The sequence below is a fragment of the Eptesicus fuscus genome, chromosome 24 (assembly GCF_027574615.1).
Source record: "Eptesicus fuscus isolate TK198812 chromosome 24, DD_ASM_mEF_20220401, whole genome shotgun sequence".
Classification (NCBI taxonomy): domain Eukaryota; kingdom Metazoa; phylum Chordata; class Mammalia; order Chiroptera; family Vespertilionidae; genus Eptesicus; species Eptesicus fuscus.
Window position 1 is genome coordinate 16550922 of NC_072496.1, and position 121006 is coordinate 16671927.

The 121006-nt window shown below is 49.1% G+C and overlaps 1 pseudogene and 7 gene segments (V, D, J or C); all 8 read right to left on the reverse strand.

Moving 5' to 3' along the window:
- Window positions 1-16285: 16285 nt before the first annotated feature.
- On the reverse strand, window positions 16286-20332 carry LOC114229513 (immunoglobulin heavy variable 3-74-like). The segment is given in 3 exon segments: window positions 16286-16347; window positions 19871-20191; window positions 20287-20332. Coding segments are annotated over 3 exon segments (429 nt in total).
- Window positions 20333-28969: 8637 nt separating this feature from the next.
- On the reverse strand, window positions 28970-32634 carry LOC114229931 (Ig heavy chain V region MOPC 21-like; annotated as a pseudogene).
- Window positions 32635-35766: 3132 nt separating this feature from the next.
- On the reverse strand, window positions 35767-36212 carry LOC129148293 (immunoglobulin heavy variable 4-59-like; the record flags this gene model as incomplete). The annotated part of the segment is given in 2 exon segments: window positions 35767-36086; window positions 36167-36212. Coding segments are annotated over 2 exon segments (366 nt in total), but the record flags the coding sequence as incomplete, so codon positions are not given.
- A 19698-nt stretch (window positions 36213-55910) lies between these two features.
- On the reverse strand, window positions 55911-56368 carry LOC129148307 (immunoglobulin heavy variable 3-7-like). The segment is given in 2 exon segments: window positions 55911-56227; window positions 56323-56368. Coding segments are annotated over 2 exon segments (363 nt in total).
- An 8098-nt stretch (window positions 56369-64466) lies between these two features.
- LOC103305029 (immunoglobulin heavy variable 4-38-2-like) lies at window positions 64467-64975 on the reverse strand. The segment is given in 2 exon segments: window positions 64467-64819; window positions 64901-64975. Coding segments are annotated over 2 exon segments (399 nt in total).
- Window positions 64976-66325: 1350 nt separating this feature from the next.
- Window positions 66326-72972, reverse strand: LOC129148308 (immunoglobulin heavy variable 3-23-like). The segment is given in 3 exon segments: window positions 66326-66352; window positions 72521-72831; window positions 72927-72972. Coding segments are annotated over 3 exon segments (384 nt in total).
- Window positions 72973-74543: 1571 nt separating this feature from the next.
- LOC103304913 (immunoglobulin heavy variable 6-1-like) lies at window positions 74544-106122 on the reverse strand. The segment is given in 3 exon segments: window positions 74544-74549; window positions 76109-76428; window positions 106077-106122. Coding segments are annotated over 3 exon segments (372 nt in total).
- An 8327-nt stretch (window positions 106123-114449) lies between these two features.
- LOC114229514 (immunoglobulin heavy variable 3-74-like) lies at window positions 114450-114916 on the reverse strand. The segment is given in 2 exon segments: window positions 114450-114775; window positions 114871-114916. Coding segments are annotated over 2 exon segments (372 nt in total).
- Between the last annotated feature and the right edge of the window lie 6090 nt (window positions 114917-121006).

Genomic DNA, 121006 nt, shown 5'->3' on the forward strand with positions numbered 1-121006 from the left:
AGCAGCCTAGAGAAGCACACAGGGGCCACCTGCTGGAGCAGTGGGCTCAGGAGGTTTTCAAGTTAAATTGGTGCAATTGAAGTGTCCAGAGGTTGACAGCCGAGGAGGCGGAAGTTCTAGTTTCTGCTGCCAGGGCCTTACACCCTTGGTTGGAAACAAGTGTGCCTAATGGCAGCTAACAGAGGAATCTGGGAGTCACCTGCTGGTCACATTGCACTCAGGTGGCCTGAATGCAAAAACCACATGACCACAGTGTATGAAGGTAGCAGTTAGGAATGCGGAAATCCAAATTTCTACTGCTGGCACCGTGCACCCTTGTTTGGATATGAGTGCCTCCAGCAGGGGCTCAAGGAGGCACCCAGAAGCCACCTATAGGGGCAGAGGGCTCAGTAGCCTGCATGCTAGGAAGACGAAACTGTAGTGTCTGGAGGTAAGCAGCCGGGGAAGGGGATGTCACAGTTTTTGCTGCCTTGCACCCTTAGTTGAATTTGCACGTGCCCAGTGAGGGCTCACAGAGGCACCCAGGAGCTGCCTGTCTGTTGGTGGGGCTCAGGAAGCCTACACACTGGAAAGGAGTGACTAGTGTCTGGAGTTTGGTAGCTGTGCAGGAGGAAGACTCAGTTTTTCCTGCTGGAGCATTGTTCCCTTCCTTGGTTGGATTTGCGCATGGCCAGGGGTGGCTCACAGAGGCACCCGGGGGCTGTTTGCAAGGGCAGTGCAATCAGAGGGACCTTTGCACTGCAGCTGTGACAATAAGGTGCCTGTGGGCAGGCAGTCAGGAGTGAGGGAAATCCAAATTTCTACAGTCAGGGCCTTGCACCCTTGGTTCGACTCACGTGTGCCCAGTGGTGGCTCACAGAGGCACCTGGGGTCCTTTTGCCAGTGCGGATCACTCACACACTCAGAGGAGCCTTGGCGCTGAAGCTGCATGACCAAGATGTCTTTGGGAGGGCAGCTGGGAAGGGGGGGGGGATTCAGAATTTCTACTGCTGGGACAGTGTGCCCTTTTTTGGATAAAAGTGTGTCCAGTAGGGGCTCACAGTGGCACCCAAGAGCGGCTGGTGGGACAGTGTGCTCAGGAGGCCTGTGCTCTGTAAAAGTGACAATCCAAAGGTTGGCAGATGGAGAGGGGGGGAAGTTACACTTACTGCTGAGGGAGCCATGCACACTTGGAGATGGATGTCCCAGGGTCTGCAGGTCTGTGGGCAGAGCATCAGGATCTTGGCTGGAGTGGCTGCAGCATCGTGGGCAGTGTCCAAGGCCAGTGTTGGTGGTGATGCTAATGAGTTCATAGAAGAGGCCACTCTCCCCTTCAAGATGTTGTGGGCTGCGTGCCTGAGCCCTGTAGCCCGGGAAGTGCCCACCTTGGTGGTAGATGCTCCCTGTCCAGGACAGCCTGTTCTGCCAGCCCCTGCTACTCCTGCCAGATTTAACTCTCCTTCACTCAGTCACACAAACACTACATACATCCACACACTCTCCTTTTAGCCCCTAAGCGACTCACACTCTCTCTCACAAATGTCCTGCCAGCTGCCATTGGTTTAAGTTTTGATAATCTTTAAATTGGGTATATTTGACAGCTTTTCTGAATGTGATATTTCAAGAATTTAAGTTAGAGATGGCTTTGTGACACCCTGAGGGCTCTGAGGTGATGCAAAGATTTATTCTCTCTCCCTAAAAAGAAATGTTTTTGAACTAAATTAGACCAATACAATATACTTGAAATTACATAAGGAAGTAAGCTCTGCAGGCTGGGTTGGGTAACAAGATTAATGCTTCCATGATAACAGGTGGTTCTTGAATGAGGATGGACCACATTCCGAGGGTGGTCCTGGGTCCCAGAGGTATACATCTCCCAGCCAGATTAACGTGTCCTTTCTTTGAACAGAAAGGACAATCATAGGTAACAGCATAATCAAAATAAAATCGTACTTTCACATGAAGTTTTCCCTGTTACAAAATTGGTCAAGAAAATGCTTTAGGTAATAATTGGCTTTAAAAATCTCAAAGTTGTTAAGATATAATAAATATATGTAACTAAAATGAAGTATTTGTAATAAAACTTTTTGTAATAATTATAAATATGCTAATAATAAAAGTCCAGTCATTTAAGAGGAGTCTGACTGTTCTCTCTGTTGGAGGAAGGAACCAGTCGCCCTTCTCCCTGTAAAGTAGAGAAGCCGCAGCAGTAACCTTAGATGTTATCTCTAAGGAAGAATGTAGCAGTTTAAATCCAAGTGGCTAGAGGCCTGGGAACAGTCTACTGGACCTACTCCCTCCTCCCCCAGCCTCTTAGGCATACATGATTTTCCAAAGTCTGGGGTAACTTAAAGACTTTGAAACATTGCTGGATTAAATAATAAACATCTAGATATTTTAAAATAACATAAGAACTGAGACATTAATTGCTAGACAAGTTTTAATTCACCTGCTCTTAGCTTTTATTACCGAAGGTCTCTTTGTAATTTGATGAAGGTATATTTTCTTCATTAAAAAAAAAGTAAGAATACATTTAAAGTGTGTTCATAAATGTTAATCTAAGAAATTCTGGCTGTTTACTTTTTTGGTTATCATTGAAGAAAAATTAACCTTTTGCACTCGGATATCGAGTGTGACTCGACACGGTTAGCGTTAGAATAAAGGAATCGAGAAAAAAGCAAGCGAGTGCAAAGGGTTAAGGTTTCTAAGAATGAAGAATTCTAATACATTTTAAAGAAAAAAAAGAAAGAAAATGTATGTACAAGTTACTGAAGGTATGACAGAAAGAAAGAATATTAGAGTAGAAATACTTAGTGGAAGGTCTAAGGCATGGTTATGTATTTTTGAAGAAAAAAGAAGGTGGTTTCTAAAGATGGTTATTTCTCAATGTTGTAAGAATGTCTATGGAAGTTATAAGAAGTTTGTAGAAAGAAATGAAAAAGGAAATTGATTATATGTTACAGGCCAATAGGCCAGGATAAGCAGAACAGGGAAACTGCAATATTAAAACAGCAGTTTGCAACCATCTAAAAAACTCTGTCTGCTAAACCAAGGACACTTAAGAGTCAATGATTTGTATTTTGGCCCCCTAAACAGAGGGTAAATAGCTTATGTCAAAGAATCCAGGGAGACTGATGGGAGAAATCCAATTAGTGTCATTTACTGTCTACACCCAAAGACAAATGAAGTTAGAAAATAAGCATTATTTTGGATAGTTTTTTCATTTAATAAAAAGGAAAGACCATCTTTCAGACATGGGAACTGAAGTTTGCTAGCCTATGTTCCTGTCTAATACACTTGAATATGTAATCTTTTGGTAAAATCAAGTTTGACAATCCTTCAAGAGTTTGAATTTTAAGCAACATTTTCTTGGTCTAGAATTGGCTTTGGATCATCCCAATATGCTCTGAAATGCCTTGAATGTTTGTTTTCTCTCTCATAAAGTAAAGTTTTATACTGAAGGTACATAGGAACCTTTGTCAAATACAGTTATAACCAATGGTTATTAGTTATAATATTATAGTATATTGGGTTTTACAGAAAGAGCAACATTCCATTTCATCTGCATTATAATAAAATCCATAACTGTATCATTTTAAATTTCTTCTTGTCATTTGGAGACAGTTACTGTTTTGTTATAATGCATTTGGAAAAATATTACATCTTCTGAAGAGTAAATGGAAAGGACTGTAATAAAAATCAGAAGTCCTTAAAGCAGGTCAGTGTATTTTTCTCCCTATATGATCCCTCTGAAATTTGGCAATTCTTAATGAATGAATCAGGGCAATGCATTTCTTTGCATAAATTCAATAAAACCGGTTTCAAATGGTGGTCTTATTGACTGAAAACTTTGACTGCAGTGTCATATTTTAAGAGTCCTGTCTGGACTCTGAAGACTTGAAGCCAATAAGAGTGCCATGGAGAAAGCCTGGTATCCTGCTTGGTAGCCCTGAAAATGGCTGGTGCTGGAGCCTCAGGTCCATACCCTACCATCACTGGTGGTTGGTTAGAGTGGAAAGGGAGCAATGAGGGTGCCTCTGTGTCCCTGCGGAACCCCCAAGCACTCTAGGTCACAACAAGTAGGAGGGCTGCTGAGATGGGCCTTGAAGCCTAAGGGGCAGGCCTGGGTGGAGCCTCTGCAGGTGAGGAATTCACCTAACCCAGCAGATACTGCAGGCAGGCCTCATGGCAGCTGGATGGCTTGGCTTCCCTGCCCTACGGGGCACACTAAGATTCAATCATGAAATTCCGGCAAAGGTGGTCAGTTACCATTCTTTTTGTGTTAATGCAAACATTCACGCCAAATTGAATGCAATAGATAAATTGGTCCTAATTTGGCCCTATAATAAACATAAGGGTGATTTTAAGGAGAAAATTTTTATTTTAGTAGGAAATTGTTAGAACTGAAATGTTTCCTTTCCCTTCCACCAGACCATTTGTTGTAACTCTTGCTGTTCTAATTGCTCAATAATACTAAATTTTATAATACAGTTTGTCTCCGCCAGGTCACACGCCCACCTCCTTCTGTGCCCAGGCCTCATCGTCCCTCTGACAGAGAGCAAGGATCTGCGGGCTCTGAGAGAAAACTTTGTCCCTTCTCAGCATGGAAGTAGCCAGAGGAGGCCACCGATGCCCATTTTCCCTGAAGGATTCAGAGCCAGGTTCCTTGAGGGGATGTGTTAGGCAGTTAGACAGACATGAGCAGAGCAAGGACGATGGGCCAAGTGGAGAGGAAATAGATGGGACCCTGAGATGTGCTTCTCACCACTCCAAGTGCTCAGAGTCCAGGAATGAAGGAATCTGTATAGACTCCCTCTCCCTTCCTCTAAGAAAGCCAACAGGTTTTAGAACAGCTAATAGAGATAGAATCAGTAAGCCCTGAAGACCCAGATGTTACCCCAGACTAGATCTCTGGACTGCCATTACAATCCCTTGGGTGATGAAGATGAAAAAGACTTGAGCTGCTGAACATCCTACTCTTTAGCTTTGAGTCTTCTATTGAATCCCCAAGGCTGAAAATCAGCTTGAGGTTCAAGGGGAGGGGGGAGTGAAGAGGAAAATAAGATATTTTTGGGGGGAGGAAGGGGGCTAGCAGCCTGACTCTGTACTTAGTTAATCAGTATCCCTAATGCACATTCCTGTTAGCCTATAGTCTAGTCACTGCCCCTTCCTTAATTATCTGGTCCTGCAAGACCTATTTACCTAAATACTCCCATTTTACAGAGGCCATAAACCGTGAACCATACACAAACTCCGGAGGGGGTTATCCGTGCTGGTGGCAGGCCAGGCCTTTAGGTGTGGTCTCATGGCCCCCATCCCAACACACGGGCTCTTTGCAAATCCCATGAAAGGTCTGGAAGTCCCATCCATATTTGGGGGACAAAGAAACCAAATGGTATAAAGAGAGGGCTACCTCCATATTGGTGGGCTCCAGATTTGGAAACAGTCTCTCCTGAGTCACTGTACTAGTGCATGTGAAACCTGTGATAATAAATGGGTTTTTCTGTATTTCCAAGTACTCCTGTGTATTTTTTGGTCACCTGGTAAATTGTGTGACAGTGGGTGAGGTCACAGTGGGTGAGGTCACAGTAGGTGAGGCCACAGTGGTTCTGCTGGTTTTATGAGCAGCAGCCTCCTGCCCATGCGGGTCATTGCAGCGTGGAAACACCCAGCTATTTTAAGCCTGGATCCAAGGAATGGCAAGTCAGTGGCAACAGGTTCAACAGAGCTCTGGGAGATTCATTATTTTATTTTTATTTATGAAGAGGAAACAAATTTGTAAAGGAAATGCCTCTTTGTCCTCTTCCTGCAACCTGCTTTTGGGCTGGATTACTGAGTTTAGTGAGTCCTGAATCCATGCAGGTATTCTGAGCACAACTTACTGGCCCTGAGTGCCCCCTGGTGTCCTGAGCGTCCCCTGCAGCATAGCCCTGCTGCTTCCCTCAGGGAGGTTTGTTTCTGGGCTCACACTGACTTCCCCTCACTGTGTCTCTAGCTCAGTAATGCACGGTTGTGTCCTTGGCTCTCAGGCTTCTCATGTGCAGATACAGCGTGTTCTTGTCGTTGTCTCTGGAGATGGTGAATCGGCCCTTCACAGAGGCGGCATACTATGTGGTACTACTATCACCCATAATGTCTGAGACCCACTCCAGCCCCTTCCCTGGAGCCTGGCGGACCCAGCTCATCCAGGAGCTACTGAAGGTGAATCCAGAGGCTGCACAGGAGAGTCTCAGAGACCCCCCAGGCGGCACCAAGCCTCCCCCAGACTCCACCAGCTGCACCTCACACTGGACACCTGCAAACACAGAGACACAAGGTGGACTTAGAATCATATGGAAGCAAAAACTGGCTTAGGCAAAGGTTTCAGCGCTCCCCTCTCCTGAGAATGACCTTGAAGAATGATCAGGAGGAAAACGCAGCTTGGCATCAAGTCCATGGTGGAGCCACTGGGGTCCTTTCTCAGGCACTTGGGTTCTGGGTGTTCCCAACATGTGGGGCCAGGCCCTCGTTTATGAGCAGGAGGAGAGCCACATTTGTATGGAGTCTGGATATAATGGAGCAGATGCTCTAGAGTCTGTCCTGGAGTTGGAGAGCCAGTTAGCCAATCACCTGCCAGACCTGAAGACCATAGCCTCTGGCAACAAGGAATATGATGTCTTATGCTTCGTGGGAAAGTACCTGGATGAACTACCTGGAACAGCAGCTTGTGCATCATAAAGCATCAGAAAAGCAGACCCAGGAGGAGGGAGACCCATTGGAAATGCCTGCTGACATGTCAGGGAAATAGACCCAACACCTCAAGGCAACTAGGCCAATCTCCCCAATCAGCTGCATAAGATCCTGATCTTCTCCACTTGACTGAAGACTGCTGTCCTTTGCTGGTGTATACACAAACAAGTCTGTTGCTGCACTTATATAAAAGAAAAGTGCAATCACGCTGGGGAGGGAAGGGCATGGCAGGTCAAATACCACAAAACCTTACTTCTCTCTTCCTTTTTAAAAATATGTTTTTAATTGATTTTAGAAAGAGGGGAAGGGAGAGGGATAGAGAGGTAGAAACATCAAGAGAGACAAACCTGGTTGGGTTGCCTTCTGCACAACCCACACTGGGGACTGAGCCTGCAACCCAGGCATGTGCCCTGACTAGGAATTGATTTGGTGACTGCCAGAAGCCAATTCCAGCATGTCAATAGGGATGTATCATCTGGAGATGACTGAGGGCATTTTCCCAAACCTGAAAAGGATGCATAAAATGATTGGTTGCTGCCAGACAGCTAAGGGCATCTTAATCTACATGTTATTACCTCCTACTAGCCAAACACCTGAACAGCCGTAGGCAAATTCTTCCAATCTGACAATGGATTCTGTGTATATGAAACCCTACCCTTTGTTGTGTATATCGCTACCTTGCCTTAGGACAATTTGTGTTAATAAATATCAAGGGTTCCTGAGACAAGGAGAACTTAGTTCTTTAAGGTAAGTTTTTCTGACTCCCCAATCTGCCTTTCAAAATTATGTTTCGTCTCTGGACTCTTATTTAATTTACGCACAGCCCCTTCTCCAGATTTCTGAACCCTTCTAGATGCTTTATCAAGACCACTGGCAGGTGACCACTTGGTGCCTGGGTCAATGGTCAACCACTGAGCCACATGAGCCAGGCTGCATCTTCTTTTCTTTATCCTCACCTGAGGATGTGTTCATTGATTTTTAGAGGGAAATGAAAGGAGAGAGAGAAACATTGTTCAGTTGCCTCCCATATATTCCCATACTGCAAATCAAACCTGCAAAAATTTCATTTATTTATTTATTAGAGGCCCGGTGTGCAAATACATGCATGGTTCGTGTCCCTTGGCCTGGCTGGTGATCAGTGCCAATCTGGGCTGTCTTGCCCAGTCCCAATGGGGGCTGGCCTGGGGGAAGGACCATGGGAGGTTGGCCAGCCACAGAAGGGTGGATGTGACAGTGTACTGACCACCACGGGGCAGTTCCTGCATTGAGTGTATGCCCCCTGTTGGTCAGTGTCCATCATAGTGACCAGTTGACCGGTTGACTGGTAGTTCAGTCACTTGGACACTTAGGCTTTTATATGTAGAGACTTATTTATTTAAATATATTGATATTAGAGAGGAAGGGAGAGGGAGAGAGAGATAGAAACATCAATGATGAAAGAGAATCATTGATAGGTTGCCTCCTGCATACCCCACTGGGGGTGTTGCTCACAACCTGGGCAAGTGCACTAGCTCGGAATTGAACAGTGACTTCCTGTTTCCTAGGTTGATGCTCAAACACTGAGCCACACTGCTGGGCTGTTGCTGCACTTTTAGGATTCACAGAGCTCCCTGTGCACCTGGTCTCTGGTCAGTGAGATGATGGAAACATTATAGGTGACCAGGCACCAGCCCTTCCCTGACTGCCCTCTGACCACAATGGCCACAGGCATGTCCACCATGATGCTCTGCAGCTCAGAGGCCCCTGGAGGTTCCCTCAGCACAGGTGTGAGCTGTTGGAGGTGCTCTGAGGTCAGTGGTCAGCTGTGTCTCCACCTGACAAAAGTGGGGCCCCCACACATCACACACGTGGGCACTGCACGTGGGCTCAGTAGGGCAGCTGAGGCCGGCTTCAGGTCGCCTGAGTGGCCCTGGCCCTGGCGTCTTAGGGAGGGCCTGGCACAGGAGATGGGCATGAGGGGATGGCGTGGGGGTGCATTAGAGATAAAACCTACCAGGCAGGAAGTAGAGGGCAGAGTGCAGCCACACAGGACATCCTATGCAGGCCCGATGGGGTGAGAACGTGGATGATACCTGACAGAGGGTGAGGATGGGATGGTGTCTCTGGAGCTTGGAGGCACAGCAGAGGTGGGTGGGGACCAAGTCTCCTTCAGCAGGTTCTCAGAATCCTTGTGGATTCTCCAGGGGAAGAGGGACAGCTGTTGGGACACATCCCGCAGGACTGTGTTCTGAGACCCGCTGGGAACAGGGCCCAGCAGGGCAGTGACAAGCCCCATCACTGGGCCTCCTTCCTGCCTCCATCCCAGGACACACTGAGCTGGGTCCACCTTGCAGGCTCACAAAAAGAAGTAGTGTCCACGGGATCAGAACCTGAACCGCCATGTGCAGAGACAAGTGGCTAACTGCTCTCAAAGACTCCTCCCAGGGCTGAAGGAGAAGCTGATCACCCTCAGGTGAGGTTTGGGGCCAGGATTCTGCGTTCCCCACTCAGCACTGCACAGGAGGGTGGATGACGTCTCTCTCAGTGAGGGGAAAAGAGAATCCCTACAATGTTTTCTTTGTCAACCTGGAGAACAACCTTCAGGAACATGGTGACAGGAAGGGCGCAGATGAGAAGACCACCAGATCTGAAAACAGCCACTTCCTACTTTTTTGCCTGCAGAGAATCTAATTCAAGACACAAAGAAGGAAGCAGGAACTGCCCCAGGGACAACAGGAGGGAAGAAAGCATTGACCCATTTAGGAAGCCCTGTAACCCCTCCAGGGAAAGCATCTGAGTTGGGACCTTCCCTTTGCTGGTCCTGAGCGCCCCCTGGTGTCCTGGATGCTCCCTGCAGCCCAGCCCTGCTGCCTCCCTCAGGGAGGAGGTTCGTGTCAGGGCTCACACTGACTTCCCCTCACTGTGTCTGCTGTACAGTAATACACGGCTGTGTCCTCAGCTGTCAGGCTGTTCATTTGCAGATACAGCGTGTTCTTGGCATTGTCTCTGGAGACGGTGAAGCGGCCCTTCACAGAGTCTGCATAGTATGTGCTACCACCTGTATTAGTAATCCGTGCGACCCACTCCAGCCCCTTCTCTGGAGCCTGGCGGACCCAGTCCATGTGGTAGCTACTGAAGGTGAATCCAGAGGCTGCACAGGAGAGTCTCAGAGACCCCCCAGGCGGCACCAAGCCTCCCCCAGACTCCACCAGCTGCACCTCACACTGGACACCTGCAACACAGAGACACAAGGTGGACTTAGAATCACATGGAAGCACAAACAGGCACAGGCACAGGTCTCAGCTCTCCCCTCTCCTGAGAATGACCTTGAAGAATGATCAGGAGGAAAACGCAGCTTGGCACCAAGTCCATGTTGGAGCCGCTGGGGTCCTTTCTCAGGTACGTGGGTTCTGGGTGTCTCCCCAGCATGTGGGGCTGGGCCCTCTTTTATGAGCAGGAGGAGAGCCCCATTTGCATGGAGTCTGGATATAAGGGTGCAGCTGGAACCCTGGGGTGACCCCAGATGGGAAAGGACTCAAGGATGCTGGCCACAGGGGGTCCTGTCCTGACCCACCCTCCCTCCCTCCTTTCCCAAGACCCAGTCATCCTGACCCCATTCCTTTGGGGGCAGCTTCCAGGATTGAGAGTCTTCCATCCTTGGGGTTTTGATGAGGACCCAGGGGTGCTGCCCCAGAGGTGCGTGGATGGGGCTTCCTCTCGCTCTCCTTCACCCGCCGTGGGCCATGGTGCCTTTCTGGGGTTTGGGAATAAGAGCTTGCATTGGAATGATGCTTTTATTTTGAAACTAAAAATGGTCTTCATCATTTTCCACAATCAGCTCTTCCATAAAACTCTCACTTGGACATGTGACGAGGCAGGAGCCGCTAGGGTGTATGCTTTGCCTGCAGCCTCTGACTCAAAACTGCTGTCCCAGTCCCAAGCATGCAGCTGCCTTCCTGAAACCACACAACTCTCTCAATTTCCATGCTGTTCACGTGCAAAAGTCTTGTTTTCCCAGACTCAAATTGGGAGAAGTTCCATCATTCACAAATGGAGCCCTTGCTGGTGTTGCTCAGTGGTTGGAGCATGGGCCCAGGTAGCAAAGGTCTCGGGTTCAATTCCTGGTCAAGGGCACATACCTGGGTTCCAAGTTTTCTCCTGGTCCCTGCTTAGGGAACCTGGGGAGGCAACCAATCCACGTGCCTCTCTCACATCGATGTTTCTCTCTTTCCCTCCCTCCCTCCCTCCCTCCCTCCCTCCCTCCCTCCCTCCCTCCCTCCCTCCCTCCCTCTTTTTCTCTGAAAAGTAATGGAAACATATCCTTGGGTGAGAATAAAAAATAAAAAAGGAACACGTTGGCTTTTGGAAGAAAACCCTGGGTAGAAATGGAGGCACCACGTCGTCCTTGGGGGCAGGTGAGCCCCTCCCTTCTCAGGGGCAGAGGGGCCACCTGCAGGTCAGTCCTCAGCTCTTCTTCTGGGGGCATCCCCGTCCCAAAGCCCTCCCTCTGCCCCACGCAGCACAGGCCCTGGTCAGCTCAGCTGGACTCGCTGTGGGTGAGGCCCCCACTTCCCCCACTCCCTTTGCCCAAGAGGAGACCATGCCCACCCCAGGTCTGAGCGAGCTCACCTACCCCAAACCAGGGGGCCGAGTGCCGGTTCCCGAGGGAAACCACGGCCCTGGTGTGGAGAGGGGAGACCTGCCCTGTGGACACATTATGAGCCCATTGCTCAGCTGCACTAAGCAGGGCTCATCCATGAACTGCATCAGCCGCCCACACTGAGCTGATGGATGAGGGCTGCAGGGCGGCTGCCTGGTCCCAAAGCCCTGCTCTCTGCTCAGCCTCAGACCCAGCTCACACCTCCCCAGCTGCTGCTTCAGAGATCTGGGTCCTGGTTTAATAGAAACGCAGAGATGAGGGGTTTTCAGGGCTGAGAGGACAATGGGGTGGGAGTCAGTGTGCAATGGGGCTGGCTTCTCCAGGCTGCAATCAAAATGCTTTGGAAGTGGGCACAGGCAGGTGATGGCCGCACAGCACAGCGAATGTGCCACATGCCACCGCTGTGCACTTTGTGGAGGAAACAAGGTAGACACGTGACCAGGGGCTGACAGTCACCTCACAGGGTGATCTGGTCAGAATTCCCTAACTGGGCCGTCATGGGGGAGGCACCCCCAGGCCTTAACTTTTTAGTAAAAGGTTTCTCTTTGCCTAAAGCCAGCCCTGCCCATGGTCTTGAGCATCGAGGTCAACACTCCTTTAAAACAAGCCATACCCGCCCTCAGGGGAGCACTCTTGTTAAGTGTCCTGAGATCCAACCCCTTCCTGCTCCCGCCCACCTCCATGCAGCCTTCCTTCCCTCCCTCCTCAATCCCAAATGTGTCAGAGAAGCTGTGAGAGCAACTCTGACACTGGCATTCTCAGGGGCATCTGAGATCCTGCTTCCTTGCAACTGTCCCAGGTTTGGCTCAGATAAACTCTTAAAAAATTCTCCACAGGTTTGGAGGTTCGTATGTCAACTACTTCTACATGGTTCCCTTGTGCTGTGGACTTTATGCCAATTCAACAACCAAGGGGAACCTGGAAACGTGTCACAGGGGGAGACGGGCACAGCTGGGGAGGCCTCATTGCTAAGGAAGGGAACCTTAAGTCCATGACAACCGACAGCAAAACTGTTTTCCCTCCAACACACGGGAACTGTTTAGACCTCATCCTGGCACGGTCGCAGGTTTTTAATAATTGTGTGCACTTCCCTCTCCACACGGGGAAGAAACAGGTATGAACATATGTTGAAAATGAAGAAAAGACAACATGTTGATGTAAGAAATGTCCAAACATGTAGGGAATGTTTATAAGATTTTATTGGAGCCGAACTGACAACGACTGTTGGGGAGCAAGACCTCAAATGCACAGAGAATAACCGTTTGCAGCTGCGTGTGTGCATTTGAAGTTCAGGAGGGAAGGTGAGGAAGGTGACAGGGAGGAGGGAGAGAGCCAGGCAGGGACTGGGTGCCAGGACAGTTACCAGGAGGTGCTCTCCTGAGGGGGGTCATGCTGATGTCCCAGGTGTGTTAACCCAGATGCACAGGAACCATGGATGGGGTTGCTCAAGGCAAAGATGAGCCTTTTAGTAAAGAAGTGATAGGCCTGGGTCGTGCCCACCCTCCAGAGCTGCCCAGGTAGGAATGTGTGATCAGAGCCTCCTGTGAGGGTCCTTTCAGTCAATGGATTATGTCAGAATAAAGACAGAGCCCCTTTTATGATCACAAATACAATTCCTAAAGCTCGACATAGAAAAGGGCTTTCTGTGAGTTCTGTTGCTTGGAGCAAAACTATTTTAGGACAAAGCAGGAAATGTTATCTCTGCTGAACTCTCCACCTGCTCCTGGTCTGGCCCCTGTGCTGGTCCTGAGCGCCCCCTGGTGTCCTGAGTGCCCCCTGCAGCCCAACCCCAGGGAGGTTTGTGTCTGGGCTCACACTGACTTCCCCTCACTGTGTGTCTTGCACAGTAATACATGGCCATGTCCTCGGTGGTCACGGAGCTCAGCTGCAGGGAGAACTGGTTCTTGGACGTGTCGGGGTCGATGACTAACCAACTTTGGAGAGGTGGCACGTACTCTCTGTACCACTTGGACCTGAAGTAGGTCCTTCCCAGCCACTGGAGCCCTTTCCCTGGGGGCTGTCTGACCCAGTTCCAAGTGGCACTGTTGCTGGAGACACTGTCCCCAGAGATGGCACAGGTGAGGGACAGGGTCTGCGAGGGCTTCACCATCGTGGAGCCCGACTCCTGCAGCTGCACCTGGGACAGGACACCTGGGACAGAAGGAAGCAACAAGGTTAATCAGTCCACGTCTCTGTGAACACGGCTGTGATCCGCCAGGTCCCCAGACACTGACCCCAGGGGAGCCCCAGCACGGGAAGGAAGACGAGGAAGGAGACAGCCATGTCCTTGGGTCAGCCAGACTCAGCAGGCTCTGCGGCCCCAGTGGGGCTGTATTTACACAGGAAGCCACGCCTGGCATTTGCCTGAGCATCGCTCACTGATATAAGGCCCCAGGTGCACACAGCCCACTGAGGCACAGACCCCAGTTCTGCAGCCAGATTTCTCCAGAGCCGGGTCCTTGGGCAAGTGGGACCCAAGACAGGGGTCACAGACAAGGGTGCTCAGAGGGGGCCCCCTGGGTGTGAGTGTTGTGGGCCTGACACCTATTCCAGAGCCTGTTTACCCACATTAATTGATTGGATTTCATCCATTCATTCATTCACTCATTCATTCATTCATCCATCCATTCCACCAAAACTGAGGGCCTGTGACACACCAGTATTCCTGGAGGCCACAAGGACAAATCAGTGGAGAAGACAGAGGCCCTGTCCCCATGTTCTGGGGATGCACGCCAGGTGCTTGTGTTGTTTCACAAATCAGGGGGCCGGATGAGATGCCTAATGAGCCAGTTAGTTAAGAGTCATCTTTATTGAGCCCAGGTTCAGAGCAGATGACCTCTGTCACATTCTGAGCAAACCCAGGAGGGAGTATTTCCTTTTCATATCCTTCTAGTTCTTTGTGTAAGACAGCTTGTAACCTTGAGTACATATCATATCTATATAGACACCTGTAACCTTGGATGAACAAACACTTGACAGAATTTGTGAATTAATATCAGTATCAGTGTATCAGCCCCTTTAGATGGCTAGCTTGCAAGGTCAGACAGTTAAGTTTATCTTTTACTATTATTTGAACAAAAAACAAAGTCATTTTATAGAATTAGAGACTGTCTTAAAGTGACAGAGTTTACAATGACAGAGTTTACAGGACTAGGGACTATCTGACAATAGCAGAGAATTTCAAACAGCAGTTTTGTCCAAGATGGAGGTTACTATGCTTCACTTGTGTGTCAGACACACACCATATGGCCCCCAGAGCCTCTGTTGCAGGTTTCCAGTCCTGGTTGGGGTGTGTGCAGGAGGCAACCGATGGATGTCTCTCTCTCACATTGATGGTTCTCTCTGTCTCTCCCACTCTCTTGCACTCTCTCTAAAAATCAATGGGAAAATACACTTAGTGAGGATTAACACAAAAAGTATTTTAAAAAATAAACCAAAGAATGATGGCTCCTGACAGGAGTCACAGAAGCGAGGTTCTGCTTAGGGAGTTTCCCGGTGTAGGAAATAGGCCTCTGAGCTCCACCCCAGCTTGATCAACTTTTATTGGAAAGGGTTACTGAGTGTCCCCAGGGCAAACGGAGTGCGGGAGGAGGGAAGAGGCTATAAGAACAAAGAACTGTGCACCTGAGCCAGGATGCGCAGCCTCAGCTAGACAGGGTGAGGTGGAGACAACTAGAAAAGGCCTCAGCCCATTTTAAAATGCCCCAATAGGAGCCCTAGGCCACCGCTGAGGAAACTATGAAGCTCAAAGGACTCAGCCACTGAGAAACTGGAGGAGGGACTCTACACTGAAACCAGAGCCGGTAGCAGGAATTCTTCTCGGGTCTTGTCTCAGGAATCAAAGAATGAAGTCTTCAACCAGAGGCGTTCAAACTAGGCAGGATGAGGGGATAAATAGCTGGTGATCGCTGCTCTGTGTGTACCTGCACAAGCAGACACCCCCTCTTGCAAGAACATAGTAAAAGGCTCCTTTTCCCCTATCCCAATTATGCCCCAATTAATTGGTTATCTACCTAGATTTAGTGGGGCAAACGCAGGTGACCAGGAGTCAGCAATAATGGCCTATCCCCTGGTACTTTAATGTCTAGACAGCTGAGCCGAACCAGAACACATGAACACACAAGACAGAATTAGTATGCAATCACACAGGGTTTATTTACCTACTAGGGGCCTGGTGCATGAAATTCATGCACCGGGGAGGGGTCCCTCAGCCCAGCCGGCCCCCTCTCACATACTGGGAGCCCTCAGGGGATGTTCTACTGATGGCTTGGACCTGCTACCTGTTGGGAGCGAACCTAAGCTGCAGTCTGGCCACTCTTTGTGGGAGGTGACTGGGCTGATCAGGGGAAGGCGCCAGGCCCATCACCCCACTGTTGCAGCCACTGCCAGTCACCACAGCCGCCAAGGTATTTTCATCAACACGGACTCCAGTCCCTTCACCATGAAAAAATGACAACTTTTTTTAGAGATTTTCAAGTTGTGTCTTTCATAGAATATGACATTTCTTTCTTTATTTTTCTTTTTATCCTCACCTGAGGATATGTTTCCATTGATTGTTTTCCCCTTCCCTCCGATCCCAGGCTCGGCCCCTTCCCAAGCCTACAGCCTCTTTGCTAGACTTTAGTCTTGGGAAGGGGGAGCCCGCCCCTCCGATGGCCGGCTGGGAGTGACCTGGGTGCCAAGGAGGTTCCTGGGACCCAGGTATGTATGCAAATTAACCACCATCTTTGTTGGGTTAATTTGCATACTCACTCTGATTGGCTGTGTGCAAAGCAGAGGTACAGTCAATTTTCATGTTTCTCTATTATTAGGAAAGATTCCTAGTGGGTCTTAGGCTCTTGCAAGGCCATCCAGCGATGCACACCGAAAGATGGAAGAGGAAGACAGAGACAGACATGCAGCCGCAGTTGATTCAGGCTCACACAGCAGAGCAGTCAGTCAGGGGCTCGACTCACGGAGCGACATGGAGTCCTCCTCCTCTATCAGGTAGGAGATGTCCACTGAAGAAGGTCCGGAGCTTATATAGCGGGTAGTAAACAACTTGTGTCTTATCAGTGTGGGCCAGACGGTGTGTTCTATGCTAAGAGCAGGGCGTTCACACTTTAAGGGCTCAGGGCTTTCACATCAAGATAGTGGGGTGTTCACCAATTTGAAAGTTACAGAGTATTGGGGTCTCCACACAGCAAACATTTCACACCATAATTATTTCCCACATTAGGAGGGTTTCCTTATGACGATGACATTGTTATAACATCACCATCCTTCTGTCTCAGAGTCTGTTATCTGAATTCAAAAAGGTGAGCGATTCTCACACCCTTTGCCCCCAGCTCAGGGCCTCCTCTGCCCACCCTCTGAACTTGACCACACACACACGCGCGCGCACACACACACACACACACACACACACACACACGGGGTGACTGTCCCACCACTGGCTGCATCCCTGGGTGGCCAGGGGACATCACCCCTGCTCAGCACAACAAGAGCCCTGCAGGTGGGCTCAGTGCTGTGGGGCCTCTGTCCCCTGCTAGTCCCTGGGCACAGCCGGGGGCCAGGAGAGGAGGGCAGCAAGGTGCAGTCTCAGGGCTGCTCAGTCAGAAGGTGGAGAGAGGGCACCTGGAGGTCACAGCAGCCCCTGCCTGTGCCCACTGCAGGGCGCCCTTTCAGGCCCGTGGGCTGCAGAGGGACCCGTGGGACGGCTGTGGGAACCCGCCCAAAGCAGCTCCTCAAACCTGCACCCGCCCCCATGAAGGCCCAGCCCCCTGACGAGAGGCCTCAGGCAGCACCCCGCGAGGACAGGAGGCTCTAAGAGTGGACAGGAGGGGCCCCTCTGGCTTCTCTGGTGCTGAGGACAGACAGACAACCAGTGGGCGGGGACTGGAGTCCCCCCTGAAAGGAAACCCAGCGCCCTAGTCCCCACCCTCTTGGGGGTTTTTCCTGATTCAATTTTCAGGAGACAGGCCTCTGTGGTCCACCCTCAGCTCAGTCACCTTTTAAAAAGACACAGCTTGTGGCCAGTGGGTTCCTGAAGTTCCCAGGGCAGACACAATGGGAGGGAATGGGGTGGGTGAAGGCTGTGCACATGACCAACAGCCATTTGACAGGAGGGTCCCCTGGAAAAAGGAGGTGGAGACAGTAGGAAAGGCCTCGCCCATGTGTTAAATAGCCCAATAGGAGACAGCAGGGCCCAGGGGAGGAGCCTGAGAGGAGGTGAGCCCCATAGTCCTCAGCCAATGAGGAACGGGGAGGGACCCTCTCCAATGGGATTAAGTTTCCTGTGGTCCCTGCTCTGTGCCTCCTGCCCACAGACACCGCCCTGAGGACCTGTGGGCCCTGCTTCCTGCCCCCAAGTCCGCTATTTGAATTCGCACAGGTGAGCGTGGCTCACGGCTCTGAGGTCTGACTGTGGCCCAGAAGGAGGAGGGACTGTCCCACCGCCGGCTTTTCTTTTCGGCCCCATCTGAGTCCCAGCGTGTGCGTGGGAGGGGGATGGGGAGAGGGGAGGCTCCCTGCCAGGAGGGGGAGACCCTGGGGTCTGGATGCGGGGCCTGAAGAGCTGACCTCCTGGGCTCCGGGCGGTTCCCAGGAAGGACAGGTCAGGGGCAGCGCAGTTAATAAGGGAGAGAGAGGCCCACCTGGTCCAGGGAGTGCGCCCTGAGGACCGGCCCTAGGGGTCCGCCAGGGACCTGGCAGCTTTGGGAACTGGAGGGGTCCTGGCGAGCGGGGTGCCGGGATGTCCCCTGCAGGGGCCACCCAGGCGCCTCCTGGCTTCTCCCTGAGGCGCAGGGGGCTCGCACCCCGCCCTCCCCTGCCCTGGTTGCCCTGAGGCTGCAAGGAGGAGGCATGCTTTTCTATTCAGAGATGACATCATTATTCACATGGAAAATGCTAAAGGATCTGGAAAGATAGACCCGGACAGGAATTGGTGCACAAGCACCAACCAGTGAGAAAATGCATTTGGACAGAAAAACAACAACAACCCCTGCGAGGCATAAACACAGAGAAACACCTGAGGGTCAGCCTAAAGCCTGACGCCCAGGCTCTGCCCACGGAAAGTGATAACACGGGTCAGGGGTCCTGACACAGGTGTGACCCAGAGAAACGAACACGCTTTTTCTGCAAAAGGCCTCACACCATGGCCACACCCACTGAGTGAGGCTGCTTTAATTCTTTCTTTAGAAACTGAGCTGTGTCTGAGCTCCATCATCATTCCTAGAGGAACTTGCACACGGTCCTACCTGGACTTGGAACTCTGGACGAAAGGGGCCACATGCTGACCTGACAGCCCAGGGAAGGCCTGCATGGTGATCCTGCAAACTCAGAGACCTACAGTCACCACAAAGGATGGTCTAAAAAGCAGTTGTGGTGGGAATTTACGTCCTAGGCTGGGCTGGTATCTTCACTGACAAGGTCAACCTTTACCTTAACTGAGCCCATCTGTCCTTTTGCATCTATGATAACATACCCTTGCAATGTCTGGGTAACTGGTAACTTCCCTTTTCTCAGACCCCCTGGTGTACAGACTAATGTTCCTGGGCGCCAGGACAGATACCACAAATTCATTCACTGTTATGTTAATTGTTCCTGCACCCACCTAAGCATGTGTCTCTCATTTTACTTTTTATCCAGTCCCAGAGGTTTCCCGGCTTTGCTTTCTCCCGCCTCTCTAGTCTATCACCCATGGATTTCATGTAACCCACCTAGGTCCGGCTTCGGATTGCAATGTATAAATACAGATGTAACCCGCCATTCTCAGGAGCGTTTTCCCAGTTTGTTGAGGTTCTGCATCCTGGCATTTGTCGACAGTTTTGCTGAAATAAACTCACAAAATTTCTTTACAGGTTTGGATGTTTTAAAAAATATATATATATTTTATTGATTTTTTACAGAGAGAAAGGGAGGGGAATAGAGAATTAGAAACATCAATGAGAGAGAAACATTGATCAGCTGCCTCCTGCACACTCCCCACTGGGGATATGCCTGCTACCAAGGTACATGCCCTTGACCTGAACTGAACCTGAACCCTTCAGTCTGCAGGCCGACATTCTATCCACTGAGCCAAACCTTTTAGGGCTTGAATGTTGTTGTTTTTTAAGTTAACATTACTAAGACAGAGTTTCCTCCTACCATTTCCTTCCTGTCCTGTTTTAACATAAGATTCCTTTATTTATTTAATTAGTTTTGTTAATCCTCAACCAGGTAGGAATTTGTGATCAAAGTTCCTGTGAGGTTCCTTTCTGTCACTGAATTTGGTCAGATTTATGACAGAGCCTCCTTTTTTATTCACAAACGCAATCTCTAAACCTAGAGATTTAGAAAAGGGCTTTCTGTGAGCTCTGTGGCTGAGCCTGGGAGCAAAGTTAACTTAAGGCAGAGCAGAAAATGGTGTCTTTGCTTAAGTCTCCACCAGCTCCTGGTTTAGGGGCTATGCTGGTCCCCAGCGCCCCCTGGTGTTCTGGATGCTCCCTGCAGCCCAGCCCTGCAGCCTCCCTCAGGGAGGTTTGTGTCTGGGCTCACACTGACTTCCCCTCACTGTGTGTCTGGCACAGTAATACATGGCCGTGTCCGTGGCTTTCAGGCTGTTCATTTGCAGATACACCGTGTTCTTGGCGTTGTCCCTGGAGATGGTGAATCGGCCCTTCACAGAGTTGGCATAGTTTGTGGTACTTCCATCAGGACTGATTTCACCAAGCCACTCCAGCCCCTTCCCTGGAGCCTGGCGGACCCAGTGCATCCAGTTGCTACTGAAGGTGAATCCAGAGGCTGCACAGGAGAGTCTCAGAGACCCCCCAGGCGGCACCAAGCCTCCCCCAGACTCCACCAGCTGCACCTCACACTGGACACCTGCAAACACAGAGACACAAGGTGGACTTAGAATCACATGGAAGCACAAACAGGCACAGGCACAGGTCTCAGCGCTCCCCACTCCTGAGAATGACCTTGAAGAATGATCAGGAGGAAAACGCAGCTTGGCACCAAGTCCATGTTGGAGCCGCTGGGGTCCTTTCTCAGGTACGTGGGTTCTGTCTGTCTCCCCAGCATGTGGGGCTGGGCCCTCTTTTATGAGCTGGAGGAGAGCCCCATTTGCATGGAGTCTGGATATAAGGCTGCAGCCACGACCCTGGGCTCCATGCCTGACCTTGTCATCCTAGGGGCAACCCCAGATGGAAAGGACTCAACGATGCTGGCCACAATGGGTCCCGTCCTGACTCACCCTCCCTCCCTCCTTTCTCGACAGCTAGTCACTCTGACCCCATTCCTTTGGGGGCAGCTTCCAGGATTGAGAGTCCTCCATCCTTGGGTTTTGATGAGGACCCAGGGCTGCTGCCCCCAGAGGGGGGTGGATGGGGCTTCCTCTCGCTCTCCTTCACCTGCCATGGGCCACTGTGCCTTTCTGGGGGTTGAGAATAAGAACTTGCATTAGAATGATATTTTTATTTTGAGACTGAAAGATACTCCTTGTTGTTTTCGCCAATCAGGGCTTCCACAAAACTCGAACATATTCAAGTGATGAGACAGGAGATGCTGGGTGGATGCTGTGGCCACAGCCTCCATCTATAAACTGCTGCCCTGTCACAAGCACCCAGCTGCCTTCCTGAATCCATACATTTTACTAAACTTCCCTGCTCTTCGTGTGCAAAAGTCCTGTTTCCCAGCCTCTCAAATGGGGAGAATTTCCATCATGTAAAAATGAAGCCTTGGCGGGTGGTGGGCATGGGCTGGAGGGGTCAATGGGGGGAAAAGGGGACATATGTGATACCTTCAACAATAAAAATATTAAATATTAATTAATTAATTTAAAAATGGAGTCCTGGCCCTGGCAGGTTTGGCTCAGTGGATAGAGCGTTGGCATGAGAACCAAAGAGTCGCGGGTTCCATTCAGTCAAGGGCACGTACCTGGGTTGCAGGCTCCTCCCTGGCCCTTGCCCTGGTCAGGGCACCAGCAGGAGGTACCCAGTTGATGTGTTTCTCTCACATCAATTGTTCTCTCTTTCCCCTCCCTCCCTTCCACTCTCTCTGAAAAGCAATGGAATATAATGGAATATAATATCCGGGGTAGCAAAACCCTGGGTAGAAAGCTGAGGCACCAAGTCATCCTTGGGGGCAGGTGAGCACCTCCGTTCTCAGAGGACAGCGGCCACCTGTGTCATCCTCCCACAGCCCCAGGCAGGTGAGGACAGACGGACACAGGAATCTGGGACTGTGGTCACTTGTTCCTTCTGGGAAGGCGGCCACCAACACTTGGAAAGTGCAGTCACGCTGGGGAGGGGTGGGGCATGGGCAGTCAATCACCACAAAGCCTTCCTTCTCTCTTCCTTTCAATTGTTTATTATTATTTTAAAATACATTTTTATTTTCTTCAGAGAGGAAAGGAGGAGAGAGAGATAGAAACATCAGTGATGAGATGGGGATCCAGGCAGTAGCCCCCGCATGTGCCCTGACCAGGAATCCAACTGTGACCTCTTGGTTCATAGGTTGATGCTCAACCAATGAGCAAAACCGACCATGATCTAGGGTTACCTCTTATGCTTTCTTCTTTCTTTCTTTCATTCTTTCTTTCTAACTTTCTTTCTTTGTTTCTTTCTTTCTTTCTTTCTTTCTTTCATTCTTTCTTTCCGTTCTTCCTTCCTTCCTTCCTTTTTTCTTCCTCTCTCTCTCTCTTTCTCTCTTTCTCTCTCTCTCTCTCTCCCTTTCTCCCATCCTCCCTCCCTCCCTCCCTCCCTCCCTCCCTCCCTCCCTCCCTCTCTCCTCTCTCTCTCCCTCCCTTCCTTTCTTCCTCTCTCTCTCTCTCTTAAAAAAAATAAGATTCCTTTACTTTGTTAGTTTTGCTAATCCTCACCGAGGATATTTTCCCACTTATTTTTAGAGATCATGGAAGGAAGGGGGAGAGGGAGAGAGCTGATAGAGACTCATTGATTATTTGACTCTTGCAGGAGGGATTGAGCTTGTAGGTGAGATTTGTTCCATTGATGGGAATTGAACCAGGGACCCCTCAGTCCATAATCTGATGCTCTATCCACTGAGCCATATGGGCTAGGGTCCCCTCCCACCATGTTTAGTTAACACTGTGGAGATCCCTGTGCACAGCATGCAGGTAGCAAGGGTCTGCCAGGTGGACCAACAGACCTGAGGGCTGTCTGTGTTGCTGGGATGAGGGGAACTAGGATGGAGAGGCCCCCAGAAGGTCAGCCACAGGTGCCAGGGTACAGGGGTGCATGGGGAGCTGGGCTGGAGCCTCTCTCCAGAGCCTTAATGAGGAAGAACCTCCAGACCCCCTCTCCTGCAGGCTGATGCTGGGCCTCGCTGTGGGGGACCCACCAGAAGCCAGGTGGTCAGGGCCCCATGAGGGCTGAGGGAAACACAAACCTAAATTAGGGAAAAGTCCGTTTTCCCAGGTGCCAGGAAGAGACAGGGACTTCCTCCCTCCCTTCCCTCTAAAATGCATGTAAGGTTCAATGTCAGCTTAAAAGCTCACTGAACACCTCCCCAGCTTTATACCCCAGAGTGTTTTCTGGGGAGTTTGGAACCTTCCTGAAGTGTGACCACCAGGGGTCCCCACTTCTGTGGGAGGAAGGGGGCAGCCAGACTTCAGGGGGCTCCTGGCTCCCAGGTGCAAACCTACTTCCTGTCCTAAAGAGGTGGGAGATGTCATGTTCCCTGGGATCAGGTCAATGAGCCAACACATGAGGGCCCTCCAGTCACCAGGGGATTAGGGTGAACTCTGGGTGACAAGTGGTGCTGCCCAGTTCCTCCTTGAGGCTGCACCTCTGTGAACGCTGTGTGTCTGTGGATGGTTCCCCACAAGAACTCAGTTCCGTCCCCTTATCTGCTGCTTTGCCAGCCCCACACGGGCTGCACCACTGCAGTTAGGATAAGTCTTAACATCGAGCAGGTGATTCCTACAACTATTTTCCTTTTTCCAACGTTGCTTAGATGTGTCTGTTCCTTTGTCCTTTGTCCATATCAATTTAAAAATCAGTTTGTCTATGTCTGTAAAATTCATGCTGAGATTTTGACTGATATTCTGTTACATCTGCAAGCCAGTTTTTGGAGAAACCTTTACTGTGATGCTTCTTCCAAGCTATGTCTCCATTTGTTTAGGGCTTGTTTGGTTTATTTTGTTAGAATTTGGTGAATTTCAGGTTTTGTTAGATTTAAACCTAAATATTTAATCTCCTGGGAGGTCATCACAATTTATATTTTGGGTTCCACTTATAAATTCCTTATGTATAGAAATAGATCCAGTTTTGTGTATTGACTGGTGATTTTGAAGTCGATTCGTTTGATTTTTCTTCATATGGTAGTGGCCTGGAACACGAAATTCATGCACATTAAAAGGGAATTAAGTAGAGGAAATACTTTAATATTGCTAGTTGCCCTTTCTCTATAACAGAAGTGTCAGAGATGAAAGAAAATTAATAAAATGTATATGAAAATCTTCCTCCTGTCAGAGTCTGAGGCATGCTCTATCCACTGAGCCGCAGCATGTCCCAGACTCAAGTCCCTGCCCACCCATGTGCACCTCGAAATTGTGAGAGACCCAAACCCAGCCGTCCGCATCCTCATTGGCAAGATCCAGATCTGTCCAGCCTCTCCCCCTCATCAAGCCCCATTGGGCGGAGGGTGCAGACTCAGGTTCTCTGTCTAGCCCCGCTGGTTTGGGGGCATAGCCTCAGGTCTCTGGGCCTGGTGCTGGTGGGGGTTGCAGCCTTAGGTTCCCCAGTTCACCCTCAGGTCGTCCTGCCCAGCACCATGGCGGGGGGCGTGGCCTGAGGTCCCTCAGCCTGGCGCTGGTGTGGGGGACACAGCCTGAGGTCCTCCTTCAAGCCCCACCAGGTGAGGGGTGCAGTCTGAGGTCCCTCGTCAAGCCCAGCTATGCTGGGTTGGGACCTCAGGTCCCCCAACCTGGTGTTGGAGTGTTGCAGCCTCAGGTCCCCCAGCTTAGGGTGGCAGGAATGGCCTGAGGTCCCCCAGCCCAGCACCAGTGCGGGGGGCATGGCTTGAGGTTCCCCGTCAGGTTTTGTTAGAGTGGAGTGTGCGGCCTGGTCTCCTGTAAAGCCCTGCAGGGCGGAGAGGCACAGCCTGAAGTCCCCCGCCTTGGCCTGGCACCACGCAGCCTCTGGTCCCTGCTGATTACTCATTATGGCTTGTTATGGGAACTTTGTCTCTGCTGTGGGCACATCAATCTTGCGTTACGGGAACCCTGCCTCCACTGTGGGTGCAACCATCTTGTTACAGTGTGACAGAATGAGGATCAATTTGCATATTACTTCTTTATTATCCTATCTAATTAAGAGGGACTATGCTAATTGTCTGTCACACCCTCATAAAGATGGCAGCACCCACAGCCAATAAGGAGGGAATATGCTAATTGACTGCCATGCCCTCAAAGATGGCGGCACCCACAGACACAAGATGGTGGCGCCCAGTCCTCTGGACCCCGCGGGGACGGTAGGTGCGCAGCATGGCTGGGCCTGCTTCCAGGCAGGACCGGTCACTCCTCGCGCCTGCCACCCGAGCCCCAGTTGCCTCAGCCCCCCAGCCACCCAGGGCCAGCCCAAGGGATGACCAAACAACTGAACAGAAGGCTGTGTGGGACAACCAGGCCAGCAGGGGGGTTATTAAGAGTTGACTAAATGACTGAATGGCAGGTTGCGTGAGGCAACCAGGCCAGCGGGGGTGCTGTGAGGGGTGACCAGGCTGGCAGGGGGGACAGTTGGGGGCAATTAGGCTGGCGGGGGGGGGCAGTTAGGGGTGATCAGGCTGGCATGCAGAGACAGTGAGGGGCAATCAGGCAGACAGGCAGGTGAGCGAATAGGAGCCAGCGGTCCAGGATTGTGAGAGGGATTCCGGATTGGAGAGGGTGCAGGCTGTGCTGAGGGGACCCCCGCCCACCATTTTGTGCCCTGGGCCTCTAGTATAGAATAACTATGTCAGGTGCAAGTAGGGACACCTTGTGTCTTCCATTCACATATGAATGTCTCTATGCATCTTTCTTGTCGTATTTCCCTTGTTAAAACATCAAGTATGATGTTGAATAGAAGTGGTAAGAGTGGACCTTTTTGACTTTGTCCCCATCTGAGGGGGAATCATTTAACTTCCCACAATCAAGTATGATAGTAGCTACAGGAGTCCCAGGATAAGATTGAGGAAGTGCCCTTTATCCCAAGTTCCATAAGTGTGTTTATCATGAATGAATGCTGTGCTTTGTCACACACTTTTCTGTATCAATTTTTATGACCTTGTGAATTTTCTTCTTTATACAGTTGACCTGTTGCATTACATTGGTTGATTAAAAAATATTGAATCAGCTGTGAGTTGTTGGGATAATTCCTGCTTTGTCATGGTGTAGTATGATTTTCTTATATTGCTGGTAGGATTGGCTAATATTCTGTTGAGGATTTTAGTAAACATGTTAACAAGAGATTTTGGTCAGTAGTTTACTATTTGTTTGTACTGAGTGCACAAAGAATGCTGGTCTCATAAGAATGCACTGGGGAATGTGTTCATATCTCCTAATTAATTTCTGATATTGGCCATTTTTCTCTTTGCCAGTCTTGTTCGCATTGAGTTCATTTTATTGATCTTTTCTAAGATTCAGCTGTTGCTATCATTCATTTTCCTCTGTCATTTTTCTGTTTTGATTTCATTAATCACTGCTCACCTTTATTTTTCCTTTCTTCTGCTTGAATTTAGGTGATTTTGATCTTCCCTTTCTAATATATATATATTTTTAAATCTTTGTTGTTGAGAACATTACTGAAAACTCTCCCCCTCCCATATCACCCCTCCACCCTGTTCCTGCCCCCCACCCCACCCCCGTGGCCTTCACCACCCTCTTGTCTGTGTCCACAGGTAATACATATGCATATGCGCTCTTTGGTTCATCTCTTTCCACTCTCCCCTCCCTCTTTCCTCTGAGATTCGTCAGTCTGTTCCATGTTTCCATGCCTCAGGTTCTATTTTATTCATCAGTTTATTTTGTTCTTTAGATACTATGTTTGTTTATGGTTTTAGATTCAAGTGTTGATAGATATGTACTTATTGTCATTATTTTGTTCATATTTTATTTTTCTTTTTTGTTTTTGTTTTTAATGATTTCAGAGAGGAAGGGAGAAGGAGAGAGAGATAGAAACATCAGTGATGACACAGAATCACTGATCAGCCACCTTCTGCATGCCCCCCATTGGGGACTGAACCCACAACCCTGGCATATACCCACAACTGGTATTGAACCAGGAACCCTTCAGTCAGCAGAGCAATGCTCTATCCACTGAGTCAAACTGGCTAGGGCTTTCTTCATATTTTTTCCTCCTCTTCCTCCTTCTCCTCCTCCTCCTCCTCCTCCTCCTTTTTTTCTCATGGATGTGTGGAGTTGTAATCTTGTCTGTTCTGAAGCTGTCCACCAGGTGCACTGGATATAGGGTCTCCTGGCAGGTGCAAAGTCAGTCACTGCCTGGGGCCACCAAGCAGAAGCTACAGGGGGATCTGCAGATGGCTGCTACTTGTATTGAGCTTCGAAGTGCCCAGTTGAGGACCAATTGTGAAGCAAGGCAAGCTGTTGCTAGTGCTGGTCTTGGGCCTCTTATTGATAGGTTTGGCACACTGATTCCAGCTGCTGCTTGTTTGAGAGATTTTAGGAGAGTCTGAAACTTAGCCAGGACAAGCCATTCAAATGGAAAGGCTGCTGCAATCATTTTGGGAGGGGCTGCAATTTGGATGGAGTGTGTTCTCAGGGAATCACCAAGGCAGAACACACTGTGTGAGCCACAATGATGGAACCTCAGATATGGTTTTGAGGTAGCTATGTGATGGGGGTGTTCACAGCACAGAAACAATCACTCCTGTGAGTAGCCCTGCATGGAAAAAAGCCACCTCATGTTCCTGCTCTAATGTCAGACAAATCAGCTCTTCACTGTATGTTCCAGGATCCCCCAATTCCACCACCTATGGCTGGAGCTCAGAGGAAGCAAGACCCTGTAAATTCCTGTGCCGGCCCTTTAAGAGAAACAGCCAGGGTCTCCAGCGGCCTCTATGTCACTCAAAGACAATTATTTCTGGTTTTTACAACCTAAAGTTCCGAGGACTTCTGTTTCCAGCTCTGGAAACCTTGGTTTGGGGTCTGTGTGGGGCTGGGACTCGTTGCTTCTCACAGGGGCCTCCACAGCTGAGATATCCCTCCTGATTAAGCACATACCACATGTGAGTGTTAACTAGCCTGTTCCCCGCCTCCGCCCTTCCTACCAGTCTCAGTGTGCTCTCTTCTTCACCTCCCTAGTCCGGAATGATGGTTGTTGTATATTTTAGTTGTACATTCCATGTGGTTGTGGGAGGCAGCGAGAACATGCATTTACCTATGACTCCAAATTGGTTCTCACATTTTCCTAATTTTTAAAGTGGAGGCTTATATTATTGATTTAAAGATCTTTACTCTTTTCTAACATGTAAGCATTTAATGCTAAACATTTCCCTCTAAGCACTGCTCTAGTTGCATCTCACAAAATTTGATATTTTGTAATTTCATTTTCTTTCAGTTTTGAAATACATTTTCAGTTAGTATAGAATTTGACGTTGATGTTGCTTCAATGCTCCTTCAGCTTTTTAGAGTCATCTCCCCATTGTCTTCTAGTTTTGGTAGTTTTTCACCTGACCATTGATGTTTCTATTAATCTTGTTCTTTGACTCATGTGTGGTTTTTTTCTTTGCTGCCCTTAGGCATTTTATCTTTTTTTTTTTTTAATGAGTTTGACTTTATTGTGCCTTGATTTAATATTGTTTATTTTAATTCTCCTTGGAGTATGTTGGTGTTCTTAGATCTCTTTATAGTTTACATCAAATTTTGAAAATCTATTTGCCATAATCTCTTCAAACATGTTACTTGGTGCCCCTCTCTCCTCTTTCTGGTATTCCCAATACATTTATATAGATTTGACTGGTTTATTGTCTCTTACATTTCTGACAATTGACTATTTTTTGGAAAATTTGTTCTGTATTCCATTGTGGGGTGTTTCCATTACACTATATTAAGTTCACTTATGTTTCATCGGCAATATTAGTCTTACTCCATGTAGTATTCATTTTAGATGTTGTTATTTTCTTAACCTCTAGAAATTCAAAATACAGAGCAGTTCTGCCAACTCCTTTCTGTGAGATTAAAGCCCTCGTGTGTTTTATCCACCAGAAGCTCCTGACAGAAGACTGTCCCTTTACTAGCACAGCAGAAGCTATTGGGCTATTGGTTGCTGGGGATGCAATAACATTTTTCTGGTCACTGCCCAACGACATTCCCAATGGCCTCCTTCACATGGCAATGTCTCCTGGAGGAGGGATCAAAGGGAATACTAAGGACTCCTTCTGACTGATCACTGGGGCAGAGAAAGTAAGTGACTTCCTCTAAGGGGTGGTGTGAAAGAAAATGTAAAGCATAAAGGGGAGAGGCAGTGAGTCCTTGAGGAAGGTTTTACTCCTGGAGAATAAAGCCACTGACCAGATCTTCAGAGAATATACCCACCTGGTCCCAGCTCCTGAGCAGGTCCTCATGCTCTGTAGTCCTGATCGCCCCCTGGTGTCCTGAGCGCCCCCTGCAGCCCAGCCCCTCTGCCTCCCTCAGGGAGGTTTGTGTCAGGGCTCACACTGAATTACCCTCACTGTGGGTCCTGCACAGTAATACAAGGCGGTGTCCTCGGTGGTCACGGAGCTCAGCTGCAGGGAGAACTGGTTCTTGGATGTGTCTCTGGAGATGGAGATTCGGCTCTTGAGGGAGGGGTTGTAGTTAGTGCTCCCATTATAACATATGCACCCCATCCACTCCAGCCCCTTCCCTGGGGGCTGGCGGACCCAGCTCCAGCAGGAACCACTGGTTGTGATGGAGAATCCAGAGACAGCACAGGTGAGAGAGAGGGTCTGCGAGGGCGTCACCAGTCCTGGGCCCAACTCCTGCAGCTGCACCTGGGACAGAACACCTGGGTCAGAGAGAACACAGTGAGTCCTGGGCTCAGAGGCAGGGTCCCCATCTCCTCATGTCTAAGCCCTGAATCACTCACATCTGGGAGCTAACAGCAGGAAGAGGAAAAGCCACATGGGAGTCATGTCTTGCAGGTGAGGTCCTCGTCTCCCAGAAAGTATTCTCCAGGGTGAGGAGGCCCTGAATTTAAGTGGACGCCAACTGTGTGTGTGTCTGGTGGTTATATGGGCATTTGCATATGGGAGGTGTCTGCATATACAAAGGGCAAGAGGTGAGGGGAGGTCCTGGTCTCTGGGGCTTCTCCTGGAAGGAGTGCTGACTGTGACCTCAGAGAACCATGCCCTCCTTGGGGTCCTGGTCACCATGCCCAGGGCCTCTTCTTCCACAGCAGGAGATGTGCTGCAGGAGGTGGTCAGAAAGTAGGATGTGGGAACAATCAGTGCCTCCTTAGGGATAAAAGCAATGTGCCTCTTCTTCTAGGGATATTGATTGATATATAGATATAGGTATAGGTATATAGATAGATAAGATCTTTTAAAAATATAATTTTCTGGATTTTATGAAGAGAGGAGGGAGAGGCATAGAGAGATAGGAACATCCATGAGAGAGAATCATGGGTTGCCTGCCTCCAGCATGGCCCCCATGGGAGATGTAGACAGCAACCCCATCATGAACCCTCACTGGGAATTGAACCAGTGACTTGTTGGGTCCTGGGTCGACAGTCAACTGCTGAGCCACAGGAGCCAGGGTGGATCTTCTTTTCTTTATCCTCACCTGAGGATGTGTTCATTGATTTTTAGAAGGAAAGAAAAGGAGAGAGAGAAGGAGAGAGACAAACATTGATGTGAGAGAGAAATATTTATCAGTCACCTCCCATTTATAATCACACCTGTAATATTTTCATTTATTTATTTATTGAATTATTTTTAAATTGACATAAGAGAGGAAGGGAGAGAGAGAGAGAGAGAGAGAGAGAGAGAGAGAGAGAGAGAGAGAGAGAGAAACATCATTGATGAGAGAGAATCATTGATTGGCTGCCTCCTACATACTCCACAATGGGGACGGTGCCCACAACCTGGGCATGTGCCCTTACTGGGAATGGAACAGTGACCTCCTGGTTCATAAGTCAATGTTCAACCACTGAGCCACACTGGACAGGCTGTTCCTGCACTTTTAGGATTCACAAAGCTCCCTGTGTACCTGGGATCTGGTCAGTGGGACGTTGCCAACATTATAGGTGACTAGGCACCAGCCCTTCCCTGACTGTCCTCTGACCCCAGTGACCATGGGCTTGTCCACCTCGATGCTCTTGAGCTCATAGCCCCTAAGAAGTTCCTTCAACTCAGGTGTGAGCTGTAGGAGGTGTTCTGAGGTCAGTGCTCAGCTGTGTTTCCACCTGACACAGGTGTGGCCTGTATGGCCTGATATCACACGTGGGCACTGCATGTGGGCTCAGCAGGGCAGCTGAGGCCAGCTTCAGGCCACCTGAGTGGCCCTGGCCCTGATTTCTCAGGGAGGGCCTGGCACAGGAGATGGGCATGAGGGGATGGCGTGGGGGTGCATTTAAGGCAAACCCTACCAGGAGGGAAAGAGAGAGCAGAGCGCAGCCGCACAGGACGTCCTGTGCAGGCCCGATGGAGGGAGAATGTGGGCGGCAGAGGACAGAGGGTGAGGATGGGGTGGTATCTTTGGATCATGGAGGCACAGCAGAGGTGGCTGGGGACCATGTCTTCTTCAGTAGGTTCTCATGATCCAGCTTGTTCTTCAGGGGAAGCGGGACAGGTGTTCGGATGTGTCCCGCAGGACTGTGTTCTGAGACTCACAGGGAACAGGGCCCAGCAGGGCTGTAAGAGGCCCCATCACTGGGTCTGCTTCCTGCCTTCGTCCTGGATATCCTGAGAGCTGTGTACTTCTCCCAGGCTCACATAGGGGCCGTGCCTGCAAAGTATGATCCTAACCCACCATGTGCATCCAAGTCAGTGAGAGGCTCATGGCTAACTGCCCCCAAAGGGCTCCTCCCAGGGCAGAGCGAGGGGCTGATCACCCTCAGTTGAGGTTTGGGGCCTGGACTCTGCATTCCCCCCTCAGCACTGCGTGGGAGGCTGGGGGATGTCCCTTCAGTGAGGGGACGGGAACCCCTACAATGTTTTCCTTGTCACCCCTGACAGCGACCATCAGGGACCTGGTGATAGGAAGGGCACAGATGTGAAGTTGACCAGATCTGAAACACAGATACCTCCTGCAGAAAATCTAATTAAAGACTGAAAGAAGGAAGCAGGAACTGCTCCAGGGACAACAAGAGGGAAGAAAGCATTGACCCCAATAGGAGGACAGCACAACCCTTCAGGGACAGTTCTGAGATGGGAAGCTGGGTTTGCTGGTCATGAGCGCCCCCTTGGACACTCCCTGCAGCCCAGCCCTGCTGCCTCCATCAGAAGGTTTGTGTCTGGGCTCACACTGACTTCCCCTCACTGTGTGTCTCTCACACATTAATACATGGCTGTGTCCTCAGCTGTCAGGCTGTTCATTTGCAGATACAGCGTTTTCTTGGTGTTGTCCCTGGAGATGTGAAGCATCCCTTCACAGAGTCTGCATAGTATGTGCTACCACCTGTATTAGTAATGCGTGAGACCCACTCCAGCTCCATCCCTGGGGCCTGGCGGATCCAGTTCATGTAGTAGCCACTGAAGGTGAATCCAGAGGCTGCATAGGAGAGTCTCAGAGACCCCCAGGCGGCACCAAGCCTCCCCCAGACTCCACCAGCTGCACCTCACACTGGACACCTGCAACACAGAGACACAAGGTGGACTTAGAATCACATGGAAGCACAAACAGGCCCAGGTACAGGTCTCAGCACTTCCCTCTCCTGAGAATGACCTTGAAGAATGATCAGGAGGAAAACGCAGCTTGGCACCAAGTCCATGGGGGAACCGCTGGGGTCCTGTCTCAGGCACTTGGGTTCTGGGTGTCTCCCCAGCATGTGGGGCTGGGCCCTCTTTTATGAGCAGGAGGAGAGTCCCATTTGCATGGAGTCTGGATATAAGGGTGCAGCTGGGACCCTGGGCTGCATGTCAGACCTTTTCATCCTAGGGGTGACCCCAGATCGAAAGGACTCAAGGATGCTGGCCAAAAGGGGTCCCATCCTGACCCACCCTTCTTCCTTCCTTTCCTGAGACCCATCACCCTGACCCTATTCCTTTGGGGGCAGCTTTCATGATTGGGAGTCCTCCATCCTTGGGGTTTTGATGGGAATTCAGATGTGCTGCCCCAGAGGCACATGGATGGAGCTTCCTCTCGCTCTCCTTCACCCACTGTGGGCCATGTTGCCTTTCTTGGTTTTGAGAATAAGAATTTGCTGTGGAATGATACTTTTATTTTGATAACTAGTGGCCCGGTGCACAAAATTCATGCACATTAAAAGGGAATTAATTAGAGAAAATATTTTAATATTGCTAGTTGCCCTTTCTCTATAATAGAAGTATCAGAGATGAAAGAAAATCAGTAAAATGTATATGAAAATCTCCCTCCTGTCAGAGTCTGGGGCGTGCTGTGGGACCAAGAGTCAAGTCTCCAACCACCCGCTTGCACATCAAAATTGCAAGAGACCCAGACCAGGTCGGCCCCACCCCCGTCAAGCCCCACAGGGAGGAGGGAGCAACCTCAGGTCCCAGGACAAGCCCCACCGGGCAGGGGGCACAGCCTCAGGTCACCTGGCCTGGTGCTGGGCTGGGGGCGCAGCCTCAGGTTCCCTGGCGCAACCTCAGTTCCCCCGGCTCCAGCGCCAGGGCGAGGGGTGTGGCTTCAGGTCCCCGGGCGCCAGAGTGATGGCATGATGGCGTGACACCCATTTGCATATTAGCTCTTTATTATATAGGATGAAAGATCGTCTTTGTTGTTTTCCCCAATCACATTTCACACACAGGAATATGTAAAGGGACAATGCATGGGTCCCTGCTGCCTGTCACTACTTGAGCCAATGAAGCAGAGACAGGGTTGAATCATATATAAGTGTTTATTCCATTTCTGCAGGCAATATGGCAGAGCAACTGGTCATCTACGGAAATCTGCTCTGCACCCCACCATAAGCCAGCTGCTTGTTTATATATACAAAAGCCCAGTGACCGGAACAACAGAACGACTGGAACGACTTTAACAACCCATGATTATGATGCACACTGGCCACCAACCAGCCTTATCCGAACCCTGATACCGCCCCCTACCCCCAGCCGGCCCAGACCCCAGTCGTCCCCCAACACCCTAATCAGGGACAGGGCTGGCTGGCCAACTGCTCATGGCCCTTCCCCACTGCTGGCTGGGCCTTACGGTAGGGCCCCCATTTAGGCAGGACTTTCGGACCCCACCCATGCACGAATTCCTGCACCGGGCCTCTAGTATTGAATAAAACAACAAACAATTACATGGGGAAGTAGACAAAGGCTGTGCCAAAGGGGCTGTTGACAGGGAGCAGAGGGCTGGGGGTCTTCCAAGGGCTGGTGGGCTGGTTCCTGCAGCAAATTGTTCATCTTCCAGGTGAGCTCCCAGGTCCCCAGTGCGGCTGCCAGCCAGATGAGAACGTGTTTCTTTAATCAGAATAAACAATCACGGTCAACAGAGCAGGACTACTATTCCTTATAATTCTAGCTGGTCCCCCACATTCAACTTATCACCTATCAATAACTTGAATGTATATAAGTGATGAGGGAGGAGAGGCTGGGCTGGACCCTGTGGCCACAGCTTCCATCTCAAACCTGCTGTCCCTGTCACAAGCACACAGCTGCCTGCCCGAAACCACAGATTTCACTCGACATCCCTGCTGTTGGTGCACAAAAGGCCTGTATTCCCGGCCTCTCCACGTGGGAGAGTTTCCATCCTTTAAAAATGGAGCCCTGGCTGGTGTGGGTCAGTGGTTGGAGCGTCACCTGCACACCAAAGGGTGCGAACTCTTTAGACCTCATCCTGTCAAGGTGGCAGGTTTTTAATAATCGTGTGCTCTTTTCTCTCCACATGGGGGAAGAAACCTGTATGAACGTATGTTGTAAATGAAGAAAAGACAACATATTGATGTAAGAAATGTGCAAACCTGGAGAGAATGTTTAGTAATATTTTTTGGAGCAAAACTGATGACAACTGTTGGGGAGCAAGACCTCAAATGCTCTGGAGAAAAACCATTTGCAGCTGAGGTTATGCATTTGAAATTAAGGAGCGAATGTGAGGACGGTGACATGGAGGTGGGAGAAATTAAGGCGGGGATTGGATGACAGGATCCTTAACAAGATTTGCTTTCTGTTTTTTTTTTTTAAATCTTTATTATTGAATGTATTACACTAACCTCTTCCAGCACTCTCCCACCCACCCCCAGCCCCAGGCCCTCATCACCCCATTGTCTGTGTCCACGGGTTAGGCATATATGCGTACAAATTCATTGGTTGATCTCTTCCCACCCACCCTCCCCTGCCTTCCTTCTGAGGTTCAATAGTCTGTTCATGCATCCACGTCCTTGGATCGGTTTTTGTTCATCAGTTTATTAGGATATTAGGAATACAGACTGCTTCAGCTATTATGGAAAACATTATGGAGATTCCTCAAAAAATTAGAAATGGAACTCCCATGTGATCAGTGATCTCACTTCTAGGAATACATCCTAAGAAACATGAAACTCTCATCAGAAAGAATATATGCACCACTATGTTCATAACAGTGCAACTTAGAATAGCTCAGATTTGGAAACAGCCTAAGTGCCCATCAGCATATGAGTGGATAAAAAACTATACTACACAGCAGTAAAAAAGTGAGAACTCTTACCATTTGCAACAGCATGGATACATCCGATAAGGGGACAATCTCCAAAATATATAGGGAACTCATACAACTTAACAAAAGGAAGACACAAAATCCAATTTTAAAAAATGGTCAAAGGGCCTAAATAGACACGTCTCCAAAATGGACATACAAAGGCCAAGATTTGCTCTCTTAACGGTGGTCAGACTTACCTCAAAGGTGTGTTAACCCAGGTGCACAGAATAATGGATGGGGTTGCTTAAAGCAAAGAGAAGTCCTTCAGTAAAGAAGTCATAGGCCTGGGGCATGCCCACCCACCAGGACTGCCCAGGTAGGAATGTGTGATCAGAGCCTCCTGTGAGCTTCCTTTCAGTCACTGAGTTCTGTCAGATTTACAACAGAGCCCCCCCTCCCCCCCTTTTTTTTATCACAAACACAATTCCTAAAACTGGACCTAGGAAAAGGCTTTCTGTGAGCTCTGTTGCTGAGCATTGGAGCAAAACTACTAGTATTTTAAGACAGAGCAAGAAATTGTGTCTTTGCTGAACTCTTCACCTGCTCCAGGTCCTGGCCCTGTGCTGGTGGATTCTTAGCGCCCCCTGGTGTCCTGAGCGCCCCCTGCAGCCTAGCCCTGCTGTCTCCCTCAGGGAGGTTTGTGTCTGGGCTCACACTGACTTCCTCTCACTGTGTCTCCTGCACAGAAATATATGGCTGTGTCCTCGGTGGTCACGGAGATCAGCTGAAGGGAGAACTGGTTCTTGGACGTGTCTCTGGAGATGGAGGTTCGGCTCTTGAGGGAGGGGCTGTAGTTACTGTTCCCACTGCTACATATGTACCCCATCCACTCCAGCCCCTTCCCTGGGGGCTGGCGGACCCAGCTCCAGCAGGAAGAACTGGTGATGGAGAATCCAGAGACAGTGCAGGTGAGGGAGAGGGTCTGCGAGGGCGTCAACAGTCCTGGGCCCGACTCCTGCAGCTGCACCTGGGACAGGACACCTTGGACAGAGAGAACACAGTGAGTCCTGGGCTCAGAGGCAGGGTCCCCATCTTCTCATGTGAAGCCCTGAGTCACTCACATCTGGGAGCTGACAGCAGGAAGAGTAAGAGCCACATGGGAGTCATGTCTTGCAGGTGAGGTCCTCGTCCCCCAGGAAGTATTCTCCAGGGTGAGGAGGCCCTGAATTTAAGTGGACGCCAACTGTGTGTGTCTGGTGGCCGTGTGGGCATTTGCATAGGGGAGGTGTCTGCACATACAAAGGGCAAGAGGTGAGGGGAGGTCCTGGTCTCTGGTGCTTCTCCTGGAAGGAGGTGCTGACTGTGCCCTCAGAGAACCAGGCCCTCCTTGGGGTCCTGGTCACCATGCCCAGGGCCTCTTCTTCCACAGCAGGAGATGCTCTGCAGGAGGTGGTCAGTGAAAGGGTGAATGAAGATACAGGGCTCTACCTTAGTAGAGGTTAATAAAAGAAAGCTCATTCTGCTAGCCTAAGCCTTGCACAATCATGCTCCCCTTACTGAGTTATTTTACAGAAATTCCTGAAGACCATAGCCCCTGCACAGCCCCCGAAAAAGGACAACTGGCGCCAGCAGAGGGACCAAGGGCAAGGTCGCAAAACAACAGGGTCAAGGTCCTGAAACCTGTGTCAAGCCGAAGCCCTGTCTGCAGCTCTCCCTGAGCATAAAGCCTGCTCCCGCCCCAAGTCACCACTGGCTCTTTCTTGAGTCAGACCACCTGCATCCAGGTGCCTGGAATAAATATGATCTCGAGTCTGCTGTGTGTGACCCCAGCCCAACCCTGAACCTTGCAGTTGGTGCTGAAACCTGGGAGGGCCTGGCAGTGGACCCCTGGGGGCAGGCCCTGGCCCCACCCAATGGACATTTGCCACTCCGAGAGACCATGATCCGGCTCTGGAGCAGGACCTTTGTTCAGGAAAGACCCCAGCCACGCTTACTGCACGGCTGAACTTCCGCTGGTTGTCAGGGGCCTGCCTAGGTCCCTCGACCTTTCCCCTCACCCTTTTGGGCTGTGTTGGGTCACACCGACAGCCGATTAGGGAGCAACCATTTAGATGTGGGTCTCCTTGTCTCTATTATGAAAGACCTTAAAGGCCATGTTTAACCGGTCTCCTTGAGGCGTTTGTCAGGGTTGACACCTGACACCATATTGCCTGGTCAGTAGCTTTATCCTGTCTTCCTCCATCCATTTGGGACTTCCTGAAGTGTGACCACCAGGGGGTCCCCACTTCTGTGGGAGGAAGGGGGCAGCCAGACTTCAGGGGGCTCCTGGCTCCCAGGTGCAAACCTACTTCCTGTCCTAAAGAGGCAGGAGGTTTCATGTTCCCTGGGATCAGGTCAGTGAGCAAACACATGAGGCCCCTCCAGTCACCAGGGGATTAGGGTGAACTCTGGGTGACAAGTTCCTCCTTGAGGCTGCACCTCTGTGAACGCTGTGTGGCTGTGGATGGTTTCCCACAAGAACTCAGTTCTGTCTCCTTATCTGCTGCTTTGCCAGCCCCACAGGGGCAGCACCACAGCAGTTAGGATAAGTCTCCAAATAGATCCATTTCTGTGTATTGAGCCCTGATTTTGAAGTCGATTCATTTGGTAACTATGTCACCTGTAAGTAGGGACACCTGGTATCTCCATTCACATTTGAGTGTCTCTATGCATCTTTCTTGTCTTATTTCACTTGTTAAAATGTCAAGTTCAATGTTGAATAGAAGTGGTAAGAGTGGACCTTTTGGACTTCGTCCCCATCTGAGGGGGAATCATTTAACTTCCCACAATCGAGTATGACAGTCGCTACAGGAGTCCCATGATCAGACCGAGGAAGTGCCTTTTATCCAAGTTCCCTAAGCGTGTTTATCATGAATGAATGCTGTGCTTTGTCACACACTTTTCTGTATCAATTTTAATGACCTTGTGAATTTTCTTCTTTACACAGTTGACCTGGTGGATTACATTGGTTGATTTAAAAATGCTGAATCAGCTTTGAATTGTTGGGATAATTCCTGTTTGTCATGATATAGTACGATTTTCTTATATTGCTGGTGGAATTAGCTAATATTTTGTTGAGGATTTTAGTAAATCTGTTAAGAGATTTTGGTCAGTAGTTTACTCTTTCTTTATACTGACTGCACAAATTATGACAGTCTAATAAGAATGCATTGGGGAATGTGTTTATATCTCCTAATTAATTTCTGATATTGGTCATTTGTATCTTTGCCAGTCTTGTGAGCATTTGATTAGTTTTTTTGATCTTTTCAAATTTTCAGCTGTTGGCACCATTCATTTTTCTCTATTATTTTTCTGTTTTGATTTCATTAATCTCTGCTCATCTTTATTTTTTCCTTCCTTCTGCTTGATTTTAGGTGATTTTGATCTTCCTTTTCTAATTTCTTTAAAAAAATCTTTCCTGTTGAGAGTATTACTAATGTTCACCCTTTTACCGCCCATATCACCCCTCCAACCGTTCCATCTCCACCCCAGGGCTTCATCAACCCACTGTCTGTGTCCATAGGTAATGCATATGCATATGAGTTATTTGATTCATCTCTTTCCACCTCCCCTCCCTCTTCCCTCTGAGGTTCCTCAGTCTGTTCCATGTTTCCATGCCTCAGGTTCTATTTTATTCATCAGTTTATTTAGTTCATTTATTTTGGTTCTTAGATTCAATTATTGATAGATATATATGTACTGCCATTATTTTGTTCATATTTTTATTTTTTATTGATTTCATAGAGGAAGGCAGAGAGAGAGAGAGAGAGAGAGAGAGAGAGAGAGAGAGAGAAAGATCAATCATAATAGAGAATCACTGATCAGCCATATTCTGCATGTTCCCCACCAGGGATTGAGCCAGCACCCCGGGCATGTGCTCCTGACCAGAATCAAATCTGGAACCCTTCAGTCAGCAGCCCTACGCTCTAACCACTGAGCAAAACCGGCTAGGGTTTTCTTCATGTTTTCCTCTTCTTCTTCTTCTTCTTCTTCTTCTTCTTCTTCTTCTTCTTCTTCTTCTTCTTCATCTCCTCCTCCTTCATCTCCTCCTCCTCCTTCTCCTCCTCCTCCTCCTCCTCCTCCTCCTCCTCTTCCTCTTTCTCTTTCTCCTTCTCCTTCTCCTCCTTTTCCTTCTTCTCCTTCTTCTTCCCTTCGATCCTCTCCTCATCCTTGCTCTCCTCTTCCTCCTCCTGGATGTGTAGAGTTGTAATCTGCTATGGCCTGAACCCTGTCCACCAGGTGCACTGGCTCTAGGGCCTCCTGGGAGGTGAAAAGTCAGCCACTACATGGAGGCACCAAGCAGGAGCTACAGAGGGATCTGCAGATGGCTGAAACTTGTATGGGCTTGGAAGTGCCCAGGTAAGTACAAGTTGTGAAGCATGGCAGACTGGCGCTAGTGCTGTGTCTTGGGCAGCTTATTGATAGTTTTGGGGCATGCTCATAATAGCTGCTGCTTGTTTGAGAGATTTTAGGAGAGTCTGAAACCTGAGGCAGGACAGGCCATTCAATTGGAAAGGCAGCTGGAAACAGTTTGAATGGGCTGCAATTAGGATGGGGCAGGTTGTCAGGGAATCACCAGGGCAGAGCAAACTGTGTGAGCCACACTGATGGAACCTCAGATATGGCTTCCAGGCAGCTATGCAATGGGGGAGGTCCCAGCACAGAAACAATGACTCCTGTGAGCATCTCTGTCAGGAAGAAAGCCACCTCAAATTCCTGCCATAATGCCAGACAATCCAGTTCTTCACTGTATGTCCCAGGATCCCCCAATTCTATCACCTACGGGTGGAGCTCAGTGGAAGTGAGACCCTGTAAATTCCTGTTCCAGCCCTTTAAGAGGAATAGCCTGAGTTTCCAGCTGCCTCCATGTCACTCAAAATCAAATTCTTCTGGTTATTACAATCTGAAGTTGTGAGGAATTCTCTTCCCAGCTCTGGAAACCTTGATTGGGGGTCTCATGTGGGCCTGGGATGAGGGGAACTAGGATGGAGAGGCCCCCAGAAGAGCAGCCCCAGGTGCCAGGTACAGGGGTGCATGGGGAGCTGGGCTAAAACCTCTCTCCAGAGACTTAATGAGGAAGAACCACCAGACCCCCTCTCCTACAGGCTGATGCTGGGCCTCGCTGCCTCTGCCCTGCCTCTGCTCTTCCTCTGCACCTGGGATCCGTGCCTGCAGGAGGCAACTACTTAATGTGTCCCAATAACTCTCTGCCTTGCCTGCTCCCTTCCACTTTGCTTCTCACAGGGGTCTCCACAGCTGACATATTCCTCCTGATTAAGCACACACCACATGTGGATGTCAACTAGCCTGTTCCCCACCTCCGCCCTTCCTACCAGTCTCAGTGTGCTCTCTTCTTTACCTCCCTAGTCTGGAATGATGGTTGTTGTCTATTCTAGTTGTACATTCCATGTGGTTGTGGGAGGCAGCACGAACATGCATTTACCTATGCCTCCAAATTGGTTCTCACCCTTTTCCAATTTTTAAAGTGGAGGCTTACATTATTGATGTAAAGATCTTTATTCTTTTCTAATACATAAGCATTTAACGTTATACATTTCCCTCTAAGCACTGCTCTGGCTGCATCTAATAAAATTGGATATTTGGTAATTTCACTTTTATCAACTTTTGAAAAACAATTTGGCTGGGGCTGCAATTTGGATGGGGTGGTTTCTCAGGAAATCACCAGGGCAGAACAAACTGCAAGCCAAACTGATGGAATCTCAGATATGGCTTCCAGACAGCTATGCAAAGGGGGAGGTCCCAGCACAGAAATAATGACTCCTACGAGCAGCCCTATCTGGGAGAAAGCCACCTCAAGTTCCTGTCATAATGCCAGACAATCCAGTTATTTCCTGTATGTCTCAGGATCCCCCAATTCCAACACCTATGGCTGGAGCTCAGAGGAAGCAAGACCCTGTAAGTTCCTGTGCTGGCCCTTTAAGAGGAACAGCCTGGGTCACTCAAAGACAATCATTTCTGGTTTTTCAAACCTGAAGTTTTGAGGACTTCTCTTTCAAGCTCTGGAACCCTGGGTTCGAGGTCTGGTGTGGGGCTAGCACCCTTTGCTTCTCATAGGGGGGGGGGAGCTCCACTGCTGAGATATCCCTCCTGATTAAGCACACACCACATGTGAGTGTCGGACTAGCCTGTTGCCCACCTCCACCCTTCCTACCAGTCTCTGTGTATTTCTTCTTTACCTCTCTAGATGGTTGTTCTCTATTTTAGTTGTACATTCCATTTGGTTGTGGGAAGCAGCGAGAACATGCATTTTCCTATGCCTCCAAATTGGTTTTCACCCTTTACCAATTTTTTATTTATTATTTTTTATTATTTTTAAATGTAATAAATCTTTGTTGTTCAAATTATTTCAATTGTTTCGCCTCCCCCCACCCCCATAGCTCCCATCCACCTGGTTCCCACCCCACCTTTTGCCCTTACCTCCCCCTCACTGTCCTCATCCATAGATGTAAGATTTTTGTCCAGATTCTACCCGCACCCTCCACATCCCTTTCCCACTGAGAATTATCAGTCTACTCCCTTTCTATGCCCTGATTCTATTATATTCAACAATTTATTCTGTTCATAAGATTTTTTATTCACTTAATTTTTAGGTTCACTTGTTGATAGATATGTATTTGTTGTTCATAAGTTTTATCTTTACCTTTTTGTCCTTCCTCTTCTTAAAGAATACCTTTCAGCATTTCATATAATACTGGTTTGGTGGTGATGAACTCCTTTAGCTTTTTCTTATCTGTGAAGCTCTTTATCTGACCTATAATTCTGAATGATAACTTTGCTGGGTAGAGTAATCTTGGTTTTAGGTTCGTGCTATTCATCACTTTGAATATTTCTTGCCACTCCCATCTCTCCTGCATAGTTTCTGTTGAGAAATCAGGTGACAATCATATGGGTGCTCTCTTGTAGGTAACTAACTCTTTTTCTCTTGCTGCTTTTAATATTCTCTCTTTGTCTTTTGCTCTTGGCATTTTAATTATGATGTGTCTTGATGTGGTCCTCTTTGGATTCCTTTTGTTTGGGGTTCTCTGCGCTTCCTGGACTTGTAAGTCTATTTCTTTCACCAGGTGGGGGAAGTTTTCTGTCATTATTTCTTCAAATAGGTTTTCAGTATCTTGCTCTCTCTCTCCTTCTGGCACCCCCATAATTCTGATGTTGGTACTCTTGAAGTTTTCCCAGAGGCTTCTTACACTATCTTCCACATTTTGGATTCTTTTTTCATTTTGCTTTTCCAGTTGAGTGTTTTTTGCTTCTTTGTATTTCAAATCTTTGACTTGATTCTTGCATTCCTCTAGTCTGCTGTTGGATCTCTGTATAATATTTTTTTTATTTCAGTCAGTGTATGTTTAATTTCTAGTTGGTCCTTTTTCATATCCTCGAGGGTCTCACTAAATTTATCAGCCTTTTCTAGAAAATTCTTGAAAAACCTTATAACCATGGTTTTGAACTCTACATCCTGTCGTTTGTTTTCCTCCATTTCTTTCATTTGTGATCTGTTTCTTTGTCTCTGCATTTTCACTGCTTTCCTGAGTTGGTAGGGTAGCTTTGTGTGCTAGGTGTCCTATAGGGCCCAGTGGCTCGGCCTCCCCAGTTACCTGAGGTGGACATTCTTGGTGCACCCCTTTGTGGATGTGTGTATAGCCTAGTTGTAGTTAAGTCTTGATTGTTGTTGATATCACTGGAGGAATTGACCTCCAGACAAATTGGCTGTATCAGCTGTGTCTATACCGGAAGACCTTCTGTGCTGGAGACAACCTTATAGGACCAGACTTGCAAAATTGTAAAAGCCTCTGTGCTCAGCTTGGATGGGGTGAAGACAGGACTGAGCAGACAGTCTTGGCTTCCCGTCATCCCTGCCCTTGCGCGCACACCTCCAGACCTCTGCCTTTTGTGGCTCCTCTGAGTTTCTGCCTGACAGTCCAGATTCCCCCCGTAAAAGCATGGGTTCCCAGGGGTTCACCCGGAACTGGGGTTCAATGCAGTCGGAACTGGGGTTCAGTGCAGTCAGGAGCTTCTGACTCCCTTCAGCTAGGGAGAGCCAGTGGGAACCTCTGCAGCCAGTCTTCTCTGCATGCACTCGAGCTTGTACACCTCCAGACCACTGCCCACCAAGGCTCCCCCGAGTCTCTGAGTCTCTGTGTGCCTTTCTCTCTACCTGACAGTTCAGACTCCCCCGTATGAGCCTGGGTCTGCGGGGTTTCACCTGGAACTGGGGTTGAGTGCAGTTGGGAGCTTCCTTCCCCCTCCCGCCAGAGAAAGCCAACCAGGCACTCAGCTGCCCTTCCTCTCTGCGTGTGTCTTCATACCTCAGCCCTTTGCAACTCCTCTGATTTTCCGTTATCTTTTCTCTTTCCTTCTAGTTCTAGAATTTCCACTCTGCCAGCTTTCCTGTGGTTCTGGATGCTTTCTGTTCTGTCTTTTAGTTGTAGTTTTGAAATTGTTGTGTGAGGCAGCAGTTTAGGTGCTTACCTATGTCATCATCTTGGTTTCTCCACCCTTTTCCAATTTTTTAAAGTGGAGGCTTATAATATTGATTTAAAGATCTTTATTCTTTTCTAACATAAGCATTTAATGTTATACATTTCCCTCTAAGCACTGCTCTAGCAGCATCTCACAAAACTTGATATTTTGTAATTTAATTTTCTTACAGTTTTGAAATACATTTTCTCTTAGTTTAGCATTCTATGTTGATGTCCCTTCAACGCTCTTTCAGCTCTTTAGAGTCATCACTCCGTTGTCTTCTGGTTTTGGGAGTTTATCATGTGACCTTTGATTTTTCTATTCATCTTGTTACTTGACTCATGTGTGGGTTTTTTCTTTGCTGCCCTTAGGCACTTTATCTATTTCATGAGTTTGACTTTATTGTGCCTTGATTTAATGTTGTTTATTTTCATTCTTCTTGGGTTACTTTGGTGTCCTTAGATCTCTTTATAGTTTACATCAAATTCTGAAAATCTATTTGCCATAATTTCTTCAAACATTTTACTTGGTGCCCCCTCTCTCCTCTTTCTGGGATTCCAATTACATGTATATAGATTTGACTGGTTTATTGTCTCTTACATTCCTGACCTGACTATTTTGGAAAATTAACTCTGTGTTCCATTTCGGGATTTTCCATTACACTTCTTTAAATTCACTTATGTTTAACCTTTAGTGTTAGTCTTACTTCCTGTATTTTTCATTTCCTACGTTGTTATTATCTTACCCTCCAGAAATTCAAAATACAGAGCAGTACTACCAAGTTCCTTTCTGTAAGATTAAATCCCTTATGTGTTTCATCCACCAAAAGCTCCTGACAGAAGACTGTCCCTTTGTTAGAACAGCCGAGGCTATTGGTTGCTGGGGCTGCAATAACCTTTCTCTGGCCACTGCCCAAGGACATCCCCAATGGCCCCCTTAAAATTGCAAGGTCTCCTGGAGGAGAGGCCAAAGGGAATATTAAGGGCTCCTTCTGACTGATCACTGGGGCAGAGGAAGTAAGTGACTTCCTCTAAGGTGTGGTGTGAAAGGAAATGTAAGGCATAGAGGGGAGAGGCAGTGAGTGCTTGAGGAGGGTGTTTACTCCTGGAGAATAAAGCCACTGAACAGATCTTCAGAGAATATAGCCCCCCTCCCTCAGGGCCCAGCTCCCTGATCTGGTCCTCATGCTCTGTGGTCTTCAATGCCCTCTGGTGTCCTGAGTGTCCTCATGCAGCCCTGCCCTTTAGCCTCCCTCAGGAAGGTTTGTGTCTGGGCTCAAACTGAATTCCCCTTACTGTGGGTCCTGCACAATAATACACAGCTGTGTCCTTGGTGGTCATGGAGCTCAGCTGCAGGGAGAACTGGTTCTTAGACACGTCCCTGGAGATGGAGGTTTGGCTTCTTGAGGGAGGGGATGTTTCCTGGATTCTGTGCATGTGCCCTGACTGGGAATCAAACAGTGACCTCCTGGTTCATAGGCCAATGTTCAACCCATGAGCCACATAGGCTGGGCTGTTCCTGGACTTTTAGGATTCACAGAGCTCCCTGTGTACCTGGGCTCTGTTCATCAGAACATTGGCAACATTATAGATGACCAGGCACTGTTACAGAAAACTGGAGAAGAACCAAGCAATACTTAGAGAGATGGAATTACAATTATTATTATTATTATTATTATTATTATTATTATTATTACGTGTGGGCCCAGAGGAAAATGTCTCTCAAATTCTGGGCCCCAACAAGGAGGAACTTTCCCTATTTATATGTTTTTACCTTCGTTGTCTCCCAAATATGGGGTGTTTCCAGTCCCCTTTGCAAGTTCTTAAATAGCCCCTATGTGCTGGGGCTTTGAGACCTCATCCAAAGGCCTGGCCTGATGCCAGCACTGATAACTTCTTCTGGGGAAGGTTTAATGTCCTCTCTGAAGTGGGAGTAGTCTTATTTTCCTTATTATTTAAGCAAGCAAGCATTTACAGAAGCCAGAATAACAGTGTTAAAATTTTTAACAACAGTTTTTATAATAAGATGGATGCTTCATTCCCCACTGATTTACAAGAGTCAAATCATTGACTCTTTTGAGTCATTGTTGGGGAGGGAGTTATAATGACCCCTGAGGACTATAAGCTTAATAGAATTAATTCTTTGCCTAATAAAGTCAATGGGCCTGTTTATAAGATAAGGGCCCAGAATGAGGGCCAGAAATAATCTCTAGAGCAGTGGTTCTCAACCTTTCTAATGCCGCGACCCTTTAATACAGTTCCTCATGTTGTGGTGATTCCCAACCATAAAGTTATTTTCGTTGCTATTTCATAACTGTAATTTTGCTACTGTTAATGAATCGTAATATCTGTGTTTTCCAATGGTGTTAGGCTCTACCACAGCAGTTCTCAACCTGTGGGTCGTGACCCACAGGTTGAGAACCTCTAGCAGGGTCGCCTAAGACCATCGGAAAACACAGATATTTATATTACAATTCATTAACAGTAGCAAAATTACAGTTATGAAATAGCAACAAAAATAATTTTATGGTTGGGAATCACCACAACATGAGGAACTGTATTAAAGGGTCATGGCATTAGAAAGGTTGAGAACCACTGCTCTAGAGGGTCTGAAGAGTCCTGGACTCTCTATTTTGTCTGGCTGTCTTAAGCCGGGTGTGAGGAAGACACATCAGGGTCCCGTCAACCTTGATTGCCATGGAGGTGGTCCTTTCCAGGTACGAGTCAGTCCTTGTGTGGCAAATTTCTTTACCCAAACAGAGTCACCAGGGTGGAAAGGATGAACTGGATCAGAAGTTGGTACAGGCAAAGCATCTCGGATGTGCTTCTGGATTGCTTCCTGGGTAGACTGTAAAGCCTGTAAGAACTTGAGTAAAGATTGGTTATGGATTTCAGCTTTTCTAGATTGGGTAGGTCAGGGTCTGGAAGAGTCACTAGAATCTGTAGAGGCCCGACTGGTTTTAGGGCAGCCTCCCAGGCCACTTCATCTGTGGCCTGGTTCCCTCTTGCTTCTGTGGAGTCCCCTTACCTTGTAAATAGCATTATGTACGTGAGCCATTGTAAATGCATACCTGCTATCAGTATAAATTGTTACTGATTTTTCTTTTGTCTACCAGAGAGCCTGAAACTGGGTGACTCGAGTGTTTGACATCCAGCACTCCAGTGTGTTCCGGAGTAAAGCCTCAACCTCATGTGGGGCAGTTAGGATTAGTTCCTGCCCTAGGGTTAACTTAGTTGCTTTTTTAATAAGCATAGGCTACTGCCCAGAGGCAAGTAAGTCACCCAAATGCAAAAGGGTCAAGTCTTTTGGACAAATAAGCTATTGGCCTTTTCTCCGGGCTGAGACTTTGAGTGAGTAACTCTTTGGCTATGCCCCTTGTCTCACATAAGTAGAGGTAGAAAGGCTTAGTTACATCTGGTAGCACTAGTTGGTCCATCGTCCTTGCTCTGCTCATGTCTGTCTAACTGCCTAATATGTTACCTCAAGGATCCTGGCTCTGAATTCTTTTAGGGGAAAATGGATGTTGAATTTCTTCTGTAGCTGCTTTGTGCTGAGGAGGGACTGAGTTTTATCTCAGAATCAAGAGATCCTTGCTGTGTGTCAGAGGGACGATGAGGCCTGGGCACAGAAGGAGGTGGGCTTGTGACCAGGCAGAGACAAACTAACAAATGGTCCAGTGGAAGGGAAAGAAAACATTTCAGTTTTAACCTCTATTGAAATGGAATTTTTCTCCTCAAAATTACCTCTATTTTTATTAAAAGAGCTAAATCAAGACCAATTTATCTATTGTATTAAATTTGTCCTGACTGTTTGCATAAACACAATAAGAATAGTAACTGACTACCTTTGCTGTAATTTCATGATTGAATCTTAGTGTGCCCCGTAGGGCCAGGAAGCCAAGCCATCTAGCTGCCGTCAGGCCTGCCTGCAGTATCTGCTGAGTTGGGTGAATCCCTCACCTGCAACGATTCCACCTGAGCCCATGCCCTAGGTTTTAAGGCCCATCTCGCTAGCCCTCCTACTCTTTGCAGCCCAGAATCCGTGGGGGTTCCGTAGGGATGCAGAGGCACCCTTATTGCTCCCCTTCTACTCTGACCAACCGCCAGTGATGGTAGGGTATGGGCCTGACGCTCCAGCACCAGCCATTTTCAGGGCTCCCAAGCAGGATACCAGGCTTTTTCCACGGCACCCTTATTGGCTTCAAGTCTTCAGAGTTCAGACAGGGCTCTTTACAACATGTTACTTCAGTCAAAGTTTCCGGTCAATAAAACCACTATTGGAAACCTGTCTTATTGAATTTATGGAAAGAAATGTAGTGCCATGATTTATTTATTAAGTATTGCCAAATTTCGGAGGAATTATATAAGGAGAAAAATATACTGACCTGCTTTAAGATCTGATTTTCCTTGTCAGTATTTTTATGGATTCTTCAGAGTAATATAACTGTCTTCAAATGGCAAGAAGAAATTCAAAATGTGTCTATATTCAAATAGACAGTTACAGCTGTCCCTGTAGTAGGGTTCCCTCTACCTGACTTGTCCTTAAACTATATATGGTCTCTGGGAGGGCTGACACACCCTCTCAGAACAGACTAAGGGAGCTTTATCCCTTCACAGGGTCTCACATGTCACAGGACCTCACAGGGTCTGTAATTCCTGTAACAGAGGGTTAGTACTCACCACTTCACTACTTCCCTCTGTTCCAAACAGGCCTCCCCCAGTTTCCTAAAGTTGAGGTTTGTGCCACCCCTGACATGGGCATGGTCACACAGGCCTGCAAGGCAGTATACAGGCTGCCAACTGTCTCTGAATAGAGACAAAAAACTGATGGGTATTTTTCTTCGCCCATAATGAAGTATAACATTGGCACAGCGGCCACTTCTAACAGCTAAATCTTCTACTAAACATGACACATGGTAGGTCTATACAAACATCTTAGGGAGGTGACTTAAGTCCATTTTTCCTTCCTATATAAAGCAAAAATATCTTTGTCTCTCTGGAGTCATGTTCATGAAAACACAGGCATCATATAATTCTATTATACAATTTTCTGCAGGCCATTGTCAGGGCTGTGCATGGCAGTCAGTTCTTCTTTCTAGCCACAAACACAGTCTGTCCAATTTCCCTAAAATGTATTCTGGCATGGGAGAAAGTCGTATTGCTCTACACAGGCAGCTTAACCCCTATACAACTGGGCCTGGACCTCTGCCTAGCAAACTGCAGTCTATAAGTTCAATATGCAGCCTCCAGTCCTCCTAACCCAACACGGTCTCGGCTAGTCCCACAAAGTCCTGAAGGCTCCCCCGTCCGGGGAGAGCGCCTTTCCTTTGCCCTTTGACTTTAAGCTGCCAGTCCAAAACAGCCAGAGTTGCCCTTAGAAACAGCTTTGCATATTGCAAAGCACTTCTGTGGCAGTGGCTTGGGTATTAGGTCCCTTTTCTTTCCACCTGTCCCCTTTGTGGCATAGCAGCGACCAGGCCTCTCCCAAGGGAGTGCACTGGAAAGGGATCTCAGCCCCTCCTCTTCCAGCAGCAACAGGTATTGAACCCTTTCAGTACATTTGCAAACAGGGAGCTTTCACTAGCTCTATCTGCTGCTTTCACAGATCCCGGCTCACTGCTCTCTTCCTGGGGCTGTAGGAAGGCTAGTAGCAGTCACTGGCTTCTGGTTTAACTGCTGTAGCCAGCAAGCCAAAGGTCTAAGTCTTGTATTGCTTGTTGTAAAACGCTCATTACTCACTGGGCAGCAGCAGGGCAGATCTAGTGTCAGGCAAATGTCTGCTGTCTCCAGCTTTTCTCGCTGCTGTGGCTTATTCCAGGGCCACTGCAGGCAGCTCGGGCAACCAGCCCCGGCCCCCCGCCCCCCCCGGCTTCTTTCACCTGGCTCTTGGGGGCTGAGTCTGCCTAACAACCAGTTCTAAATCACCAGGGTGTCTTCGGACTTCAGCTCCATTTCTCCTCTACTTGCCTTCTGTGAGTTTAGTTTTTGTTGTTGTTTAAAATGTATTAGTATTCTTTATTCTTAGAAACCTCAATCCTTTAATGATAACCAAAAGTGAACAGTCAGCATTTTTAGATTAATATTTATGAACACATTTTAAATGTACTTTTGCTTTCAAGAAAATATATCTAGGAGAAATCAAGATGGCTGCATAGGTAAACACCTGAACTTGCTGTCTCGCACAACAATTTCAATACTACAACTAAAAGACAAAACGGACAGCATCCAGAACCACAGGAAGGCTGGCTAAGTGGAAATTCTACAACTAGAAGGGAAGAGAAAAGCACACTGAGACTCAGAGGAGCTGTGGAGGTAAAGTGCAGAGGTACTGAAGCGTGCATGCAGAGAGGGCTGGTAACTGAGTATGTGGCTGGCTTTCTCAATCCAGAGGGAGACACAAGCTCCCGACTGCTCTGAACTCCAATTCTGGGCGAGACTCTGGGGACCCAGACTCATATGGGGAGAAACTGGACTGTCTGGCAGCAGGCAGAACTAAAGGGAGCACCCGTACAATTGTCAGCTGATTTCTCAACAGAAACTATGCAGGCCAGAGGCTAAATTAGATGTACTTTGCCACTCCCACCTGGAAAGTACATCTAGGAGAAATCAAGACGGCTGCAAAGAGTGGATGGACCAGCTGTCAAAAATCAGGGTCAAAAATCAAGACACCTGGAAAGAGTGGATGGACCAGCTGTGCTTGCAGTGAATATGAAGGGACACTGAAACCCGGGGGCCTCTTAGGGCAGGGCTGATGGGAAGCCATTGCTGTTTGCTCAGCCCTGAGACTCTGCCCCATACAAGCTGTGCGCAGAGGCTTTTGCATATGAATGGCCTGGTCCTTTGAAATCTAAACTTACCTAACAAACTGCAGCTGAGTCAGAGAGACCCAGAACATCCAAAAGAAGGACCAAGGCCCCACAGCAGCTTGCATTGCTTCACAGCTGGGCCCCATCTGGGCACCTCCAAAACCCAAACAAAGAAGAGGAATCTGCAGATCTTTCCATAGCTCCTGCTGGGTGGCCTCAGGCAGAGGCTAAATTAGCACCTCCTTGGAGATCCAAGAGCCAGTGTACCCAGGGGTCAGAGTAGGACCATCCAGATTAAAACTCCTCAGATCCATAAGGGACACACTCAGGGGGTAGACTCAGTGAGCACCAAAGCCCCACTGAAGCAAGTCTTGCCTCATAAGGGTGTCTCCAGCACAGAAGTTCTCCCATCATAGACATAGCTGATCCTCACAGCCAATTGGCCTGGAGGTCAATTCCTCCCAGTGATACCAACAACAATCAAGGCTTAACTATAACAAGACTGTACACACAGCGCACAAAGGGGTGCACCAAGAGTGTCCACCTCAGGTAACTGGGGAGGCTGAGCCACTGTGCCCTATAGGACACCTAGCACACAAAGCCACTCTATCAACTCAGGGAAGCAGCCAAAATGTGGAGACAAAGAAACAGATCACAAATGAAAGAAATGGAGGAAAGCAAACAACTTGATATAGAGTTCAAAACAACGGTTATAAGGTTTTTCAAGAGTTTCTTAGAAAAGGCCGATAAATTTAGTGAGACTCTAGAGGATATGAAAAAGGACCAACTAGAAATTAAACATACAGTGACTGAAATAAAAAAAATAATATGTAGAGATCCAACAGCAGACTAGAGGACGGCAAGAATCAAGTCAAAGATTTGAAATACAAAGAAGCAAAAAACACCCAACAAGAAAAGCAAAAAGAAAAAATAATCCAAAAATATGAAGATAGTGTAAGGAGCCTCTGGGACAACTTCAAGCATACCAACATCCGAATTATGGGGGTGCCAGAAGAAGAGAGAGAGCAAGATGCTGAAAACCTATTGGAAGAAATAATGACTGAAAACTTCCCCCACCTGGTGGAAGAAATAGACTGATAAGTCCAGGAATCACAGAGAACCCCAAACAAAAGGAATCCAAAGAGGACCACATCAAGACACATCATAATTAAAATGTCAAGAGCAAAAGACAAAGAGAGAATATTAAAAGCAGCAAGAGAAAAACAGTTAGTTACCTACAAGGGAGCACCCATACGATTGTCAGCTGATTTCTCAACAGAAACTATGCAGGCCAGATGGGAGTGGCAAGAACTATTCAAAGTGATGAATAGCAAGAACCTAAAACCAAGATTACTCTACCCAGCAAAGCTATCATTCAGAATTGAAGGTCAGATAAAGAGCTTCATAGATAAGGAAAAGCTAAAGGAGTTCATCACCACCAAACCAGTATTACATGAAATGCTGAAAGGTATTCTTTAAGAAGAGGAAGAAGAAGAAAAAGGTAAAGATAAAATTATGAACAACAAATACATATCTATCAACAAGTGTATCTAAAAATCAAATGAAAAAAAAATCTGATGAACAGAATAAACTGGTGAATATAGTAGAATCAGGGTCATAGAAAGGGGGTAGACTGAAAATTCTCCCAAGGGGGGAAAGCGGTGTGGTGGGTGCTGGAAGACACTGGACAAAAATCATACACTTATGGATAAGGACAGTGGGGCGGGAGGGAGGAAAGGGCAGAGTGTGGGGTGGGAACCGGGTAGAGTGGAGCTATGGGGGAAAAAAAGAGGAACAATTGTAATAATCTGAACAATAAAGATTTATTTAAAAAATAAAATAAAGAAAATAAATAAAATGTATATTAAAAAAAAAAGAAAATATATCTAGACCTTCTGTGATAAAACTAAGAACAGGTAAATTAGTCTAGTAAAAACTGCTATATTTTTCCTTATGCAATTTCAAGTATATTGTATCAGTCTAACTTAGTATTGGAAGGGTTAAAAAAGAATAAAACAGGCAGAGACATATTAATTGTGCTTGCAGAAAACTTGCAACCTTGAATCTAGTGTTGTACTGATAAGGCACCTGGACCAGACCCCTATGCCAGCAGAGTGGTCTGCAGCCAGTAAAAATCAACAAAATCTATCTCTCCCTGCTTCATAATTAACTGCCAACACCCCTCCCCCCTGTGTCCCCCAGCCCAGGGCCCGTTGCTTTTCTCCCTCTCCTATTGTGAGTCAGAGGAAGACAATTCCTACAGAGGGTAGAAATAGAAACTACAGACTACTGCTGTAGTAGTCCTTCCTCCTGGAGGCTGGGGTCCGATTTGTGGAAAAAATGACTCTTAGTCTGCCTGGAAAGATAGCAGATGAGGATAAGGGTGTGCAGGGAAATTTCTTTCAGACTGAAAGCTTGGAGGGCCTCCTGAAAGAAAAGATCATTAATCCAGTTACAGATACTATCAGAATCAGGATGAGTGAGGAAGGGAAAGACCAGGTTATGTCCTCTATGAGGATACTAATAAATAAGTGAAAACGGCAAGTCAAATAAAACACACAACCACGAAGACAACAGACTGCACAAGACACACAACCAGCGTTAATGGGGTCCATTAATAGTTCATAATAACTTCAGCCTTAGTTCCACCTCAGGTGGCTCACTTTGGACTATGATGTCACAGGCAGGGACTAGGCCTGTAAATCTCTCCGCCCTTCGGAGCTGTAAGCCCTGCCCCTGGAAGTCTCTGTCCACCAAAAGAGATAGGAATAGCCATAAATAAAAGTTCTTTGTTCTTTGAAATTTCACAAATTTATACCCTTAAATTAACCCTAGAACTTCAAAATTTCAATTTAATACAGCAAATTCACCAATCAGAGCAAACTGAAACCCTTACTTATACAAGGAGAGACAGAAATTTTTATTAGTTAAGTGGGCTGATTCCCTCTCTGACAGAGAGCAAAAGACTGAGAAAAAGAAAACTCGCAGCTGCTAGAGACTTTTGCATTCACAGCAGGTCCGACCTATCTTTAAGCAAATTAAATAATAGAAAGAGATAACAAATACTCTCATGTGTACAGCCAGAAGGCACAATGTAGCTTTTGCCTCACACAGACCAGTTAATGAGCAGATAATTATGCAAAGACAGACAAACATCCATACTCACACTCTCTCAGTAGACTAGCACAGACTGGAGCTGAGCAGATAAACGAAACAATGCCCAACTCCCCAGATGGGCTTGTGGGCACCCCCGGCACCCATGCCCCAGAACAGAATTCTCAACCAACGTCTCGGTGAGAACCTACTGGAGGAGTTAAGACTGCGTCCAGTCCCCCTTCTTGGTAGCAAATTGGCTAGTCCCACACAAACAAACAGCAGAGTGAACTCATACTTCCTTAATCAAATCTGAATTCACTCACCTCCAGAGTCCCACATTTATATACCAGATAGTCCGAGTTTTTGACTTCTACCAGATATTTACCCAGAGTTTAAACAGTCCACCTGATTCCTGATTAACTTGCCTGAGGAAGTCCTTGACTTCCAGGGAGGTGATCAAGCTCCCCCTTCCACTCACTCGGAATGGGCCTGACTGATAAGGGCCCCTACCTTACCGATTCTGACGACAGGTCCAGAAGTGTCCATCCACTCTCTCCAGATGCCAGCTGGGTCCTGGGCTGAGGTCCGGGAGTGCCCAGAGTCCCCCAGTACAATTCTGCTAAACCGTCAGAGCAGCGCCTCCCGAAGGCCTATCCAGCTCCCCCGGGCCCCAAACCTGGCCCATTTACCTGAGGCCAAAAGGCAAAGCACGGTTATTTCTCCATGTTTCAGGGAACCATTAATGTTACAGAAAACCGGAGAAGAACCAAGCAACACTTAGAGAGATGGAGTTACACTTATTATTATTATTATTATTATTATTATTATGCTCGGGCCCAGAGGAAAATGTCTCTAGAATTCTGGGCGAAGTCACACAGGAAGTTTCCTGCATTTATACCTTTTTACCTTCTTTGTCTCCCAAATATGGGGTTCTGTTCCGGTCCCCTTTGCAAGTTCTTAAAGAGCCCTATGTGCTGGGGCCTTGAGACCTCAACCAAAGGTTTGGCCTGGTGCCAGCACTGATAACTTCGTCTGGGGAAGGTTTAATGGCCTCTCTGAGGTGGGAGTAGTCTTATTTTCCTTATTATTTAAGCAAGCAAGTATTTACAGAAGCCAAATACCAGGGTTAAAATTTCAAACAGTAGTTTTTATATAAGATAGATGCTTCAGCACCAGCCCTTCCCTGACTGCCCTCTGATTCCAGTGGCCACGGGCTTGTCCACCATGATGCTTTGCAGCTCAGGGGCCCCTGGAGGTTCCCTCAGCACAGGTGTGAGCTGTTGGAGGTGCTCTGAGCTCAGTGCTCAGCTGTGTCTCCACCTGACACAGGTGGGGCCCCCACACATGACATCACACGTGGGCACTGCACGTGGACTCAACAGGGTGGCTGAGGCTGGCTTCAGGTCGCCTGAGTGGCCCTGGCCCTAGTTTCTCAGGGAGGGCCTGGCACAGGAGATGGGCATGAGGGGATGGCGTGGGGGTGCATTTAAGGCAAAACCTACCAGGCGGGAAGGAGAGGGCAGAGCACAGCCACACCGATGGTGGGAGAATGTGGGTGGCAGAGGACAGAGGGTGAGGATGGAGTGCTGTCTGTGGAGCCTGGAGGCACAGCAGAGGTGGGTGGGGACCATGTCTCCTTCAGAAGATTCTCAGTGATAACGTAAAAATATAATTCAGACCTGTAAATAATTTTTGTGAGTTTATTTGAGCCAAACTGTTGACATATGCCGTGAAGCAGAACCTCAATGAATTGAGATAATGCTACGGAGAATGGAGGGTTACATCTGTATTTGTACATAGCAATCAAAGGAAAGGGACGTAGGGGATTTACATGAAATTCCTTGTAACTGCCTCCCTCCAGGACACCCTGAGAGCTGGGTTCATCTCCCAGGTTCATGGAGGGGGGTGAGTCTTTAAATCCATGTGCAGCCATGTCAGTGAGAGGCAAGTGGCTAACTGCCCCAAAGGGCTCCTCCGAGGGCAGAGGGAGGGGCTGATCACCCTCAGGTGAGGTTTGGGGCCTGGACTCTGCATTCCCACCTCAGTACTGTGGGGGAGGGAGGGGAACATCGCTCTAAGTGAGGGGGGAAGAGAAACCCTACAATGTTTTCCTGGTCAAGCTGGAGAGCAACCATCAGGGACATGGTGACTGGAAGGGCGCAGATGAGAAGTCAACCAGATCTGAAACACAGCCCCTTCCTGCTTTACTGCCTGCAGAGAATCTAATTAAAGACACAAAGAAGGAAGCAGGAACTGCCCCAGGGACACTAGGAGAGAAGAAAGCATTGACTCCTATAGGAAACCCTCACAACCCCTCCAGGGACAGCTTCTGAGCTGGGACCCAGCCTTTGCTGCTCCTGAGCGCCCCCTGGTGTCCTGGACACTCCCTGCAGCCCAGCCCTGCTGCCTCCCTCAGGGAGGTTTGTGTCTGGGCTCACACTGACTTCCCCTCACTGGGTATATTGTGTACAGTAATACAGGGCTGTGTCCTCAGCTCTTAGACTGTTCATTTCTAGATACACCATGTTCTCGGCGTTGTCTCTGGAGATGGTGTAGCGGCCCTTCACAGAGGCGGCATAGTATGTGGTACTACTATCACCATTAATGTCTGAGACCCACTCCAGCCCCTTCCCTGCAGCCTGGCGGACCCAGCTCATCCAGTAGTTACTGAAGGTGAATCCAGAGGCTGCACAGGAGAGTCTCAGAGACCCCCCAGGCGGCACCAAGCCTCCCCCAGACTCCACCAGCTGCACCTCACACTGGACACCTGCAAACACAGAGACACAAGGTGGACTTAGAATCACATGGAAGCACAAACAGGCACAGGCACAGGTCTCAGCGCTCCCCTCTCCTGAGAATGACCTTGAAGAATGATCAGGAGGAAAACGCAGCTTGGCACCAAGTCCATGGTGGAGCCACTGGGGTCCTGTCTCAGGCACGTGGGTTCTGGCTGTCTCCCCAGCATGCGGGGTTGGGCCCTCCTTTATGAGCAGGAGGAGAGCCCCATTTGCATGGAGTCTGGACATAAGGGTGCAGCTGGAACCCTGGGCGGCATGCCTGACCTTGTCATCCTAGGGGCGACCCCAGATGGAAAGGACTCAAGAATGCTGGCCACAAGGGATCCTGTCCTGAACCACCCTCCCTCCTTCCTTTCTCGACAGCTGGTCACTCTGACCCCATTCCTTTGGGGGCAGCTTCCAGGATTGAGAGTCCTCCATCCTTGGGTTTTTGATGAGGACCCAGGGGTTCTGCCCTCAGAGGCTTATGGGTGGGGCTTTCTCTTGGTCTCCTTCACTGGCCGTGGGCCTTTCTTGGGGTTGGGAATAAGAATTTGCATTGGATTGATGCTTTTACTTTGAAGTTGAAAGATTCTCTTTTGTTTTCCCCAATCAGATCTTCCACAAAACTCTAATGTTCACTTGTGACCAATCAGGAGAGGCTGGGCTGGATGCTGAGGCCCCAACCTCTGTCTCAAAATGGCTCTCCCTGTCACCAGTTTACATTTCACTAAACTTCTCGGCTGTTAGTGTGCAAAAGGAGCCCTGGCTGGTGTGGCTCAGGTGATAGAACGTCGGCCTGTGGACTGAAGGTCCCGGGTTTGATTCCACTCAAGGGCACTTAGCTTGGTGGCAGGTTCCTTCCATGGTCGGGGCTTGTGTAGGAGGCAACCAATCCATGTGTTTCTCTCACATTGATGTTTCTCTCTGTCTCTCCTTGACCCTTACACTCTCCCTAAAGATCAATGGGAAAATATCCTTGGGTGAGGATTAACAAACAAAAAATTAAAAAAATAAAAATTAAATAATTACAAAAGAATGATAAAAAAATGGAATGTGATGTTGAAGCATAGTAACCTCCATTTTGGGTAAAAACTGCTGTTTAAAATTTAACCCTGCTGTTCTGGCTTCTGTAAACATTTGCTTTCTTAAATAATAGGGAAAAATAAGTCTAGTCCCCATTCCAGAGAGGCCATAAACTATGCCCCAGACAGAGTTGTCAGTGCTGGCGCCTGGCCAGGCCTTCTGATATGGTCTCACGGCCCTGTTCCAGCACACAGGACTTTTTCTGAGAAGGTCCGGAAGTCTCATTTCAAATTTGGGAGAGAAAGAGCTGGAAAAAGTATAAATAGGGAAGACACTCTCCATGTGGGGCCTAGAATTTGAGAAGGAAGATTTTCTCTGGGCCCGATAGCGCTAGGGAAATTAACAGGACTCCAAATAAATTTGGCTTATTGATTAAGGCGTCTTCTGATTTACAATATAACAATGTCTCTTGGAGCAAAACCCTGGGTAGAAAGCTGAGGCACCAAGTCGTCCTTGGGGGCAGGTGAGCACCTCCCTTCTCGGAGGAGAGCGGCCACCTGTGTCATCCCCCGACAGCCCCAGGCAGGTGAGGACAGACGGACACAGGAATCTGGGACTGTGGTCACTTGTTCCTTCTGGGAAGGTGGCCACCACCACTTGGAAAGTGCAGTCACACTGGGGAGGGGTGGGGCATGGGCAGTCAAACACCACAAAGCCTTACTTCTCTCTTCCTTTTTATTTTTATTCTTATTTTAAAATATATTTTTATTTACTTCAGAGAGGAAAGGAGGAGAGAGAGATAGAACCATCAATGATGAGAGAGACTCCTCCACTGGTTGCCTGGGGCTTGCCCCCACTGGGGATCCAGGCAGTAATCCAGGCATGTGCCCTGACCAGGAATCCAACTGTTACCTCTTGGTTCATAGGTCGATGCTCAATCAATGAGCAATACCAGCCAGGCTCTGTGGTTACCTCTGTTTCTTTCTCCTTTTCTTTTCTCATCTTTTTTTTATTTTTTTATTGAGGTATTATATGTGTACATATCTTACCATTACCCCACTCCCACCCCACACCCATACATGCCCTCACCCCCCAGAGTTTTGCGTCCATTGTTTATGCTTATATGCATGCATACAAGTCCTTCGTTTGATTTCATAACTCCGCCACCTCTCCCTAACTTTCCCCCTGTAATTTGAAAGTCTGTTTGATGCTTTACTGTCTCTGTATCTATCTTTTTGTTCATCACTTTATAATGTTCTTTACTATCCATAAATGAGTGAGATCATGTGGTATTTTTCTTTCATTGACCGGCTTATTTCACTTAGCATAATGTTCTCCAATTCCATCCAGGTTGCTGCAAATGATGAGAATTCCTTCTTTTTTATGGCAGCATAGTATTCCATTGTGTAGATGTACCACAGTTTTCTGATTCAGTCATCTGCTGATGGGCACCTAGGCTGTTTCCAAATCTTAGCTATTGTAAATTGTGCTGCTATGAACATAGTGGTGCATATATCCTTTCTGATTGGTGTTTCTAGTTTCTTCGGATATATTCCCAGGAGTGGGATTACTGGGTCAAATGGGAGTTCCATTTTCAGTTTTTTGAGGAAACTCCATACTGTTCTCCACAGTGGCTGCACCAGTCTGCATTCCCACCAGCAGTGCATGAGGGTTCCTTTTTCTCCATCTCTTCTTTTCTTTTCTTTTCTTTTCTTTTCTTTTCTTTTCTTTTCTTTCCTTTCCTTTCCTTTCCTTTCCTTTCCTTTCCTTTCCTTTCCTTTCCTTTCCTTTCTTTCTTTTCTTTTCTTTTCTTTTCTTTTCTTTCCTTTCCTTTCTCCTCTCCTCTCCTCTCCACTTCTTTCTTCTCCTTCTCTCTTCTCTTCTCTTCTCTTCTCTTCTCTTCTCTTCTCTTCTCTTCTCTTCTCTTCTCTTCTCTTCTCTTCTCTTCTCTTCTCTTCCCTTCCCTTCCCTTCCCTCTCTTCCCTTCCCTTCCCTTCCCTTCCCTCCCTTCCCTTCCCTTCCCTTCCTTTCCCTGCTCTTTCTTTCTTTCTTTCTTTCTTTCTTTCTTTCTTTCTTTCTTTCTTTCTTTCTTTCTTTCTTTTTCTTTCTTCCTTTCTTTCTTTCTTTTTCTTTTTCTTTCTATTTAAAAAAATAAAATAAAATTCCTTTACTTAGTTTTGTTAATCTCACCTGAAGATTTTCCCACTTACTTTTAGAGATCATGGAAGGGAGGAGGAGAGACAGAGAGCTGATAGAGACACATTGATTAGTTGCCTCTTGCACACGAAGTTCAAGCTTGCAACTGAGTTCCGTGCCCTTGATGGGAATCAAACCTGGTAACCCTCAGTCATGGACCGTCAGTCCTGGACACCTCAGTCCACAGGCTGATGCTCTATCCACTGAGCGCCCCTCCTATCATGTCTAGTTAACACTGTGGAGGCCCCTGCACAGCATGCAGGCAGCCAGGGTCCTGCCAGGTGGACCAACAGACCTGGGGGTTGTCTATGTTGTTGGGATGAGGGGAACTAGGGTAGAGGGGCCCTAGAAGGGCTGTCCCAGATGTCTGGGTACAGGGGTGCATGAGGAACTGGGCTGGGACCTCCCTCCAGAGACTTAATGAGGAAGAACCACCCAGAGCCCCTCTCCTGCAGGCTGATGCTGGGCCTCGCTGTGGGGGACCCGCCAGAAACCAGCTGGTCAGGCCCCATGAGGGCTGAGGGAAACACAAACCTAAATTAGGGAAAAGTCCGTTTTCCCAGGTGCCAGGAAGAGACAGGGACTTCCCCCCTCCCTTTCCTCTAAAATGCATGTAAGGTTCAATGTCAGTTTAAAAGCTCACTGAACACCTCCCTAGCATTATGCCCCAATGTGTTTTCTGGGGACTTTGGAACCTTTTCTGAAGTGTAACCACTAGGGGGCACCCTCTCCCCACTTCTGTGGGAGGTAGGGGGCAGCCAGACTTCAGGGGGCTCCTGGCTCCCAGGTGCAAACCTACTTCCTGTCCTAAAGAGGCAGGAGGTTTCATGTTCCCTGGGATCAGGTCAATGAGCAAACACATGAGGCCCCTCCAGTCACCAGGGGATTTAGGGTGAACTCTGGGTGACAAGGGGTGCTGCCCAGTTCCTCCTTGAGGCTGCACCTCTGTGAAAAGCTGTGTTTCTGAGGATGGTTTCCCACAACAACTCAGTTCTATCCCCTTATCTGCTGCTTTGCCAGCCCCATATGGGCACCACCACTGCAGTTATGATAAGTCTCCAAATAGATCCATTTCTGTGTATTGACCAGTGATTTTGAAGTCTATTCGTTTGATGTTTTTCATAGATAACTATGTCACGTGCAAGTAGGGACACCTGGTATCTCCTTTCACATTTGAATGTCTCTATGCATCTTTCTTGTCTTATTTCACTTGTTGAAACATCAAGGACAATATGAATAGAAGTGGTAAGAGTGGACCTTTTGGACTTCGTCCCCATCTGAGGGGGAATCATTTAACTTCCCACAATCGAGTATGATAGTAGCTACAGGAGTCCCATGATCAGACTGAGGAAGTGCCTTTTATCCAAGTTCCCTAAGTGTGTTTATCATGAATGAATGTTGTGCTTTGTCACACACTTTTCTGTATCAATTTTTATGACCTTGTGAATTTTCTTCTTTACACAGTTGACCTGTTGGATTACATTGGTTGATTAAAAAATATTGAATCAGCTTTGAGTTGTTGGGATAATTCCTGCTTTCTCATGGTATAGTATGATTTTCTTATATTGCTGGTGGGATTGCCTAATCTTCTGTTGAGGATTTTAGCAAATATGTTAACAAGAGTTTTGGTCAGTAGTTTACTCTTTCTCTGTGCTGACTGCACAAAGAATGCCGGTCTCATAAGAATGCATTGGAGAATGTGTTCATATCTCCTAAGTAATTTCTGATATTGGCCATTTGTCTCTTTGCCAGTCTTGTGAGCATTTGATTAGTTTTATTGATTTTTTTCAAAGATTCAACTGCTGGCATCATTCATTTTTCTCTACCATTTTTCTGTTTTGATTTAATTGACTTATTTTCATCTTTATTTTTCTCCCCTTCTGCTTGACTTTAGGTGATTTTGATTTTCCTCTTCTAATTTCTTTAAAAAATATTTACTGTTGAGAGTATTAGTAATATTGCCCCTTTTCCACCCATATCACTCCTCCACCCTCTTCCTACCCCATCCCAGGCTTTCATTACTCTCCTATCAGTGTCCACAGATAATGCATATGCATATAAGTTCTTTGGTTCATCTCTTTCCACCCTCCCCTTCCTCCTCCCTCTGAGATTTGTCAGTCTGTTTTGTGTTGCCATACCTCTAATTCTATTTTATTTATCAGTGTATTTTGTTCATCAGACACTATGTTCAATTATTTTGGTTTTCAGATTCAATTGTTGCCATTATTTTATCATATTTTATTTTAATTTTTAATATATTTTTATTGATTTCAGAGAGGAAGGGAGAGGGAGAGAGAGATACAAACTTCATTGATGACAGAGCATCACTGATCAGTCACCTTCTGCATGCCTCACATCGGGGACTGAACCCACAACCCTGGCATATAGCCACGACTGGGATTGAACCTGGAACCCTTCAGTCAGCAGGCCAATGCTCTATTCCCTGAGTCAAACTTGCTAGGGTTTTCTTCATATTTTTTTCCTCCTTCTCTCCCTTCTCCTCCTCCTCCTCCTCCTCCTCCTCCTCCTCCTCCTCCTCCTCATTGTCCTCCTCCTCCTCTTTCTCCTCCTCCTCCTTCTCCTCCTCCTCCTCCTTCTCCTCCTCTTCCTCCTCCTCCTTCTCCTCCTCTTCATCATTCTTATTCTTATTCTTATTCTTATTCTTATTCTTATTCTTATTCCATTTCCTTCTCCTCCTCTTCTTTTTCCTCTTCCTCTTCCTCCTCCTCCTCCTCCTCCTCCTCCTCCTCCTCCTCCTCATTCTCCTTTTTGTCCTCCTGGATGTGTGGAGTTGTAATCTTGTCTGGTCTGAAGCTGTCCACCAGGTGCACTGGATATAGGGCCTCCTGGCAGGTGCAAAGTCAGTCACTGCCTGGGGCCACCAAGCAGAGATACAGGGAGATCTGCAGATGGCTGCTACTTGTATTGATCTTGGAAGTGCCCAGGCGAGGACCAGTTGTGAAGCAAGGCAGGCTGGTGCTAGTGCTGGGTCTTGGGCCTCTTATTGATAGGTTTGGGGCACACTGATGCCAGCTGCTGCTTGTTTGAGAGATTTTAGGAGAGTCTGAAACCTGAGCCAGGACAAGACATTCAAATGGAAAGGCTGCTGCAATCATTTTGGGTGGGGCTGCAATTTGGATGGGGCGTGTTCTCAGGGAATCACCAGGGCAGAGCACACTGTGTGAGCCACACTGATGGAATCTCAGATATGGTTTTGAGGCAGCTATGTGATGGGGGAGGTCACAGCACAGAAACAATCACTCCTGTGAGTAGCCCTGCATGGAAAAATCCACCTCATGTTCCTGCTCTAATGTCAGACAAATCAGCTCTTCACTGTATGTTCCAGGATCCACCAATTCCACCACCTATGGCTGGAGCTCAGAGGAAGCACGACCCTGTAAATTCCTGTGCCGGCCCTTTAAGAGAAACAGCCTGGTTCTCCAGTGGCCTCCATGTCACTCAAAGACAATTATTTCTGGTCTTTTCAACCTAAAGTTCTGAGGACTTCTGTTTCCAGCTCTGGAAACCTTGTTTTGGGGTCTGTGTGGGGCTGGGACTCGTTGCTTCTCATAGGGGCCTCCACAGCTGAGGTATCCCTCCTGATTAAGCACACACCACATGTGAGTGTTAACTAGCCTGTTCCCCGCCTCCGCCCTTCCTACCAGTCTCAGTGTGCTCTCTTCTTCATCTCCCTAGTCCGGAATGATGGTTGTTGTATATTTTAGTTGTACATCCCATGTGGTTGTGGGAGGCAGTGAGAACATGCATTTACCTATGACTCCAAATTGGTTCTCACATTTTCCTAATTTTTAAAGTGGAAGCTTATATTAATGATTTAAAGAACTTTATTCTTTTCTAATATGTAAGCATTTAATGCTAAACATTTCCCTCTAAGCACCGCTTTAGTTGCATCTCACAAAATTTGATATTTTGTAATTTCATTTTCTTTCAGTTTTGAAATACATTTTCAGTTAGTTTAGAATTTTACGTTGATGTTTCTTCAATGCTCCTTCAGCTTTTTAGAGTCATCACCCCATTGTCTTCTAGTTTTGGTAGTTTTTCACCTGACCATTGATGTTTCTATTAATCTTGTTCCTTGACTCATGTGTTGTTTTTTCTTTACTGCCCTTAGGAATTTTATCTTTTTTTTATGAGTTTGACTTTATTGTGCCTTGATTTAATGTTGTTTATTTTCATTCTTCTTGGGGTACTTTGGTGTTCTTAGATCTCTTTATATTTTACATCAAATTCTGAAAATCTATTTGCCATAATTTCTTCAAATATTTTACTTGGCGCCCCTCTCTCCTCTTTCTGGGATTCTAATTACATCCATATATAGATTTGACTGGTTTATTGTCTCTTACATTCCTGACAATTGACTATTTTTTGGAAAATTTGTTCTGTGTTCCATTTTGGGGAGTTTCCATTACACTTCTTTAAGTTCACTTATGTTTAATCGGCAGCGTTAGTCTTACTCCATATAGTATTCATTTTAGATGTTGTTATTTTCTTATCCTCTAGAAATTCAAAATACAGAGCAGTTCTGCCAACTCCTTTCTGTGAGATTAAAGCCCTCGTGTGTTTTATACACCAGAAGCTCCTGACAGAAGACTGTCCCTTTGCTAGCACAGCGGAGGCTATTGGTTGCTGGGGCTGCAATAACGTTTCTCTGGTCACTGCCCAACAATGTTCCAATGGCCTCCTATAAAATTGCAATGTCTCCTAGAGGAGAGACCAAAGGAAACATTAAGGGCTCCTTCTGATCACTGGGGCAGAGGAAGTAAGTGACTTCCTCTAAGGGGTGGTGTGAAAGGAAACGTAAAGCATAAAGGGGAGAGGCAGTGAGTCCTTGAGGAGGGTGTTTACTCCTGGAGAATAAAACCACTGACCAGATCTTCAGAGAATATACCCCCAGGTCCCAAATCCAGTGCTGGTCCTCATGTTTTGTGGTCCTGAGCGCCCCCTGGTGTCCTGAGCGCCCTCTGCAACCCTGCACAGCTGCCTCCCTCAGGGAAGTTTGTGTCTGGGCTCACACTGACTTCTCCTCACTGTGTCTCTTGAACAGTAATACACAGCCGTGTCCTCAGTGGTCACGGAACTCAGCTGCAGGGAGAACTGGTTCTTAGACACGTCCCTGGAGATGGAGGTTCGGCTCTTGAGGGAGGGGCTGTAGTAAAGGTTTCCGTTTTCATTTATGCACCCCATCCACTCCAGTCCTTTCCCTGGGGGCTGGCGGACCCAGCTCCAGCAGTAACCACTGGTGATGGAGTAACCAGACACAGTGCAGGTGAGAGAGAGGGTCTGCGAGGGCATCACCAGTCCTGGGCCCGACTGCTGCAGCTGCACCTGGGACAGGACACCTGGGACAGAGAAAACACAGTAAGTCCTGGGCTCAGAGGCAGGATCCCCATCTCCTCTCAGCTAAGCCCTGAGTCACTCACATCTGGGAGCTGACAGCAGGAAGAGGAAGAGCCACATGGGAGTCATGTCTTGCAGGTGAGGTCGTCGTCCCCCAGAAAGTATTCTCCAGGGTGAGGAGGCCCTGAATTTAAGTGGACGCCAACTGTGTGTGTGTCTCGTGGTCATGTGGGCATTTGCATATGGGAGGTGTCTGCACATACAAAGGGCAAGAGGTGAGGGGAGGTCCTGGTCTCTGGGGCTTCTCCTGGAAGGAGGTGCTGACTGTGCCCTCAGAGAACCAGGCCCTCCTTGGGGTTCTGGTCACCGTGCCCAGGGACCTCTTCTTCTATATCAGGAGATGTGCTGCAGGAGGAGGTCAGGAGGTAGGATGTGGGAACAATCAATTACTCCTTAGGGATAAAAGCAATGTGTCTCTTCTTCCAGGGACATTGATAGATATATAGATATAGGTATAGGTATATAGATAGATATAGATCTTTTAAAAAATATAATTTTCTGGATTTTATGAAGAGAAGAGGGAGAGGCATAGAGAGATAGAAACATCCATGAGAGAGAATCATGGGTTGGCTGCCCCAAGCATGGCCCCCACGGGAGATGTAGACAGCAACCCCATCATGAATCCTCACTGGGAATCGCACCAGTGACTTGTTGGGTCCTGGGTCGACACTCAACCACTGAGCCACAGGAGCCAGCGTGGATCTTCTTTTCTTTATCCTAACCTGAGGATGTGTTCATTGATTTTAGAAAGAAAGGAAAGGAGAGAGAGAAGGAGAGGGACAAACATTGATGTGAGAGAGAAATATTGATCAGTCACCTCCCATTTATAATCACACTTGTAATATTTTTATTTAATTATTTTTAAATTGATATAAGAGAGGAAGGGAGAGAGAGAGAGAAACATCATTGATGAGAATCATTGATTGGCTGCCTCCTACATACCCCACAATGGGGATGTTGCCCACAACCTGGGCATGTGCCCTTTCTGGGAATGGAACAGTGACCTCCTGGTTCATAAGTCGATGCTCAACCACTGAGCCACACTGGACAGGCTGTTCCTGCACTTTTAGGATTCACAAAGCTCCCTGTGTACCTGTGCTGTGGTCAGTGGGACATTGGCAACATTATAGGTGACCAGGCACCAGCCCTTCCCTGACTGTCCTCTGACCCCAGTGGCCATGGGCTTGTCAATCTCGATGCTCTGAAGCTCATAGCCCCCAGGAAGTTCCTTCAACTCAGGTGTGAGCTGTAGGAGGTGCTCTGAGGTCAGTGCTCAGCTGTGTTTCCACCAGACACAGGTGTGGCCCGTATGGCCTGATATCACACATGGGCATTGCACGTTGCCTCAGCAGGGCAGCTGAGGCCAGCTTCAGGCCACCTGAGTGGCCCTGGCCCTGGTTTCTCAGAGTCTCAGACACCCTCCGGCATTACCAAGCCTCCCCCAGACTCTACCAGCTGCACCTCACATTGGATACCTGCAAACACAGAGACACAAAGTGGACTTAGAATCACATGGAAGCACAAACAGGCACAGGCACAGGTCTCAGCGCTCCCCTCTCCTGAGAATGACCTTGAAAAATGATCAGGAGGAAAACGCAGCTTGGCACCAAGTCCATGTTGGAGCCGCTGGGGTTCTGTCTCAGGCACGTGGGTTCTGGGTGTCTCCCCAGCATGCAGGGCAAGGTCCCTCTTTTATGAGCAGGAGGAGAGCCCCATTTGCATGGAGTCTGGTTATAAGGGTGCAGCTGGGACCTTGGGCTGCATGCCTGACCTTTTTATTCTAGGGGTGACCCCAGATCGAAAGGCCTCAAGGATGCTGGCCACAAGGGGTCCCGTCCTGACCTACCCTCCTTCCTTTCCTGAGACCCATCACCCTGACCATATTCCTTTGGGGGCAGCTTTCATGATTGAGAGTCCTCCATCCTTGGGGTTTTGATGAGGATTCAGATGTGCTGCCCCAGAGGCACATGGGTGGGGCTTCCTGTTGGTCTCCTTCACCCACTGTGGGCCATGTTGCCTTTCTTGGTTTTGAGAATAAGAATTTGCTTTGGAATGATACTTTTATTTTGATAACTAGTGGCCCGGTGCATGAAATTCATGCACATTAAAAGGGAATTAATTAGAGAAAATATTTTAATATTGCTAGTTGCCCTTTCTCTATAATAAAAGTGTCAGAGATGAAAGAAAATCAGTAAAATGTATATGAAAATCTCCCTCCTGTCAGAGTCTGGGGCATGCTGTGGGACCCAGAGTCAAGTCTCCACCCACCCGCTTGCAAATCAAAATTGCAGGACACCCAGACCAGGTCGGCCCCACCCCCGTCAAGCCCCACAGGGAGGAGGGAGCAACCTCAGGTCCCCAGTAAAGCCCCACCGGGTGGGTGGCACAGCCTCAGGTCACCTGGCCTGGCGCTGGGCGGGGGGTGCAGCCTCAGGTTCCCCGGCCCAACCTCAGTTGCCCTGGCCCCAGCGCCAGGGCGAGGGGTGTGGCTTCAGGTCCCCGGGCCCCAGAGTGATGGCATGATGACGTGACACCCATTTGCATATTAGCTCTTTATTATATACGATGAAAGATCGTCTTTGTTGTTTTCCCAATCACATTTCACACACAGGAATATGTAAATGGACAATGCATGGGTCCCTGCTGCCTGTCACTACTTGAGCCAATGAAGCAGAGACAGGGTTGAATCATATATAAGCGTTTATTCCATTTCTGCAGGCAATATGGCAGAGCAACTGGTCATCTTTGGAAATCTGCTCTGCACCCCACCATAAGCCAGCTGCTTGTCTAACCTAATAATACCCAAACATGCAAATTGACCGCACCTTCGCTATGCCCACAGCCAATCAGAATGAACAAGATGGTGGTTAATTTGCATATGCGGGTGCTGAGCAGCCTGAGTCCTGTAAAAGTCCTCTGGACCCAGGCTGCTCAGAGCCTGTAGGCCTGCGCTTAGGTCCTGAGCGGCCTGGGTCCCATAAACATCCTCCGGACCCAGGCGGGATCGCTTAGGTCCTGAGCCGCGGGGACCCCAGAACACCCCCTGGCCATTGGGAGCCTTGGTGGGCGGGAACATTCCCGCCCCCAAACACTTGCAGCAGTCTGGGGTCTGGGACCTAAAGCCGCTCAGAGCCTGTAGGCCCGTGCTTAGGTCCTGAGTGGCAGGGGCCCCAGAAGCCCCCTGGCCACTGGGAGCCTTGGTGGGGCGGGAACATTCCCGTGTCGCCATAGCAGTCTGGGGTCTGGGAAACATCCTTCAGACCCAAGCCTCTCAGATCCTGTAGGCCTGCGCTTAGGTCCTGAGCAGCCTGGGTCCCATAAACATCCTCGGGACCCAGGCCGATCAGAGCCTGTAGGCCTGCACTTAGGTCCTGAGGGGCAGGGTCCCAGAATGCCCCCTGGCCACTTGGAGCCTAAGGGTGCAGGCGCCAAGGGGCTGGGTCCCACAAACATCCTCAGGACCCAGGCCAGTCCAAGCCTGTAGGCCCCTTGCTTAGGTCCTGAGTGGCAGGGTTCCCAGAACGCCCCCTGGCCACTTTGAGCCTATAGGTGCAGGAGCCAAGGGGCTGAGGGCGGGGTGGGGTGGAAACATCCCCTGTCACCATAGTGCCCCCAGCCGCTTGGGAATGCTCCAGCACCAAGAGGCAGTTTGGGTCCATGCCCCCAGCCTGGCGCACATGATGGGGGGCTGGCTGCTGGCCTCTGGGGTGTGTGGAGACCCTTGGGGGCCACCACTGCGTGCGGCCCAGGGGTCCCTGCATGCCCCCCAGCCTGGCGCCCATGGTCAGGGTTCATACAGGAGGCAACCAATCAAAGTGTCCCTCTCACATTGATGTTTCTCTCTGTCTCTCCCTCCCTAAAGAAAGTTGTCACTTTTTCTTGGTGAAGGGACTGGAGTCTGTGTTGATGAAAATACCTTCGTGGCTGTGGTGACTGGTAGTGGCTGCAGCAGTGGGGTGATGGGGCTGGTGCCTTCCCCTGATCAGCCCGGTTGCCTCCCACAAAGGAGAGTGGGGAGCGGGCCTAAGCCATCAGTAGGACATCCCCTGAGGGCACCCAGTATGTGAGAGGGGGCAGGTTGGGCTGAGGTACCCCCAACCCCAGTGCACGAATATCGTGCACTGGGCCCCTAGTCTATATATACAAAAGCCCAGCGACCGGAACAACAGAACGAATGGACCGACTAGAACAACCCATGACTATGATGCACACTGTGGCCACCAACCAGCCTTATCCGAACCCTGATAGCGCCGCCTACCCCCAGCCGGCCCAGACCCCAGTCGTCCCCCAACACCATAATCAGGGACAGGGCTGGCTGGCCAACTGCTCATGGCCCTTCCCCCCTGCTCCTGGGCCTGACGGGCCCCCATTTAGGCAGGACTGTCGGACCCCACCCATGCACGAATTCCTGCACCGGGCCTCTAGTATTGAATAAAACAACAAACAATTACATGGGGAAGTAGACAAAGGCTGTGCCAAAGGGGCCGTTGACAGGGAGCAGAGGGCTGGGGATCTTCCAAGGGCTGGCGGGCTGGTTCCTGCAGCAAATTGTTCATCTTCCAGGTGAGCTCCCAGGTCCCCAGTGCGGCTGCCAGCCAGGTGAGAATGTGCTTTTTTAATCAGAATAAACAGTCACGGTCAACAGAGCAGGACTACTATTCCTTATAATTCTAGCTGGTCCCCAACATTCAATTTCTCACCTATCAATAACTTGAATGTATACAAGTGATGAGGGAGGAGAGGCTGGGCTGGACCCTGTGGCCACAGCTTCCATCTCAAACCTGCTGTCCCTGTCACAAGCACACAGCTGCCTGCCCGAAACCACAGATTTCACTCAACATCCCTGCTGTTGGTGCACAAAAGGCCTGTATTCCCAGCCTCTCCATGTGGGAGAATTTCCATCCTTTAAAAATGGAGCCCTGGCTGGTGTTGCTCAGTGGTTGGAGCATCACCTGCACACCAAAGGGTGTGAACTCTTTAGACCTCATCCTGTCAAGGTGGCAGGTTTTTAATAATCGTGTGCTCTTTTCTCTCCACATGGGGAAGAAACCTGTATGAACGTATGTTGTAAATGAAGAAAAGACAACATATTGATATAAGAAATGTGCAAACATGGAGAGAATGTTTTGTAATATTTTTTGGAGCAAAACTGATGACAACTGTTGGGGAGCAAGACCTCAAATGCTCTGGAGAAAAACCATTTGCAGCTGCGTTTATGCATTTGAAATTAAGGAGCGAAGATGAGGACGGTGACATGGAGGTGGGAGAAATTAAGGCGTGGATTGGATGACAGGATCCTTAATAAGATTTGCTTTCTGTGTCTTTTAAAAAAAAATCTTTATTATTGAAAGTATTACACTAAACTCTTCGAGCACTCTCCTACCCACCCCCAGCCCCAGACCCTCATCACCCCATTGTCTGTGTCCACGGGTTAGGCATATATGCATACAAGTTCCTTGGTTGATCTCTTCCCACCCACCATCCCCTACCTTCCCTCTGAGGTTCAATAGTCTGTTCATGAGTCCACGTCTTTGGATCTGTTTTTGTTCATCAGTTTATTTGGATATTAGAAATACAGACTGCTTCAGCTATTATGGAAAACATTATGGAGATTCCTCAAAAAATTAGAAATGGAACTCCCATGTGACCAGTGATCCCACTTCTAGGAATACATCCTAAGAAACATGAAACTCTCATCAGAAAGAATACATGCACCACTATGTTCATAATAGTGCAACTTAGAGTAGCTCAGATTTGGAAACAGCCTAGGTGCCCATCAGCATATGAGTAGATAAAAAACTATACTACTCAGCAGTAAAAAAATGAGAACTCTTACCATTCGCAACAGCATGGATACATCCGATAAGGGGACAATCTCCAAAATATATAGGGAACTCATACAACTTAACAAAAGGAAGACACAAAATCCAATTTAAAAAATGGTCAAAGGCCTAAATAGACATGTCTCCAAAGTGGACATACAAAGGCCAAGATTTGCTCTCTTAACGGTGGTCAGACTTACCTCAAAGGTGTGTTAACCCAGGTGCACAGAATAATGGATGGGGTTGCTTAAAGCAAAGAGAAGTCCTTCAGTAAAGAAGTCATAGGCCTGGGGCATGCCCACCCACCAGGACTGCCCAGGTAGGAATGTGTGATCAGAGCCTCCTTTTAGCTTCCTTTTGGACACTGAGTTTTGTGAGATTTACAACAGAGCCCCCCTTTTTTATCACAAACACAATTCCTAAAACTAGACCTAGCAAAAGGCTTTCTGTGAGCTCTGTTGCTGAGCAAAACGACTAGTATTTTAAGACAGAGCAAGAAATTTGTCTTTGCTGAACTCTTCACCTGTTCCAGGTCCTGGCCCTGTGCTGGTGGGTTCTTAGAACCCCCTGGTGTCCTGAGCGCCCCCTGCAGCCCAGTCCCTCTGCGTCCCTCAGGGAGGTTAGTGTCTGGGCTCACAATGACTTCCCCTCACTGTGTCTCCTGCACAGAAATACATGGCTGTGTCCTCGGTGGTCACGGAACTCAGCTGCAGGGAGAACTGGTTCTTGGAAGTGTCTCTGGAGATGGAGGTTCGGCTCTTGAAGGAGGGGCTGTAGTTAGTGTTCCCTCTGCTACATATGTACCCCATCAACTCTAGCCCCTTCCCTGGGGGCTGGCTGACCCAGCTCCAGTAGGAAGAACTAGTGATCGAGTAACCAGAGACAGCACAGGTGAGGGAGAGGGTCTGCGAGGGCGTCACCAGTCCATATTTGGAGGACAAAGAAACCAAAGAGAGGGCTACCTCCATATTGGTGGGCTCAGGGTTTGGAAACAGGCTCCCCTGAGTCACTGTACTAGTGCATGTGAAACCGGAAAATAAAAGGGATTTTCTGTATCTCCAAGTACTCCTGTGTATTTTTAGGTCACATGTAAATTCCGTCACAGTGCCACAGTGTGTGGTCCCACAGCAGGTGAGGTCACAGCGGGTGAGGTCACAGTGGGGGAGATCACAGTGGGTGAGGTCACAGTACGTGAGGTCACAGTGCGTGAGGTCACAGTGGGGGAGGTCACAGCGGGTGAGGTCACAGTGGGGGAGATCACAGTGGGTGAGGTCACAGTGGGTGAGGTCACAGTGCGTGAGGTCACAGTGGGGGAGGTCACAGCGGGTGAGCTCACAGTGGGGGAGGTCACAGTGGGTGAGGTCACAGCGGGTGAGGTCACAGCGGGTGAGCTCACAGTGGGGGAGGTCACAGTGGGTGAGGTCACAGTGGGGGAGGTCACAGTGGGTCTGCTGGTTCTGTGCTAAGTGACCTCCTGCCCCTGCTAGTCACTGCAGAGTGGAAACACCCTGCTCTTTGAGGCCTGGATCCAAGGAAAGGTGAGTCAGTGGCAACAGGTTAAACAGAGCTCTGGGAGATTCATTATTTTATTTTTATTTATGAAGAGGAAACAAACTCATAAAGGAAACACCTCTTTGGCCTATTCCTGCACCTGCCTTAGGGCTGGATTCCTGAGTTTAGTGAGTCCTGAATCCACCCAGTGGTTCTGAGCACCATTACTGGCCCTGAGCGCCCCCTGGTGTCCTGAGCATCCCCTGCAGCCCAGCCCTGCTGCCTCCCTCAGGGAGGTTTGTGTCTGGGCTCACACTGACTTCCCCTCACTGTGTATCTCACACAGTAATATACGGCCGTGTCCTCAGCTGTCAGGCTGTTCATTTGCAGATGCAGCGTGTTCTTGGCGTTGTCCCTGGAGGTGATGAATCGGCCCTTCACAGAGTCTGCATAGTATGTGCTAGCACCTGTATTTGTAATGCGTGAGACCCAATCCAGCCCCTTCCCTGGGGCCTGGCGGACCCAGTCCATGTAGGAGCTGCTGAAGGTGAATCCAGAGGCTGCACAGGAGAGTCTCAGAGACCCCCCAGGCGGCACCAAGCCTCCCCCAGACTCCACCAGCTGCACCTCACACTGGACACCTGCAAACACAGAGACACAAGGTGGACTTAGAATCACATGGAAGCACAAACAGGCACAGGCACAGGTCTCAGCGCTCCCCACTCCTGAGAATGACCTTGAAGAATGATCAGGAGGAAAACGCAGCTTGGCACCAAGTCCATGGTGGAGCCGCTGGGGTCCTGTCTCAGGCACGTGGGTTCTGGGTGTCTCCCCAGCATGTGGGGCTGGGCCCTCTTTTATGAGCAGGAGGAGAGCCCCATTTGCATGGAGTCTGGATATAAGGGTGCAGCTGGGACCCTGGGCTGCATGCCTGACCTTGTCATCCTAAGGGTGACCACAGATGGGAAAGGACTCAAGGATGCTGGCCACAGGAGGTCCTGTCCTGACCCACCCTCTCTCACTCCTTTCCCAAGACCCAGTCACCCTGATTCCATTCATTTGGGGGCAGATGCCAGGATTGAGAGTCCTCCATCCTTGGGGATTTGATGAGGACCCAGGGCTGCTGCCCCAGGAGGTGCTGTGGATGGGGCTTCCTCTCGCTCTCCCTCACCCGCCGTGGGCTATGTTGCTTTCTGGGGTTTGGGAATGAGAGCTTGCATTGGAATGATGCTTTTATTTTGAAACTAAAAATGGTCTTCATCATTTTCCACAATCAGCTCTTCCATAAAACTCTCTCGTGTACATGTGACGAGGCAGGAGGCACTGGGCTGTATGCTGTGGCCGCAGCCTCTGACTCAAAACTGCTGTCCCCGTCCTAAGCACGCAGCTTCCTTCCCGAAACCACACAATTCTCTCAATTTCCCTGCTGTTCACGTGCAAAAGTCCTGTTTTCCCAGCCTCTCAAATTGGGAGAAGTTCCATCATTCACAAATGGAGCCCTTGCTGGTGTTGCTCAGTGGTTGGAGCATTGGCCCAGGCAGCAAAGGTCTCGGGTTCAGTTCCTGGTCAAGGGCACATACCTGGGTTCCAAGTTCTCTCCTGGCCCCTGCTCAGGGAACCTGGGGAGGCAACCAATCCACGTGCCTCTCTCACATCGATGTTTCTCTCTTTCCCTCCCTCTCTCCCTCCCTCCCTCCCTCCCTCTCTCCTCCCTTCCTCCCTCCCTCCCTCCCTCCACCCTCCCTCCCTATTTTTCTCTGAAAAGTAATGGAAACATATCTTTCCGTGAGAATAAAAAATAATAAAAGGAACACGTTGGCTTTTGGAAGAAAACCCTGGGTAGAAATGGAGGCACCACATCGTCCTTGGGGCAGTGAGCCCCTCCCTTCTTGGGTGCAGAGGGGCCACCTGCAGGTCAGTCCTCAGCTCTTCTTCTGGGGGCAGCCCCGTCCCATAGCCTCTCCCTCTGCCCCACGCAGCACAGGCCCTGGCCAGCTCAGCTGGACTCGCTGTGGGTGAGGCCCCCACTCCCCCCACTCGCTTTACCCAAGAGGAGACCATGCCCACCCCAGGTCTGAGAGAGGTCACCTACCCCAAATCAGGGGGCCCTGGTGTGGAGAGGGGAGACCTGCCCTGTGGACACATTATGAGCCCATTGCTCAGCTGCACTAGGCAAGGCTCATCCATGAACTGCATCAGCAGCCCAGGCCGAGCTCATGAATGAGGACTGCAGGGCATCTGTCTGGTCCTAAGCCCGGCTCTCTGCTCAGCCCCAGACCCAGCTCACACCTCCCCAGCTTCTGGTTCAGAGACCTGGGTCCGGGTTTAATAGAAATGCAGAGATGAGGGGTTTTCAGGGCTGAGAGGAGGAGGGGGTGGGAGTCAGTGTGCAATGGGGCTGGCTTCTCCAGGCTGCAATCAAAATGCTTTGGAAGTGGGCATAGGCAGGTGATGGCCACATAGCACAGTGAATGTGCCACATGCCACCGTTGGTGCACTTTGTGGACAAAACAAGGTAGACACATGACCAGGGGCTGACAGTCACCTCACAGGGTGATCTGGTCAGAATTCCCTAACTGGGTCTTCATGGGGAGTCAGCCCCAGGCCTTAACTTTTTAGTAAAAGGCTTCTCTTTGCCTAAAGCCAGCCCTGCCCATGGTTCTTGAGCATGGAGGTCAACACTCCTTTAAAACAAGCCATACCCGCCCTCAGGGGAGCACTCTTGTTAAGTGTCCTGTGATCCAACCCCTGCCTGCTCCCTCCCACCTCCATGCAGCCTTCCTTCCCTCCCTCCTCAATCCCAAATGTGTCAGAGAAGCTGTGAGAGCAACTCTGACACTGGCATTCTCAGGGGCATCTGAGATCCTGCTTCCTTGCAACTGTCCCAGGTTTGGCTCAGATAAACTCTTAAAAAATTCTCCACAGGTTTGGAGGTTCGTATGTCAACTACTTCTATGTGGTTCACTTGTGCTGTGGACTTTATGCCAATTCAACAACCAAGGGGAACCTGGAAACGTGTCACAGGGGGAGACGGGCACAGCTGGGGAGGCCTCGTTCCTAAGGAAGGGAACCTTACGTCCATGACAACCGACACCAAACTTGTTTTCCCTCCAACACACGGGAACTGTTTAGACCTCATCCTGGCACGGTCGCAGGTTTTTAATAATTTTGTGCATTTCCCTCTCCACAAGGGGAAGAAACAGGTATGAACTTATCTTGAAAATGAAGAAAAGACAACATGTTGATGTAAGAAATGTCCAAACATGAGAGAATGTTTATAAGATGTTATTGGAGCCGAACTGACAACAACTGTTGGGGAGCAAGACCTCAAATGCACAGAGAATAACCGTTTGCAGCTGCGTGTGTGCATTTGAAGTTCAGGAGGGAAGGTGAGGAAGGTGACAGGGAGGAGGGAGAGAGCCAGGCGGGGACTGGGTGCCAGGACAGTTACCAGGAGGTGCTCTCCTGAGGGTGGTCATGCTGATGTCACAGGTGTGTTAACACAGATGCACAGGAACCATGGATGGGGTTGCTCAAGGCAAAGATGAGCCTTTTAGTAAAGAAGTGATAGGCCTGGGGCGTGCCCACCCCCAGGCCTGCCCAGGTAGGAATGTGTGATCAGAGCCTCCTGTGAGGGTTCTTTCATTCAATGGATTATGTCAGAATAAAGACAGAGCCCCTTTTATGATCACAAATACAATCCCTAAAGCTAGACATAGAAAAAGGCTTTCTGTGAGTTCTGTTGCTTGGAGCAAAACTATTTTAGGACAAAGCAGGAAATGTTATCTCTGCTGAACTCTCCAGCTGCTCCTGGTCTGGCCCCTGTGCTGGTCCTGAGCGCCCCCTGGTGTCCTGAGTGCCCCCTGCAGCCCAACCCCAGGGAGGTTTGTGTCTGGGCTCACACTGACTTCCCCTCACTGTGTGTCTTGCACAGTAATACATGGCCGTGTCCTCGGTGGTCACGGAGCTCAGCTGCAGGGAGAACTGGTTCTTGGACGTGTCGGGGTCGATGACTAACCGACTTTGGAGAGATGGCGCATACTCTCTGTACCACTTGGACCTGAAGTAGGTTCTTCCCAGCCACTGGAGCCCTTTCCCTGGGGGCTGCCTGACCCAGTTCCAAGTGGCACTGTTGCTGGAGACACTGTCCCCAGAGATGGCACAGGTGAGGGACAGGGTCTGCGAGGGCTTCACCATCGTGGAGCCCGACTCCTGCAGCTGCACCTGGGACAGGACACCTGGGACAGAAGGAAGCAACAAGGTTAATCAGTCCACGTCTCTGTGAACACGGCTGTGATCCGCCAGGTCCCCAGACACTGACCCCAGGGGAGCCCCAGCATGGGAAGGAAGACGAGGAAGGATACAGCCATTTCTCTGCGTCAGCCAGTCTCAGCAGGCTCTGAGGTCTCACTGGAGGCTGTATTTACACAGGAAGCCACGCCTGGCATTTGCCTGAGCATCGCTCACTGATATAAGGGCCCAGGTGCACACAGCCCACTGAGTCACAGACCCCAGTTCTGCAGCCAGATTTCTCCAGAGCCGGGTCCTTGGGCAAGTGGGACCCAAGACAGGGGTCACAGACAAGGGTGCTCAGAGGGGGCCCCCTGGGTGTGAGTGTTGTGGACCTGACACCAATTCCAGAGCCTGTTTACCCACATTAATTGATTGGATTTCATCCATTCATTCATTCACTCATTCATTCATTCATCCATCCATTCCACCAACACTGAGGGCCTGTGACACACCAGTATTCCTGGAGGCCACAAGGACAAATCAGTGGAGAAGACAGAGGCCCTGTCCCCATGTTCTGGGGATGCACGCCAGGTGCTTGTGTTGTTTCACAAATCAGGGGGCAGGACAAGAGGCCTAATGAGCCAGTTAAGAGTCATCTTTATTTTATGCAGGTTCAGAGTAGATTACCTCTGTCAAATTCTGAGTAAACACAGGAGGGAGTATTTCCTTTTCATATCCTTCTAGTTCTTTGTATAAGACAGCTTGTAACATTGAGTACATATCATATCTATATAGACACCTGTAACCTTGGATGAACAAACACTTGACAGAATTTGTGAATTAATATCAGTATCAGTGTATCAGCCCCTTTAGATGGCTAGCTTGCAAGGTCAGACAGTTAAGTTTATCTTTTACTATTATTTGAACAAAAAACAAAGTCATTTTATAGAATAAGAGACTGTCTTAAAGTGACAGAGTTTACAATGACAGAGTTTACAGGACTAGGGACTATCTGACAATAGCAGAGAATTTCAAACAGCAGTTTTATCCAAGATGGAGGTTACTATGCTTCACTTGTGTGTCAGACACACACCATGTGGCCCCCAGAGCCTCTGTTGCAGGTTCCCAGCCCTGGTTGGGGTGTGTGCAGGAGGAAACCGATGGATGTCTCTCTCTCACATTGATGGTTCTCTCTGTCTCTCCCACTCTCTTGCACTCTCTCTAAAAATCAATGGGAAAATACACTTAGTGAGGATTAACACAAAAAGTATTTTAAAAAATAAACCAAAGAATGATGGCTCCTGACAGGAGTCACAGAAGCGAGGTTCTGCTTAGGGAGTTTCCCGGTGTAGGAAATAGGCCTCTGAGCTCCACCTTTTCAACTTGATCAACTTTTATTGGAAAGGGTTACTGAGTGTCCCCAGGGCAAACGGAGTGCGGGAGGAGGGAAGAGGCTATAAGAACAAAGAACTGTGCACCTGAGCCAGGATGTGCAGCCTCAGCTAGACAGAGTGAGGTGGAGACAACTAGAAAAGGCCTCAGCCCATTTTAAAATGCCCCAATAGGAGCCCTAGGCCACATTGAGGAAACTATGAAGCTCAAAGCACTCAGCCACTGAGGAGCCGGAGGAGGGTCTCTACACTGATACCAGAGCCGGTAGCAGGAATTCTTCTCGGGTCTTGTCTCAGGAATCAAAGAATGAAGTCTTCAACCAGAGGAGTTCAAACTAGTCAGGATGAGGGGATAAATAGCTGGTGATCGCTGCTCTGTGCGTACCTGCACAAGCAGACACCCCCTCTTGCAAGAACATAGTAAAAGGCTCCTTTTCCCCTGTCCCAATTATGTCCCAATTAATTGGTTATCTGCCTAGATTTAGTGGGACAAACATAATGGCCTATCCCCTGGTACTTTAATGTCTAGACAGCTGAGCCAAACCAGAACATATGAACACACAAGACAGAATTAGTATGCAATCACACAGGGTTTATTTACCTACTAGGGGCCTGGTGCATGAAATTCGTGCACTGGGGAGGGGTCCCTCAACCCAGCCGGCCCCCTCTCACATACTGGGAGCCCTCAGGGGATGTCCTACTGATGGCTTAGGCCCTCTACCTGTTGGGAGTGAACCTAAGCTGCAGTCTGGCCACTCTTTGTGGGAGGTGACCGGGCTGATCAGGGGAAGGTGCCAGGCCCATCACCCCACTGCTGCAGCCACTGCCAGTCACCACAGCCGCCAAGGTATTTTCATCAACATGGACTCCAGTCCCTTCACCATGAAAAAATGACAACTTTCTTTAGAGATTTTCAAGATGTGTCTTTCATAGAATATGACATTTCTTTCTTTATTTTTCTTTTTATCCTCACCTGAGGATATGTTTCCATTGATTTTTTTCCCTTTCCCTCCAATCCCAGGCTTGGCCCCTTCTCAAGCCTACAGCCTCCGCCCAAGACTTTAGTCTTCGGAACATGGGGCCCCGCCCCTCCGATGGCCAGCTGGGAGTGACCTGGGTGCCAAGGAGGTTCCCAGGACCCAGGTATGTATGCAAATTAACCACCATCTTTGTTGGGTTAATTTGCATACTCACTCTGATTGGCTGTGTGCAAAGCAGAGGTACAGTCAATTTACATGTTTCTCTATTATTAGGAAAGATTCCTAGTGGGTCCTAGGCTCTTGCAAAGGCCACCCGGCGATGCACACCGAAAGATGGACGACGAAGACAGAGACAGACAGGCGGCCGCAGTTGGTTCAGGCTCGCACAGCAGAGCAGTCAGTCAGGGGCTCGACTCACGGAGCGACATGGAGTCCTCCTCCTCTATCAGGCAGGAGACGTCCACTGAAGAAGGTCCGGAGCTTATATAGCGGGTAGTAAACAACTTGTGTCTTATCAGTGTGGGCCAGACGGTGTGTTCTATGCTAGGAGCAGGGTGTTCACACTTTAAGGGCTCAGGACTTTCACATCAAGATAGTGGGGTGTTCACCAATTTGGAAGTTACAGAGTATTGGGGTCTCCACACAGCAAACATTTCACACCATAGTTATTTCCCACATTAGGACAGTTTCCTTATGACGATGACATTGTTATAACATCACCATCCTTCTGTCTCAGAGTCTGTTATTTGAATTCAAAAAGGTGAGCGTTTCTCACACCCTATGCCCCCAGCTCAGGTCCTCCTCTGCCCACCCTCTGAACTTGAACACACACACACACACACACACACACACACACACACACACGGGCTGACTGTCCCACCACTGGCTGCATCCCTGGGTGGCCAGGGGACATCAGCCACGCTCAGCACAACCAAGAGCCCTGCAGGTGGGCTCAGTGCTGTGGAGCCTCTGTCCCCTGCTGGTCCCTGGGCACAGGTGGGGGCCAGGAGAGGAGGGCAGCAAGGTGCAGTCTCAGGGCTGCTCAGGCAGTGGGTGGAGGGAGGGCACCTGGAGGTCACAGCAGCCCTGCCCCTGCCCACTGCAGGGCGCCCTTTCAGGCCCGTGGGCTGCAGAGGGACCCGTGGGACGGCTGTGGGCACCTGCCCAAAGCAGCTCCTAAAACCTGCACCCGCCCCCATGAAGGCCCAGCCCCCTGACGAGAGGCCTCAGGCAGCACCCCGCGAGGACAGGAGGCTCTAAGAGTGGACAGGAGGGGCCCCTCTGGCTTCTCTGGTGCTGAGGACAGACAGACAACCAGTGGGCGGGGACCGGAGTCCCCCCTGAGAAGAAACCCAGCATCCTTGTCCCCACCCTCTTGGGGGTTTTTCCTGATTCAATTTTCAGGAGACAGGCCTCTGTGGTCCACCCTCAGCTCAGTCACCTTTTAGAAAAGAGACAGCCTCCACCAGCCACAACTGAAATATCATTGCTGACATGTGCACATAAGGAACTGTTTGACATTGAAATTGGGTCTCAAAAGAACTGTTGGCCCAGAAGGAAACTCACTATAGACTGATTCATTTGCCTTTCAGCATAACCATTACCGCTTGTCTCATTTTTGGTTTTTATAAGTAGCACATGATCTCACTCATCTAGGGGAAATGATCAACATAGACTGATGAACAAGAACAGGCCCAGAAACAAGGAGGCATGGATCAGACTGGCCTCAGAGGGAGGGTAGGGAAGGGTGGGGATAAGGGGAGAGATCAACCAAAGGACTTGTGTGCATGCATATGAAGCTAACCAGTGGTTAAGGACAACAGGGGTGTGGGGGCATGCGTGGGGAGGGGTGTGGGATGGGAATGGGGGGATGAGGACAAATATGTGATACCTTAATCAATAAAGAAATTAAAAAAGAAAAAGAAAAAAGAAAAGAGACAGCCTGTGGCCAGTGGGTTCCTGAAGTTCCCAGGGCAGACACGATGGGATGGGATAGGCGGGTGAAGGCTGTGCACCTGACCAGCAACCATTTGACAGGAGGGTCCCCTGGACAAAGGAGGTGGAGACACTAGGAAAGGCCTCGCCCATGTGTTAAATAGCCCAATAGGAGACAGCAGGGCCCAGGGGAGGAGCCTGAGAGGAGGTGAGCCCCATAGTCCTCAGCCAATGAGGAACGGGGAGGGACCCTCTCCAATGGGATTAAGTTTCCTGTGGTCCCTGCTCTGTGCCTCCAGCCCACAGACACTGCCCTGAGGACCTGTGGGCCCTGCTTCCTGCCCCCAAGTCCGCTATTTGAATTCGCACAGGTGAGCTTGGCTCAAGGCTCTGAGGTCTGACTGTGGCCCAGAAGGAGGAGGGACTGTCCCACCGCCGGCTTTTCTTTTCGGCCCCATCCGAGTCCCAGGGTGCACGTGGGGGGGAGAGGGGAGGCTCCCTGCCAGGAGAGGGAGACCCTGGGGCCTGGATGCGGGGCCTGAAGAGCTGACCTCGCTGGGCTCTGGGCGGTTCCCAGGATGGAATGGGCTGGGGCAGCGCAGTTAATAAGGGAGAGAGAGGCCCACCTGGTCCAGGGAGTGCGCCCTGAGGACCGGCCCTAGGGGTCCGCCAGGGACCAGGCAGCTTTGGGAACTGGAGGGGGTCCTGGTGGCGGGGCCGCCCAGGCACCTCTTGGCTTCTTTCCCAGGCACAGAGGGCTCGCACCCCGCCCTCCCCTGCCCTGGTTGCCCTGAGGCTGCAGGGAGGAGGCACCTTTTCTATTCAGAGATGACATCATTATTCACATGGAAAATCCTAAAGGATCTGGAAAGATAGACCCGGACACGAATTGGTGCACAAGCACCAACCAGTGGGAAAAGGCATTTGCACAGAAAACCATCAACAACCCCTGCGAGGCATAAACACAGAGAAACACCTGAGGGTCAGCCTAAAGCCTGACGCCCAGGCTCTGCCCACGGAAAGTGATAACACGGGTCTGGGGTCCTGACGCAGGTATGACCCAGAGAAACCAACACACTTTTTCAGCAAAAGGCCTCACACCATGGCCACACCCACCGTGTGAGGCCGCTTTAATTCTTTATTTAGAAACTGAGCTGTGTCTGAGCTCCATCATCATTCCTAGTGGAACATGCACACGGTCCTCCCTGGACTTGGAACTCTGGACGAAAGGGGCCACATGCTGAACTGAGAGCCCAGTTTACATGGTGATCCTGCAAACTCAGAGACCTACAGTCACCACAAAGGATGGTCTAAAAAGCAGTTGTGGTGGGAATTTACGTCCTAGGCTGGGCTGGTATCTTCACTGACAAGGTCAACCTTTACCTTAACTGAGCCCATCTGTCCTTTTGCATCTATGATAACATACCCTTGCAATGTCTGGGTAACTGGTAACTTCCCTTTTCTCAGACCCCTTGGTGTACAGACTAATGTTCCTGGGCACCAGGACAGATACCACAAATTCATTCACTGTTATGTTAATTGATCCTGCATCCACCTAAGCATGTGTCTCTCATTTTACTTTTTATCCAGTCCGAGAGGTTTCCCGGCTTTGCTTTCTCCCGCCTCTCTAGTCTATCACCCATGGATTTCATGTAATCCACCTAGGTCCGTCTTGGGAGTCCAATGTATCAATACAGATGTAACCCGCCATTCTCAGGAGCGTTTTCCCAGTTTGTTGAGGTTCTGCTTCCCGCATTTGTCGACAATTTGGCTGAAATAAACTCACAAAATCTCTTTACAGGTTTGGATGTTTTTAAAAAATATACTTTATTGATTTTTTACAGAGAGGAAGGGAGGGGGATAGAGAATTAGAAACATCGGTGAGGGAGAAATATTGATCAGCTGCCTCCTGCACAGTCCCCACTGGGGATGTGCCTGCTACCAAGGTACATGCCCTTGACCTGAATCGAACCTGAACCCTTCAGTCTGCAGGCCTATATTCTATCCACTGAGCCAAACCTTTTAGGGCTTGAATGTTGTTGTTTTTTAAGTTAACATTACTAAGACGGGGTTTTCTCCTACCATTTCCTTCTTGTCCTGTTTTAACATAAGTTTCCTTTATTTATTTAATTAGTTTTGTTAATCCTCAACCAGGTAGGAATTTGTGATCAAAGTTCCTGTGAGGTTCCTTTCAGTCACTGAATTTGGTCAGATTTATGACAGAGCCTCCTTTTTTATTCACAAACGCAATCTCTAAACCTAGAGATTTAGAAAAGGGCTTTCTGTGAGCTCTGTGGCTGAGCCTGGGAGCAAAGTTAATTTAAGGCAGAGCAGGAAATGGTGTCTTTGCTTAACTCTCCACCAGCTCCTGTTTAGGGGCTATGCTGGTCCCCAGCGCCCCCTGGTGTTCTGGATGCTCCCTGCAGCCCAGCCCTGCAGCCTCCCTCTGGGAGGTTTGTGTCAGGGCTCACACTGACTTCCCCTCACTGTGTCTATTCCACAGTAATACATGGCCGTGTCCGTGGCTTTCAGGCTGTTCATTTGCAGATACACCGTGTTCTTGGCGTTGTCCCTGGAGATGGTGAATCGGCCCTTCACAGAGTTGGCATAGTTTGTGGTACTTCCATCACGATTAATGTCTACAAGCCACTCCAGCCCCTTCCCTGGAGCCTGGCGGACCCAGCTCATCCAGTTGCTACTGAAGGTGAATCCAGAGGCTGCACAGGAGAGTCTCAGAGACCCCCCAGGCGGCACCAAGCCTCCCCCAGACTCCACCAGCTGCACCTCACACTGGACACCTGCAAACACAGAGACACAAGGTGGACTTAGAATCACATGGAAGCACAAACAGGCACAGGCACAGGTCTCAGTACTTCCCACTCCTGAAAATGACCTTGAAGAATGATCAGGAGGAAAACGCAGCTTGGCACCAAGTCCATGTTGGAGCCGCTGGGGTCCTGTCTCAGGCACGTGGTTTCTGGGTGTCTCCCCAGCATGTGGGGCTGGGCCCTCTTTTATGAGCAGGAGGAGAGCCCCATTTGCATGGAGTCTGGATATAAGAGTGCAGCTGGGACCCTGGGCTGCATGCCTGACCTTGTCATCCTAGGGGCGACCCCAGATGGAAAGGACTCAAGAATGCTGGCCACAAGGGGTCCTGTCCTGACCCACTCTCCCTCCCTCCTTTCTCGACACCTAGTGTTAGAGAGTGGGAATTTTTTAGCATGCTTTCTCATAGTAAACTTGGCCATAAATCCCAGCTACAACTAACAAAATAGTCTTACAAGATGTATCACTGTCAACTTTCCTGATAACGGGATGCAGTTACTTACTCCACCAGGCGCCAGGACCTTATAAATGACATGTTGACTTTACCTAAGAAAAACTACTTTGTTTAAATTGTTTTAAAATTGTTTGCTCTGCAAAAACAGGAGGTAGTGAATGGGTATAAATACGGTCAGACACAAAGGGTCGGGGCTGCTCTCGGGGCTATGTGGAGAGAGCAGTCAGCTGGCCGGTTATTAAAAGGTTCCCTAAATTTTCATTTGGTCTGGACTCCAGTGGTCATTTCCTTGCGTTCGCTCCATAACACTGGTCACTCTGACCCCATTCCTTTGGAGGCAGCTTCCACGTTTGAGAGTCCTCCGTCCTTGGGGTTTTGATGAGGACCCAGGGGTGCTGCCCCCAGCGGCACATGGATGGGTCTTCCTCTCACTCTCCTTCACCAGCCGTGGGCCATGCTACCTTTCTGGGTTTGGGAATAAGAACTTGCTTTGGAATGATAATTTTCTTTTAAGACTGAAAGATTGTCTTTGTTGTTTTCCCCAATCACATCTCACAAACATGAATATGAAACCAGACAATGCATGGGTCCCTGCTGCTTGTCACTGCTGGAGCTAATTAGGCAGAGACATGGCTGAATCATATATGAGCCTTTATTCCAATGCTGTGGGTATTATGGGAGCACAGCGGCCATCCACAGAAATCTGCTCTGCCCCCACCATGAGCCAGCCGCTTGTATTGGGTAAAAGGACAAAAGCTTACAGGGGAAGTAGCCAAAGGCTGTGCCAAAGGGGCCGTTGACAGGGAGCAGAGGGCTGGGGTCTTCCAAGGGAAGCTGTGAATCTCCCCCTGACAATCGGCAGCTCCAAATGGGGAGGAAGGGCTGCACTTCCAGGTGAGCTCCCAGGTCCCCGTGCGGCTGCCAGCCATTAACGTGCTTCTTTAATCAGAATGAACAATCACGGTTAACAGAGCAGGATTACTATTCCTGACAGTTCTAGCTGGTCCCCCACATTCTATTTCTCCCCGATCGATAACTCGAACGTGTACAAGTGACGAGGGAGGAGAGGCTGGGTGGGACCCTGTGGCCACAGCCTCCATCTCAAACCTGCTGTCCCTGTCACAAGCACACATCTGCCTGCCCGAAACCACAGATTTCACTCGACTTCCCTGCTGTTGGTGTACAAAAGGCCTGTATTCCCAGCCTCTCAACGTGGGAGAGTTTCCATCCTTTAACAATGGAGCCCTGACTGGTGTGGCTCAGTGGTTGGACCATTGGCCTGCACACCAAAGGGTGTGAACTCTTTAGAATTAATTCCATTCAGGTAGCAGGTTTGTAATAATTGTGTGTACTTTTCTCTTCATGTTATAGGACTTCCCAGGCACTGAAGAACATACAGGAGGACTTGGAGACACAGGAAAAACCCATATATTTCCAGATGTTCCACATGTACCAGTACCGTGATTCAGGGAAGAATGCTTCTCTCCAAATCCTGAGCCCCAATATGGAGGTAGCCCTCTCTTTATACCCTTTGGTTTCTTTGTTCCCCAAATATGGATGGTACTTCCGGACCTTTTGCGGGCTTTGCAGAAGACCCCGTGTGTTGGGATGGGGGCCGTGAGACCACACCTAAAGGCCTGGACTGGCGCCAGCACTGATATCCCCTCCGGGGTTGTGTATGGTTCATGGGTTATGGCCTCTGTAAAATGTGAGTATTTAGGTAAACCAGTCTTGCAAGACCAGATTAAGGAAGGGGCAGTGACTAGACTATAGGCTAACACGAATGTGCATTAGGGATACAGAGTCAGGCTGCTAGCACCCCACCTCCAAATGTCTTATTTTCCTCACCATCCCCATGGGAGGAAATGTTTATGAATGTGCACAGGGGGTGGGGGGGGGGGTGGAGGATAGGACCTAAACAAGCAGTAGGACATACCTCTCAGAATCCAAGACTTCTGGCTCCCAACTGCTTGCCTGCCTGCGAGCCCCTAACCGCTTCTGCCTGCCAGCCTGATCACCCCCTAACCACTCCCCTGCCAGCCTGATAGACACCTAACTGCTTCCCTGCCTGCCCCATTAACCCTAACTGCCCTCCCCTGCTGATCTGGTAACCCCCAACTGTCCTTCCCTGCAGGTCTGGTCCCGCACAACTGCCCTCCCCTGCTGGCCTGATCGCCCACAACTGCCCTCCCCTGCTGGCCATCTCGTGGTGGGCATCTTGTGTCCACATGGGGGCGGCAATCTTGTGTGTTGGAGTGACGGTCAGTTTGCATATTACTCTTTTATTAGATAGGATACCCTTGCAATGTCAGGATAATTTGTAACTTCCCTTTTTCCAGAAACCTTGGGGCACCGCCTAATGTGCCTGCGCACCAGGACAGATACCACAAATTCCTTCACTGTTATCATGTTGATTGTTCCTGCACCCACCTAAGCATGTGTCTATCATTTTACTCTTTATTAAATCCCAGAGGTTTCCCAGCTTTGCTTTCTCCCACCTCTTTAGTCTTTCACCAATGGATTTCATGTAATCCACCTATGTCCCTCCTTGGATTCCAATGTATCAATACAGATGTAACCTGCCATTCTTAGGAGCATTATCTCAGTTTGTTGTGGTTCTGCTTCCCGCATTTCTCGAAAATTTGGCTGAAATAAACTCAAAAATAAACTCGCAGGTTTGGATGTTTTTTAAAAAAAATATATATATTTATTGATTTTTTACAGAGAGGAAGGGAGAGGGATAGAGAGTTAGGAACATCAATGAAAGAGAAACATTGATCAACTGCCTCCTGCACAGTTCCCACTGGGGATGTGCCTGCAACCAAGGTACATGCCCTTGGCCTGAATTGAACCTGGGACCCTTCAGTCTGCAGGCCTGATGCTCTATCCACTGAGCCAAACCGGTTAAGGCTTGAATTTTTTTTTTTTTTATGTTAACAGTACTAAGATGGGTTTCCTCCTACCTTTTCCTTCCTGTCCTGTTTTAACATAAGTTTCCTTTATTTATTTAATTAGTTTTGTTAATCCTCAACCAGGTAGGAATTTGTGATCAAAGTTCCTGTGAGGTTCCTTTCAGTCACTGAATTTGGTCAGATTTATGACAGAGCCTCCTTTTTTATTCACAAACGCAATCTCTAAACCTAGAGATTTAGAAAAGGGCTTTCTGTGAGCTCTGTGGCTGAGCCTGGGAGCAAAGTTAATTTAAGGCAGAGCAGGAAATGGTGTCTGCTTAACTCTCCACCTGCTCCTGGCCTGGCTGCTGTGCTGGTGCCCATCGCCCCCTGGTGTTTTGTACACTCCCTGCAGCCCAGCCCTGCTGCCTCCCTCAGGGAGGTTTGTGTCTGGGCTCACACTGACTTCCCCTCACTGTGTCTCCCACAGTAATACAGGGCCGTGTCCTCGGCTCTCAGGCTGTTCATTTGCAGATACAGCGTGTTCTTGGCGTTGTCCCTGGAGATGGTGAATCGGCCCTTCACAGAGTTGGCATAGTTTGTGGTACTTCCATCAGGATTAATTTCACCAAGCCACTCCAGCCCCTTCCCTGGAGCCTGGCGGACCCAGCCCATCCAGTAGCTACTGAAGGTGAATCCTGAGGCTGCACAGGAGAGTCTCAGAGACCCCCCAGGCGGCACCAAGCCTCCCCCAGACTCCACCAGCTGCACCTCACACTGGACACCTGCAACACAGAGACACAAGGTGGACTTAGAATCACATGGAAGCACAAACAGGCACAGGCACAGGTCTCAGCACTCCCTACTCCTGAGAATGACCTTGAAGAATGATCAGGAGGAAAACGCAGCTTGGCACCAAGTCCATGGTGGAGCCGCTGGGGTCCTGTCTCAGGCACGTGGTTTCTGGGTGTCTCCCCAGCATGCGGGGCTGGGCCCTCTTTTATGAGCAGGAGGAGAGCCCCATTTGCATGGAGTCTGGATATAAGGGTGCAGCTGGGACCCTGGGCTGCATGCCTGACCTTGTCATCCTCGGGGCGACCCCAGATGGAAAGGACCCAAGGATGCTGGACACAAGGGGTCCTGTCCTGACCCACCCTCCCTCCCTCCTTTCCCCAGACCCAGTCACTTAAATCCCATTCCTTTGAGGGCAGCTCCCAAGATTGAGTCCTCCATCCTTGGGGTTTTGATGAGGACCCAGGGCTGCTGCCCCCAGAGGCACATGGATGGAGCTCCCTCTTGATCTCCTTCACTTGCCATTGGCCATGTTGCCTTTCTGGGTTTGGGAATGAGAGCTTGCATTGGAATGATGATTTTATTTTGAGAATGAAAGATTGTCTTTGTTGTTTTCCCCAATCACATCTCACACACATGAATATGTAACCAGACAATACATGGGTCCCTGCTGCCTGTCATTCTTGGAGCCAATTAGGCAGAGACAGGATTGAATCATATATGAGCCTTTATTCCAATGCTGTGGGTATTATGGGAGCACAGCGGCCATCCACAGAAATCTGCTCTGCCCCCACCATGAGCCAGCCGCTTGTATTGGGTAAAAGGACAAAAGCTTACAGGGGAAGTAGCCAAAGGCTGTGCCAGAGGGGCCGTTGACAGGGAGCAGAGGGCTGGGGTCTTCCAAGGGAAGCTGTGAATCTCTCCCTGACAATCGGCAGCTCCAAATGGGGAGGAAGGGCTGCACTTCCAGGTGAGCTCTCAGGTCCCCAGTGCGGTTGCCAGCCATTAACGTGCTTCTTTAATCAGAATGAACAATCACGGTTAACAGAGCAGGATTACTATTCCTGACAGTTCTAGCTGGTCCCCCACATTCTATTTCTCCCCGATCAATAACTCGAACTTGTACAAGTGACGAGGGAGGAGAGGCTGGGCTGGACCTGTGGCCACAGCCTCCACCTCAAACCTGCTGTCCCTGTCACAAGCACGCAGCTGCCTGTCCGAAACCACAGGTTTCACTCGACTTCCCTGCTGTTCGTGTGCAAAAGGCCTGCATTCCCAGCCTCTCCACGTGGGAGAGTTTCCATCCTTTAACAATGGAGCCCTGGATGGTGTGGCTCAGTGGTTGGGTGTCAGCCTGTGCACCAAAGGGTCAAACTTGTTAGAATTAATCCCATTCAGGTAGCAGGTTTTTAATAAGTGTGTGCCCTTTCCTCTCCACACGGGGAAGAAACGTGTATGAACGGATGTTGTAAATGAAGAAAAGACAATTTGTTGATGTAAGAAATGTCTAAACATGGAGAGAATGTTTTTTAAGGTTTTATTGGAGCCAAACTGACAATAACGGTTGGGGAGCAAGACCTCCAATGCACAGAGAATAACCATTTGCAGCTGCGTGTGTGCATTTGAAGTTCAGGAGGGAAGGTCAGGAAGGTGACAGGGAGGAGGGAGAGAGCCAGGCGGGGACTGGGTGCCAGGACAGTTACTAGGAGGTGCTCTCCTGAGGGGGTCATGCTGATGTCACAGGTGTGTCAACCCAGATGCACAGGGACAATGGACAGGTTTGCTCAAGGCAAAGATGAGCTTTTTAGTAAAGAAGTGATAGGCCTGGGGCGTGCCCACCCCCAGGACTGCCCAGGTAGGAATGTGTGATCAGAGCCTCCTGTGAGGTTCCTTTCAGTCCCTGAGTTTTGTCAGATTTTCCACAGAGCCTCCTTTTTGTTCACAAATACAATCCCTAAAGCTAGACATAGGAAAGGGCCTCTGAGAGCTTTGTGCTGAGCCTTGGAGCAAAACTAATTTATGACAGAGCAGGAAATGTTATCTTTGCTGAACTCTCCACCTGCTCCTGATCCTGGCCATATGCTGGTCCTGAGCACCCCCTACAGTCCAGCCCTGCTGCCTCCCCCCAGAGAGGGTTATGTCTGGGCTCACATTGACTTCCCCTCACTGTGTATCTTGCACAGTGATACAAGGCTGTGTCCTCGGTGGTCACGGAGCTCAGCTGCAGGGAGAACTGCTTCTTGGAAGTGTCAGGGTGTCAGGGACACTATAAAAGGTCGCTCTCATTCTGCTGACAATAGGAAAGTGCCATCAAAACAAGTCAGGGGACACTGTGTGGGCAGGGGACTGAATCTTATCAGTCCCTTCGGGTGCAAGGACTCTGTCAGCTTACACCCGGTCTCCAACATCATGGTCGATGACTAACCAACTTTGGAGAGATGGCGTGTACTGTCTGTACCACTTGGACCTGAAGTAGGTCCTTCCCAGCCACTGGAGCCCTTTCCCTGGGGGCTGTCTGACCCAGTTCCAAGTGGCACTGTTGCTGGAGACACTGTCCCCAGAGATGGCACAGGTGAGGGACAGGGTCTGTGGGGGCTGCACCACTGTGGAGCCTGACTCCTGCAGCTGCACCTGGGACAGGACACCTGGGACAGAAGGAAGCAACAAGGTTAATCAGTCCACATTTCTGTGGACACAGCTGAGATCCGCCAGGTCGCCAGACACTGACTCCAGGGGAGCCCCAGCACGGGAAGGAAGACGAGGAAGGAGACAGCCATGTCTCTGGGTCAGTCAGACTCAGCAGTCTCTGCGGCCCCAGTGGGGCTGTATTTACACAGGAAGCCACGCCTGGCATTTGCCTGAGCATCGCTCACTGATATAAGGCCCACTGTGCCCACAGCCCACTGAGGCACAGACCCCAGTTCTGCAGTCAGATTTCTTCAGAGCTAGGTCCTTGGGCAAGTGAGACCCAAGGCAGGGGCCACAGACAAGGGTGCTCAGAGGCAGGCCTCTGGTGTGTGCATTCTTGATTTTACATCAATTTCAGAGCTGTTTATCAATATTAATTGATTGGATTTCATTCATTCATTCATTCATTCATTCATTCATTCATTCATTCCACCAACACTGAGGGCCAGTGATACACCAGCGTCCCTCTAGGCAACAAGGACAAACCAGCGAAGAAGACTGAGGCCCCATCCCCGTGTTTTGGGGTCTCACGCCAGGTGCTCGTGAGTCAGATACACACCATGTGGCCCTCAGAGCTAGGCAGCTGGACCTGGGAGCAGAGAGCGCAGGTGAGCGTGTTCAGCCCTGGGCACCCACAGGGAAGGACATAGGCCTGAGCTTGCATTTTGCCTCCTGATGAGGTGCCTCACCCTGAGCACAGGGAGATGGGGGTGGGGAGGCTTCTACAGCAAGCAGGGGTAAGAGCAGCCGAAACACCAAATGGCCAGGTGGGTGGATAGAAGCTCTTCTTCCTAAAAGGACCCCAGTGGTTAGTCTGCAAAGAGAGATGGCTCCTGCCCTGGCAGGTGTGGCTCAGTGGATAGAGCGTCTGCCGCGGCAATGAAGGGTCCTATGCAAGGTTTAGGTCATGGGCAGGTACCTGGGTTGCAGAATCCCGTGGTCCTCGTGAGGGTGTGTGCAGCAGGCAACCAATTGGTGTGTGTCTCTCACATGGATATTTCTCTCTGTCTCTCCCCATCCCTTCCACTTTCACTAAAAATCAATGGGAAAATATCCTTGGCTGAGAATTAACAACAATAAATAAAATAAAATAAAATAAAATAAAATAAAATAAAATAAAATAAAATAAAATAAAATAAAATAAAATAAATAAAAATATAATGAAATAGTCATGGCTCCTGACAGGGAGTCGCAGAAGAGAGGTTGTGCTTAGGGACACTTTTCTGGCTGCCCCTGATCAGGACCTCCTCTGCCCACCCTCTGGGCTTGACCACACACAGGGGCTGCCTGTCCCACCATGGGCTGCATCCCTGAGGGGGGAAGGGGACGTCACCCTTTCTCAGCACATCCGAGAGCCCTGCAGGTGGGCTCAGTGCTGTGGGGCATCTGTAGCCCGCTGGTCCTGGGCACAGCTCTGAGCCTGGGGAGGAGGATAGTGGGGCAGTATTGAAGCATAGTCACCTCGATCTTGTGTAAAAACTGCTGTTTGAAATTTTAACCCTGCTATGTTGGCTTCTGTGAACACTTGCTTGCTTAACTAATAGGGAAAATAAGACTACTATCATTCCAGAGAGGCCATAAACTATATTCCCCAGACAGAGTTGTCAGTGCAGGCCTTAAGATATGGTTGATAGATCCTCCCTTCCCCCAAATGATGAACTGAGTATGACGTAAACTGCACCTGAGGCCTGGACATTCCTGAGCACCTAACCAGGCACCTTATATGGACTGTACATTGAACCACCAATCAACACCTTCTAAATACCCTAAGCCCCCGATTCCTAAGTACCTAAGTGTCTAATCATGTGCCTTATATGAAACCACCAATCATCGCGTGCCAAATACCATAAGCCCCATCCCTTCCAATTCCTCCCCCAAAAAGGCATCTTCACTCCTGCACATGTGCTCTCTTCCTTTGCAAGGCAGCCCGGAAGAGTCCTTCTCCTCTAATAAAGCCCATGTCCTGGTTTTTGGCGCTCTGTCTCATCTTTCATTTGGTGCCAAAGTCTGGGAGAGGTGCATGTGAGCGTGGACAATCCTCTGACCTAGGCCCGAGCTTCTGACTCCTGATCTGGCACTGCTCGGTGGTAACCTAGCCCCGAGCTTCTGACTCCTGCTGTGGCTCTGCTCAGTGGCATGGTTCTGAGTGGATTGGCCCGCTCCGGACACCTCTCGAACCCTGCCATACCAGGACCTGTGGGGATCTTGTCGCTTTCTAACCGGTAGGCTTCAGGGACTTTCCCGACTGCCCCTCCCCATCGTTTCCTTGACCTGGAAGGGTTTCAAGAGTTTTCCCGTCTACTCGGCTACATGTTCTACGTTCTATGAAAACCATGGTGCCTGGCTGGAAAAACTCTGCTCTACTCCATGGGAAAGGTCTCGGGGTGACAACCTTGGAATCTTCCATTTTCTTCCTCTCTATAGGTTGGCTGAGGAAAAAAGAGGACGCTCCTTCTTTCCTCCCCAACTTCTCGGTGGCCCTTCCCTCGGTCATGGGAACCTCTCAGTCCAAACCCCCCTCTACACACATCCTTGCCAATCTCTCGACCTTTGGTCTTTCTGGCTACCTCAAACCAAAGAAGCTCTACCTGGCCACAATATAAACTCGACAATGTCTCTCTGTGGCCTGAAAATGGCACTTTTGATTCCAATATCCTCCAAGACCTAGATAATTTTTGCCACCGGACAGGGAGGCCTCAGATATCCCTATGAACAAGCTTTCCCCCTCATACTCTCCCCACACTGCTCTCGCCCCTTGCTTTACTCCTCATGTTTCACCCATCAGATCTTCCTCGCAAAGTCCTCTTTGCCCTCTCAAACTTGTATCTAGCCCCTTTCTTTGTCTCCTGACTGCTCTTTCGACTTAGCAGATCATTCCTCTCCATGTGTCTCACTCCCGCCACCTCCTAACAACCCTGCCACGAAAACTGCACCCCACGCTCTACCTCTGAGAATTCTAACCTCCTACCTTCCCCTGTGCTCTCTGCCTAATCTCTGCCCCTGTGACCACCAGCAACCGAATTCACAGGTGCCTGGCCATTCCCTTCTCACTTTATGATCTTCCTGAGAGCCCAAATACTGATAACGTGAGCTCTAAAACACCCTTTCCCACCTAACACTCATTCTCAAGCCACCCAAAGACTGCCATCCTCAACAGCCCCTTCTATTCCCACGTCCATTCTATCCCTGAGGGAGGCAGCAGGAACTGAGGGCATAGTCTGAGTCCACGTCCCAGTCTCTATGTCCAGCCTCACAGATTGAGAGGCATCTCAGGTTTCTTTTTCCACTGACCTGATCACCTTTACTCCCCAACATACGCCGCAACTTCAAAAATAGATACAGGTCCACAAACCCCACAAAAAGACCCCGTTAACCTGACCTTTAAGGTCTTTAATAATAGAGACAAGGAGACCCAAATCTAAAATCAAAGGTGAGATCAGGCCAAGGCTGAGGCCCAGTAGGAGGCCTTCCAGCTCCTAGCCACCGCTTTCAAACCCCAAACGAAGTGCCAGTCCTCCAACTGCAGGTAAGTCAGGGGCTAAGCCTCCTCCAGGCCCATGCTTCAAATGCAGCAAGGAAGGACAGTGAGCCAAGTCCTGCTCAAACCCGAGACCCCCACCTGGGCCCTGCCCAAGGTGTGGAAGGGAAGGCCACTGGAAATCAGACTGTAGTCTGGCTCCTCTGGGTCTGGCCTCAACCAGTCCAGCATGGCCACCCTCTGGATCCGGTTTGGAGCTCCCAGACCTCCTGGGACTGGCCACCAAAATAGCTGTCCAGGCCCTGACAGGGCCCCACAGACTTACATCACCAGGACAGAGCCTTGGGTAACGACTGTGGTGGCAGGTAAGCCGATCTCCTTTTTAATTGACACTGGGGCCACTTATTCTGACCTCTCTGAATTTGCTGGGACCCTTGTCCCCTCCTCAGTCTCTATTATGGGGGTTGATGGATTAGTCTCACAGCCATTAGCCACCTCACATCTACACTGCATCTTACTAAATTCCCCCTTCACTCTTTTCTCATTCTACCTCGGTGCCCGGCCGGGGCTACCATACATCCCCTCATAAAACCCAGTTGTCCCAAACCACAGTCACCTACCTCAGTTTCACTCTCTTACCCCACAAGGCCGAGCCATTCCTTGGACTGTAAATGCCTTATCTCCTTATCTCCTCTATGATCATTATCTCTAGGAAGAATGCAGTGGTTTGGGATTCAAGCTGCTAGAGGCCTGGCTAGCCTGGGAACGGGCTTCGGAGCCTGCTCCCTCCCCCGCTGCCTTTTCTAGCATAAAATACTGAAACATTGATTGCTATACATGTTTAGAAATACTTAATAGAAGGTCTGAGGCATGGTTATGCATTTTTGAAAGACATAGAAGGAAGGTTTGAAGGCTAATTTGAACTTGTGAAGGTTTTTGTGAAGGTTGTGCATGTGATGAGAAGGAAAAGAGAAATATAGAAAGAAAGAAAGAAGGAAAGAAGGAAAGAAAGAATGGAAGGAAGGAAGGAAGGAAGGAAGGAAGGAAAAGAAGGAAGGAAGGAAGGAAGAAAGTTACTCTGAGCAAGAAAGTGAGGCTTCAGTCTCCAAGCCTGGCAGGACAAGGTTGCTGGATACTTCTTAAGCTAAACCAGAATATCCACAGTGTCTATCCAACCATCCAGGTCCCTGGCTTCTACTACACCTTTCCTTCCCTTTCCCTCCCTCTTTCACTGCAATACAATCTCAGTCACTCATCTGTCACCCCTTATTGGCAGCGCCATGGCGACTACCTCTCAGCTTGGAGTGCGGAACTAGAAAAAAGGAATCTCATACCCTTTAGTCTACCTCTTCTCCTTACACCTATCAGCTTGTCTCCATGATCAGGGATTTTTCTTGCTCTGTGGGGAAAACACATACATCTGTCTCCCCATCAGCTGGACAGGAATCTGTACTCTCATCTATCTCTCACACAATGTAGATGCAGCCCCAATAATCAGTCTTTACCTGTCCCCGTAACCCATCATATCTGACACAAAAGAGGAGTCCAGATCATCCCTCTCCTCATAACCCTCAGCATCATAGCAGGGGTTGGAACTGCCACAGGGGGCTTAACCACTGCTCTACCTATTTTGAAACCCTGTCTCAGGACCTACAAGAAACATGTGGATGCCCAGCAAGGGGCAAAACTGGGAAAACAAGAACCTCACCCCCAGGGTAACCTATTCTCCCCTTTCGTATCACTAGTGAGGTAACTGAGACCCCTACTCTTTTCCCCTCTAAAAATAACATCTAGGTCTCAGTTGTATTTCAGCTCTAGGTCTCAGTTGTAAAGCAGCAAAACCAGACAAGTGACACTGTGGCAGCCTTAGGACCAGCTTTTACCTCCCAAGTGACTCAACAGGATCGCTCTCAAGACTTCACCAACCAGTCTCTTGGGGAAATCATGCTGCTGCACCCCTCGTCCAGCACAGAAAACACTACCTGTTTTTCACTCACCCCATGACTCCTCCCACTAATAGGCCCACTGATATTTATTCTTTTAATTTTGCTCTTTGGCTCCTGTCTCATGCGCTGTTTCACTAGTTTCTTGCAGAACAGAATGCAGGCGTTCGCCAACCAGAAGTTGGGAGAGATCTATCTGGCCTTGAATTCAGAACCTAGAGACACCTATGTCACCAGAATCCTTGAGACCCCGGGTAGACACCCCTAACGATGCCCCCTCTCGGCAGGAAGTAGCTTCGGAAGATGGACCTTCACCCCCTGATCTTGCCTGGACTCTCAATTTTTTTTAATATTACCAAAAGCCTGGAATGATAGATCCTCCCTTCCCCCAACTGATGAACGGAGTATGATGTAAACTGCACCTGCGGCCTGAACATTCCTGAGCACCTTAACCAGGCACCTTATATGGACTGTACATTGAACCACCAATCAGCACCTGCCAAATACCCTAAGCCCCCGATTCCTAAGTACCTAAGTGCCTAATCATGTGCCTTATATGAAACCACCAATTATCGAGTGCTGAGTACCCTAAGCCCCATCCCTTCCCATTCCTCCCCTCAAAAGGCATCTTCACTCCTGCACGTGAGCTCTCTTCCTTTGCAAGGCAGCCCGGCAGGGTCCTTCTCCTCTAATAAAGCCTGTAGTCCTGGTTTTCTGCCCTCTGTCTCATCTTTCAATGGTCTCACGGGCCTTTTCCAGCACACAGGACTTCTTTCTCAGAAGGTCCGGAATTCCCATTCCAAATTTGGAAGACAACGAACTGAAAAACGTATAAATAGGGAAGACTTCCTCCATGTGGGGCCCAGAATTTGAGAAGCAATATTTCCTCTGAGCCCGCTAGTGCTAGCATAATAAAAGACTCCAAATTCATTTGGCTTATTAATTAAGGCGTCCTCTGTTTTACTTCGCTGATGTACAATATAACAGTGTCTCCTGGGTGGAGGGAGGGTACCTGGAGGTCAGAGCAGCCACTTCAGCTGCCTGTTGCAAGACCACCCCCTCAGGCCCTTCTGGATGCAGAGGGACAGGAGGAGCTGCTGTGGGAACCCGCCCTAGGCAGCTCCCCAAACCTGCACCCGCCTCCACAGAAGTGCAGCCCCTGGACACAGGAGGCCTCAGGCAGCCCCACTGCCGCTCGGGGACAGGAGGCTCTGAGTGTGGACAGGAGGGGCCCCTCTGGCTTCCCTGGTGCTGAGGACAGAAAGAGGACCAGTGGGCGGGGATTGTAGTTCCCCCTGAAAGGAAATCCAGCGTCCTAGTCCCCACCCTCTTGGGAGGTTTTCCTGATTCACTTTGCAGTAGACAGGCCTCTGTGGTCCACCCTCAGCTCAGTCACCTTTTATACAAGAGACAGCCTGTGGCCAGTGGGTTCCTGAAGTTCCCAGGCCAGTCAGGATGGGGGGTAGGGGGCAGGTGAAAGCTGTGCACGTGACCAGCAGCCATTTCCCAGGAGGGTCCCCTGGACAAAGGAGGTGGAGACAGTAGGAAAGGCCTCGCCCATGTGTTAAATAGCCCAATAGGAGACAGCAGGGCCCAGGGGAGGAGCCTGAGAGGAGGTGAGCCCCATAGTCCTCAGCCAATGAGGAATGGGGAGGGACCCTCTCCAATGGGATTAAGTTTCCTGTGGTCCCTGCTCTGTGCCTCCCGCCCATGGACACCGCCCTGAGGACCTGTGGGCCCTGCTTCCTGCCCCCAAGGCCGCTATTTGAATTCGCACAGGTGAGCGTGGCTCACGGCTCTGAGGTCTGACTGTGGCCCAGAAGGAGGAGGGACTGTCCCACCGCCGGCTTTTCTTTTCGGCCCCATCCGAGTCCCAGGGTGCGCGTGGGAGGTGGGGGGGGGGGGGGGGAGAGGGGAGGCTCCCTGCCAGGAGGGGGAGACCCTGAGGCCTGGATGCAGGGCCTGAAGAGTTGACCTCGCTGGGCTCTGGGCTGTTCCCAGGATGGAATAGGCGGGGGCAGCGCAGTTAATCAGGGAGAGAGAGGCCCACCTGGTCCAGGGAGTGTGCCCTGAGGACTGGTCCCTAGGGGTCCGCCAGGGACCAGGCAGCTTTGGGAACTGGAGGGGTCTTGGCAGGCGGGGGGGGGGGGGGGGGCTGGGATGTCACCTGCAGGGGCCGCCCAGGCACCTCCTGGCTTCTCCTGGAGGTGCAGGGGGCTCACACCCCGCCCTCCCCTACCCTGGTTGCCCTGAGGCTGCAGGGAGGAGGCATGCTTTTCTACTCAGAGATGATGTTATTATTCACATGGAAAATCCTAAAGGATCTGGAAAGATAGACCAGGATAAGAATTGTTGCGCAAGCACCAACCAGTGGGAAAATGCATTTGGACAGAAAAACATCAACAACCCCTGAGAGGCATAAACACAGAGAAACACCTGAGGATCAGCCTAAAGCCTGACGCCCAGGCTCTGCCCACGGAAAGTGATAACACAGGTCAGGGGTCCTGACGCAGGTGTAGACCCAGAGAGACCAACACACTTTTTCAGCAAAAGGCTTCACACCATGGCCACACCAACCGTGTGAGGCCGCTTTAATTCTTTATTTAGAAACTGAGCTGTGTCTGAGCTCCATCATCATTCCTACTGGAACATGCACATGGTCCTCCCTGGACTTGGAACTGTGGACGAAAGGGGCCACATGCTGACCTGACAGCCCAGGGAAGGCCTGCATGGTGATCCTGCAAACTCAGAGACCTACAGTCACCACAAAGGATGGTCTAAAAAGCAGTTGTGGTGGGAATTTACGTCCTAGGCTGGGCTAGTATCTTCACTGACAAGGTCAACCTTTACCTTAACTGAGCCCATCTGTCCTTTTGCATCTATGAGAACATACCCTTGCAATGTCTGGGTAACTGGTAACTTCCCTTTTCTCAGACCCCCTGGTGTACAGACTAATGTTCCTGGGCGCCAGGACAGATACCACAAATTCATTCACTGTTATGTTAATTGATCCTGCATCCACCTAAGCATGTGTCTCTCATTTTACTTTTTATCCAGTCCGAGAGGTTTCCAGGCATTGCTTTCTCCCGCCTCTCTAGTCTATCACCCATGGATTTCATGTAACCCAACTAGGTCCGGCTTCGGATTGCAATGTATAAATACAGATGTAACCCGCCATTCTCAGGAGCGTTTTCCCAGTTTGTTGCGGTTCTGCATCCTGGCATTTGTCGACAGTTTTGCTGAAATAAACTCACAAAATTTCTTTACAGGTTTGGATGTTGTAAAAAAAATATATATATTTTATTGATTTTTTACAGAGAGAAAGGAAGGGGAATAGAGAATTAGAAACATCAGTGAGAGAGAAACATTGATCAGAGGCCTCCTGCACACTCCCCACTGGGGATATGCCTGCTACCAAGGTACATGCCCTTGACCTGAACTGAACCTGAACCCTTCAGTCTGCAGGCCTACATTCTATCCACTGAGCCAAACCTTTTAGGGCTTGAATGTTGTTGTTTTTTTAAATTAACATTACTAAGACAGAGTTTCCTCCTACCATTTTCTTCTGTCCTGTTTTAACATAAGATTCCTTTATTTATTTAATTAGTTTTGTTAATCCTCAACCAGGTAGGAATTTGTGATCAAAGTTCCTGTGAGGTTCCTTTCTGTCACTGAATTTGGTCAGATTTATGACAGAGCCTCCTTTTTTATTCACAAACGCAATCTCTAAACCTAGAGATTTAGAAAAGGGCTTTCTGTGAGCTCTGTGGCTGAGCCTGGGAGCAAAGTTAACTTAAGGCAGAGCAGGAAATGGTGTCTGCTTAACCAGCTCCTGGTTTAGGGGCTATGCTGGTCCCCAGCGCCCCCTGGTGTTCTGGATGCTCCCTGCAGCCCAGTCCTGCAGCCTCCCTCAGGGAGGTTTGTGTCTGGGCTCACACTGACTTCCCCTCACTGTGTATCTGGCACAGTAATACACGGCCGTGTCCGTGGCTTTCAGGCGGTTCATTTGCAGAAACAGCGTGTTCTTGGCGTTGTCCCTGGAGATGGTGAATCGGCCCTTCACAGAGTTGGCATAGTTTGTGGTACTTCCATCAGGATTAATTTCACCAAGCCACTCCAGCCCCTTCCCTGGAGCCTGGCGGACCCAGTGCATCCAGTTGCTACTGAAGGTGAATCCAGAGGCTGCACAGGATAGTCTCAGAGACCCCCCAGGCGGCACCAAGCCTCCCCCAGACTCCACCAGCTGCACCTCACACTGGACACCTGCAAACACAGAGACACAAGGTGGACTTAGAATCACATGGAAGCACAAACAGGCACAGGCACAGGTCTCAGCACTCCCCACTCCTGAGAATGACCTTGAAGAATGATCAGGAGGAAAATGCAGCTTGGCACCAAGTCCATGGTGGAGCCCCTGGGGTTCTTTCTCAGGTACGTGGGTTCTGTCTGTCTCCCCAGCATGTGGGGCTGGGCTCTCTTTTATGAGCAGGAGGAGAGCCCCATTTGCATGGAGTCTGGATATAAGGGTGCAGCTGGGACCCTGGGCTGCATTTCTGACCTTGTCATCCTAGGGGCAACCCCAGATGGAAAGGACACAACGATGCTGGCCACAATGGGTCCCGTCCTGACTCACCCTCCCTCCCTCCTTTCGCAACAGCTGGTCACTCTGACCCCATTCCTTTGGGGGCAGCTTCCAGGATTGAGAGTCCTCCATCCTTGGGTTTTGATGAGGACCCAGGGCTGCTGCCCCCAGAGTGGGGGTGGATCGGGCTTCCTCTCGCTCTCCTTCACCCGTTGTGGGCCATGTTGCCTTTCTGGGGGTTGAGAATAAGAACTTGCATTAGAATGATATTTTTATTTTGAGGCTGAAAGATACTCCTTGTTGTTTTCGCCAATCAGGGCTTCCACAAAACTCGAACATATTCAAGTGATGAGACAGGAGATGCTGGGTGGATGCTGTGGCCACAGCCTCCATCTATAAACTGCTGCCCTGGCACGAGCACCCAGCTGCCTTCCTTAATCCATACATTTTACTAAACTTCCCTGCTCTTCGTGTGCAAGTCCTGTTTCCCAGCCTCTCAAATGGGGAGAATTTCCATCATGTAAAAATGAAGCCTTGGCGGGTGGTGGGCATGGGCTGGAGGGGTCAATGGGGGGAAAAGGGGACATATGTGATACCTTCAACAATAAAAATATTAAATATTAATTAACTAATTAAAAAAATTGAGTCCTGGCCCTGGCAGGTTTGGCTCAGTGGATAGAGCGTTGGCATGAGAACCAAAGAGTCGCGGGTTCCATTCAGTCAAGGGCACGTACCTGGGTTGCAGGCTCCTCCCTGGCCCTTGCCCTGGTCAGGGCACCAGCAGGAGGTACCCAGTTGATGTGTTTCTCTCACATCAATTGTTCTCTCTTTCCCCTCCCTCCCTTCCACTCTCTCTGGAAAGCAATGGAATATAATGGAATATAATATCCGGGGTAGCAAAACCCCGGGTAGAAAGCGGAGGCACCAAGTCATTCTTGGGGGCAGGTGAGCACCTCCCTTCTCGGAGGAGAGCGGCCACCTGTGTCATCCCCCCACCGCCCCAGGCAGGCAAGGACAGAGGGACACAGGAATCTGGGACTGTGGTCACTTGTTCCTTCTGGGAAGGCGGCCACCACCACTTGGAAAGTGCAGTCACGCTGGGGAGGGGTGGGGCATGGGCAGTCAATCACCACAAAGCCTTCCTTCTCTCTTCCTTTCAATTGTTTATTATTATTTTAAAATACATTTTTATTTTCTTCAGAGAGGAAAGGAGGAGAGAGAGATAGAAACATCAGTGATGAGATGGGGATCCAGGCAGTAGCCCCCGCATGTGCCCTGACCAGGAATCCAATCGTGACCTCTTGGTTCATAGGTCGATGCTCAACCAATGAGCAAAACCGACCATGATCTAGGGTTACCTCTTATGCTTTCTTCTTCCTTCCTTCCTTCCTTCCTTCCTTCCTTCCTTCCTTCCTTCCTTCCTTCCTTCCTTCCTTCCTTCCTTCCTTCCTTTTCTTTCTTTCTTTCTTTCTTTCTTTCTTTCTTTCTTTCTTTCTTTCTTTCTTTCTCTCTCTCTCTCTCTCTCTCTCTCTCTCTCTCTCTCTCTCTCTCTCTCTCTCTCCCTTCCTTCCTTCCTTCCTTCCTTCCTTCCTTCCTTCCTTTCTTTCTTTCTTTCTTTCTTTCTTTCTTTCTTTCTTTCTTTCTTTCTTTCTTTCTTTCTTTCTTTCTTTCTTTCCTTCCTTCCTTCCTTCCTTCCTTCCTTCCTTCCTTCCTTTCTTTCTTTCTTCCTTTCTTTCTTTCTTTCTTTCTTTCTTTCTTTCTTTCTTTCTTTCTTTCTTTCTTTCTTTCTTTCTTTCTTTCTCCTCCCTCCCTCCCTCCCTCCCTCCCTCCCTCCCTCCCTCCCTCCCTTCCTCCCTCCCTCCCTCCTCTCTCTCTCCCTCCTTTCCTTTCTTCCTCTCTCTCTCTCTCTTAAAAAAAATAAGATTCCTTTACTTTGTTAGTTTTGCTAATCCTCACTGAGGATATTTTCCCACGTATTTTTAGAGATCATGGAAGGGACAGGGAGAGGGAGAGAGCTGATAGACATACATTGATTAGTTGCCTCTTGCAGGATGGATGGAGCTTGTAGGTGAGATTTGTTCCATTGATGGGAATTGAACCAGGGACCCCTCAGTCCATAATCTGATGCTCTATCCACTGAGCCATATGGGCTAGGGCCCCTCCCACCATGTCTAGTTAACACTGTGGAGACCCCGCACACAGCATGCAGGCAGCAAGGGTCCTGCCAGGTGGACCAACAGACCTGAGGGCTGTCTGTGTTGCTGGGATGAGGGGAACTAGGATGGAGAGGCCCCCAGAAGTTCAGCCACAGGTGCCAGGGTACAGGGGTGCATGGGGAGCTGGGCTGGAGCCTCTCTCCAGAGCCTTAATGAGGAAGAACTTCCAGACCCCCTCTCCTGCAGGCTGATGCAGGGCCTCGCTGTGGGGGACCCACTAGAAGCCAGGTGGTCAGGGCCCCATGAGGGCTGAGGGAAACACAAACCTAAATTAGGGAAAAGTCCGTTTTCCCAGGTGCCAGGAAGAGACAGGGACTTCCTCCCTCCCTTCCCTCTAAAATGCATGTAAGGTTCAATGTCAGCTTAAAAGCTCACTGAACACCTCCCCAGCTTTACACCCCAGAGTGTTTTCTGGGGAGTTTGGAACCTTCCTGAAGTGTGACCACCAGGGGGTCCCCACTTCTGTGGGAGGAAGGGGGCAGCCAGACTTCAGGGGGCTCCTGGCTCCCAGGTGCAAACCTACTTCCTGTCCTAAAGAGGCAGGAGGTTTCATGTTCCCTGGGATCAGGTCAATGAGCAAACACATGAGGCCCCTCCAGTCACCAGGGGATTAGGGTGAACCCTGGGTGACAAGTGGTGCTGCCCAGTTCCTCCTTGAGGCTGCACCTCTGTGAACGCTGTGTGTCTGTGGATGGTTCCCCACAAGAACTCAGTTCCGTCCCCTTATCTGCTGCTTTGCCAGCCCCACACGGGCAGCACCACTGCAGTTAGGATAAGTCTTAACATCGAGCAGGTGATTCCTACAACTATTTTCCTTTTTCCAACGTTGCTTAGATGTTTCTGTTCCTTTGTCCTTTGTCCATATCAATTTAAAAATCAGTTTGTCCATGTCTATAAAATCCATGCTGAGATTTTGACTGATATTCTGTTACATCTGCAAGTCAGTTTTTGGAGAAATCTTTACTGTGATGCTTCTTCCAAGCTATGTCTCCATTTGTTTAGGGCTTGTTTGGTTTATTTTGTTAGAATTTGGTGAATTTCAGGTTTTGTTAGATTTAAACCTAAATATTTAATCTCCTGGGAGGTCATCACAATTTATATTTTGGATTCCACTCATAAATTCCTAATGTATAGAAATAGATCCAGTTTTGTGTATTGACTGGTGATTTTGAAGTCGATTCGTTTGATTTTTCTTCATATGCTAGGGCCTGGTACACAAAATTCATGCACATTAAAAGGGAATTAAGTAGAGGAAATACTTTAATATTGCTAGTTGCCCTTTCTCTATAACAGAAGTGTCAGAGATGAAAGAAAATTAGTAAAATGTATATGAAAATCTTCCTCCTGTCAGAGTCTGGGGCATGCTCTATCCACTGAGCCGCAGCATGCCCCAGACTCAAGTCCCTGCCCACCCATGTGCACCTCGAAATTGTGAGAGATCCAGACCCAGCCGGCCGCATCCTCATTGGGCAAGATCCAGATCTGTCCAGCCTCTCCCCCCCATCAAGCCCCATTGGGCGGAGGGTGCAGACTCAGGTTCTCTGTCTAGCCCCGCTGGTTTGGGGGCATAGCCTCAGGTCTCTGGGCCTGGTGCTGGGTGGGGGTTGCAGCCTTAGGTTCCCCAGTTCACCCTCAGGTCGTCCTGCCCAGCACCATGGCGGGGGGCATGGCTTGAGGTCCCTCAGCCGGGCGCTGGTGCAGGGGGACACAGCCTGAAGTCCTCCTTCAAGCCCCGCCAGGTTGATAGTGCAGTCTGAGGTCCCTCGTCAAGCCCAGCTATGCTGGGGTGGGACCTCAGGACCCCCAGCCTGGTGTTGGAGTGTTGCAGCCTCAGGTCCCCCAGCTTAGGGTGGCGGGAATGGCCTGAGGTCCCCCAGGCCAGCACCAGTGCGGGGGGCATGGCTTGAGGTTCCCCATCAGGTTTTGTTAGAGTGGAGTGTGCGGCCTGAAGTCTCCTGTAAAGCCTTGCAGGGCGGAGGGTCACAGCCTGAGGTCCCCCGCCTTGGCCCGGCACCACGCAGTCTCTGGTCCCTGCTGATTACTCATTATGGCTTGTTACGGGAACCTTGTCTCTGCTGTGGGCACATCAATCTTGTGTTACGGGAACCCTGCCTCCACTGTGGGCGCAAACATCTTGTTACAGTGTGACAGAATGAGGATCAATTTGCATATTACTTTTTTATTATCCTAATTAAGAGGGACTATGCTTATTTTAATTCTTCTTGGGGTATGTTGGTGTCCTTAGATCTCTTTATATTTTACGTCAAATTCTGAATATTTGCCATAATTTCTTCAAATATTTTACTTGTTGCCCCTCTCTCCTCTTTCTGGGATTCCAATTACATGTATATATAGATTTGACTGGTTTATTGTCTCTTACATTCCTGACAATTGACTATTTTTTGAAAAATTTGTTCTGTGTTCCATTTTGGGGAGTTCCCATTACACTTCTTTAAGTTCACTTACGTTTAATCGGCAGTGTTAGTCTTACTCCGTGCATTATTCATTTTAGATGTTGTTATTTTCTTAACCTCTAAAAATTCAAAATACAGAGCAGTTCTGCCAACTCCTTTCTGTGAGATTAAAGCTCACGTGTGTTTTATCCACCAGAAGCTCCTGACAGAAGACTGTCCCTTTGCTAGCACAGCCAAGGCTGCAATAACGTTTCTCTGGTCACTGCCCAACGACATCCCCAATGGCCTCCTTAAAATGGCAATGTCTCCTGGAGGAGGGACCAAAGGGAACATTAAGGGCTCCTTCTGACTGATCACTGGGGCAGAGGAAGTAAGTGACTTCCTCTAAGGGGTGGTGTGAAAGGAAATGTAAGGCACAAAGGGAGGAGGCAGTGAGTCCTTGAGGAGGGTGTTTACTCCTGGAGAATAAAGCCACTGACCAGATCTTCAGAGAATATATCCCCAGGTCCCAGCTCCTGAGCAGGTCCTCATGCTTTCCCTGGTGTCCTGAGCATCCTCATGCAGCCCAGCCCTGCTGCCTCCCTCAGGGAGGTTTGTGTCTGGGCTCACACTGACTTCCCCTCACTGTGGGTCCTGCAGAGTAATACAAGGCGGTGTTCTCGGTGGTCCGATATCCCCCAATGGCCTTATAGCCCCCAACTGCCCTCCCCTCCTGGCCCAATCACCAGGGAGAACTGGATCTTGGAAGTGTCTCTGGAGATAGAGGTTTGGCTCTTGAGGGAGGGGCTGTAGTTAGTGTTCCCATCACTACATATGCACCCCATGCACTCCAGTCCCTTCCCCGGGGGCTGGCGGATCCAGGTCCAGCAGGAACCACTGGTTGTGATGGAGTAACCAGAGACAGTGCAGGTGAGGGAGAGGGTCTGTGAGGGCGTCACCAGTCCTGGGCTCGACTCCTGCAGCTGCACCTGGGACAGGACACCTGGGACAGAGAGAACACAGTGAGTCCTGGGCTCAGAGGCAGGATCCCCATCTCCTTACGTCTAAGCCCTGAGACCCTCACATCTGGGAGCTGACAGCAGGAAGAGGAAGAGCCACATGGGAGTCATGTCTTGCAGGTGAGGTCCTCATCCCCCAGAAAGTATTCTCCAGGGTGAGGAGGCCCTGAATTTAAGTGGACGCCAACTGTGTGTGTGTCTGGTGGCCGTGTGGGCATTTGCATATGGGAGGTGTCTGCACATACAAAGGGCAAGAGGTGAGGGGAGGTCCTGGTCTCTGGGGCTTCTCCTGGGAGGAGGTGCTGACTGTGCCCTCAGGGAACCAGGCCCTCCTTGGGGTCCTGGTCACCATGCCCAGGACCTCTTCTTCCACAGCAGGAGATGTGCTGCAGGAGGTGGTCAGGAAGTAGGATGTGGGAGCTATCAGTGACTCCTTAAGGGGTAAAATCAATGAGCCTCTGTTTCTATGCATCTATATCTATATCTATATCTATATCTATATCTATATCTATATCTATATCTATATCTTATCTATATCTATATCTATATCTATATCTATATCTATATCTATATCTATATCTGTATCTGTATCGGTATCAATATGGATATAGATATAGATATTGTACTTCTGTTCTTTATCCTCACCAGAGAACATGTTCTTTGATTTTAAGAGGGAAAGGGAAGGAGAGAGATAGAGAAACATTGATGTGAGAAAGAAATATCGATCAGTTGCCTCACATATGTGCAAAGACTGGTAATGAATTCCACAACTTTTTCATTTTTTATTTATATATTTAAATATATATTTTTTATTAATTTCAGAGAGGAAGGCAGAGAGAGATAGAAACATCAATGATGAGAAACATGGATCAGCTGCTTCCTTCTTGCCTCCTTCTGTTGATCGAGCCAAAACCCAGGCATGTGCCCTAAATGGGAATTGAGTCATAGGTCGACTCTCAACCACAAATCCGCACCAGCCAGGCTTCATTCAGTTTTGAAACATGTATTCCGTCAGTTTAGAATCCTAAGTTAATGGCTTTTCAATTTCCCACAAGCACTTTAGAGTCCTCATTCCATTGCCATTTGTTTTTTTAGTTTTTCATGTGTGACATATGATGTTTTTATTAATCTTGTTCCTTTATTCTTGTGTGTGTTTTCTTTGCTGCTCTTAGGAATTTTACCTTTTTCACTGGTTTTCAGACATTTGATTTTAATGTAGCTTGATTTAATTTTGTTTATTTTTATTCTTCTTGAGGTACTTTGATGTTCATAGATCTGTTTATAGTTTAGATAAAATTCTGAAAATATTTGCCATAATTTATTTAAATATTTTCTTTTGTGCTCCCCCTTTCTTCTTTCTGGGATTCAATTATATCGATACTAATAAAAGCCTAGGTGGCCCTCGTGCCCTTGCCCAATCCCCTCACATCATCACAAGATGGCTACCACAAGAAGGCCACCACAAGATGGCCACCCCCATGTCATCACAAGATGGTCACCACAAGTTGGCTGACAGGGGAGGGCATTTGTGGGCGATCAGGCTGGCAGGGAGGGCAGTTGGGGGTGATTGGGCTGGCAGGGGATAGCAGCTGGGGATGACCGGGCTGGCAGGTGAGGTGATTGGGCCAGGAGGGGAGGGCAGTTGGGGGCTATCGGGCCGGAAAGAGGACGGCAATTGGCGGAGATCAGGCCTGCAGGACAGGGCAGTTAGGGGTGATCAGACTGGCAGGCAGAAGTGGTTAGGGGCAATCAGGCAGGCAGGCAGGCAAGTGGTTAGGAGCCAGCAGAGCCGGATTGTGAGAGGCATGTCTGACTGCCGGTTTAGGCACGATCCCCCAGGGATCAGGCATTCCCCGAGGGGTCCCAGATTGGAGAGGGTGCAGGCTGGGCTGAGCCCCCCCCCACCCCAGTGCACGAATTTTGTGCACCAGGCCTCTAGTGTATATATATTTGACTGATTTTATTGTCTCTTACATTCCTGGTACTTGGATATTTTTTGGAAAATTTATTCTGTGTTCCATTTTGGAGCATTCCTATTATACTCCTTTAAGTTCACTTATGTTTAATCGGCAGTGTTAGTCTCACTCCATGTATTTTTCATTTCAGATGTTACTTTCTTAACCTCTATAAATTCAAAATGCCGACCAGTTCTACCCACTCCTTTGTGTTAGATTAAAGCCCTTGTGTGTTTCATCCAACAGAAGCTCCTGACAGAAGACTGTCCCTTTGTTAGCACAGCCGAGGCTATTGGTTGCTGGGGCTGCAATAACATTTCTCTGGTCACTGCCCAACACTGTCCCAATGGCCTCCTTAATGTCTTCTGGAGGAGGGACCAAAGGAAATATTAAGGGATCAATGGGGCAGAGGAGGTAAGTGACTTCCTCTAAGGGGTGGTGTGAAAGGAAATGTAAGGCATAGAGGGGAGAGGCAGTGAGTCTTTGAGGAGGGTGTTTACTCCTGGAGAATAAAACCACTGACCAGATCTTCAGAGAATATATCTCCCAGGTCTCACTCCTGAGCTGGTCCTCATGTTCTGTGGGTCTTGAGCGCCCCCCGGTGTCCTGAGCGCCCCCTGCTGGTCTTTAGAACCTTCTGATGGTTCTCTGTACCCTCTGGTCCTGAGTGTACCCTAGTGTCTTTTTTTTTTCATTAAGGTACTAGCTTTCCGGTTGCAGGAAAAATCCTGCAATAGGATTTCCTGCTGCACTCTACCCCGCCTCGGTTCCTCCCTTGTCCCTCGCCTCACCTTCTCCTCCAGCCCACCCGCGTTTCCCTTCGCCCCCGGCCCCGCCTCGGCCCCGCCCTTGTCCACCGACTCACCTTCTCCTCCAGCCCGCCCGCATTTCCTTCTCCCCTGCTCTGCCTTCTCCTCCAGCCTGCCCGCATTTCCCTTCGCCCCCGGCCCCTCCTCCGCTCCGCCCTTGTCACCCGCCCGGCCTTCTCCTCCAGCTCACCCTCGTTTCCTTTCGCCTCCGACCCCGCCTCCGCCCCGCCCTTCTCCTCCCCCCCTGGCTTGCCTGTTTCTTCAAAGCTTTACTCCCTTCAGCTCTTGGCTTCTTTGGACTGTCTTGATATGCAAATTAGCCGCCATCTTTGTTGGGGTAATTTGCATACTTGTCCTGATTGGTTGGTGGGCGTGGCTTAGCTGGTGGGAGTGGCTTAGGTGTAGCGAAGGTGCGGCCAATTTGCATATTTGTCTATTATTAGATTAGATTACATGTATACATATCTTACCATTGCCCCACCCCACTCCCAAACATGCCCTCATCCTCCGGAGTTTTGTGTCCATTGGTTATGCTTATATGTATGCAACATGTCCTTCGGTTGATCTCTTATCTCCCCCTCCTCTCCCTAACCTTACTCCTATAATCTGACAGTCTGTTTGATGCTTTACTGTCTCTGTATCTATATTTTTGTCATCAGTTTATAATTTTCTTTATTATCCATAAATGAGTGAGATCATGTGGTATTTTTCTTTCATTGACTGGCTTATTTCACCTAGCATAATGTTCTCCAATTCCATCCAGGTTGTTGTGAATGATAAGAATTCCTTCTTTTTTATGGCAGCATAGTATTCCATTGTGTAGATGTACCATAGTTTTCTGATCCAGTCATCTGCTGACAGGCACGTAGGCTGTTTCCAGATCTTAGCTATTGTAAATTGTGCTGCTATGAACATAGGGGTTGCATATATCCTTTCTTATTGGTGTTTCCAGTTTCTTAGGATATATGCCTAGGAGTGGGATTACTGGGTCAAATGGGAGTTCCATTTTCAGTTTTTTGAGGAAACTCCATACTGTTCTCCACAGTGGCTGCACCAGTCTACATTCCCACCAGCAGTGCATGAGGGTTTCTTTTTCTCCGCATCCTCGCCAACACTTGTCATTTGTTGATTTGTTGATGATAGCCATTCTCGCCGTTGTGAGATGGTACTGCATTGTTGTTCCGATTTGCATCTCTCGGATAATTAGTGACGTTGAGCATGTTTTAATGTGTCTCTTGGCCTTCCTTCTGTATTCTTTTGAAAAGATTCTATTTAGGTCCGTTGCCCATTTTTTTATTGGATCATTTATCTTCCTTTTATTAAGTTGTATAAGCTGCCTGTAGATGTTGGAGATTAAACCTTTATCAGTGATAACATTTGCAAATATGTTCTCCCATACAGTGGGATTTCTTGTTGTTTGTTGATAGTTGATTTTGCTGTAAAAAAGCTTTTTATTTTGATGTAGTCCCATTTGTTTATTTTATCTTTAGCTTCCACTGCCCTAGGGGCAGTATCAGTGAAGAAGTTCTTTCGGCATATGTGTGAAAATTTTTTTTTTCATATGTCTGAAATTTTTTGCCTGTGGATTCCTCTATATTTTTATGGTTTCCTGTATTTTTTTTTTTTTTTTTTTTTGCAGAGAGGAAGAGAGAGGGATAGAGAGCCAGAAACATTGAGAGAGAAACATCGATCAGCTGCCTGCACACCCCCCACTGGGGATGTGCCTGCAACCAAGGCACATGCCCTTGACCGGAATCGAACCCGGGACCCTTGAGTCCGCAGGCTGACGCTCTATCCACTGAGCAAAACCGGTCTCGGCTGTTTTCCTGTCTTATGTTTAAGTCCTGTATCCATTTTGAGTTTATTTTTGTGTATGGTGTAAGTTGGTGATCTAGTTTCATTTTTTTTGCATGAATCTGTCCAATTTTCCCAACACCATTTATTGAAGAGACTGTCTTTTTATGTATTTTGGTACTCCTGTATTGGGTGTGTATATGTTTACCAGAGTTATTTCTTCTTGTTGGATTGCTCCCTTTAGTATTATGAAGTGGCCTTCCTTATCTCTTGTTATGTCCTTCACTTTGAGATCTAATTTGTCAGATATAAATATGCTACCCCAACTTTTTTTTTTTCATTTTCATTCGCCTGGAAAACCTTTTTCCATCCCTTCACCCTTAGTCTGTGTGCATCTTTTTTTTTTCTGAGGTGGGTTTCTTGTAGACAGTAGATATATGGGTCTTGTTTTCTTATCCACTCTGTTACCCTATGTCTTTTGATTGGGGCATTTAATCCATTTACATTTAAAGTTATTATTGATAGGTACTTATTTGTCGTCATTTTTATTCTATACCCCTGTGTTTCTTCTTCGCTTCCTATTTCTTTTTCTTTTTTCATTTTTTTACAGCAGACCCTTTAGCATTTCTTGCATTGCTGGTTTGGTGGTGATAAATTCCATTAGTCCTTTTTTCACTGTGAAGCTCCAGATTTCACCTTCAATTTTGATTGATAGCCTTTCTGGGTATAGTATTCTTGGATGCAGACCCTTCCTTTGCATGCCTTTGTATATTTCCTTCCATTCCCTTTTGGCCTGATGAGTTTCTTTTGAGAAATCAGTTGCTAGTCTGATGGGGGTTCCTTTGTATGTAACTTTCTGTCTCTCTCTGGCTGCTTTTAAGATTCTTACTTTGTCGTTGGTGTTTGCCAATTTAATTATAATGTGCCTTGGCCTTGGTCTTTTGGGGTTCATTTTGCTTGGGACTCTGTGGTATTCTTGGATTTGTGTGGGTTTTTTCTTTCCTATATCAGGAAAGTTTTCTGACATTATTTCTTCAAATAGGTTTTCTATTCCTTGCTCAGTTTCCTTTCCTTCTGGAACCCCGATTATGTGGATGTTGTTTTGATTTGTGTTATCCCAAAGTTCCCTTAGGCTCTCCTCCTGCTTTTTAATTTTTTTTTTCTAGCAGGTGCTCTATTTGGTTATTTTTTCCATCTTGTCTTCTAGCTCACTGATGCAGTCCTCTGCATCATCTAGTCTACTCTTGATGCTTTTTATTGAGTTCTTTACAGTAGTGATGTCATTTTTCATTTCTTCTTGGATCTTCTTCATTTCCTCTTGGTTCTTACTCATATTGTTGAATTTGTCTTCCATTCTTTTCAGCCACCTTATGACTATGTCTCTGAATTCTGATAGGTTGCTGGCCTCTAACTTGTTTACTTCCTTTTCTGGTGATGCCTGCTTTTCTTTCCTATGCGGGCTGTTTCTTTGTCTCCCCATGGTCTCTCTTCTCTGGATGTCTGGTTATGTAGTTCTCTCTCTCCTTTCCATGGTGGAGTAAAGAGTTCCTTTGAGTCCAAGCGTTCGCGCCACCTGGGACCGGTGCTCGGGATCTCACAGCTGTTTGGGGGTCGCTGCAGTTGTTGATTTTCAGGCCATTGACAAGATCCACTTTCCCTTTCAAGATGCTGAGATTTCCCATCGGAGCCCGTAGCTCCAGGAAGGGACCTGGCCACCGTGGGGACTACCCTGTCAGGGGAACCCCCTCTAGCTGTCCCCCACCCTCTCCTGGCGTTCAGCTGTCCCTTAGCTTGCCACCAAACACTGCCCGTGCGCCCCTCAGCTGTTCTTTCTTTCTTCTCCAGGATAAGACTGGGAACACATCTGTCTATTCTGCCACCATTTTCTCTCTCGCCCCTAGTGTCTTGAGTGCCCCTGCAGCCCAGCCCTGCTGTCTCCATTAGTGAGGGTTGTGTCTGGGCTCACACTCACTGTGTCTCTAGCACCAGCTGGACTTCATTCCATTTTGTTTTGTTTTGTTTTGTTTTTTTTAATCCTCATCCAAAAATATGCTTTTATTGGTTTTGTGTTGTTGTTTTTTTAATTCTCACCTGAGGATATTTTTGCATTGATTTTTAGAGAGAGGCAAAAGCAGAGAAATATCCATGTGAGAGAAACACATGGATTGGTTGCCTCCTGCACATGCCCCAACCAGGGCCCTGGCCTGGGAGAAGTCCAACCCCAAGACCATTCAGTCTGTGGTCTGATAATTTATCCACTGAGCCAAACAGCTAGGGCTGGTTTGGAATATGTTTCATTTAGTTCAGAATTCTACCTTGATGGGTTTTCAGTTTTCCTTCAGCACATTCCAGTCATCATCCCTTTGTTTTCTGGTTTTGGTAGTTTTTCATGAGACATTTAATATTTTTATTGCTCTTTTAAAAAGAAAAACATTTTTGTTGATTTCAGAGAGAAATGGTGATGGAGAGAGTGAAGCATCAATAATGAGAGAGAATCTTTGATCAGCTGCCTCCCACTCACCCCATACTGGTGTTGGAGCACAAAACCCGGGCATATACCCTGACCTGGAATTGAAGCATCACCTCCTGGTTCTTAGGTTGTCCAATGCTCACCCACTGAGCCATGCCAGCCAGGCTGTTCCCTCACTTTTAGGATTCACAGAGCTGTCTGTGTACCTGGGCTCTGGTCAGCGGGACTTTGGCAACATTATAGGTGACCAGATACCAGCCCTTCCTTAACTAACCTCTGACCCCAGTGGCCATGGGCTTGTCCACCATGAAGCTGAGCAGCTCACGGGCCCCCTGGAGGTTCCCTCAGCACAGGGGTGAGCTGTTGGAGGTGCTCTGAGGTCAGTGCTCAGCTGTGTCTCCACCTGACACAGGTGGGGCCCACATGGCCTGATATCGCACGTGGGCTCAGTAGGGCAGCTGAGGCCGGCTTCAGGACACCTGAGTGGCCCTGGCCCTGGCATCTCAGGGAGGGCCTGGCACAGAAGATGGGCATGAGAGGATGGCGTGGGGGTACATTTAAGGCAAAACCTACCAGGCAGGAAGGATATGGCAAAACGCAGCCACACGGGACATCCTGTGCAGGTCCGATGGGGGGAGAATGTGGGATGCAGAGGACAGAGGGTGAGGATGGGGTGGTGTCTGTTGGGCCTGGAGGCACAGAAGAGGTGGATGGGGACCATATCTCCTTCAGCAGGTTCTCAGGATCCAGGTGGATTCTCCAGGGGAAGTGGGACAGGTGTTGGGAATTGTCCCTCGGGACTGTGTTCTGAGACCCAAGGGGAACCCAGCCCAGCAGGGCTGTGACAGGCCCCATCACTGGACCTCCTTCCTGCCTCCCTCCTGGGACACTGTGAATCTGGGTCTACCCCCTAGGCTCAGGGAGTGGCAGTGCCCCTGGGTCAGACCTTAAATCCATGTGCAGCCATGTCAGTGAGAGGCAAGCTGGTAACTGCCCCCAAAGGGCTCCTCCCTGGGCAGAGTGAGAGCCTGATCACCCTCAGTTGATTTTGGGGGCCTGGGCTCCATCTTCCCCATTCAGCACTGTGTGGGAGGGTGGGGGACTTTGCTCTCAGTGAGGGGACAAGAAGGGCACAGATGAGAAGTCCACCAGATCTGAAAACACAGCCATTTCCTGCATTATTGCCTGCAGAGAATCTTATTAAAGACACAAAGAAGGAAGCAGGCACTGCCCCGGGGACACTAGGAGGGAAGAAAGCATTGACCCCAATAGGAAGCCCTTACAACCCCTCCAGGGACAGCTTCTGAGCTGGCCCTCCTTTTGTTGGTCCTGAGCGCCCCCTGGTGTTCTGGATCCTCCCTGCAGCCCAGCCTGCTGCCTCCCTCAGAGAGGTTTGTGTCTGGGCTCACACTAACTTCCCCTCACTGTGTCTCTTGCACAGTAATACAGGGCCGTGTCCTCAGCTCTCAGGTTGTTCATTTGCAGATACAGCGTGTTCTTGGCGTTGTCCCTGGAGATGGTGAATCGGCCTTTCACAGTGTCGGCGTAGGATGTGGTACTTCCATCAGGATTAATATATGATACCCATTCCAGCCCCTTCCCTGCAGCCTGGCGGACCCAGCTCATCCAGTAGCTACTGAAGGTGAATCCAGAGGCTGCACAGGAGAGTCTCAGAGACCCCCCAGGCGGCACCAAGCCTCCCCCAGACTCCACCAGCTGCACCTCACACTGGACACCTGCAAACACGGAGACACAAGGTGGACTTAGAATCACATGGAAGCACAAACAGTCACAGGCACAGGGCTCAACTCTCCCCTCTCCTGAGAATGACCTTGAAGAATGATCAGGAGGAAAATGCAGCTTGGCACCAAGTCCATGGTGGAGCCGCTGGGGTCCTGTCTCAGGCACGTGGGTTCTGGGTGTCTCCCCAGCATGCAGGACAGGGTCCTCCTTTATGAGCAGGAGGAGAGCCCCATTTGCATGGAGTCTGGATATAAGGGTGCAGCTGGGACCCTGGGCTGCACACCTGGCCTTGTCATCCTAGGGGAAACCCCAGATGGAAAGGACTCAAGAATGCTGGCCACAAGGGGTCCCGTCCTGACCCACCCTCCCTCTCTCCTTTCTCGACACCTGGTGTTAGAGAGTGGGAATTTTTGAGCATGCTTTCTCCTAGTAGACTTGGCCATAAATCCCAGCTACAACTAACAAAATAGCCTTACAAGTTGTATCACTGTCAACTTTCCTGATAACGGGATGCAGTTACTTACTCCACCAGGCGCCAGGACCTTATAAATGACATGTTGACTTTACCTAAGAAAAACTACTTTGTTTAAATTGTTTTAAAATTGTTTGCTCTGCAAAAACAGGAGGTTGTGAATGGGTATAAATACGGTCAGACACGAAGGGTCGGGGCTGCTCTCGGGGCTATGTGGAGAGAGCAGTCAGCTGGCTGGTAATTAAAAGGTTCCCTAAATTTTCATTTGGTCTGGACTCCAGTGGTCATTTACTCGTGTTCACTCCACAAAACTGGTCACTCTGACCCCATTCCTTTGGAGGCAGCTTCCAGGATTGAGAGTTCCCTATCCTTAGGGTTTTGATGAAGACCCAGGGGTGTTGCCCTCAGAGGCACCTGGATGGGGCTTCCTCTCACTCTCCTTCACCTGCTGTGGGCCTTGTTGCCTTTCTTGGGTTTGGGAATAAGAATTTGGTTTGGAATGATGCTTTTATTTTGATTACTAGTGGCCCGGTGCATGAAATTTGTTTACATTAAAAGGGAATTAATTAGAGGAAATATTTTAATATTGCTATTTGCACTTTCTCTAAAATAGAAGTGTCAGAGATGAAAGAAAATTAGTAAAATGTATATGAAAATCTCCCTCCTGTCAGAGTCTTGGCATGCTGCGGGACCTGGAGTCAAGTCTCCAACCACTCACTCACAAATCAAAATTGCAAGAGACCCAGACCTGGTCAGCCCCAACCCCGTTAAGCCTAGTCTCCTGCCCCAGCCTCAGGTCCCCCGGCCCAGCATGACAGCGTGATGGTGTGATGACCGTTTGCATATTAGCTCTTTATTATATAGGATGATAGATTGTCTTTGTTGTTTTTCCCAATCACATCTCACACACATGAATATGGGTCCATGCTGCCTGTCACTACTTGAGGCAATGAAGCAGAGACAGGGTTGAATCATGTATAAGCATTTATTCCAATGCTGCGGGCAATATGGGAGAGCAACTGGCCGTTTACAAAAATCTGCTTTGCACCTCACCATGAGCCAGCTGCTTGTCTATATATATAAAAGCCCAGATACCAGAACGGCAGAATGAATGGAATGACCAGAACACAATGACTATGATGAGCACTGTGGCTGCCAACCAACATGATCCGAGCCCTGATCGCCCCCCCATACCCCGAGCCAGTGCTGCCCCCAATTATCCCCCAACACCCTGATTGGCAGGCCAACTGCTCATGGCCCCTCCCCCTTGCTGGCTGGGCCTGATGGGCCCCCATTTAGGCAGGCCTGCTGGACCCCACCCATGCACGAATTCCTGTACTGGGCCTCTAGTATTGAATAAAACAACAAACAATTACATGGGGAAGTAGACAAAGGCTGTGCCAAAGGGGCCGTTGACAGGGAGCAGAGGGCTGGGGGTCTTCCAAGGGCTGGCGGGCTGGTTCCTGCTGCAGATTGTTCATCTTCCAGGTGAGCTCCCAGGTCCTCATGTGGCTGCCAGCCAGGCGAGAACGTGCTTCTTTAATCTGAATAAACAATCACGGTCAACAGAGCAGGATTACTATTCATGATAATTCTAGCTGGTCTCCCACATTCTATTTCTCCCCTTTCAATAACTCGAACGAGTACAAGTGACAAGGGAGGAGAGTCTGGGCTGGACCCTGTGGCCACAGCCTTTGTCTCAAAACTGCTGTCCCTGTCATAAGCACACAGCTGCCTGCCTGAAACCACAGGTTTCACTCGACTTCCCTGCTGTTCGTGTGCAAAAGGCCTGTGTTCCCAGCCTCTCAACATGGGAAAGTTTTCATACTTTAAAATATGGCGCCAAGGCTGCTGTGTCTCAGTGGTTGGGGTGTCAGCCTGTGCACCAAACGGTGTGAACTCTTTAGACCTCATCCTGTGAGGTCGCAGGTTTTTAATAACTGTGTGTCCTTTCCACTCCACGTGGGGTAGAAACATGTATGAACGGATGTATTAAATGAAGAAAAGACAACATGTTGATGTAAGAAATATCCAAACATGGAGAGAATGTTTTATAACACTTTTTGAGGCAAACTAATGAGAACTGTTGGGGAGCAAGACTTCAAATGCTCCGGAGAATAACTGCTCACAGCTGCGCTTGTGCATTTGAAGTTAAGGAAGGAAGGAGAGGAAGGTGACATGGAGGTGAGAGAGAGCACAGTGGGGATTGGACTACAGGATCCTTTACAAGATTTGCTCTCTCCCTCTCCCTTTATTAAAATCCTTATTGTTGAAAGTATTACATAGGTTCCCCTTTTTCCGCCCATTAACTCTTTCAGCCCACTCCATCCCCCTCCCCCACACTCACCACCCCATTGTCTGTGTCCACAGGTTAGGCATATTTGCATACAAGTTCATTGGTTGACCTCTTCCCACCCACCCTCCCCTGCCTTCCTTCTGACATTCCATAGTCTGTTCATGCTTCCATGTTTCTGGGTCTATTTTGGGTCATCAGTTTACTTGGCCATTAGAAATGCAGATAGGTGTATCTATTATGGAAAACAATATGGAGATTCCTCAAAAAATTAAAAGTGAAACTACCACTTGACTCAGTGATCCCACTTCTTTGAATATATCTTAAGAATCTTGAAACACCAATCAGAAAGAATATATGCACCCCTATATTCAGAGCAGCACAATTTACAACAGCTAAGGTTGGAAACAGCCTAAGTGACCATCAGCAGATGAGTGGATTAAAAAACTGTGGTACATCTACACAATGGAATACTATCTTACCTAATAATAGACAAACATGTAAATTGACCATACCTCCGCTATGCCCACAGCCAATCAGAGTGAGTATGCAAATTAGAAGGCCAAAGATGGTTGCTACCCAGCTGCTCCAGGCTCAGAGTGGCCAGGCGGGGCAGGACGCCTGTTATGAGAGGGAGGGCAGGGGTGAAGTGATCTACAGGAGCAGCACGTGGCCTCAGCGAAGACAAGACTGCAGACTCTGGGGTCTGCAGCGAAGACAAAGATGGCAGACTTCGGCTGGAGTTTGCAGCAGATGAAGACAGCAGACTCCCGCTGGAATGGAGGTCTGGGTCCCGGGTGCCAGAGGAAAACTGGTACTGGAAGCCAAGGGAAGGAAGGCCTATTGCACGAATCTCTTTGTGCAACCGGCCTCTAGTGCTGCTATAAAAAAGAAAGAACTCTTACCATTTGCAACAGCATGGATACATCCGACAAGGGGTTAATTTCCAAAATATATAGGGAACTCATAGGACTTAACAAAAGGAAGACAAACAATCCAATTACAAAATGGGCAAAGGGCCTCCATCGACAATTCTCCAGAGAGGACACATAGAAGGCCAAGATTTGCTCTCCTGAGGGTGGTCATGCTGATGTCAATGGTGTGTTAACCTAGATGCAGAGGAAAAATGGATGGGGTTGCTCATAGCAAAGAAGAGTCTTTTAGTAAAACAGTCATAGGCCTGGTGCCTGCCCACCCTCCAGGACTGCCCAGGTAGGAATGTGTGATCAGAGCCTCCTGTGAGATTTCTTTCAGTCACTGAACTATCCTATATAATAAAGAGGTGATATGCAAATTGACTGCCACACCCTTACAAAATGGCTGCCATCGTCCAGGCCTGCAGGGGCATTAGTGAGGGAAGACCAAATGACTGAAAAAGCAGGCTGTGTGGGGCGACCAGTCTGGCAGGGGAATTAGTGAGGGACAACCAAACGACTGAACAGCAGGCTGCATGGGGCGACCAGGCCAGAAGGGGGGTTAATGAGGGACGACCAAATGACTGAACAAGCAGGCTGTGTGGGGTGACCAGGCTGGTGGGTGGGTGGTTAGGGGTGACCAGGCCAGCAGCGGGGGGCAGTTGGAGGCAACCAGGCCAGCAGGAGGGGCAGTTAGGTGTGACCAGGCCAGCAGGGGAGGGGAGTAACCAGGCCAGCAGGAGGGTAGTAAGAGGCAACCAGGCTGGCAGGGGGAGGCAGTTAAGGGCGACTAGGTAGGCAGGGGGGTGCAGTTGGTGGCTACCAGACTGGCAGGGGTGTCAGTTAGGGGTGATCAGGCCGGCACGCAGAGGTAGTGAGGAGCGATCAGGCCAGGGGGGGAGTCTGTTAGTGGCAACCAGGCAGGCAGACAGATAAGTGATTAGAAGCCAGTGGTCCAGGATTGTGAGAGGGATGTCCAACTGCTGTTTTGGCCCAATCCCCAGGATCAGGCCTAAACTGGCAGACGGACATCCCGAGGGATCCCGGATTGGAGAGGGTGCAGGCTGGGCTGAGGGGACCCCGCCATGCACGATTTTTGTGCACCGAGCCTCTAGTGTCAGAATAAAGACAGAGCTCTTTTTATGATCATAAATACAATCCCTTAAACCAGACATAGAAAAGGCCTTCTGTGAGCTCTGTTGCTGAGCCTTGTAGTAAAGGTAATTTAAGATGGAGCAGGAAATTGTGTCTTTGCTTAACTCTCCACCTGCTATTGGTCCTGGCCATATGCTGGTCCTGAACGCCCCTTGGTGTCCTGAGTGGCCCCTGCAGCCCAGTCCTGCTGCCTCCCTCAGGGAGGTTTGTGTCTGGGCTCACACTGACTTCCCTCACTGTGTGTCTTGCACAGAAATACACAGCCATGTCCTCGGTGGTCATGAAGCTCAGCTGCTGTGAGAACGGGCTCTTGGACGTGTCAGGGGTGATGACCAACCGACTTTGGAGAGATGGCACATACTCTCTCTACCACTGGGAACTGAAGTAGATCCTTCCAAGCCACTGGAGCCCTTTCCCTGGGGGCTGTCTGACCCAGTTCCAAGTGGCACTGTTGCTGGAGACACTGTCCCCAGAGATGGAACAGGTGAGGGACAGGGTCTGTGAGGGCTGCACCACTGTGGAGCCCAACTCCTGCAGCTGCACCTGGGTCAGGACACCTGGGAGAGAAGGAAGCAGCAAGGTTAATCAGTCCCCATCTCTGTGAACACAGCTCTGAACTGCCCGGTCCCCAGACACTGACCCCAGGGAAGCCCCAGCATGGGAAGGAAGACGAGGAAGGAGACAGCCATGTCCCTTGGTCAGCCAGACTCAGCAGGCTCTGTGGCCCCAGTGGGGCTGTATTTCCACAAGAAGCCACGCCTGGCATTTGCCTGGGCATCGCTCACTGATATAAGGGCCCAGGTGCACACAGCCCACTGAGTCACAGACCCCAGTTCTGCAGCCAGATTTCTCCAGAGCCGGGTACTTGGGGCAAATGGGACCCAAGGCAGGGCCACAAACAAGGGTGCTCAGAGGCGGGCCCCTGGGTATGGGCATTGTGAACCTGACACCAATTCCAGAGCCTGTTTACCCACATTAATTGATTGGATTTAATTAATTAATTAATTCATCCATTCACTCACTTATTCCACTACCACTGAGGGCCAGTGACACACCAGCATCCCTCTAGGCAACAAGCACAAATCAGTGAAGAAGACAGAGGCTCGTCCCTGTGTTATGGGGTCACATGCCAGGTGCCTGTGGGTCAGACACACACATGTGGCCCCCAGTGCCGGGCAGCTGGGTGAGTCTGGGACCAGTGGGTGCAGGTGAGCATCCTCAGACCAGGGGACCAACAGGGGAAGGACATAGGCCTGGGCTTGCGTTTTGCCTCTTGATGAGGTACCCTCACACTGAGCAAAGGGAGCTGGGGGTAGGGGGTTCTCTACAGGGAGCAGGGGCAGGAGCAGCCGAGACACCAAATGGCCCAGGTGGGTGCATAGAAGCTCTT